The sequence below is a fragment of the Mustela putorius genome, unplaced genomic scaffold, assembly GCF_011764305.1.
Source record: "Mustela putorius furo isolate JIRA1106 unplaced genomic scaffold, ASM1176430v1.1 tig00000083_pilon_pilon_pilon, whole genome shotgun sequence".
Taxonomy (NCBI): domain Eukaryota; kingdom Metazoa; phylum Chordata; class Mammalia; order Carnivora; family Mustelidae; genus Mustela; species Mustela putorius.
Window position 1 is genome coordinate 14,388,952 of NW_025421273.1, and position 143,622 is coordinate 14,532,573.

At 48.8% G+C, this 143,622-nt stretch overlaps 2 protein-coding genes and 1 pseudogene across 12 annotated transcripts; all 3 read right to left on the minus strand.

Annotated features, from left to right (window-relative positions):
- Positions 1-835: 835 nt before the first annotated feature.
- KIAA0232 (KIAA0232 ortholog) lies at positions 836-86,634 on the minus strand. Of its 11 annotated transcripts, XM_045075378.1 has the most exons (11): positions 86,409-86,619; positions 59,321-59,476; positions 51,702-52,199; positions 35,358-35,495; positions 26,965-27,015; positions 22,788-22,854; positions 21,583-21,664; positions 16,185-19,467; positions 9,987-10,095; positions 5,408-5,505; positions 836-3,343 (listed from the first exon to the last, which is right to left on the minus strand). In XM_045075378.1, exons 3-11 carry the CDS (start codon positions 51,930-51,932, stop codon positions 3,164-3,166), a joined length of 4,239 nt encoding a protein of 1,412 aa, XP_044931313.1. In that variant the 5' UTR covers positions 51,933-52,199; positions 59,321-59,476; positions 86,409-86,619; the 3' UTR covers positions 836-3,163. The 11 variants fall into 11 exon arrangements, 10 of the variants coding, with proteins under 10 accessions (XP_044931313.1, XP_044931309.1, XP_004772257.1 ...); XM_045075374.1 differs by lacking the exon at positions 59,321-59,476; XM_004772200.3 differs by lacking the exon at positions 86,409-86,619 and having other exon boundaries at positions 59,378-59,476.
- Positions 86,635-139,266: 52,632 nt separating this feature from the next.
- On the minus strand, positions 139,267-140,602 carry BLOC1S4 (biogenesis of lysosomal organelles complex 1 subunit 4). Its single transcript, XM_004772198.3, has one exon. The coding sequence runs from the start codon at positions 140,534-140,536 to the stop codon at positions 139,880-139,882; it is 657 nt and encodes a 218-aa protein (XP_004772255.1). The 5' UTR covers positions 140,537-140,602; the 3' UTR covers positions 139,267-139,879.
- Positions 140,603-141,741: 1,139 nt separating this feature from the next.
- The window catches only part of LOC101685482, a 4,788-nt pseudogene continuing 2,907 nt past the window's right edge, over positions 141,742-143,622 (minus strand).

Sequence of the window (143,622 nt, forward strand, 5' to 3'; positions counted from 1 at the left end):
GGGTCCTGGGATCAAGCCTTGCATCGGGCTCTCTGCTCAGCGGGGAGCCTGCTTCCTCCTCTCTGCCTACTTGTGATTTCTGTCAAATAAATGAATAAAAAATGAAGTCCGCAGAAGCAGGGACAGCACCGCCCCGTCACATCACATGTTCTCTGCAGACCTGTAGGTGCTCAGATGTCTGGAGAGGCTTTGGGCACAAATGGGAGCAGCTTCCAGCACCCAGTGTGTTAGTGCAGAGGAGTTTCCCTTATACTTTAAAAATCCACTGATTTGGGACACCTGGGTGGCTCAGTTGGTTAAGCAGCTGCTTTCGGCTCAGGTCATATCCCAGTGTCCTGGGATCGAGTCCCACATCGGGCTCCTTGCTCGGCAGGGAGCCTGCTTCTCCCTCTGACTCTGCCTGCCTCTCTGCCTGCCTGTGCTCACTCTCTCTCTCTCTCTCTCTGACAAATAAATAAAATCTTAAAAAAAAAAAAAAAATCCACTGATTTCTTTTCCTACAATGAACGTTGATCGTGTTAACAGGTTTTTTTCCCCGTAACAAAGAAGATGGAACTTTTGTCTATACCTCTGGACAAAAATCACATGTTTCTTGCTGGATTCAGGCAGGAGCTGGGGTTGGGGGGGGGCATGCGACTCGTTAACCAGCAGGCACCCCCCCTCCCTTTTCCAGCAAAGCAGTGCACCAGCATTCCGAGCAAATGCCCGTTAAGAGCTGCATGCCTTTCATCTGGAACGATGTGACCTGGATGCTTTCTATTTTCTCCTGACGCAGGTCACTAAGGCTGCAGACTCTACAAAAGATCCTCTGCTATGATAAACAAAGACAACCAACTGTTTTTTGAAATTTTTATTTGGTGTTTAACTCCACAAGAAAACAAAAAAATCAGTTACTCTGGTGTACGTGAAATCAGAACAATACAACCACGGGGAAAAAAATCTCAGCCCAGGAATGGAACACGGGTACTTCAGTGCTATGGATATGCAAATGCGCGTCATACCACAGTGCGTCTCAGCGTTTTGCCAACTTTTTAAAAAAATGCTTTTTCTTTGTGATCATCCATTCACAAAACTAAAAACCACACTTTCAACTCTGTTGCTGAAAGCCTCTGGACTTCAGCCATTTAGCTATGAAAACAAATAAATACATAATCTGTTAATCCCCTTGCCCATTTTATGATCCATCCCCGTTCCCCGTGGAAGGTGCACTGTCTTCCCGCCAGTGCATGAGGAAGTCGGCACCTCGGCCACCTGGAGCCCTGTCTTGATAAAAAGCAGCTGTCCAAAATCAACTGAGCTAAAGGTTGTATCTGAAATACATTTATTTGGTCTCTGCTACATAAGCAACGATTTCTAGAATGATCGTCACTGTAGTGATTTAGGAATTTACAACTTCCAATTCTTTTTTGCCTTTGCTGTTAAATTATATTTCAGTGCAGATGCTAATCACTTTTTAGGAAGCTCTGGAAGAAAGAAAAATACATAAAACCTTATAAAGTCTGTAAATAAATAACAGCAACATAAACCTTACATGCACACACACACACCCCTGCACACGTACACATGCGCGCGTGCACGCACACGCGCGCGCACACACACACACACACACACACACTTTAAAGTGTCATAAGATGTGCCGAGTACGAACAAGCCCTGGCGTGTGGTGAGACCCCAGCCCGCCGTCTGCTGGGTTTCTCCCAGTGAGGACACTGAAGCCAGGGCGGCTCTGCAGCCCTGGAGTCATCTGTGTCCTCGGTTACAAGCAGGCAACTGCACCCACAGCTCGGAGCAAACCAGGGATCGCCCAGCCACTCCAGCTCCCAGCTAGCGAAGTGTACGTGTGTACCACCTGCCAAGACTTGCGGTGAAGCCATCTCGTCCACGCCAGACTTCTCTGCCATTCCTGGTGTTACGGACATGCTAAACTGATTTTACACATTAGGTTCTGTTTGTTTGTTTTTTAAATAGAGTAACAATTTGGTTTTACAACACTGCTCCTCGTAGCTTCATTTGCTGCCCACCGGCGTGGAAACTCGAGGTGGCGGCCATCCTGAATGGACAGGACTTGGAGGAGACGGACTGACTGCTCAGCCCCCACGGAGAGCGGGAAGCGAGTCCCATGAAGCCATCACAAAGGTCTGGAGAAAGGACATCTCTGCCCGCCCCCAACCCACCACACAGAACTTGCCCAGAACATTCTCGCCAACACAAAATGAAATCTAAGCTCTACTCGATCACAGCCTTGACAGCGGCTAGCTGTAGTAGCCAGGGCTTCTCTGGGGTGACGAGGCGGCCTGTACTGCATATCAGACACTTATAATTTGGAGTTCTGGAGGCTTCGATTCAATGGAGGTCGCCATAAAATCATGATCTGCAACTAAGACCCTCACCACAAATAACCCTGAAGGGCATTTGGTGCAAAAGTCACCACAACGTCAAACAGGTTGGGAGTACGCCCTTGCCCTGCTCTGCCTCCGCTGCTACCCCGCACCTCAAAGCCTTGGCTCCTCCAGTTAGCAAGAAAGTCACAAACCATAGTATCTTCCATGATACTTGAGGGGGGAGAATCCTAAGAGAGAAAACAGTATTTTGTAAGTCTCTAAAAGCATACCCTTGTGGCTCCTACGGCAAATGTACACGAGAGCTGACCTTGTGAAGCCCGTGGACGAGTCACCCATGCTTCCCTCTTGCCTTGAGAAAGACCCTGATCCATGGCAGGGGTGGGTGTTATATCCCAGTTCAGAGAAAACAAAGCCTAAAGGTTTCAAAGCTCAAGTCTCTGGAGAGCGGCAGTGGCCGCGGACACCGCGGCGCTAAGGTGACAGTGACCGGGGCTGCAACTGGAAGGACAGACAGCAACTGCGGTCAAGATGTGGAAAGCAGGGTTGCTTCTAGACAAGCACATGCACACCCATTCTTGATTTGACAACACAATCTAGTCTATTTCAGATAGCCAAGAATTCAACAGCTTGGAAAACAAAAAATCTTCAACAGGATAGCTGTCCTCAACTCTAAAATAAGCAAGAAGAGAAAGATAATTGCTGATCTGAATCAGTTAATTGAAGAAGAAACCTAAGTTGTTGCTTTAGATTAACAGGCCTCACAAAAGGGTATTTGCCATCACATATCGCTCTCAAAAAATAATTTGTACTACGCTGCAGGATTAGAGATGAGTTCGAGAAAAGAGCTCTTCTTCGCCAGGGTCCACCCACTCGCCTCCGCCCTCCGAGCCGGAGCCATCCAAGCCGGAGCTGGCGCTGGAGTAGATCTTTCTGCGGAAGCCGCTGGGTTTTGCTCCGGCACCTCTCTCTCCTGCACACCTTGCTTCATAAACAGAAGACACCTGGGGTGAAAGAAACAGTTTTCAACAGATCAAAAGCCAGACTTTTTTCCCAAAGGGCTACATGAAACACTCCCGACATACAGAGGGCAAACAGCAAATCGCTGGCTTCCTGGGGAGACCCACAAGTGACGAAGAGCTGCACTGCTTCGGGGCAAAACCACCACACTCTCCTCTGCGATTCAGAAAGCGGCCAAAAGGCTGATTCTGTACATTGAGTCCCTGGGACAAAACGTTCCAAGTGTGAGGACTGACTGCACGAGCCAAGGTATGAGGGCCACCTCGCTGGGGGCTGGGCCAAGCACCAGGAACCAGGGGAGGTCGGTGCAGCTGTGTTGTCCCCGGGCTCACATTCTGGGAGAGCCCATAGCAAACTGACCAAGCAACAGCACGGCACACCATGGTTTTTGTAAATGGGGTGCTGTGGTCGATAGGGGAGGCGCAGGCAGGGGACACACACACACACACACATGCTCTCTTTCTCTGACAGTTGTGGCAGGGGAGGCCCTCTGAGAAGCGTCCTCACCTGAAGGCCAAGAAGCAAGTCTTGTGTAAGGAATAGCCAGAGCTTGCCTGGGGGCTGGGCTTCAGAAACCGGAGTTCTAAAAACTCTCTATTGTGTGGGACTGTCCCCCACACACCAGATGGTCAGCATCTCTGTCCCCCAGGACACTGACTACAAATGGAAGCCCCTCCCTAGTCACAGCAACTACCAATGCTCCCCGAACCCCGTCAGACATGAGTGATATCATCCTCCCTCTCCACGGCCACCTGCCATGCCGCGCCCCCCACCCCGAGGTGATCAGTAAAGCTCCTGTCCCTCAGTGGCCCAAACCGGGCCACACCCACCGGCCAGTTATAGTAACCAGCGACATCCCGCCGCCTCTCCAAGTCATAGTAACGAGCAACGCCCCCCGCCCAGTAACCAGCACACCCCCCAGTCACAGTAGCTAGCAATGCCCCTCTCCAACAGTAACCACCCCCCATCATACTAGCTAGCAGTACCCCTTCCCCAGTCACAAGAACCCCCATCACAGAACCCAGGACCACCCCCTCCTCAGAGTAGCTAGCACCCCCCATTTCCAAATGGCAGCACTGTCCCTGGTTGGGACCTCTGAGGCAGCAGCAGAAGACAGGCACAAGGAAGGACAGGAGAAGAGAGGATGTGAGGCCAGAGGCACACGAGGGCAGAGCACGACAGGGCCTTTTTCTGGGCAAGGCGCAGGGACAGAAGGCCATTCTGGTTAGGAGCGGGAGTGGCTGAGTCCCCGTGGAGGCTCAAGGCTCAGGTCTGCACTTTGTGGTGAGGCTGCACGGCCTGAGACAGGACGTCCCGAATCTATGCAGAATGGCACAGGGACAGTCCCCCCATCAGGCGTCGTGAGGAGCAGCGAGGGGTGCTCAGCCTGGACAGGGTGCAGGAGGTAGGAGAAGGGGAAGGCGGGGTGGTCAGGGCCAGGGGCCAGAGAGCGGCTCCCAAGCATGGGTGTGGCAGCGGGGGTGCCACAGGGCACCCCCCACAGAGGTGGGAAAGATCGGGCCATGGGTGCCGACACCCTAGGGTACCCTGGGGGAAAAGTCCTCACAGGACCAGCGCCGACACAGAAAAGAAACAGGTGTCCTTATTCACCCGCCTGCCTGCCTAGCAGGAGCTCACAGGCCTGGTGGGGAAGCAGTGCTACAGGAACCAAAAGCAGCCCGGTGTCAGGGCTGAGGCCAGAGTGCCACACAGGGCATGGTGAGGGCAGAGGAAGGTGGGGTCCATCCCTGGAGCTCACCAGAAGGCTTCTGGGGGAGTGCCAAAGTCCTACTGGTAGGCAGGAATCACCAGCGGCAGCACTGGGAATGACAGACTGGGGGTAGCGAGGGCAGGAGTGTGGGAAGCCTTGGTAGTAAGCGGACAAGGTGGGAGGAGATGAAGGCGGGGACTGAGGGCCTGGGAGCTGGGTCACCTGGGACTGGCAGGGGAGTGGTGGGGGGGAGCTCCCAGGGCTCCCAGGCTCCAGCCTGAGTGGCAAGGAGACGTGGCTGTTAGTAAGTTAGTAAGGAGGAGGACAGTCCACTTACCCTATTAAAATCTAACAGACGCTCTTCGTTACTGGGTATGTCTTTACCATCTGGACACTCTTCTATACCATTCTCTCCCTTGGCATTTGTATAACAGTCTTAATCATTTTGAATGGAGAAGGGAAAAGAGGGAAAGGGGGGGAAATTTCATTAAGACACAGTTATGAAACATACATTTTTGTTTCATTTTTTGCTGAGTCAGATCAGTTAGGTTTACCAACACTCTGGAGAGTTTAAACAGTCACTAAAAGCAGACACGCGCACACCAGTCAGCCAGGTATGCACGAGCAAAATGCTATGTCCATTTAAAAATTCTAATAAATTGTTTATTGAGTTTTTAAAAGACGGGCTGGCATAACCAGCATGAGACAATCATTCAACAAAGCACACCTGTACTAGGGTAAGCCCTGGGAACACAGGATAAAGACCAACAAGGCCTGAGCTCTCACAAGCGTACAGAGTGCAGAGGGAGACAGACGATGCAGTGCATGTGTGTTCATCTAACAAATGAACAAAGGGGCTTCCGACAGGAGGAGTGCAGTGGGAAAGACCGAACAGCAACCACCTTGTCTGTTCCCTCTCAAGCCAACATCACGCTAAAGCTCATCTGCCCTGTATCTGAAGGATAGGGAAGAGAAAGGAGGCTTGTGGTCTGAGTAGGCAAGCAACCCACAGAAGGGGATGGAACTGGAAGATGGAATTATAAGAAATCAAACAGATCATTTAGTGCAAAAGTTCTCAGCCCTGGGAGCGTGAAGCCTAGCCCGCCAGCCCAGGCCCCACCTGAGATCCTGGCGGATCTGGTCAGGGCCAGGTGGTTCTGATGCGCAGCCAGGGCTGACCGCTGCCAGTCTCAATCCAGACCAGCGCCCCCACACAGCTGCGGACACACAGTGACGAGAGAGGAGACAGCTGGTAGGCCCAGGGCAGACCCTGGCTTGAAATCACCGTGTGCAAGTCCTGTAATGCCCCCAGTGAAGCATGTTTCCTGTTGACTGTGGTCCAGTTACCACGAGGAGTTCAAGGAGATGACATGCTCCCCATGTGTGACACAGGAGCGGACAGGACTGATGCTCAGTGACCGCTGTGCCCTCGTACCATTGGGAGTTGGCCACATCACATTCTCCATGACCTTTAGCTCTCTCTGCCTGCCTCAGGACCTCGAAGTCACGGGCTCAGGTTCACGAAAATAACCCGGACACCGGGGCTACACACACATGAGCGGACCCCTGCTTCTGCACTCACCTGCGATGTAACTGGCTCTCTCTGAGCCCTGGCTCCCTCAGCTCTAAAACAGGGTCACCATCTGCCTGCCAGGGGTCCTGTGCACAGTAGAAGAGATGACGCGCAGGCAGCCTCAAGAACAGCGCTGGCATGCCGGCTGGTGAACCAAGACCCCAGCTGGCTCGCCCACTCAGCTCACCTGACCAAGCATCATGGGCCCCATGCACCCTGCCAGCTCGTCACCACAGGAACAGTAATGGTCTCCTGGACTAGGATATGCCCTGGGTGGAGCTGGAGCCAGCCCTCCCTGACTCCTGCACTTCCCAGCCCTGCTGTCAGGATTCTGTATGTACAAAAGTAGCTCGTGACACCACAGGTGTCAGGAATGGGCAGTGGTAACTGTGGACAATGTTCTTTGTGATCTGCCCATGGACGGCTCCCGTGTTCCAGATTAGGACCACGTGCCAGGCCTGTGCTATGCACATTACTTGTCAGAAGTACCCCCTTGGGGAGGAACTATTGTTAGTCTTTTTCTACAAACCCAAACAATGGAGACACAGGAGGTCTGGTCACTGCCCCAGGTCTACCAGCTGGCCATGGAGGCCCTGGGCTCCAGCTCCGTTTTGTCTCCTGAACCCTTAACTGTTATCTGTATGGTTTCCCTGCAGGGCTTTCTCCAGAAGACTGAGCTAACACCCACACACTTACAATGAATGAGCCTTCCAAAGGTTCAGAATTCAGCGCGAGAGCTCTGGAGACCACGACTCAGGACAGACCCCTCATGGCTTGGGGTGCGCAAGGCCCTCATGCTCTGGCTGCTGGTTTCCGGCAGACCATGTCCCCACCGTGCTCTTGCGCTGCTCCCCTCTGCCAGGCACACTGGGGTACACCAAGCACATTCTGCTCCAGCACCAGCCAGAGCTGCTGCCCGGGCACCTCCCACTGCAGGTGGCCCCCACTGTCACAGGGCTCACGTCCTCACTCCCTCTGCTGGTGCTGGGATGTTAGCTCATCAGGAGGGCCCCCAGGGCCTGGCACAAGGCAGGCCCATAAACAACACCGGCATGCGGCTACAACCATGAAGGCACAGGTGGCAGGATGCGGGGCTCAGACTGGCGCCCTAGCAGCAGGGTGCCTCGATCAGCTGGCTCACTCCGAGTCTCCACCTCCTGGCCTTACCGTAAAAACAGATGATCCCTCTCCTCCAGGGAGGCTGGGAGCTGCCAGGTCACCCCTGACTCACGGGGCTTGTTATTAACCCCCAGCCAGGCTACAAGAGACTCCAGTCTCTCATGCTGAGAGGGCAAGAGGCTCCCCATTTTCCTGGCCAACCTGCTCCTGAGACAGCTCACCCCACCCCCACAGGCCGAGAGAGTGAGGCTGGTCATGTCACAGTGACAAGGCACCTGCGCAGGCATTTAATGCATAGCTGTGAGGCAAAAGTCATTCCAAAGCCTGGTGGCCATTATCTACCCACTGATAGTCTCTCTGTCACTTCACATCAAAACAAGCGCCGTGCACTAACCATCCCTTAAGGACCCAGGCTAAAGGTCAGGACTGACTCCTAACTAATGACAAGAAACCAGACTAAGGCTGCCAAGACGCCCTTGACACATTAATGAAGCTTGAACTCAGCATCTGAGAGCCATCCTAAACCCCCACAGGGACTGGTCTTCTGGACCCCCAGCACTGCCTACTGCCACTTCCCCCTGTCCATCTGGCTGCACCACTCTGGGGCACTGGGCCTCCCTTAGCTGCATTCCTGTTAAACTCACCGGTGACTGGACACTCGCCGGGTACATGGAATGGATCTATGTCACAGCCAGATCTGGGCTCCCCTGACCCTGGCGCCTCCCTGGGCACCGAGGGAAGATGGTCTGGATGCGAGCCTAAGCTTGCCAGTTAGTGCAGGATTCTGGACGAACCGTCAGACCGGAGTCTCAGCGCCTCCTTATCTGCAAACTAGTGCTGCCGCCTCCCAAAGCTACAGTGGGGCCTACATCAAAGGAAAGCCTGGGAGCACTGTAAACCAGAGAAGGCAGCCCAGATACTAGCTCAGAAGCAGAATGACCACTCTCTAATAAATGTCATTAAATAAAGACGCTAAAAATGAAGACTCCGCCTTGTGCTCTTTCTGACCCAGCGAACCTCTGGGAAGGAGGAAGGCAGGCTCTGGCGAGGGCGTTCAGGGGCTCACAGCACAGAGAGAAGCAAAGAGCACCCCCACCACTGGTGAAGGCCAGGCTGCACAGGGAGGCCAGCACTGGCGGCCCGAGAGCTGGACCGAGCCAGGCATGGCAGGCAGTGAGCGGCGCCACGGGCTCCATGGTCATTACATGAACCGGGAGACACAACGGACACGTGCACGTGTGAATACTAACCAACGGGGTATGTGCCACTTCCAGCTCCGATGGCAGAGACTGTCAGATGGCACAGCCCACGCCAACCCGGGGCCGGTGGCATGCCCTCCGCAGCCCTCACTCCCCACCAGGCTGGTGGAGTTTTCATAGTTGCCAGGCATGTCCTCCCAGGAGGCTCCCAGACCCAAATCCCCTTCACCCAATGTGCTCATGCTCTGTCTGCCCCCTGCAGGTGCCCCTCCACCCCCTCCTGCTGCTCACGCCTCAGAGTCACTCCTGAGGCCCTGGAGTCCTCGACTGAGACCTCTCCATGCTGTCCTCCCATACTACCCCTGCGGGGCCTGAGGCAAGGCCTTGACCCAGGCCTCCCAGACAGCCCGTACCAGGGGTCCAGAACCCCAGCTGGTACCAGAGCTATTCTATCCCTTCTCCACTCTGCTGCGAGTACTGTCTTAAAACACACACAGACCTGACAGCCTCCAATCTGCTGTCTTCTCAGTGGCCATCCCTGCCTGCATACCACACTCCACCCATACCAGCGGTACTCCCGCACCTCCAGCCAGGCTTCTTCCCTGCCTGCCCTTCCGGCCTCAGCTACCACCCAGCTGGGCCCACTTGGGAACACTGGGCCCAGAGACCCTCTTACCCTCCTGCAAGCTGACCCTTTCACGGGGTCTGCCCTCCCCCACCTTCCCTATCTGGGCAGCTTCCTGAAGATCCCCCCACAGGTGATTCCCCCAGGATTCACAGAGATCTTGAACAGGCCTTGGTAAAGGCCAGTCCTGCTTTTATGCATTTCCATGCCTTTCCCCACATTAGGCTAAGGGCTGGCTCCAGTCCTCACTCATCTCTGCGTCCCCGGGGCCTGACAATGCCACCACCCAGAAGCCTCCAGTAAGAGCCTGGCGAACTGCTATTCATAGTGAAAGAATGTATTGTTCTTAATGACGAGAAATCCAAATGATGAACCAATGACCTAACACAGGCCTCCTTACCTTCACACTCTGACGCAGGAAAGAGAGGAGAGTACAAGGCTTTTTCCCACCAGGTTTGCTTTTCTTGACTCCTATTCATTCCTTGAACATCAGTGTTCAATACGGGAAACTGTTTAGGTTAAACAAATATAAAAAAAAGTTTATAAACTTTCAGGATAAAGGAGAAAATTCAAATATTATTAACTAGGAACTATAAATCCAGGATTTTTAAACTGATGAATTTCATTTTTAATATTGTTCTAGACAAGTGAATTTATTTATTTATTTTTAGATGTTACTTTTAAGTAATCTCTATACCCAATGTGGGTTTCAAACTCACAACCCTGTGATCAAGAGTCACATCCTCCACTGACTGAGCCAGCTGGGTGCCCCAACGAAGTAAATTCAAAAGGCCTCAGGGTTGGGGCACCTGGGAGGCTTAGGTCACAATCCCAGAGTCCCAGGATTAAGCCTCCCACACTGGGCTTCCTGCTCAGCAGAGAGTCCGCTTCTTCCTCTGCCCCTACCCCATACTCATGCTCTCTTTCTCTCAAATAAGATCTTAAAAAAAAAAAAAAGTGTTCATAACATATAAAGGAAGTTTTTTTGAGAATGAAGATCTCTTAAAAAACAGGACAAGGGAAGCCTGGGTGGCTCAGTGGGCTAAAGCCTCTGCCTTCAGCTCAGGTTGTGATCCCAGGGTCCTGGAATTGAGCCCTGCATCAGGCTCTCTGCTCAGTGGGGAGCCTGCTTCCTCCTCTCTGCCCACCTGTGATCTCTGTCAAATAAATAAATAAAATCTTAAAAAAAAAAAAGACACGACAAAACCCTTTCAAGGCAAAATATCCCCAATTAATATCCAAGACAAGGCAGATTTCTAGATTTGGGAAATGCAGAGAAATAAAAGGGTGACCCTAAGTGTCCATTGGTATGAGACGCTCCATGGAAGAGAGAGGACCCTCTTCTTCACACACTCTGCAGGAAGGAGTCAAAGATGACAGCACGGGATGAAAGAAACTGAAGAGGCAGAATTACCAACCTCCATGGCTTTTTAACTCCATTATGTGCTTTGCTGAGAACCAGAGGATGCTGGGACTCAAGCCAAAGAAGGCCTGTGGACCCCGTCTGCACCCCCTGCTTCAGAAGACATTCTCACCATGTGTTCAAGCTTAAAACCTGAGTGCTCTTAGCAAACAATGACTGTCAGTTCTCTTACAGGACTTTGCTTTTCTCTTACATGTGAACTGTCTTACGGGTAAAAGACTTTTGATTCAATGAGTTTATTATTTAATTAACAGGAAACATCTCAAACCTTCATTTTTTTTCACTTCACATAATTTTGCAGGAAGAAATATTCTTAAGTGAGACACTGAAGGAAAACGGTACCGTGTACCCAGCGTGGCCAGTTAACTTCACTACGTTCTCCCCCAGCTTCCTCCAACAACAGCAGTCAGGACCCCTCTGTTATGTAAGCAGGACAAGACTCAGCTTCATGCAAACAAAGCCACAACAGCCAAGGTCCATGGCTAGTTGAAGGACATTAACTGCATTTAGCATATAATTCACAAAACCCCTAGACCTTTCCAGAAAAGCCTTCTCTCCAAGGTGCACCTCCTCTCACTATCTGGAAGGAGCAAGAGGGCTTCCTGGACAGAAGAGCTGCCCTCCTCCCAAAGGCACCACTGCAGGCAGATGGATTTGGAGGCAGCAAGTTTCTACCTGCAAAAGAAAATGTCCCCAGCAGCTGTGCAACGATTAGTGTTTACTCATGCGACCCTGTCCCAAGACCGTGGGAGTTGGGGCAAGGGTAAGAAAGGGAGGGAGAGAGAACTCATCGCAGGATGTGGGAGACGGCTGGGAGAGCAGGCTGGAGAGGTCAGCATGAACGAGAGGAAGCTAGACAAGAGTAGAGTGGGAGAGGCAGGAAGCCCGTTAGGGCAGAGCCCATGCCTTGATTGTGTCTCCAGCACAGGGCCTGCACAAAGTGGATGCTTGAGTCCGCTCGCCTGAAGGAAAGGCTCTCCCCCGATGCAGGTCCCTGATTATGTGGCCCACGGTCCTCCACCCCCCTTGCCCCCATCCTGTTCAAGTCATGCCGGTTTCTGCTCTAGTTTTAGGAAATTTTCTGCATCCTCCCCTTGAAAGTCAGTTCCTAAGGCAGAGTTCTCTGTCCTGTTCTGTGCTACGCTACACGGAGTACCCCCCTGATGAACATGCATCATCTTAGGACATCGTTGCACAGCAGCAGTGACCATGCTTTGCTTAAATAGCCTCTTCTGGATGCACAGATTCCCGTGTCTGGCTGACAGGGAATGGAGGTAAGAAAACCAGACAAGGCCACAGCCATGGGCGGGCTGGGCTCCGCTGTCCCTGTGCCGCTCTCCCTCTCCCCCGACAGCTGCTTGGCTCGCTTTCTCACCTGCCAGCCTGTCTTCAGACGGCACCTTCATCGAGAAGCCAACCCTGAGCTCCGGCTTCTTGCACCTAGTCCTCTAGGCGCCCCACTGCGCTGCAGCCCTGAGCCAGCTCTCCGCCCTCTCCAGATGCGGGCACACCGGCACAATGCGTGACAGGCCACAGGCTGTCGCTGAATGTGACCCAGCCAGGGCAGTGCTCTATGCTGGTCCCCCACACCCAGGCCAGCACTCAGACAGGGCATGCTCTCCAAAAATACTCAATGATGAATGAAACCATGAAGTAACAGAGAAGACAACAATTTAAGCCAGAAAGCCTGACCAGAAATGTTTTCTAGCAAAGACGGGATACCAGAAAGTCTTTAGAAGCTGGAAGCTGGGTAGGCACCTCTCTGTACTCTTACTAAGTCCTCCTGGGTCTGCGAAGACAAAGGTCCCTGCTGTTCCTCTTTGAGTTCTACTCTGGGAAGAGCACAGAGAAGTGCCCCTCACTCACAGTCCACTCCCACACACCTGGGTCACAGGGCCAGAGACCAATGAGAGATGCTGCGTGGCAAAGCAGAGCAAAAAACTTAGGCTCTGTCCCTGACGGTGGGCTCAGGGGCAGGGACTCCACCCCTCTGGGCCTATGTGGCCTTCACAGTCCGGGAAGGAGGAAAGAAACCCATCACAGAAGGTCACTGTGGGCATTCAGCGGGATAATAGTGCCAGGGCAGAGTGGGCACACCACTTGGCACGGGGGGGCCAGGTGCCATACCCCAAGGATGGGCCCCCCACCCCTCCACTCATCAGAGCCTTCTGATGCCACTGCAAACTGTGAGCAAAACAGCCTTCTCCCCGGGACTGGACTGCAAACTCCGGAAGGCAGCCCAAGCTTTCTGCTGCTCTTCTGTGCTCCTGGACACACGTGCCGCTACAGTGGCAACAGGTCAGTGACGAGGAGAACCCTTACACCACAAACTTACGCACAGACAGACACGGGAGGCACACTGTGCTGCTCCTCACCTCCCATTTTGTATTTCAGAAGCCAAGAACTGACCACTGGCAGATGCCCCCTCGTCTTTGCTGATGCTGGTCCCTCTGCCTCGAGTGCCCTGCCGCCTCCTCACCCTCCTGCCCCGGGACGCTCGGATGTGTGCAACCCCAGGTGTGAGCCACCCCAGGTGTGTGCCACAAGCGTCCCTCCACGCTTGCGCTCACACTCATGCTCACTGCTAAGACGGCTTCCTTGGGCTCCCGAGGCCGCCTGCGGTCACCTCCACCATGCCACCTCCCCTGCTCCCTCCAACTACATCTGCCCAGATGCCCTGAAATGTAAGGAACTGGCTCGATAAACCCTAGTACATCTGTCCACACAGTGGAACAGGACACAGAAAATCAAAAAGGCTGATTATAATAAAATGCCATTTCTCCAAGAAGAGAAACAGAAGAGGAAACATATATGGATGTATCTTTGCTTCTACACACATAAACAGCCTTGGAAAGCCGCGCTGGGACGCAAGCTTGCAGCTGCCACAGAACACCCTGTTTGCGGTACACACACCCTTCCGTAACATCTGCATTAGAACCAGGTGAATAAATGACCTACTACAGTTGAAGTAAATGACTACTTCCAAAGCAGTCTTTGTAACTAGACTGACTTCTTCCAGTGTAAGGACGGGGACCCGTTTGTACATGACACCTACTCTAGTGATGAGCATGTAATGAGTAATCAGAAAATGTTTGTTGTACTGACTGAACTAAATTTCTGAAAAGAATCCATGCTTCTGGACACCAATTCTATTAAAATTCCTACATTCTAACTTTTCTCTTTTCAGGTAAACCCCCACACCTAACAGGGCTTGGGAACTCACAACCCTGCAATCAAGGGTCAAGGCTCTGCCAACTGCACCCGCCAGGCGCCCCTAGAGTTCCTACATTTTGGTCCACTTGCTCTGAGCCAGGTGGCCTTGCACTAGTGACCTTTACCACAGGGCTCCCAGACCGCCCTCTCTCAGAAAAAGGGGGAAGATGACTCTGGTTGGAGCTTGCCTGGACTGCCCAGGCGGTGTGAGAGTGGCAAGGCAGACACCATCGTCACTCTGGTCCCTGCCCAGCCCCCACGCTGTCCTCTGGCTCAGGCTCTCAGCCTTCCCGTCGTGAGGGACGTGAGCTCCACCCAGCTCTACACTGGAGCACCCATACCCAGAGCCTGGGACTGGGAGCAGGCCGCTGGCTGACAAGCCCACAACGTCCCTGCGTCCCGTTCTAGCCTAGCCGCTGAGACCTTCCAAGACAACCTGGAATTCTGATAACACATAAATCCATCAACACACTAGAAAGTGAAGGAATATGGACTGGTTGATGTAGAATCTCACTTCTTCCCTCTTCTTCCTTCTTTCCAATCTGGAACCAGGTGAAATACAAAGGTACACAAAGGAATATTTAAGGGTACAAAGCAGGGACAACAAACAAACAGATGAAGGCTGACAACACGATTGTTTCCCATTTCTGGTAGCTCAGCTTCAGTGTTTCATTGGGACCCAGTGCATGACGCTCCCCTCCGAAGGCTCTCTGGGCAGGTTCCTTGGAGCAGCGACCCTTGAGTTGTCTGTGGGGCTTCCTCCTACCACATGCACTCAGGACCCCCCAAGCACTTGGCCCCGCAAGCAACGAAGGCACAGTCTGTTTCCATTAGGAGCTTATAACCCAAAGAGAGAAAGTACATGATGACTCATGAAACAGGCACTGCAACAGAAAAAGAGGCACAGTGCATGAAAAGAGAAGGGAGGCGTTAGTTCTGATGTGGGAGGGGGGCGGGGAAGGGGAGAGAGGAGGCATTAGGATGCGGGTCAAAAGTGGGGGCGGACTGAAGAGAGCCTCGCTGTCTGGGGAGCAGTTAGCAGCAGCAGAGGTGGGGGGAACGAGCACCAGGGTGGAGAGGAGAGAGGACATTCAGCTGCTCTCAGGCCATAGGCAGCATGTCTTCCAAGCACCTCCAACTGTCTTTTCACTAAGCTGCTCCTGGACAGAGGCCAGGCACTGCTGATCGAGTATGGGCTGAGAAATGGGCAGATCGCTGGGCTTTTCTGTGAAACAGGTTGTTAGCACCTTCAGTGGTAGTTCCAGCACACTCAATTTAACCTCAAACCACATCTCAGAAGTCGTCAGAGGGTATAATGACTCCCATTCACAAAACTACCACTATTAGCCTCATTTTAACGTGCAAGTTGCAGCGCTTTAGGATGGTGCCCTTGGTACACAGTGGGTCTCAGCTCTGTAGGTCCCATAGCGGCTCCTCTGATACACAGGGACTGGGGGTTTTTACACATACCACCATCTGTTTCAGGGAACTCCACACAGATGTAACTTATTTTGCGAGTAAAACCTAAGTCCTAAACCAATCTGTGTTTCGGGGACTGTGAGATGGGTTGCTACCTCAAAGAGGCCCTCTGTCTCTGCTTCCGAAGAGCACGGGGCCTTCCTCAGGGTAAACAGCCACTTTGTGATCCATCCGCTTCGAAGGCCGGAATGCCAGGGTACTCGGTTTGAAGCACAGTACGTGTGTATTAAGACAGACTCTTACTATCTTATAATTTTAAAATGTCTTTTCTCTGCACAAGAGGTCTATGGTCTAGTTCCAATTTATAAATATCGAACCCATTTTAATTCCTGATATAAAATCATAAGCATTTAAGTTTTAAGACACTGAAGTTAATTTCCCAATAATTTCACCCTATCTTCCACTGCTTGATCCGGCTGCTCCTGCATTTGAGGCCAGTTAACAACTTCTATCAAGCACCAGCACACACAGACAACCACCTACCTCTTCCAGCTGTCCCGAAGAAACCGGATTATCTTCGTAAGCAGGAAACTGACAACCTGCTTTGCAACTGCAAAAATTATTAATTTCTTCCTCACATTGTGCCATTATTTTACAATTAGCTTCTGAACTTTCTAAAGCAATTTCCAGAGATTCATTCATGCTACATTCCAAACATTGATCCTGCTTCCCCACTGGCAGAATCCCAGCTGATTCCTCCTGAGAATCCAGTGATGTCTGAGCACTCTTTTCCATGCCAGATTTTTTTAACCTGGGGAGGAATTTTCCAGACTCCAGCTCTGATTTTCCATAGTAATGGCCTTCTTTCTCGGCATCTTCTTCCAGTGGTTGGAGATCTGCCTGTGGGTCTTCAAATGTATCAACCTGAGAAGGAATGGGAATATTTGCTTCATCTTTCTCAGATTCAAATTCTGACTCACTTCCTCCTCCCGGGGACAGCTCGGATGCAGAAATAGGGCGGAAGTGAGTCCGAGGAGAGATCCGAATCGCCCGGTACTGTGTTCTATCGACGCCACAGATCCTGGGGTGAAAAACTTCGCTGTCTGAATCAGAGCAGAGGATTGACTTCGGTTTGAAACTAGGGCTGAAAGAGGCAATCCCCTCGGGTTCAAACGAACACTCCACATGAAGAACTTGCGAGAATGGATTGCTTAAGTCAAAGGACGAGAAGGAATATTCCAGCCCAGGATCCTCAACCTGAAAGTTACCACAAGCTCCTAGTAAGTCTTCATGGAAGATAAAAGAAAATCCCTTATTTAATCCATTTTCCCCACTCCTCGGCTGATCACTCTGTTCGAATGACACGAAGGGCTTCCACAGCTGCCTGTGACCGGGAGCAAAGCTGTTTCCTGGGGTCATGAAGACGTCCGTACCAGCTATGGTCACGACGTCGGAAGCCGCACACTGTAACAGGCTTCCCTTGGTGTGACTGGGCGGCACGACCGCCCACTCCCCGTCGCTGCTGAAGGTCTTGAGCTCTCCGTAAACTCCACCGAGAATGAACGTGTTCTCTTTGTCTGGGGCCACATCCCAGGGTTTAGAGGGTGTAGTGTAGTCGCCCCCGTCCACCTTCGAGAGCGCCCCGGAAACGAACGCTCTCTTCTCCAGACTCTCCTTCTGTCCCTCCCACAGACGATACTCGGACCTCTGCACGGCCTTGTGGGGCTCCCGCAGGCTCTCAGCCTCAGCCTCGGCATCCAGGCAGCAGCAGTAGTTACCGACGTCTGCTGGGAACAACTCCTCGTCAACTCTATCTATGTCCACCGGCGCGGCAGATCCCCCGTCTGCCATCTTTGTCCAAATGTCTTTAATAACCCCTGAGCTGTAGCCGCCGCCACGTGGACCACTCTCGCCACCCCCTCGGGCAGTTTCCACGGTTTTGTGTTCTGTCTTTTGTTCGAGCTGAATACCACAGACAGATTCTAGTTTCGATTTTTTTTTGAAAACTAAGGTAGGAATTTCTCCTAATGTTCTACTGTTTTGCTGGCAAGTTTCATCTTGCAAAAAATCTAGAAGTTCTTCATCTACATAATTTGACGAGACTCTAGGAACTACATAATTAATATCTTCTGCATTAAACTGAGTGGACTCTTCAAACTGAATATTTAATGTCTCGTTGTCTGAACGTGTTTCTTCTGAATGGGACCATGGGCTACAAGTTCTTGTTGAAAGATTAGAACAGTGTTCATTTTCTTCAAAGGCACTATTTTTGGTCCATATTAGCAATCTAGACTGGGTTTTCCCAAGCATATTAGCACTAGAATCCGTATTTTCATTTCCCAAGTTGAGAGTTTCAAACGAAAATGGTAGAACAGAATTACTGCATTGCACTTCAAACACTGAAAAACATGAGTTTATGCCAGATCCTTCATTAATATCTGAAAAGAGCTCCTGATTGCCAGCAAGCAAATGTGGACTGAGTGCTGTGCTGTCCAAGATCGGAGAGAGTCTAACTGGAGAGTCTCCGCCGAAACTCTCTCCGTCGGCATCGCCCGAGCTGGATGAACAGCACTCCCAAAACTGAGCCAGGTTGCCCAGGTCTTGCAGAAAGAACCCCTCGGCACCCACAGTGCTGGTGGAATCTGTCCATATTGCACGTTCCCCTTGCAACTCCATTCCATCTAACACTATGCAACATTCTGCCTCAAAATCCGTTTTCTCTTTGCTTTTTTGTCGAATCATATTCAAAATCCGACTTTCTCCTTGCATTGTTTCTGAGGCACCAGGATCCAACATGGATTGATCAATATCCACTTCATAGAAGTGTGTTAATTCTGATAGATGAATATCATCCAGATACTTGTTGTCCTCTGGGAGAGAACAGAACGAGGTCCCAGTGAGGTCAATATCCTCATTGATAACCGCAGGCATTTCTACAAAATGACCATCAATGAAAGTACCTGCTGCGAGGTATGTTTTATGAATATTATTGTTGCTGATACAAAGACCGTGCACAGATTCTGACAACTCTTCCACCGCCTCTGACGTCAGATCACTTGTATCCTGTCGGTTTCGGTACGTGGTCTCCAGTTTACTTTTTCTGCTCAAAGGAACGAAATACTCAGCAATCGGTTCAGTGTACCACAGTGGTTCCTCTTTATATTCTCTGTCGTTTCTGCTCTCCAGGGACAGATCTCTTCCCTCCGCGCTGCCAGCGTCTCTTCTCCCCAGGTCCTTTAAGGGCCTCTTCCCGCGCCGGCACAGCGGCTTGATGGGGGCCCCCCCCCCACCGCTCCCCACCGCATGCACTCCCCTCTCAGCCTTGTCGCCAGTCTTCAGCGAGAGCCTGCTTGGCCCGTTCCGCCCTTTCTTGTTGCGAATCTCTCGGGTCTTGTGTCTGACTTTCACACACTTCACGGATGCTTTTAGTTCTCCCTGATGACCACTTGAACTTGAACCTGCTTCACTTGAGCCAGAAGACCAAGAGCGAGGGCGAATCTTTCCTTCAGGTTTATGTCGGATCTGCTTTTTGTACAAAGCAGGCTTTTCTTCCATTGTGCCATTACTGAATTTGTTCTCCTTCTCACTTTTACTTCTGCTCTGGATTTTCGTGTGTACAGTGCTGGGTGCTTCGTTGCTTCTTTCCTTGCTGACTTCACCTTCACTGTTGCAGTCCTTGGGGGAGGATGTGTCTGTGCTAGCTGCTGGGGCTGTGGATGATGAAGAAGGGCTAGAGTAAGAACAGACTTTAGACTTGTTCCACACAGTCATGATTTCCTGCAGGCAAACTGGTTTCTCAGACAGTGGTGGAAATGCTTCATAGTACCTGAAAAACAGAGGACAGAGTTCAAAAGCAGGCATTTAGATGTATAAGATAGAGCAAAACAACATTCCCTCCCAGGTGGGGCGACGGGGTATTTCACTTTAACGGTCAACATTTACGTCATCCACAGACTAAAACTTAAAAAAAAAAAAATGAATAATACAGTAAAATATACTTTATGTTTAGTCCCGTGTATCAAGCACCTTTATGTTCAGCACTGAGGTTGGCACTAATTTAGAAATACTTAGAAAATAGGGAAGAGGACAGTTCTTATCTTTAAAGTTGTCATTTTAATTAAGGAGTCACGAAGGACAAATGCAATATGGTGGAAAGAATGTCACCTCGAGAAGAAATGCCTGCACTTGCATCTCAGTTCACGTCAGTTACTAAACATGTGACTTTCAGCTCATTAGCTGATGTGTCGGTCCACATTCTCAGCTGCACACTGGTGAGGACAGGACTTATCTCCCGAGGCCACTGGGAGCAGGGGAAACAGAAGACGCTGAGAGCCAAGAGCAGGTGCTCTGAAGCCGTGCTCCCCAACTGTGAACCCTGACTCCACCCTGACCAGCTGTGTGACCTCAGGCCCGTGACATAACCTCTCTGTGGCCTGTGATGTACAGAGAATACTACTAGCTGCCTCACAGAGTTGGGAGGAGTGAAGGAATTAATGTACAAGAGGAGCTGGAATACTACGTGGTTGTTGGTCCCCCACGTGTTCTCATGAGGCCCTCGGAAAACAGGAGGGATTATTCAGGGCGTTCAAGTGGTCAAAAAAGAGGATGCTGGTGCAGCTGAGAACCCTGAGCACAAGTGGCCCACAGCACAGTCTGGACACTCCAGAAATGTAGCTTAGGGCCACTACTCGTGAGGCATGGGCGCCCATGTGTGGACACAAGGTCCAAGGAGACCAGTGACTGCAGGAAAAGCCGGGGAGGCTGCTTTTAGAGGGACTGAAAACGAGAACTTGTTTCCAATCTGCCAAGAAGCTGGTAGCCATCGCAGATTTCAGAGCAAGACAGACTGCCAAAGCAAGAACCTGGAGTCAGGTTGCCTACCAAGGGGACTGTCATCTGGAGGCAACAGTCAAGGTCATACACCAAGTGATAAAGGGCCATGTTTTTAAAGGGCCTATACTTGATTTTCCTTTTCAGCCTCTACCAGAGCTGTCTAACAGACCTACCTGTGAGCTTCACATGGAATTCTTAATGTCCTAGAAGTCACATTAAAAGTGTAAGAAAAAAAGGTGAAACTGAATTCAATTATGTATTTTACTTAACCAAATACATCCATAACATTATTTCAGCATGTAATTGATATTTTAAAGTATTTTTTTAATATTAACATATAATGTACTATTAGCCCTGGGGTTACGTATCTGTGAATCATCAGGCTTACATACTTCACAGCACTCATCACAGGATATTTAAAAATATTAATGCAGTATTTTACATTCTTTTTTTTTTTTAACCAAGTCTGTGAAATAGATGAGAATCTTACACCTAAAGCACATCTCAATTTATAGTAGCCACATATAAAGTGCTACATAGCCACACGCAGCTTACGGAGACTACGTGGGACAGCACAGGTCCCTACCAGCCAGGAAAAGCTATGTTCACCTTAAGTTCGAGAAGTTCAGAAGATTCAATAAAACGTATAAGAAGGAAGTTCTGCTTATAGTGCAGCCAATTTTACTAACTATTTACCAAATAAACAGCAAAGAGCATCTTCAGGAAACAAGCTTGACAAGGTCAATGACTTGCCCACATTCCTCTGTAATCAGCCGGAGCAATGTGGTCTCCTTGTATGTAAAACAAGGATGCCCGTATTTTCTCACAGCCGCCTCCAGGCACTGGAATGACAGCATGCGAGTGGACTGTAAATAACCTTGCTTGTTCCATTCATTCATCTCACAAGTACTGATTCTGTACTAAGCACAGGACCATTTTATTCACATCTGAATTCTGTGTCAAGCACATAGTAAATGCTCAATGAGCGTTTCCTGAATTATCAAATACGGAACCAAATATAAGACAATGAAGAAAAACTAAACCACGCAGCAGTTATAGTCTGATTTTAACAAATGCATACTTTATTACTGAATACAATCTTACATACATTTCCACTTGATCCTTTGCTGTAGGGGATAATTCTGCCTCTGGAGAGGGAGACCCCTCTAACTTTTTGTGAATCTTCTCTTCTGTTACGAAACAAAAATTCAGAAAGATATGTCTTATATCTAGTTAATAAATGCTCCTTTTTTTTTTTTTTTTAAAGTTTCTCAAGTAACTTTAATCAGAACTTATATAGACTTTATGGCTGAAAAAGAACTCTATACCCATCTGTCTTTCTAATAAAAATCCATTTCTTCACAGCCCCAGATGGAATTCTCCAGCTTAACCACACTAACGGTGGGCTGCGAGGCGACAGCTGTCTGTCTCATCTCTGACTGAGTGCTCCAGAGGCACCAGATTAAAGACTGAAATCCTCTATTAATTTTGCCAGATGGAGAGAACATCTGTTGAGATCCTCGCAAAATTCTGCACCCATGGATTCTCTATGGACTCATGTTGGACTGACACTACTCTGTAAAGAAAGCCCATTATAATCAGCTCTCTGTTCCAACATCTAGGTAAGCAAGGGCTGTGGAGTCAACTAAAACAAAGGGCCGAGCTCTCAGCTCAGCCCTTGGGAAGCCCTTCAGTTACAAACAAACTCTTCAGCAAGGCTCAAGGCTTGGCAGGCAGCAAAAATGGCCATGAAGAGGACAATGAAACCAAGACCCTTGACCTCAATATGCAGCTCTCATTCCAAGCGCTTGCAGAAAAGTATCCACAAAAAGCTATGAGGCTTCATGTGTCAAAATGACTTTTATGAGCTTCAAGGTTGCCTTTCCAAAAAACCCGATTGAAGGCAGAAGTTCCTTTCAAACCTGAAATAGAAACGACGCCTCTGGAGGCCTTGATGTCAACAGGCAGATGCCAACAGGGAGGCCAGGGTGGGAAAGAGAAAATATTGGCCCTGATCTCCGTGCTTCCATGTGAAGGGGAAACAAAACGTGCCCCCCAGCCCCTGCCCCCAACAAGAACACCTGTGAATTAATATACTCCTTTGAGAGCGGGGATCTATCCACAAGTGACTGCTAAGGGTGACCTGGAAGCCCTAACAGCTGAAGGCACAGCGTGACACTGGCAAGGCGACACACTGAACATGAAGACGTACTTCCTTCTGTCTGTCTCTGGCCGACTCTAGCACCTCTGGAATCACACCCCTCAGGGCCCACAGCCCACTGCGTGCAGATGGGCTCTGGAGGCTGCACTCACCTTGCTTGCTCTGAAGGTCCTTCAGTCTGGAGCAGAGCTCCTCCACTAAAGTCTCAATGCCAGAGCTCTGCATGACAACAAAAATACATGTTACTTCATTGCCAGGCCCTTGGACATGCTTATTTTTATACAAAGGTTTGACCAATCTCCCATGTTCTAAATGAAATATGTTAGTAATATTTAAACCCCACGAGAGGGTTGCCTGGGTGGCTCAGTTGTCAGTATCTGCTTCAGCTCAGGTCATGATCCCAGGGTCCTGGGATCGGGCCCCACATTGGGGTTCCTGCTTGGAGAGCCTGCTTCTCCCTCTCCCACTGCCTGCTTCTCCCCCCTGCTGTGCTCTCTCTCTGTCAAATAAATAAAATCTTTAAAATAAATAAACAAACTACATAAGAGCTGAAACACTCCAGGTTTGCTGCTCGATTGAGCATACATATTTTATTAACCGAGTACAGTCAATGGCTTACTGATACAATGTGCAAACATTAATATGGGTCCCAGGACGGCCGGTCTTCCTGGGGGGTTAGCATCTCACTGGCCATGCAGCCGACATACCCTCGTACCCATCACATGGCTAGAAATCAGTCACCAGCCAGAATAATACTCGGTACCTATGTGAGCAAGGTCCTATACCAGATTCAACACACAGGAGGAAAAAAAATCACAGAAATCTCATGTGGTTCCTCTAGGAGCTTACAGTCTAGAGAAAAGAAGGCCAGTGTTTAATTTTTTGAAGTGAACACTGGTGACAGCAACAGAAAGAGCAATGCACAGCATTCACAGCTGTGCATGAGCGTGAAAGCTTTGTTTTCTCTGAAAGGTCACGAACAGGGTATTAGGCCCCACATGGGGTGGGGGGTAGGCAGCTGAGGACACCACGCGCAAAAACCTGAAATGGGGAGGATAACCCAAAGAGCCAAAGTTGAAAGAAAAATGAATACTGGAAACAGGCACGAACAAATAATCTTTCACTATGTAGACTTTCCAACTTCAACAATTTTCCCTTTCTCAAGGAAGAAAGAAAATTCCTTCACAGGGTACGAGAGGAGCAAACGCGTTTCTGAGGCCCTTTATTCAGTGGTCAAAGTCATGTTTAAACTGGAAATGAGTCTGTCTTAGGTGGGCCGACCCAGACAGGTGCCCGTGACTCTGCTCAAGCGGCTGCCCTCCTGGGGCCTGGAGGGGCTAAAAATAGAACTTTTCCCCATTCACTCAACTCAAAATGACTCAGCACAAGTTTCAGAGATACCCTAAACAAGAAAGCGCATAGCTCCAATTTGAACAGCAAGAAACAGAGCATAGAGGGAATGGTTAATGGTAGACACGGTCAGTTACATCCTATCCACGGCAGACCACAGCTTTTAGTGGGGAGACAGGCCAGAGGGTCAGAGGGAAACGGGCCACAGAAGAGCCATCCTGCCCTTAAAACCACTCAGAAACCACGCAGCAAATGTTAGTCACAGACCCTGCTCGGCCGCCACAATCCCATCAGAAAGCCTCCGCTTACCATAGCGCGCAAGGTGTGCTCGCCGTGGTTGTTTTATTGCATTCCCTCCCGACGATGAACCCAGCCCGGCGTCAGGTGACACGCCACCTGCTGCACGCTGCTCAGTACAGCAAGCCTATGTCACCATGTTTCTAAACCTGGTGCCAGGCTCCAGCGAGGAAGGCCGAGCCTCCAGGGATCACCTGCTCAGCCCCGTTTGGGGCCCTGCGGTGCCTGCCGGCTGTTCCACAGTGTCTGGGGAAAATCATGAGAACCAAGGGATGAGATACCATGCTTCATGCTTTGTCTGGGAAATTGCATCCACACATCTCTCCAGCTGAGTTGTTTCTGGGTCATAATGCAGTGTGGAAGTAGATCTATTTGCTCTCGTATATGAAGGGCAAAAAAAATAGTGAGCTTACTTCTTAACTCTGCACAGAAAGGCCAGCTCTCCCCACCAGGGCTTCCACCTTCCTTCCCGGACTCCTGCAGCAGCCTACTTAGATTACACATAATCATTTGACAGCGGGGCTGTAACTGTGAACTGAGACACAAAAAGGGGTACCCTAAGCAGCACGGTACCCGGTCATCTCCCAGCAGGCATTCTGCTGGGTTAATCTGGTGCTGTGAATGAGAAATGCCATTTACTTTCCCAATTATGATATAAACCATAAGATATTTTAGTATGTCCATAGTATAGCATATCCTGAGGACACTCAAGAATACAGAGAGCCTACCGGATCTTTTTAAGTTTTTTTTTTTTTTTAAAGATTTTATTTATTTGATAGAGAGTGTGCACGCACGTGCACAAGTAGGCAGAGAAGCAGGCGTTGTGTGTGTGTGGGGGGAACAGGCTCCCTGCTGAGCAGAGAGCCCCATGTGGGGCTCGATCCCAGGACCCTGAGATCATGAACTGAGCCGAAGGCAGAGGCTTAACCCACTGAGCCACCCAGGCACCCCGAGCCTACTGGATCTTAAGAAATAAAGTAAATCAGGGGCATCTGGGTGGCTCGGGTCGTGTCTCAGGATCGTGAGATCGAGCCCCACGTCTGCTTATCCCTCTCCTTCTGCTTCTTTCTCTCTCCCAAATAAATAAATAAATAAATAAATAAATAAAATCTTAAAAGAGAAAAGGGAATAAAGCAACAGCAACACCTGTGAGGGACAACATGCTGCAGGTAAAAACACTGTTACTGTTCTAGCACTAAACTCATAAACTGCTTTTTCAAGCAGTATCACCTAACAGTCACTGCCCAGCGTCAAATGAACACGTAAAAATGCCGCACCCACCCCCCACCCCCACCAAAAAACAAGAGCATGCCAAGCTGCAAGCAACTGTCCTCCAAATCCGGACCCAGGGGAGCACACATGAAGACTGGCTAGTGTCCGCGTACACAGGCACCCACAGGGTTAGCGCTCACTTGGTCAATAGACGGTCATGATCACGGGGCCAGGCATGACCCCGGGAGAGACAGGGCCCTGTCTTCCCAGAGCGGACACTGGAACAGTGCCTGCCACTCAGACAAGATGGCCAAGTGGCATGTATTTGGCCCTGGGGTCCCAGGGGCCGGGTCTGAATTCCCACCCAACCTCATACCTACTGGGTGGCAGAGAAACCAAGGACAATACACCTTCCCCTCAAGGCCCATGAGGGTGAATTAGGAGGACGTGCCTGTGAGGCACCAATGTTGGTGCCATTTCCAGATTTTGTGTATGCTTTCCATTTTCCAAAATCTCATTAATGGATTGGATTCACTGCTTCTAAAATGCCTTTAAATTTTGCTCTGCTTTGAGTTGGACGTTGGAGGAGTAAGAAAGATAATTAACCTGACCCAGGTCACCCCAAGTTCCCTGGATTCTGCCAGAATCCAGGGCCCTGGCACGACCACATTCCCTCGCCAAGCCCATAGGTGGAGCAGCAGACACAGCCGTGCCCCTGGAATCCAAGCCATGGTCGGATGCAGCAGCTACTGTCCTACTGCTTCTGAGAAATTCTTTTACGTGCTCCCTTCCCACAACATGCTCAGTCCTTCTCCATCCTCTCCACACTGCACATCCTTCTCAATATGAGGGAAACAAAGGCAATCACACTCAGTCCGTTATCTCTCCTATCCACATTCAAAGCTTTCTATCACTATCTCTCCATCTCAAAGCTTCATCTTCTATGGAGAGATCATTTGAACTGGATACTCCTAACTGCTGGCCAGGCACTCCCACCCCAACCCTGTGGTCACTAACCAAAAGGACACAGGAGTGTTCCATTCACACGCAGGAACACATGAGTCAAAAAGACCAGGTCTGCACGTCATCCCAGGGCTCACCATGTGACTGTGGCTTGCCACACCAGGAAAATGATGACACCAGGGCTGATGCATGTCCTGTAGGCTATTACTGCATTTCCTACACCAGCCCCAACTTCTCTCCTCCCCACCATTCCCGCAGTGCTCCTGTGCTACTTACTGGGGGTGTCCCTCCTCTCTTCCTGCCAACCCTTCTACTCCCTTCTACTGAGCGTCTTCATTTCTGTTACATGTTTAGAATTGAAGACATTATTTTGTCCCCTGAATGTCTCTTCTTCATAGCACCGATGACCTTCAGCACCACGACAGATGGACAGAAGAAAGGGACAGGGATTCATTCACCCATCAATTTGTTGACTTTTACTCTGCAATTTCCATTAAGGCGTCTCACCTCATCTTGGGTGCCTGGTGTCCTCCCTGGTTCCATCACTCCAGAAAGTACCTATCAGGACAGGAAAGCGTAGCACTTTGGGGACTCCGATGAGCCACATCTCCTGGCACCCCACCCACCAGAGGTTCTGCCCACAGTGAGACACCAGCGGGTGTAATGCATGGGCTCCTGGAATGCATGTACTAGCCACACGGAGGTCACAGCTAGTGATCCCCGCAGAAACACGAGACCAAGTGAGGAGAGCAATCTTGGATCTTCCAGTCCCAGCTGCCATATTATTTCAAGAGCGTAAGACCCCACACAAGACCAGCAACAGAACCTCCCAGCTGAGCCCTAGCTGACCCACACTGCTGTGAGGAAGTGAAAACAGCTATCAGTGTAAGTCATTAAGTTTTGGAGTACTTGGTCAGGCACCAATAACCAAGGTACACACTTCCAAATACCCATACCCTGCACATGGACAGAACTCATTTACAATTTTTCAGATCTCAGATTTTTATTTTGTTTAAGATTGTATTTATTTATTAGACAGAGAGAGACACAGCAAGAGAGGGAATAGGAGAGGGAGAAGCAGGCTTCCCGCAGAGAAGGGAGCCCGATATGGAGCTCGATCCCAGGATGCTGGGATCACGACCTGAGCTGAAGGCAGAGGCTTAATCCACTGAGTCACCCAGGTAGGCCCCCCCCCTTTTTTAGAGAGACAGTGAGAGAGTGCACTCACAAGCTGGGGGGCTGGGAGAGTGGGGAGAGAAAGAATCTTTTTTTTTTTTTTTTTTTTTGAGAGGGAGAATCTTAAACAGGTTCCATGCCCAGAGCAGAGCCAGTCTCATGAGGGCCTCAGTCTCACAGCCCTGAGATCACGACCTGAGCTGAAATCAAGAGTTGGACGCTTAACTGACTGAGCCACCAAGGCACCCCTCAGACTTGGAATTTCTAAAGCAGAGTTGTAAGATGAGTGGCAGGAAACCTACTGGTGATGATAAACTGTAAAGAATCACTTCCATTTTAAAAGCGTTTTTAAAATGCAGAACTAAGTTAACATTAAGCCAATAAACAAAAGGGTATCAAGTGAGACAAGGGAGAATTGATACCAGGGTTCCCAGGCTCATGCCTCAGTGGCCAGGGAAGGAACAGAAACACGTGCCGTGGCTAGCTGTAATGCAGGAGGAAGTGGAGGATGGGGCACGCACTATGCAGACAGAACAGACTTCTCTGGCCTACAGCCATTCAAAGATTTAGAAAACAAAAAACAAAAAACAAAAAAAATCCAAACCCAAACAAAAAATTGTTTCTGCCAAGGCATCTGCACGAGGGCCGCGACTCCTATACTTGACCACAGGAAGAGCTACAAGAAGCCACCCCATGGCTGCCTCCAGCTCGTTACACCTGCTCTCCAGAACACGGTAGAGGGGAGCAGAGAAATACCCACTGGGTACTACCAAATGCCTACCACATGCCAGGGAGGACAAGACCCACATCTTCTTAGAAAGATGGACAAAAAGCAGTTACAATTTGTCCTAAGAAGTAGAGGATGGCAGTGTCTGTTACAAGTAATGATCAAATAACGTGATTCACAAAGGCTTCGAAAAAGGTAACTCCACTCTGCCTCATCTGTGGCTGGGGGAGGGGGCGATAGCCCCCCTCAAGCACCCAGTTGGATTCATGACCCACACCACCACCCTCACAGGTTGCCTGCTGGCCCTCCCGCCCCCTACCCCTGCCACAGATTTATAGCAACTCCCATTTCTTCCCTTTCCCATACCCTCACTTCTCGACATTTGATATTCAGGACTCTCTTGTAAAAACCACAATTTCCTACCTTTTCTAAAGAGAGATCAGAAGACCTAGCCCCATCAGGCCCGCACCTGCCACAGTCACAACCAGTGAGTGTGGAGACAAGCCTGTGCCTGGCAGGCCTCATGCTCTCCACTGTCCTACTCACTCAGCTTCTTCCTTGGCCCTAGAGACACGAGCTCTCCGGGTCTGGGCAAGACACACAGACAAGCCACCGGTCTGTTACCCCACCTCCCCGCAAACCATGCAGCCTCAGAGGCAACCCCCTCACACCCAACTGTCCTTTCCCAGTCTCCACGTGGCCTTCTTCCCACCAAGCTCACGTTCAAAGCTCTATTCATACCTCCACCCACAGATTTGTGTCTTTTCCCTAATTTCCTGTCCTCAGAAATGAAAATCGCATAATTTTTTTTGAAGATTTATTTGAGGGGCACCTGGGTAGCTCAGATGGTGAAGCACCTGCCTCCGGCTCAGATCATGAACTCAGGGTCCTGGGATCAAGGCCAGCGGTCAGGCTCCCTGCTCAGCAGGGAGACTGCCTCTCCTTCTCACTCTGACACTCTCCCTGCTTGTGTGCTCTCTGACAAATACATAAAATCTTTAAAATAAAAAGATCTGAGAGAGTGAGCACGTGAGCAGGGGGAGTGGCAGAGGGAGAGGAGCCCCAGCAGACTCTCTGCTGAGCGCAGAGCCCCCTGCAGGGCTTCATGTCCCAACCCTGAGATCATGGCCTGAGCTGAAATCAAGAGTCAGATGCTCAAGTGACTGAACCTCCCAGCCAGGCATCCCTGAAAACTGTATTCTTGCAGTGGCTTAGACCAAACACCATAGCTATCCTCCCCAATTCCTCCCTTTTCTCCACTCCAAATCAAGTCCTGTCAGCTCTACCTTCAAAATGCATTTAGAATCCCACTAATTCTCATGGTCCTCTCCCTTCCAGACTGCCACTTTCTCTGAGTCGGCCCCCTGTCAGTGCAGCAGTCCACAGGGTCCTAGCAGCAGAGATGTCAGGTTACACTAGCCTCTGCTCCAGACTCACCAACACTTCACCACTTCCCAGAGGAAAAGCCAAAATCCTCCCAAAGGCCTACAGGTGTCCCTGAATGCCTCCCCTCCATGGAACCGGGGTAAGGCGGAGGCCGCGTGGGCAGGCCCGGGGCCGGTTGTGACAGCACAGCCACCGGGAGCGCACTCAGCTTTAGCGACCACTGACCAGCTTCTCGGGGGTCTGGCCTACAGACCCAGCACAGCCTCACCACTTACAATGTTCAGAACCCCCTAAGTGTTACTTATCACTGTTTCGATGCTATTATCATCCAGAATGAGTTACGGTCAAAAGTCAGCATGCAAAGACACAATCAATACATACTATCAAAGCTGACTTCCACAGTAGAAAACAGCTTTGGTACATGTGGCCCTAGACAGCATGGAAACACCACCAACTCAGATACGAGGATGTGCAATGAGCTTTTGCTGGGGGGCTGCAGGCACTGCGGGCACATGAGTCATGGCCACAAGCCCCTGTGAGGCTCAATGACAGCCTCAGACCAGGCGACTGCCCAGGCTGACCAGCAGCTCTACTTCCCAAACCTCACCAAGTTATCACCTCGAGCCTACCTTACTCCCTAGACGGGGCCCGGTGCGGCGCCTCACCTTCCACGAACGCCCAAACTGGGCGACGACACACCAGCTGCGGAGCAGCTTTCAGTAGCCCCATTAGAATAAGCAGAAATATCACTCATTAAAATGGAAAAAAACAAAACAAAACAAAAAAAAACCCCAAACAATATAAAAAGCTCCAATTCCAGGGACTGAGAAAACGGAACCAAGGAAACTTGAGGATTCCAAAATACAAGTCGGCAAACTCCAACACTAAAAACAGGACAAGACAAGGTCTGGATATAGGGGACATCAGGCACACGCCCCGTCCTCGGATGACAGAAACCACTCAGAGCGTCCCTTGACGAAACCAGCCATCTGGGGGGCATGGGGGCCATGGCTGGCACAACCCAAGCAGAGCCAATGCAAACGTGCTGGAGCAGAAAGGTGCCTGGGGAAGCACAGGTCACTCGTGGGTGCAAATGAAGGCCATCCACAAGGGCAGCTTAGGCCAGGCCTCACCAACAGCAAAGCCCACAAGGGTCACAAACTCCTCGGGGCGGGGGGCTGGTGGTGGTGGTGGTGGTGGTGGGGTGTGTGTGTGTGTGTGTACGTGTGTCCTGATACCAACTGCCCACAGTCTTCGTGGAGGTTGCCCAACTTTATTCAATGTCTAACATGAAATTTGACATAATGGAGTTTCCTACTGTTTTGGTGACATCTCTTAGACAAAATATTGGGCTGAGCAGGTCAAAGAGATGTCCTGTGATGTGGGGGCACAACCTGCTGCAGGCAGGGAGAGAGCGGGAGGAGACACAGCGTCACTTCCCAAAGTGGCGTCAGCAAGTCCACCATCCTCCTGAAACGACCCAAGGAAGTCTGAGGCTGTGGACGCTTTTACAGAAACAACTAGCCCAGTCCCTAGCACAGTCACACATGCACACACACACGGACGTCAGGACAAAAGAACCCATGCCGAACACGTACCAGCACCCCACCTTACCCACCAAATACAACAGCCTCATTTATGTCGCTGTTGTGTAGTTATGTCAAGAGCATTTTAACTGGATTGTAGACTTTTGGATTCTGGTCAACTGGCAGTGACTGGGTGGGAAAGCAAAGCCCAGAACCATGGATGTCACCATCCTCAGTATTTAGGGAATGGACACCATGCCCATATGCAAACATTCACTGTGGCCAAAACAGAAAACAAAACTCCTGCATTCTAATTTCCTTGGCAGGACTTCTTTGTACCTTTATTTCCACTGAAGCTGCCAGACAGATTCTAGAAAGAAAAGCCTAGGGACAAAGAGCCTACAGTTTATGAACAGCAACAGTGATCTCTTTCTAAAGTTATAGGCCATAAGGAAAGAGGGATTTTTTTCCAGTTCTTTCCATGGACTCCCTGTGTCATGCTGAGTCAGCCGGAGCGCTGGCTGAAGGACTCTGCGCTGATACACACACAGCAGCAGGCACTCTGAGAAAGGCCGGAGGGCTCCAGAATGTCCTACTTCCTCTTCCTCCATTCCCAAGCATGACCGCAGCTCCTGGTACATGCCTTGCACATTCACTTACCTGGCTCTTTTTCATTTGGTAAGATTAAAAGCCATCATTAGGAAAAAGCAATGCAACAATTTTTTATACAATGAGAAGAACAAATTGGACAGCTTCACTGGACTTGAAAACAAAAATCCCCCCTCTGACTTCCCAGCAAAGGGAAGCATTTTTTCCAAAGCAACAAAGGAAAAGAACCACTCTCCTCCGCTTGCACTGTTCCAGATTCACACCAAATCCTTTCCAGCACATACCACGCTCAGCGAGGATGAACCAGATGTGAGTGCCATGAGGCAGGGGAGTCTTGTGTTAAGCTAGGAGAAGGCACCTGTACTCCCCAGGGGAGTACTGTACTCCACGAGGCAGGGGAGTCTTGTGTTAGGCTAGGAGAAGGCACCTGTACTCCTCACTCTTTCACGGTTCACGTTAGGCACCCTGGTTTTCTTTTTCTTTTTTTAAAAACATTTTATTTATTTATTTGACAGAGAGAGAGAGATTACAAGTAGGCAGAGAGGTAGGCAGAGAGAAAGGAGGAAGTTGGCTCCCTGCTGAGCAGAGAACCCAATGTGGGGCTCAATCCCAGGACCCTGAGATCATGATCTGAGCCAAAGGCAGAGGCTTAACCCACTGAGCCACTAAGGCGCCCTGCACCCTGGATTTCTACTCCGCTTCCCTTCACCATGAGTCGAAGGCAAGAGTCATTTCTCAGCAACTTTGGTCCAAAGCAGAAATAAGAAATAAGATCCTCTCCCAGACTGAAACTCCTAACTCATATTTTCCTCTCAAGCGTGACTCAGCAGCTTTGATTTTACTCAAAGAATTTACCTGAACTAAACTCTCCTTAAAAAAACCACCTGCCATTTTTCAACTCCAAATTATTTTTCCTTCAATGTCAGGTAGAAAATATCTTTTGCAAAACTATCCAACCACCCACTTCTCTCTGAGCATTGCCCCTGCCCCAGAAGTGGACCCCCAAGCAACTCTGCCCCCTCCCTGCAGCTCGCCAACCAGGGGTGGGGGGGTGGACGATGTCTGGCCCAGTCCGACCAATTACAGTTCTCCCCAGCTGAACGGTGCTGGATACCAGCCTTCAGCAGTGGTGCTGGGCTAGGGATGGCGGGTGGTTTTCTCAGCATGCTGGCTAAAGCAGAGAAAGCCAGACTTCAGAGAGAGGTGGAACAACCCAGAAGCAGAGAAAGAAGCAAATGAGAGAATGTGGATCATTAGAGTAAATGACTTTGGCTGCCAATTATTTTGTTCCCAGTTGAGGCCTCTCCTCAGGCCCTGCATTCCCAGACCTGGTTTCAGTGAGCTATCCCTACATCCTTCATGTATATTCCCACTTTTTCTTAAACTAGGTTCCTGATGCTCCCCTTGTTGTAATGCAACAGTTCGAAAGATGGCCACGTGAGCAATAACTTTCAAATCCCTATCCTACAGTCTAAGAAGCAGCACTTTCATGAGATCAAAAGTCAAAGATCAAAGGGGTAGGGAGAGGAACCCAGTGGGAGAGGACAGGAAGGGTCGGGATGACAAGGGGGGACTGCCCCAAGACTGCACTCACGCTATCAAGCACCAGGAGACCAGGACCCAGGGAGCTCATGGTGTCAGTCCCCAAGGCACACAGTCACGAAGGGAAGACAGAAGTGAAAAACAGCAACAGCAGTGGCGGACACGAGACGTGCACAAGCAGAACAAGACAGTGCCAGGGCTCGGCTCTCAGAGACAGCACTGGGTGGGAGAACACAGAGCGGAGGTGCCCGGGAACAAGCCTGGGGAGCCGTGCGTGCTACGCGGTGGCCACACAGAAGACCCCTCCACAGATCACCCAATGCAGCAAACCTGGTTATCCCAACATCAGCCATGAGGTTAACTCCTGTAACTGTTTTATCTTCTAATATTACATAAAATATTTGTCATGTCCCTTAGCATCCTGATAGAAAATGGTTTTAGAATATAATCACCCATTTAAATTAAAAAGTTTCTAGAGGACAGTATCCTTTCAACTCAACTCTGCTTTAAAAAAGATACTTAAACCACACCGTGTCAAATAACTGCTAAAAGCAAAATAAAATAATTTTCTAAGTAGTAGGATCTCAAAGAGTACGTCTTATAGTGAGTAATAAAAATTGCACAGTACTGGGGCCCTTGGGTAGCTCAGTGAGTTAAGTGTCTGCCTTCAATTCAGGTCATGATCCCAGAGTCCTGGGATTGAGTCCTGCACTGGGCTCCCTGCTCAATGGGGAGTCTGCTTCTCCCCCTCCCTCCGCCACTACTCCCTGCTTGTGCTCTCTTGCTCTCTCTCAAATAAATAAAGAAAAAGAAAAGAATTGCATAGTATTAATTAAATGGGTTATTATATCTAAAACCATGTTTTTTCAGGATGATAAAGGACATGACAAATATTTTACATGAAGTATTAGAAGACTGATATAATACAATAATCTTATACGGGGTGCCTGGCTGGCTCAGTCAGTACAGCATGTGACTCTTGATCTCAGGGTCGCGAGTTCAAGCTCCATGTTGGGCACAGAACTTACTTTGAAAAAAATCTTGTAATATTTTGTAAAAACCAACAAAAAATTATGAATCATAAGCAAATGTAGTGTCCTCAAAATACTAAACTAGGATCCCATTTCTAGGAATGGATCTAAAAGAAATAATCTAGAATATGGAAAAGCCACATATGAAAATATTCGGGAGAATATGACAGAAAATAAAGAGTGGCTGGCTCAGTCAGGAGAGCATGCAACTCTGGATCTCAGGAGTCATGAGACTGAGCACAGAAATTACTTAAAAAAAAAAAAAAAAGCAAGCTAAGTAAATATCCACTAATAAAGAGTGTATTATATTGCTGTTGGAATATTATTTGATGAAATAGAACTTAGCCACTACAAAGAATAAAGATAATGTAGTAAAAAGATGGAACATGTTTAATGGGAAAAAAGGATATAGAATTTGGTGTATACTCTAATTGTAACAGTACTTTAAATGAATATATTTTAATGCAACTTCATTTATGCATTAAAATGTCCTAGAGGAGGGAAGCCTGGGTGGCTCAGTTGGTTGGGCAGCTGCCTTTGGCTCAGGTCATGATCCCAACGTCCTGGGATCGAGTCCCACATCAGGCTCCTTGCTCAGCGGGGAGCCTGCTTCTCCCTCTGCCTCTGCCTGCCATTCTGTCTGCCTGTGACTGCTCTCTCCCTCTCTCTCTCTGATAAATAAATAAAAAAAAAACATCTAAAATGTCCTAGAGGAAAGAGTGTTACTGTTCACATTACAGCCTTAAGATAATGAGTAGTTTATTTTTCTAAGTTTCTTTGGTCAAGATGTTGTAATTGTGTACTTATAAACACACACACACACACAAACACACACCCCCCCGCCCCTCCCCCGCCCCGGTCTTTTTTCTTCTCTTGAGCATTAGAAATAAAATGTGAACCTACTTCGTCAGAAGCAGAGCGAAGACACTGGACAGCAGCCTGTTTTTTCATTTCTTCTAGAGTCAGGTCTGAGCACTTTTTCTTACTCTTTCCCCATTTCTTGTAAGCTCCTCTTTCCCAGCCCAGGAAGATGTCATTCTCCTTAAATAAGATTAGACAGAGTTCAATGAACAGTGAACTAAGAAGCAAGTTTCAAACACTTTTCCTTCCCAAATGCTCAAACACATTCCCCTCCCAAGTGCATTCATCGCTAGTAAGTTCAGAGACCACAGACACAGTCAGTCTGAGGGCTTTGGAATAATCATTCATTTGGTACCTATTACCCAGATTTGCATTATATTATGATTTATTTACGATCTTAAGGAATATGACCCACTGACATGAAGTGGTAATAAACTCAGACATTTGTATGTAAATTAAGTACAGCATAAATAAATTCCAGACTGCAAACACAATTAAATGTCTTCTGTACTTCCCACTCTTTGATAATGAGTGTATATATTACTATGAGATTTTCCATTTAACAGTTAAGTGGTTCAATTCCTATTTCTTTACCTTGTAGTCTAAAAAACAACAGATATAAAATATTTTATGTTGGCATTGTAAGTTTATTTTTCCCCTTGGTTACACAGGCCCATAATCAAAATCTGAAGAAAATTTGGAAAGTGGGAAGAAAGCAAAATCATCCATGATACTACCACCCAGTGAGAACCTGAATTATTTGGTCTGCTTCATTTGGCCTTTTCTGTATGCTTTAAAAATCACAGACTTGAATTCATGCTAGTTATAGAATATTGTATTTGACTTAACTTACTAAACCGTAAGCATCACCTCAACATTACCACAAATTCTTTGCCTATAGAATATTCTAAAACACAAGTTTACAGCTATTTCCCTAAGCTGGGACTTTAAAGTAATATTTTTAATTGCTTTGCTACTTTGTCTCACCCAATTTAAAAATAAGTAAATAAAAAGCCTTCCAATAGATAAATTATGATTAAAACCAGTGGACAGACAATAAGAAAAAAAAAGGACCAGAAAGACAATGGCAAAATTTTAAAAATTACTTAGAAGATGGTGTGGCCTATAGCAGGCCCTCAGGACATGGCTACAATTATATGTACAAGAGGAGATAGAGATGGAAAAGCATAATAATAAAAAGATTTTAAAAATCAAATCATACACGATCAATTGTGTAACCCAATTTTTACTTTGATTCAATACACAAAAATTACTTTAATGCCACCAGATAAGAGTGGGAGAACAGTCCCTCCCTCTACACCCCTCATTATTAGCATACTTTCCTTAATTTCTTGGGCATGTCTGCAGATCTCATGAATCTGAAAAACAAATTTTCTGGCTGAGTGGTGTCAACTCGTTTTCCAAGGGAAAATGTGTTTAATGGCCAAGTAAGTACTAGCAGTATATTTCCATTTATCTGACGGGTTTGGCTGGACAACACCTGAAACCTGACATTCCTTATCAGTGATATCTTCTGGTGATCAGGTTTGTCCTCTAAGAGGAGCAGCAGACCCGTAACAACACAGACCTGAAGCTTCCAAACGCAGAAAGAAACGTAGTAATTCTGTTCGTAGTATATAAAACAAAGGAAGTAGAAAAGCTATTTCTGAAATGATGAACACAGGACTCGTTTTTGTGTGAGCTGTTGAGCCTGGCTCCTTCTCCTTCTTGAGATTATCAACATGTTTCTGCACTGAAGCTGTTATTACAGCTCAGCAGAGGTAACACACATTCAAAGTCCTAACGAAGTTTTATTTCACAGACAGAAGGGGCTTTCAAAATTCAGTTCACGTGGTCAGGTGCTCTTTCTGGAGGCAGTCTGACAAAACATCTCAAACATCTTAAACACAGGTGTGTACTTTCAATCTAACAGTTCTATTTCTGAGAATTTATCCTAACAGAATAATCACCTCTGTGCGCACAGGCTTAGCTGCTGTGGTACTGATCACAATGCTGTCAACCAAGGCAAACAGCCAGAAACCTAAATGCCAAATAAGGAAGACTTGGTTAAATAAGTTATAGTTTATCCAGGCGATGAGATATGCACGACAGCCATTAAGGAGATTACGCAGCGCACTTACTGACAAAGCTATCTGCAATATACTAGGATAAAGTCTACACAGCAGTACAACCTCGTTTCGTGTGAAGGTGCGTGTGCGCACACGTTACCATGCACTAGAAGGTCTGAGAAATGACCTAAGAGGTCACTGAGGAGCTTATCTCTCAGTGAGCAGGAGAAGCACACGAATATTATTTTCTGATTTTTCTTATAATTAGGTCATACTGTTTAATAGTCAAAAGTTGTTGGGGCACCTGGGTGGCTCAGTCATGAAGGGTCTGCCTTCGGCTCAGGTCATGATCCCGAAGTCCTGGGATCAAGCCCCACATTGGGCTGGCTCCCTGCTCGTGAGAGCCTGCTCTTCCCTCTCCCTCTGGTACTACCTCCTGCTTGTGATCTCTCACTTGCTCTTGCTCTTTCAAATAAGTAAAATCTTTTAAATAAAAAAAGTTGTGATATTGTTTTAATAGAAAATTTACTAAGTCAAAAACAGAGAAACTTGGAAGAGTGCCTGCCACTCTTCACCTAGGATAGGTTATCTGGCATGGGCTTCACATTTCCTACCTGGCATCCTAGGTCTACCCATAAATGTGGACTCCCCCGTTCATCCGGCAGTGACTTCAGTGTTTGCTCTGGGGCACTAGGGATCATAAGTATGAACACAGCAGAGGCCCTGCCTGCCAGAGGTGCCCAGTCTGGTATGAAATACAAACTCAAAGGCTAACACCTGAGAATGGCTGTTGCTGCTATAAAGAGGTCTGCAGAACACATTCAGAAAGGCTAAAAGGGGCACATTCTTTTCCTTGGCCTGGTTGGCCCGACTTTTCCCTCTGCCTGCCCCTCTCCCAAACTAGTGCTCTCTCAATCTCTGACAAGCAAATAAAATATTTTAAAAATATAAATAAGTAGGTGCACCTGGGTGGCTCAGTTGTTAAGTGGCTGCCTTTGGCTCAGGTCATCATCCCAGGGTCCTGGGATCGAGCCCTGCATCGGGCTTCCTGCTCCATGGGAAGCCTGCTTTTCCCTCTCCTACTCCCCCTGCTTGTGCTCCCTCTCTCGCTGTCTCTGTCAAATAAATAAATAAAATCTTAAAATCTTAAATATATATACGTGTGTGTGTGTGTGTAAATAAATAAAATTTTTTAAAAAACCTATTTCTCGCCCCCAAAGGAAACCCTATACCATTAGCATTCCCTTCCCATCACTACTCTGCTCTCTCCTGAGTCACTGGGAACTCCTGGCCTGCTGTCTCTATGCATCTGACTATTCTGGAAATTTCATATAAATGGAGTGATATGATCGACCACCTTTTCTGCATCTGGCTTCTTCCCCTCGGGGCAAGGTTTTGAAGGCTCATCCTTCGTACAGGCTGTGGCACATACCAGGGCTCCACTCCCTTTTCTTTTTTTTTTTTTTTTTACAGATTTTATTTATTTATTTTACAGAGAGAGACCACAAGTAGGCAGAGAGGCAGGCAGAGAGAGAGGAGGAAGCAGGCTCCCTGCTGAGCAGAGAGCCCGATACGGGACTCGATCCCAGGACCCTGAGATCATGACCCAAGCCGAAGGCAGCGGCTTAACCCACTGAGCCACCCAGGCACCCTCCACTCCCTTTTCTGACGGAGGAATACTCCACCCCGTTTCCTCCATGAACGCGTTAACGAACATTTGGACCCTTTTACCTCTTCGCTATTCTCAACATTCACATATAGGTTTTCGTACGGACATGTAGTTTTCATTCTCCCGACTGGAGACCCCGGAGTAGAACGGTGGGGTCACGTGGCATCTGTGTGTTCAACTCTTTGAAGAACCGACAGATGATTTTCAAAGCAGCTCTCGTTCACCATCACACCAGCAGCATCTCAGGGTTCTGCCTCCCCCACATCCTGACACTCGCCATTCCCTGGGTTTTTACCTTAGCCGTCTTGGCAAGCACGAAGTGGTGTCTCATTGTGGTCTTTATGTCCTGAATGACTAACGACTAACAACATGGGGCGCACTCTCATGGTCTTGCTGTCTTCTGTCCAGGAAAGATACACCAACAGGCCGTTTTAAAAGAATATATTCTGAACACAAATCTCCCACTAAATACAGGATTTGGGAACATTTTCTCCAATTCTATATTTTTTTTTCTTCACTTTCTTGATGATGTCCATTGGGGCACAGAAGTTTCTCATTGTGATAAATTCTCATCCACTAGGGTCTTAGGCTGCTTGCTTTTGGTGTCCTGAGAAATCACTGCCTCCTCCAAGTTGTGACAATTCACACCTATGTTTTCTTCCAAGAGCTTTATAGTTTATAGTTTCAGCTCCTTTCACTGATGACTCGAAACCAGGTGGAGTTAATACTTGCAAGTGGTTATGAAGTAGGAGTCCAACTTCCTTTACAGGCAGCTACTCTGCTATCTCGGCAGCTTTCATTGAAAAGACCATTCTTACCCCTCATGTGGTCTTGTTAGACCATAAATACACAGGTTCGTTTCTGAACACTCAGTTTCATTTCCTACAGCCATACATACACCAGGACCAAGTGGCTGTGGTTACCAGAGCCTTGTGCAAGTTTTGAAACTGAGACGTGTGAGTCCTCCAACTTTGTTCTTCAAGATTTCACTGGCTAGGGACGCCTGGGTGGCTCAGTTGGTTAAGCAGCTGCCTTCGGCTCAGGTCATGATCCCAGCGTCCTGGGATCGAGTCCCATATCGGGCTCCTTGCTCCGCAGGGAGCCTGCTTCTCCGTCTGACTCTGCCTTCCACTCTGTCTGCCTGTGCTTGCTCTCGCTCACTCTCTCTGACAAATAAATAAAATCTTTAAAAAAAAAAAAAAAAAAAAAAAAAAAAAAAAGATTTCACTGGCTACTCTGAATCTCTTTAGAGGTCTATATGGATTTTAGGATCAGCTTGCCAAAATCTCGGCAACACAGGCGGTGGGGACTTTGGCGGGGCCGCACTGTATGTGGGTCAATGCGTGGGACACCGCTGTCTTACCGACATGGAGTCTTCTTGTAGTGAACATGGTCCTTCCATATACGAGGTCTTTCTTCATTTCTCTGAGTGACGTTTTCAGTGTGCAAGTCTTGCACTTCTTCTGTTAGATTTATTCCAAAGCATTTCATCCTTTTTAATACTGCTATAAATGGACTTTTCTTAATTCCATTCCTTAAGGTTTTCTCTATACAAGATTGTGGTACCTGTGAACCATCACTTCCAAGCTGGCGGTCTTTTCTTCTCCTTTCCCAGCCGCCCTTGCTAATGCTGATCTATAATAAGACTTGGTGTATTTTGTCTTTGAAAATGTCTTTTCACACAGATACTGCCAAATACTGATATGAACCGCAGGCATGTGTTTAAACATGTTAATCGACTAGAAGACATTTATGAAATCTGTTAGATTCTTCCCTTCCTATTTGCCTTTCCACATGTCCCTGTAGTGCAGACCAGTCACCCCCAAGTCAAAGTTTGGTAGAAGCTTCTCAGCTGAACAGTGACACAGATGTGAAGATACAGACGGTCCCTGTGCACCATGGCCAGTGGGAAAGCACAGCTGCACTACAGTGTGACCCTACACAACGTCCCACCACTGAGCCGGGCCAGAGTGGGGAGCTTGCTTCTTGTTTTCCCTTTTGACAGAATGAAAATGCACAAAGCAGCTTGCCATTATTTGTGCGTCAAACAATGTTAGCTGTGAGGATGACTTTAGACATTTTGCAGATAATGTGCTGTTTTGCCTTGTAATTTTAGGGTGACGTCACAGAAACATCATCAAGCATGTAGAAAAAGCTATGTGAACAAGCAACGCAGCAGATGCACCAAGCCTTCTGGCTCTTCCACTTACTATATCCAAGAACTCCCTCCTTTTTCTGGCTTCCTATACTGTGTGAATATATTACGACTTCTTAAACAATAGCACCGAGCTAATAATCAACTTTTAAAAGAACACAGTATAAAAAGACACTTCAAGATATTTCTAGGTTATTATTTTTAGTCCCCAATGCTATACTCATTACAGATCTACTTAGGCACAAACATAAAATATTGACTGTGTGCCAAACATCTCCTTGATAAACTCAGTAAAATCAAGGATGATTTCTCGAAGTCGTAATCTTAAAGACAGAAAACATTACCAAGTACCAAAAGAAGATACGGCTAAAGAACATTCTCGGCTTGGAAATCTATTACCAAGTACTTTTCCAGACGCTACTGTGAGGTGACATAAGGCAAGGGTTTTGATTGACTTTCTCTGGCTGCCTTCTGTCAAAACGGAAACACTAGGAACTGGAGGAAGAAAAAGAACACGCCATTCTGAAATACAGCTGGGGTGATGACGTCTGCTGCTGGCTGCTCGGCACCCACCCCTACCTCCCACACCTTCCTGTTAACAGCACCCTGAAAAACCCAAACCGTGAAGTATCTGAATGGGACTGGTGCCACCCCCATCTTCAGGCTCTAACTAGCTTAATACAAATCCGCGTGTTTCATTCCTTTGGCCATAAAGATTGGCTCATACCGGCATGCGACCAATCAGAAGTGGACACTTGAAAATGAGCAAAAACAAAAGAAAAGGTGAACACATCCTCGGATGCCAGACCTATGCTCACTTTCATGCGCCCTCCATGTCCCTGGGAGCTGGCGGGAACAGCAAGCTGCCATAGGGAGGCAGGGCAGCTCTAATGACACCGGGAAAGCTCTGAACGTACCAGGCTCGGGCCAGCCCTACTTCTGGAAATTCAGTTATAGGAGACTTTTCCCCCTCGCAAGCCAACTTAGGCTAAATTTTTGGTTGCTTATGAATAGAAGATATAGCTAGAATTTGAGGAAGGGCCTAAGTAATAAATCCTCTTCTTGTTGCTCAAAAGAATGGAGACTTGCCTCTAAAAAATAAGCATAACTTCAGGCTAATTCCAGCTAGGTCCTCAGTCAATAGAAACAATTCCTCACTGGCCTCCCTGCACTCAGCACCCCAACCAGTCTATCAAGCAGCACACACGCCATCCTGCAGTGCCGGCCGTCTCCAGCAATGGGGGGAGGGGGGGGCGGCGCACGTGCAACTCCCCCCCACAGCACACCAGTTCATCAGGATGGATCTGCCCACCTGCCCAGTCCCATTCCCCATGCCCACCCCATTCTTCTGCGGCCTCCCAGCACAGGCCCTTCCTATTTCTGTGACCTCGCATGCACTCTCTCTTCCTTCTTCCTTCAACTGCTCAAAGATCTCTCCTCTGTCACTCCCACTGCCACCGTCCCCCATCCAGTGTCCCTAGTTCGGCACAGCCAGTGTTTCACAGATCCAAAAACTAGCGGCTGTCTCTGGAGGACTATCCCTAGTCAGCCCTGGATTCCTGGCACCCATCATAGTGTCTAGCACATCACATCACTACCTGCTGAATAAAAAAGCAGACATGTGCAATTAAAAAATGCAATTATTCATTAAAAAGTAATAAAAATGCAATTATTTATATTCAAAACCTTTCCTCTATTTCATTTGAAGATTCTACCCCCATAGTTCCCAAAAAACACATTTTTATTATAGTATCTTAGGGAGTCTGTGGACAGGAACTTGTGGGCCCACCCACAGTGCTAACCCCACTCTGACTGTATTGTCATACTCCCTATGTGTAAGGCTGACCTAATCAGGGTCTGCTGAGTACATGTATGCTGAAATACAGCATATGGGTGAGACTGACGAGCAACCCAGGACTGATCCAGTTTTGTGGTAGTTATCGTTAAAGAAGACAACAATCTTCCAGGGGAACACTGCAGATGCTAGCTTCCCCAGGTGGAGATGTGCTCAAGAGCAGGTCACAAGCAGTTCCAGGAATAAATGAGCTGTGCCCAACGTAGAAGTCATCAGTCCAACTTAGCAATCAGTCCTGGATATTCTTATTTAACCTCTGGGAACACAAATAATGTGATAATGCAGCTACATTTCTACAATGATGGACTCTGAGCTAGAAGATACAACTCAATTAGGAGATTTAAAAGAAACTGCAACAAAGCTACACTAATCAAAACAGTGTGGTACTCACAAAAAGACAGACACTAGACCAAAGAAATAGGACAGAGAGACCAGAAACAGACTCTTGTACATGTGTCAAATGATTTTCAACAAAGGTGGCACAACCATTCAATGGGAAAAGGACAGTCTTTTCAACAAATGGTGCTGAGAAGACTGGACATCCACCTGCAAAAGAATGATACTGGATCCGTACCTCACACCATATACAAAAATTTAACCAGAAGTGGACAAAAGACCTATATGTAAGAGCTAAATCTATAAACTCTGGGAAGAAACAGAGGGTAAAGCTTCAGGACTTAGTTTTGACAGTGATCTCTTAGGACACCAAAGGCACCGGCAACAAAAGAAAAAATAAACAAACTGAACTTCATGAAAAATTTTGAATTCTGTACATCAAAGACGCTCTCCACAGATTGAAAATAACAGCCCACAGGATGGGAGAAAATATATCCAGCCATGTCTCTGATGGGGGGGTAAACACTAAAACACATGGAGAACTCCCAACATTCAACAATAGCAAGAAACAGCCCGATTCAAAAATGGGCAAATGACATGAACAGATGGTCTTCCACAGAAGACATGCAGAAGGCCAGTGCGCACACAAGAAAGATGTTCAAACATCACTGATTATCAGGGAGAATATGAATCAAACCACAGCAAGATACCACCTCATACCCATCAGGATGGCTACTATCAAAACACCAAAAAACAAAGGTGTGAGTGACTTTGCAGAGAAATTGGTGGGAATGTAGAATGGTGTAGCTGCTTGAAGTTCCCCAAAAAATTTAAAATAGAGGAGTGACTGGCTGGCTCAGTCAGTTAAGTGTCTGCCTTCAGCTCAGGTCATGACCTCAAGTAGGGCTCCCTGTTCAGCAGAAGAGTTGGCTTCACCCTTTCCCTCTGCCCCTACCCTGTTCATGCACTCTCTCACTCAAATAAAATCCTTAAAATTTTTTTTAAACAGAATTACCCTATGGCCCAGCAATCCCACTTCTGAGTATGTAACCCCCACCCCCCCAACCCCACCAAATTGAAAGCAGGATCTCAAAGATACTGTTTCCCATTCATGGCAGTGTCATTCACAATAGCTACGACATGGAAGAAACCCAAGCATCCACTGACAGCTGGATATGTAAAATGTGTCATTTTCCTACTGTGGAATATTATACATTTTCCTACCATGGAATATTAAGAGGAGATTCTGAAACATGCAGAAACTTAAATGCATATTCACCTAGTGGTGATGGAAGCCAGTCTGAAAAGGCCACATACTGTATGATCCCAATTCCCTGACATTCTGGAAAGGGTGAAACTGCGGAGGCAGTAAAGAGCCCACTGGTTGCCAGGGCTTGGGGGAGAGAGAGATGAACAGGTGGAGCACGGGGGATGTTTGGGGTAGGGAAACTAGCCTGCAGGCTACTGTGATGATGGATACATGTCATTCACTCTGCATCTGTCCAAATCCTGAGACTGTTCAACACAGAGAGTGAATCTTAAAGTAAGTTACGGACTTCAGGCGATTATGTACCAATGTGGGTTCACTAACAAAGGCGCTGCTTGGGTTGGGGTGTTGATAACGGGGGAGGCTCTGCATGTGTGTGGCAGGGGGTATGTAGGAAATCTCTTCTTCTCAATTTACTGCGAATCAAAACAACTCTAAAGTAAAAGAAAAAAAAAAGAGAGAAAGAAAGAAAGGTAAGTGGCAGCAGACCAACTCCCCTTCCCAGACTAACCGGAAAAGCCAGATAAAATACAAATCCAAAGCAACATGAACACCTTTGCTGAAACATCCAGGCCTTGATAACAGGTGAGGGGACCATCCTAGGCAAGGGCGGTTCATTTGAGCCGGACACCTGAGCCTGTTTTCTCCTCTGGGAAATGTACCTGTAATAGGCACAGGGCAAGAGGCAGAGAAAAAGGTGTCCCTTTAAGAGACGGAGAAACCAGGGGAGCTGGGGGCAACTTCTCAGGCCTGGACAGAACACATCAGTGAGGCAGGGGCCAGTAGCCCAGAGGGAGTGGAGAACAGGCCACATGGCCAACTTCTCCTCTGGACACGCGGTGTGTAGGGAGGCTGCAGGGCACCCGGGAGCTTCTGTGTTCATGGTAATGTGCTGTCTGTCTGCGTGTCATTCCGTAGATGGGAACTTCATGACCATTCACCCATTACTATCCTGGTCAGTACAGACCGTAGGCCTCAATAAAAAGCGTAAGGAAAAAACCCTCTTATATTTCTGCACAGAATCCCTGGTTGTTCCCGATCTAGAACCTACAAAAAGTCTAACATCCTAAGAACGCCTGAAGCAACCACAGAGACGGAGGGATGACCACAGGAGGACAGTCTTGGAGGAGGCGTGCAAGGTAAAACCCCTCCAAGAAACAAGGAGAACAAACTCATGAAGAGTGGATAACACGGCAAAGAGTTGATTTGTCTGAAACACAAATGTCAGAATGCAGTACCACCAGTGCGCGCTCCCCAAACCTACGAGCATTTGTATGCAGGTACTCGAGAGGACTACTTTCTTTCTTCCTTTCTTTTTAAGTAGGCTCCACACCCAGCACAGAGCCCAGTGTGGAGCTTGAACTCAGGACCCCAAGATCAAGATCTGAGCTAAAATCAAGAGCTGCACACTTAACTCACTGTGCCACCCAGGTGCCTGGAAGACTGTGTTTTTCCAGCTCAGCACCCTAATCACCCCAGACTACCTGTGGGGCATGACCTTCTCCAATTCTTAGTTCCCATGGCTCCAGGTGCTTGTAGCTCAGCCAAAGTCTCCTCATCCCAGTAACTGGGTCAGGAGTCGTGCCATGACCCAACTGCCCTACCAGGAAGAGGGAGTCTGGTTTTGCAGTGGAGAGGGGAGTTGGGGGGGGGCAGGGATGTAGCTCAGAATAAAGGCAATAGATAAGGCAAGATTCACAGCTGGGGGTGGGGGGCACAGATTCTATGGAAGGCTCTGAGTCAAGCTGCCACTGGGGCCAGCCCTAGTCTCTGGACATTCCAAGTTTTTATTTATTTATTTATTTATTTTAAAAGATTTTAAGTGACCTTACATCTAACATGGGGTTCAAACCTACAACCCTGAGATCAAGAATTGCAGGCTCGGGGCACCTGGGTGGCTCAGTGGGTTAAGCCTCTGCCTTCGGCTCAGGTCATGACCTCGGGGTCCTGGGATCGAGCCCCATATTGGGCTTTCAGCTCAGCGAGAAGCCTGCTTCCCCGCCTACCCGTGATCTCGCTGTGTTAAATAAATAAATAAAATCTTAAAAAAAAAAAAAAAAAAGAATTGCAGGCTCACTGAGCCAGACATGCATTCCTGGACATTTCAAGTTTTTAATCAATAAATGCTCCCAACTGACTGGCTTTGTGATGCTAGGCAAGTGGCTTCACCACCATGTCTAAGTCCCTCCTGTGCGCCAATGGTGAGGCAGCCTGCTGGAAGGGTGAGTACCACCTTGCAGCTGGCTCACTGCTCACGGGGCGTATATGCTTGTCTGGACCACCACTTCTGTGTGAGCACAAGTCAGCTGGGCTCTCTATGGTCATCACACGCTCCTGATACAGATTTCATGATGCTGAGAACATTAATATTACAGACACGAAAAATGTTTCGGAGAACTCTTGGATGATAGTTTTAATTTACTAATTGTAAAAGAAAATTCAGAAGATGTGGAGTTCTAAGAAATGAGGTAGTGAAAGGCAGTCCTATCTTCCTAAAATAACTCTTCCTACTCACGAAAGATTATGGGGAACTTGCCATTGACCATCAACCCAGCATAACCTTGAGGCAAGAAAAGGAAACTCCCACTCCCTTTAAATTACAGTTTTTACTGTAAGCTTCCCTTTTAGCCAATTTTGAGTAAGACTATCCGGTATTTCTGAGGGGCAGGTGAGTGGCTCAGTCAGCTAGATGTCCAACTCTGGATGGATTTCAGCTCAGGTCCTGATCTAAGGGTCATGGCTTCAAGCCTGTACCGGGCTGTGCACTGGGTGTGAAACTTGCTTATACTTAAAACCTGTGTGTCTGTGTGTATTTTGAAATAACTTAACTTAAATCCAGTTTAACACTCAGAGACCTCATGCTTTGAGTTTCCTGGTAGTGCACGCTCCCATGGCTCTCAACTTTTACTTTGCAGGGACTCAACTCCTAATTCAAATGTGAACTAATACAAATGGATTTTCCCCCACCTCTACAAATCATGAGCACGTTAGAAAAAAATTAAACCAATTCCACGTGGTTTCTAAAGCTTGCCTTTATGAGGAAATGTTCAATAATTATCTGTTATACATGAAAACAAATAAAAACAAAACACTCCCAGACATAAAAGTGGGCACGTGATCTGGGTCTGGCAGGCACGAGTCTATACTCTGACTCAGTACTGTGTGGCCTCAGGAAGATCACCAGAACTCCTCTGAACGTCCGTGTCCACACAAGAGGAACATAATACTACTCACCTGCAAGCTATGGAGTGATGGCTACCACAGTCCCCAGGGCACACGGCTGGCGCTGCCCTGGGCCTGCTGCGGCGCTCTCTGTGTGACGGGGCCAGCGGTCCCCTCGTCCAAGAAGGCCAGCTAGTGAATGCAGAGGGGACCAAGGAGCTAGAAAAATCACCAGGTACAAGTGATTCTGGCAGAATCACCCAGGCACAGCCCAAGTGCCAGTCTCCCGCCCCGGCCACCAGATGGTTACACAGAGAAGAGTGGTCAGCTTCACACTGGAGATCTGGCAGACGTCACCAAAGCCAGCACTGCCACCACGAAGCAGAACGATGTTTGCATCCACTGTGGCGCAGGGGAAAAAAGGGAACCCCAGGCTCATGAAACCTCACTGCCATCAGCACACACTGACGCTAAATGGGAGTGAGCATCAGGCGAACCCAAGGTTAAAGGAAAGGCTGCAAAACAGCTGGCCTGCTATCTTCACAAATGTCAAAGCTGTGAGCCCCAAAGAAAGACACAGAACTATTCCAGATTAAAGGAGTCAAGACTAGCAACCAGTGAAGTCCATGTGTGGTCTTCAACTGGATCCTGAACTAGGGGAACACTGTGATGCAGGAAATTACTGGGACAACAGATAAAATGGGAACAAGGACTTATGTTATATACTAACGCACTGGTGTTAATTTTCCTGAATTTTCTATTACGGCTATCTAAGAGAAAGTCCAGTCTTAAGAAACATATGCTGATTTATTTAGGGTGAGTATCAAAATGAGAAAAATAAAGCAAAAGCAGGAAAATATGGGCAACAGGTAACTGAGTAGAGTACACAAGAGTTCCTTGTCCTGCTTTGTCACCCTGATGTTTGGAATTCTTTCACCAGAAGTCAAAAACGTTTAAGAAGATGAGTATCTGGGGGCGCCTGGGGGGCTCCATCGGTGAGGCATCCACCTTAGGCTCAGGTCACAATCTCAGGGTCCAGGGATCACCCCACGTTGGGTACTCTGCTCCGTGGGGGAGTCTGCTTCTCCCTCTGCCTTCCCCCAACTCCTTGCTTGTGCGTTTTCTCCCTCTCCCTCTTTCTCTCTCTCCCAAATAAATAAAATCTTGAAAAAAAGAAGAAGAAGATGAAAATCTGATTTCTGTGCTCAAAGACCTTATAAATCCCTGGGAAAGACAATACTTTCTAACAGCTGCGAAGACGAGCTCTCCAGCAGAAACACTGAATCTGGAAGCAGAGGACACAGTCATGTGGGGGAGCAAGCAGAGGCCTCACAAGGCGCAGCAGCAGGGGCCTCGCCCCACAGGACAGGTTAGAATTGAAGTTCCTACCTATATCTGAAAGTGACAAGGAGCGAGCTCCTAAGGGGCTGCGAGTGCCCTTACCAAAGCATGGTAATCGTGAGCCAAAGGAGAAAGGAAGGAAGGAGAAAGAGAAAGAATGTGTGGAAACAAAGTGGCTGTGGGGGTACCTGGGGGGGCTCAGTCGGTGAAGCGTATGCCTTCAGCTCAGGTTATGGTCCCAGGGACCTGGGATCAAGCCCCATATCAGGCTCCCTGCTCAGCGGGGAGTCTGCTTCCCCCTCTGTCTGCCGATCCCCCCACTTATGCTCTCTCTCCCTATTTCTATCAAATACATAAATAAAATCTTAAAAACAAAACAAGAACAAAAAATAACTGTGGCGCATCCCCAGTGTCCACCCGTCAGAGGTGCTTCTCTCCAGGGCTGCCCAGGAACCAGCAATGCCACCGCTGCAATTATGACCCTGTGCAACTCTGCCGGGCATCCCACCTCACAGGACCATTGTGGGTCGGCCTTTCTCCTATCCTATCATCTGGGGCAGGGGCAGCAGAGACCAAAGTCCTGTGCATAATCTGTTTCTTAGGACTCAGGAGCTCTTTGTAGGGTTGTTTTAACCAAGATTAGGAAAAATGAGGGATTATATGTGGCAAATAAGGCTCGTAGCAGCACCAATAGCCCTAAAACTAGTCACATGCAAGTCAAGATTAGACTCATTCATGAACAGAAGGGGCAAAACTCTCAAGGAAACAGACCCCCAAAGGAGAGTCTTCTAGACCTCCACATGAGGAGCGAGGCTACCACACTCTGACCCAGGGATCAAGAACTACAACTGGCCGGCGTCTGAACCACGGAAGGTGGGCAAGGTTCAGAGACTGGCCTCGGCTTTGAGCCTAAACTCTCCTTCTGGTGATACAGTGAGCCCATCCTCCCCCAGAGTCATGAGAAAGGATCACCAGGGCTAACTGACCTCCTAGGCCACCCCTTACTAAAACAAGTATTATTTTCAATTTGACCTTCCCCATCCGCACGGGACTCAGCACTGGGTTGAGGGCAAGAGTATGTTAGGAGCCTTTATTTCGCTTTGGATTCTCCTTGCAACTCCAGACACAATGTGTTTTCGCTAACCTTTATCTATCCTGCTCCCTAAAGACAAAGCAGCACTCTGGAAGGAGGATCAAGGTGGGCACAGAGAGCTGCCTTGCCCCTGACCCTCAGGCTCTCCTAAGAAAGGAACCAGAGGAATCGCGAACACGTCTTATCAGAGAGGTGTCAACTATAACCCACACAATAGGCCCGTGTTTCGATAGGCCCGGTTTCGTTCCCTTCTCAATGCCCTACAGCATGCAGTATGTCAATACTTTGTGCTAATAAACTTACTGGTGGTGATAAAATATTCCAGACGGATATTGTTAACACACAGTCCTAAGTGTTACATTTACTGGGAAGATGAGAGGAAATAGTAGAGCCTTAGTAAGGAAATTACACAAAATAGTGACTACCAACATGACATGTTTTCTGATTACTGGGTTATAACTCAACCCCCCGAAAACGCGAACCTTATTCTCAGCAGCAAAGGCAGTAAGCATCCCATAAGCAGGGAACACACTGCTGCGTCCAGCTAGGATGGGTAAGGAGCACCAGCAGAAGAGGACACACTCCATACAGCTGATGCATGACGAACGCTAAACACAGTGCGGAAACGATGGATTTATAGTACTTGGAGGCTTTTCTGTGGTTTGGAAGAGTGAAGCCACTTGTTCTGTCAGTGGAACTTTATTCCTGCTTTCAGCATTAGCAACAATGGTTTAAAACACAAACAACAAAAACAGCCACAAAGCACTTGGTTTCATGTGAACTCTGCACACAGAAGCCACCCAGAGCCCCTGTGGTCACCAGTGACAACTGTGCTGTCCTCTGGGCAGACCTCACTTTCAGAAGCAACTCTCAGAGGGTGGTACTAGTACTGGTTTTTCTTCTTTTTTCTCAAGAACCTGGATTTGCTTACTTTCTCACTTTCCACTCGGCCCCGCCATCAGATAAAATGCGTAATGGCCAACTCACGGGTGACCTACAATGACTTACACTGACTGTTACGTGCTTTACTCAGCTTTCTAAGTCCACTGGTTTATAACACACACTTTGGTTAACCAGCAATTTAACATGAAAAGGAAATACCCCTAGCATGTTAAGGATCACAGACACAAGGGTCACCAGGCCCAGTGGTCCCATATGAGACGCCTAACCAGCAGAGAGCAGTGCTCCTCCAAGGCAGGTCCCCAAATCTGCCCTGCCCACAACCAGAGCTGAGCCAGGGTGCGTCCACATGGAGGAGGTCTCCCCCCAGAGCAAGCAGCTGGACTAAGCTGGGACCACTCCCCTAAGCCCCTGACAGGACAGGAGTGTGTGGCCGGCACACTGACAAGCCTGCCCTGCAGCATAAAAGCACTCCAGGAAGAGAAAGTCAAACATGCAGACACAACCAGGAATTGTCCCAAAGCACAAGGGGGAAGTACCTGTTCCTGCAGGTCGTAATCGTAGCTGTCATGCAGCAGAAGACTGAGGACATAGCGGGTATAAATCATGGCATCGATGCCACATTTCTCCAGCTCCTGCCCCAGCCAGGTCTGCACTGGGCCCAGAGCATGAAGCAGAGACATTTCAGAAACAGATACGGGGCCTGGATAAGAGCTTGAGGAGCTTTCAGATGGTAAACCATCCACAGCTACTGTGCAGACAGGGCGCATGAATTTAGGTTGCTGACATCCTTAAAATGTGAAGCATTTTCTGCAGTTGATGTTCTGTTGGTATCTGGAGGGGATTTTCACTCCAGTAAAAAGGAGAGATGCTTGACATCTAGGATAAGCATCTATTTTCGCTGGCAGTCAGCCATTAGGACAGAATTTCCCTCTTCAGGCATGACCAATGAATCAACATTCTGATAGCAATACACATGTAGATGTGATTTTCTACTCTACTTTCACATGAGGCCAAATGGAAGTCTCCGGCAGAACCTACAAAAATGAGAGAGAGAGAGAGAAAAAGGTACGCATTATATAAAGATATAAATTACAAATCTTTTGGGGGAAAAAAAACCCAAATGAACTGTTTTTTGAAATTTGGTATCTTAGAACATGGATTTCTTTTTTATTATAATGTTTAAGTTTTTAAAATATGTGACATCTCAAAATTTTAAGCTTAATATCATTTAAAAGAAAGAGAAACTCCAAAATCTACATTGTTGTGCTTGTGCTCCATCATACCAACGCTTATTTTGCTATCTCAAGAGACTGAGCTAACAAAATTTTGTTCATCCGTAATGCCGAAAGAATTTGCATGGTAACAAATCACTAGTTCATTTTTGAGTGTTCACAGACACAAGCAGCTGCATAGTAATTCCATTTAAACAATCGTTAAAAAGTAGTCCTTTAACTTGAAGGTCTCATAATCGTGGTCAATCATCTCATACGGATAAAAGATTTGCATGGCTGCTCACTACTTACTTCATAAAAGTTAAGGTAAACCACGGATTTGGCTCAAAGCCATGTCGAGCTGGATGGTTAGACCTGCTTTATTCTACTATACCTCGGCTGACGGTCTGCCTACTTGCGTGAAGGATGTCATGCTCTTAATAGCTTTTTCCCTTAAGTTAACCTACTTTCGTGTGTCAAACTAATCTAACGGCCTTGTTAAATCACTCATGCCAGGAGAAGATGGAAACTACCACAGCGACAGGAAATCTCATCAGCTGAGACTGTGCATGAATTTTAGCAGACATTAGGAGGGCTACCAAGTGACCTTCAGGGGCACTTGGGTGGCTCAGTCCATTAAGCATCCAACACCTGATTTAGGCTCCAGTCATGGTCTCAAGGTCATGAGATTCAGTCCTTTGTCAGGCTCCCTCCCTGCTCAGCAGGGAGTCTGGTTGAGACCCCTTCCCTCTCCCTCTGCCACCCACGCCACTCATGCACTCCCTCTCTAAAAAATATAATAAATCTTTTCTTAAAAAAATGATTTTAGGGGTGCCTGGGTGGTTCAGTTGGTTAAGCAAGCGTCTGCCTTCAGCTCAGGTCATGACCCCTGGTCCTGGGATCAAGTCCCACATCAGGCTGCTTGCTCTGTGGGGATCCTGCTTCTCCCACTGCGTGTACTGTGCTCTTGTGCGCACATTCGCTCGTTCTCTCTCTGACAAATAAATCTTAAAAAAAAAACAAAAACAAACAGTGACTTTAAAGAATTGTTAATAAAACATGAAGTCTGAAAGACTCTTCACCAGATTTAAGACTTCATTTCTTGCATTTCATGATAACTACACAGTTAAGTTTTATCTACATTAAATATAAAGAAAAAATGTTTATATCTACCATATGACTTAAGTTATTACATTAAGTTGGCATTAGTGTATATACTATTTTTTAAAATTTTCTCCACCGTACTGACTTTTCTGAGTTATGGAAAACACAGGTGCCTGGGTGGCTCAGTCAGTGAAGTATCTGCCTTCAGCTTGGGTCATGTTCTCAGGGTCCGCAGGACTGAGCCCCATATCAGGCTCCCTACTCAGCCAGGAGCCTGTTTCTTCCTCTCCCTTGCTTGCCACTTGTGTATACACTCTCATTCTCCCTCTCTCTCTCTGTCAAATAAATAAATAAATAAATAAATAAATAAATAAATAAAAACTTTAAAAAGTATGAATTATGGAAAATAGATAAAGCAAATGTTTTTCTATAATTTTCACCTGCTGAAATTTTCCAGCTGACTCTCAAAATTAAAACATTTTTCATTAATTCTTTAATACGTTTGAATTTTGGGATGCCATACAGATTGTCAATTAAACAATACACTGAATTCTGGGGACATCTCCTAAAGCAAGCTGACAAGCTGGTACTCATTTAGTGAAGATCAACCAAGACTGAGGGCAGATGAAGCAACAGCGGAAGCAGCTGGGTCAAAGACGAACAGCAGCCTGAGCTCAAAGCACACAGCACCAGAGCTCAGCAGAGGGCAGCCTCAAGAACTCATCATTTAATCAGGGCATGCACAGGAGGAAACTCCCTGAGCACAGAAAGGGTCATCACGAAGCCTGGGAGGAAACAGGACTTGATGCTCAGCATGTCCAGGAACAGCACCGTTTCCCACCAGCCAGACCAGAAAACCTAAGTTCAGGGACACTGGGTACTCGGAAGGCTCCTAGTTTTAAAAGGGGAAGCAACTAGCCCTAGACAGAAAACAGTGTATATGCCTAACACATCCTAAAAGAAAGACCTGAAAGGACCAAACTATTTCTAAATTCACTATGGTCCCAGAACAAACCTCAAGAAGTTTATAGGAACACAAAAAATACCTAGCCCCTAACAAAGTAAAATTTAGAGGCGCCGGGATGGCTCAGTTGGTTTAGCGTCTGCCTCTTGGATTTGGCTCAGGTCCCGATCTCAGGGTCATGGGATGGAGCCCCACATTGGGCTCCAAGCTTGGCATGGCGTCTACTGGAGATTGTTCCCCCTCTTTCTTCTTCACCCTCTACTCCTCTCCTCATTCATGCTCTCTCAAGCAAGTAAAATCTTTTTTAAAAAAAGTAAAATTTACAATGGTTGGTACCTAATAAAAAATTAGCAGACATGCAAAGCAGAAGCAGAAATTAAGAGAAAAATAAACTCACTGAAACCAACTAAGAATTGATACAAATGTCAGATTAGCAGAAAGGACTCTGAAGCAGTTACTAGGGCAAAAAGCCATATATGTGATGAACAGAAAATATAGAAGATTGAAAGTCAAACATCTACAAATGAAAACTACAATATCAGAGAGGAAAAGCAGGCAGCATGGGGTAATGGCAGATCAGCCACTTCAGAAGGAAAGAGTCCAGAGTCTTTTTTTTTTTTTTTAAAGATTTTATTTATTTATTTGACAGAGAGAAATCACAAGTAGATGGAGAGGCAGGCAGAGAGAGAGAGGGAAGCAGGCTCCCTGCTGAGCAGAGAGCCTGATGCGGGACTCGATCCCAGGACCCTGAGATCATGACCTGAGCCGAAGGCAGCGGCTTAACCCACTGAGCCACCCAGGCGTCCCAAGAGTCCAGAGTCTTAAACTGCAAAAGAAACCATACAATGTGAAACACAGAGAGAAAAGGAATAAAATAACACAGCTTTGGCAAGCTGGGTGACAATTTTCAGAAATCTAACATACGTTTAGTTGGAAGAGAAAGAGAAGGGGTCAAGAAATATTTGAAAAAATAATGACCAACATTTTCCCCAAAATTGATGACCGCTAAAAGCACAGATTCAAGAAGTTCAATAAACACAAGAAACATAAAAAAAATTGACACCTAGGCTTTCTGCAGCAAAACTGTCCAAACAAATAGTAAAAGGAAGAAGCTCAAAACTGCTGGGAAGAAGAGACACACTACATAGAACACAGCAAATGATGAATAAGGACACCAACCTTCTTGTCAGAAACATGCAAAGGAGAAGATAATCAGGCAAAAAAAGTTTAAGGACTGGAAGAAAAACCCATCAACTTAGAAACTATACTCATCACAAAATCTTCCAAAACAAAGGTGAAACAAAGACTTTTTCAGACTTGCCAAAGCTGGAGGGTTCCAGCAACAGCAGCAGACAGCCATCAGAAATGTTGGAGCAGAAGTAAAATGACACCAGAACAAAAGGTGCATCCACTCCAAGGAACAAAGAGTAGCGGAAACAGTATAACTACATTCTTATTATTATTTCAGTATCTTTCAAAGATAATTCCACTATTGAAACAAAAATAGTAACAGTATCTTATGAGATTTGCAGTATCTATAGAAGCAAATTGGAGAGCAACAGAGCACAAAGGCTGGAGGGGGGAAATCTACTACTACTACCCGGAATGGTAGAACACCACTTGGAGACAGGCTGTGATATGATAGAGGTTAATAATCATAACAAATGTGAACGGTCGAACCAACCAATTAAAAAGCAGAGAAAATCAGAACGGACTTTAAAGCTGCAAGACCCAGATACATGCTACTTATAAAAATATCCACATTAAATATAAAGGCATGGATAGGTTCAGAGTAAAAGGATGGAAAACGATATACCATGCCAACACTGACAAAAGCAAGGTGGAGGGGTCCCAGTGGCTCAGTCAGATGGCAGCTGACTCTTGATTTTGTCTTAGGTTGGGATCTTGGGATTCTGGGCTAGGGCTCTGCGTTGGGCTCTGTGTTTGGCAGGGGGTCGGCTTGGGAATTCCCTCTCCCTCTCTCCCTCTCTCCCTGCCCCTCCCCTAGTTGGCCCTCTCATACACTCTCTCTCAAATAAATAAGTAAATCTGTCTTTTAGTACAAGTACAAGGTAGAATGTCCACATTAATATCTGACAGATTTCAGAACAGAGCATTAACAGAAGAAAAGGTCATTTCGTAATGATAAAGAGGTCAATTACCAAGAGGATGTAACAGTCCTATTTATGATATACCTGGATGCAGAGTTTCAAAATGCGTGAAAACTGATAGGAGAAATAAACAAATCCGTGACTGTACTAGATTTCAAAATCCCTCTCTCAATCACTGAAAGTAAACAGAAAATCAATAAGGTTTAGAAAACTAGAGCAACATTATCATCAATCAGACAGAAGACTGAATTCTGGGCTCTAAAGAAGGTTGCAACAAACTTAAAAGGATTCAAATCATAGAAAATACATTCCCTGACCACATGGAACTAAATTATAAACTAATCAGAGGCACCTGGGTGGCTCAGTCTGTTGGGTGCCCAACTCTTGATTTCAGTTCAGTTCATGATCTCAGGTTTGTGAGATCGAGCCCAGTGTCAGGCTCCATGACAGGCATGGAACCTGCTTGAGATTTTCTCTCTCCCTCTGTACCTCGCATCTTCCCAGCTCTCTTTCTCTAAAAGAAAAAAAGAAAAAAAAAGGTTTCAACCCAACCAACCACAGGATTCTCTCTGTTGTCACTAAGAGATTTCACACTTCTTTAGCCAAGTGCAAGGATTCAAGAAGTGAGTGAGGAAAAAAATCAGCATACAAATGCAAAATGAAGTACACTAAACTCCCAAGCTCTCCTCAGAGCTGGTTAAAACCCTATGAGAACTCTTCCTCGAACCTGTCCAATAGCTGACGCCATATCATTATTAAATAATGGGCCATATCCCTCGAGTCACTAGCGGTTATGATCTTTTTTTCACTCTCTCTAGTTCAGACTGCAGAGGACCACGGAGAAGAGCAGACACTGGTAAGTCTGCTGCTGACAGGCTATCTGGCAGCCATCTGCCTAAGAACTCCGAGTGGATCCCAGTAACAGGGTCTGAGACAGAAATAGCACAAGATGGCTCTCCCTGCACCATAACGGCAGGTCTAAATGTTCTTGGAGCCAGTGTCCATTCTCTGTATTTTGAACAACTGTAACCAGAGGACCTCGGTACAGAATACTGGGCCATAACTAAGCCGCTTCTCCCTAAGAAGCAAGCTCTGATAGAGGGATGAACATTCGACTAAATGAGAGACTCTATTTCTAGTTCTGAACTGAAAGGTATGTTGGCTCATGATTATTAATTACAATTTATTTTGGGTTACAATCTACCACATGGTCAAAACAGTAGAAGGGTCTGACAAACCGAGGCAAAACCCATCTAACATCTGCCTGACAAGTTCAAGAACACAGCTGGCAAACACCCAAATTTCAAACTGTTACGCTCATTCTAAATGTGAAATTTAGTCAGTATGAAGTTAAATTTCATTTGGGTTTAACTAAATTCTCCAAAAGTTTTTCAAGCCTTTTTTTTATGAGAGAGAGAACGAACAAGTGGGGGGAGGGGCAAAGGGATAAGCAGACTCCCCACTGAGTGGGAAGCCTGATAAGGGCTCCATCTCAGGACCCTAAGATCATGACCTGAGCCAAAGTCAGATGTGTAACAGACTGGGTCACCCAGGTGCTCCTCTAGAAGAGTTTTTTTTTTTTTTTCAATTTCTTTAATTAATTTTTATTTTTTATAAACATATATTTTTATCACCAGGGGTACAGGTCTGTGAATCACCAGGTTTACACACTTCACAGCACTCACCAAAGCACATACCCTCCCCAATGTCCATAATCCCACCCCCTTCTCCCAAACCCCCTCCCCCCAGCAACCCTCAGTTTGTTTTGTGAGATTAAGAGTCACTTATGGTTTGTCTCCCTCCCAATCCCATCTTGTTTCATTGATTCTTCTCCTACCCACTCAAGCCCCCATGTTGCATCACCACTTCCTCATATCAGGGAGATCATATGATAGTTGTCTTTCTCTGCTTGACTTATTTCGCTAAGCATGATACGCTTTAGTTCCATCCATATTGTCGCAAATGGCAAGATTTCATTTCTTTTGATGGCTGCATAGTATTCCATTGTGTATATATACCACATCTTCTTGATCCATTCATCTGTTGATGGACATTTAGGTTCTTTCCATAGTTTGGCTATTGTGGACATTGCTGCTACCTCTAGAAGAGTTTTAAAGAAAGAGCACCACTGTGTAAACTTGGTGATTCACAGACCTGTACCCCTGGGGATAAAAATATATGTTTATAAAAAATAAAAATTTTAAAAAAAAATTAAATAAACAAAATAAAATAAAATGTAAAAAAAAAAAAAAAGAAAAGAAAGAGCACCACTGTATATACTCAAAGGCTTTCTGTCTTGCTTCACTTCATTTTTCAACATCTGATTCTCCAGAGGTTTACAGAAAAAAGAGGGACCTTTGGATCACCTTGAGTATCTTTCTCCTACACAAAACTAACCCAAATTATCCTAAAGACCAGGCTGCATAAATGACAATTTAAAATAGAGGGGGGCCTGGGTGGCTCAGTTCATTAGGTGTCTGCCTTTGGCTCAGATCATGATCCCAGAGACCTGGGAACAAGCCCCGCATCTGGCTCCCAGCTCAGCCGGGAGTCTGTTTCTCCCTCTCCCTCTGCCCCTCCCCTCCACTCATGCTCTCGCTCAGTCGCTCTCTCAAATAGTCTTAAAAAAAAAAAAAAAAAGTCCCACTATAACACACTTATTTTAGATTTTTCTGTCTTTTTTTAACAACAAACTTTAAATGGTTTCCATTAAGGATGCAAAAAATATATACAGGTATAATTAAATGCCTACGAAGTTTCTATACCACTTAGGTCTTCTTTAATTCTTGCAGGTAGCACGGGAGAGTGGAAAGTTCACGAACCTAGCAGTCATAACATCTAGGTTTTTGTAGTCAGTCTCATCTCTGCTACTTAATAGCTGGTTTTGTGCCCATGACTTCTTGGGGTCTTTTTTTTCTCATCTGTAAAACAGAATAATAAATACAAGCTCTCTCTACCCTTCAATGTCTCATAAGGTCGTTGCCAAGAGCAAAGGAGAAGCACATTTATGTTTTTGTGGCCTTTGCATTTCATAAACTGTCACACAAATGGAAGGTATTGTTACAAACTGCGCCCCTCAAACGGTTTATACCTGCTTTATTTTACACATCCCTTCAGTGACCAGATTATGAGAATAGTATATGTGTAAAAAATACTACTCTTCTGGAACAAAAAATTCTCGACTTCCTTACTATCCTTAAAACAAGCAAAAAACTATGAAATTTCCTTCACTGATAAGAACCTAGTTTCTAGTCACATCAAAGCCTTTCCTCTTGTTAACATGTTATTCTCTGCTACAAATTCAAATGTGACACTGCAAATAACTCAAGGTGGTTTTTTTTTTTTTAAATTTTTAAAGGTTTTATTTATTTATTTGACACAAGAGAGAGAGAGATCACAAGTAGGCCAAGAGGCAAGCAGAGAGAGAGAGGGAGGAAGCAGGCCCACCGCGGAGCAGAGAGCCCGATGCGGGGCTCGATCCCAGGACCCTGGGATCATGACCTGAGCTGAAGGCAGAGGCTTAACCCACTGAGCCACCCAGGCGCCCCACTCAAGGTGGTTTTAAGGTGCAGAGGACGAACACAGAAATACAATGACCCCCTTTGCTGCCCAGTTTTCTCTTTGTTTTGAAATGTGCACACCTGCAGAGCAGTCTCTGCAGAGAAACCACACCAGCCCCAAACAGCATAAATCCAGAGGACTTCAGCACACCCTGGGTGCTTTTTCTGTGGCCCAGTGTACAACTTCTAGAAATGCTATTTCTAATCAAGGATTAAAAATAGCCCTGGTGATGAATGAAAATCTACCCCCAAGACTGGGGCAACTCTGTGCAGGCTTGGGGATCAAGCAAAGCCTCCAGGCTTAATATTAGTCTAAGCCTGGAAGTCAAACTGCAGAGGGCAGGGGGAATACACATCATGCCCCCTGACTCTCTCAAGATACCCCCGTCCCCACTGCCAGAAACCTCACACCAAGCTGGTCTCCAGGAGTCAGGGCCCTGGGGTCTGGGACATTTAGGATTAGATCTGGGACTAGCATAACAAACTGAATTTTAAAAATAAAAGCACTGAGGGGAGGAGGGTGGGGGGATGGGGTGGCCAGGTGATGGATGCTGGGGAGGTATGTGTGGTAGTGAGCACTGGGTGTTGTATAAGACTGATGAATTACAGACCTTTTCCCCTGAAACAAATAATACATTATATATTAATTAAAAAATAAAATAAAAGCATTTAATTCTTTAACTATCTAGTCTATATGTTTCTGAGTCATATAATTAGTCCCAAATGATCTGTCCACTAAGAAAAAAAGAAAACAGATCTAGAACTTAAGTTATTACTAAGTACTTTTTCAACAAATAATTAAGACATGGTAAGGCCACAAGTTTCAAGTGAATGGCAGAATAATGAAGGCTCTTTTTACAGTGGGATAAAGGGTCAATTTGAAGGAGTTAACTGATCTTCCAAAATCTCTTTCCTTGTGTAACAAAGTTTCAAGAAATAAAATGGTGTCTTTCTGTCCTCTTTTTAACACCACACACATTCCTAGAAGTAATTCAAATTACAGCTCCATTTGTGTGCCTACAGAGTCATCTCAGGTGACTAGCAGCAGTGACTCCTAGAAGCTCGAAGAAACAGACATCCTATAGTCCATTCCTTAGAGCTCAAGCCAAGCTGACAAGTGACCAGTGGAATTTAAATGTCAAAGGGTTTCCTTTCTTCTTTTGTAGTAGGGCCCATGTATTTTCAGATGTGCTGAAAACACATTACGACTATTTCAAAAGCATCATCCCTTTCTGACATGGCTCACAGCTATCATCTGTGGCACTGTCTCCACTGGCTCGTATGGCAGCACAACCAGTCACAGAGCACCCGTCAACCATTCCAAACGGTGCTTCTCAGCACATAGTGCAAAGCGCAGGTCTTGTACATGGAGATCTGTTCAACCCATGGCCTCGCTCTTTTAGTCTCCAAGCACTTCTGCTTTTCTGTTCAAGTGGATCACATCTACTTTCATTACAGAAGCTGGTTAAAGTATTTTTCTAAATATGAAAACAGAAGGACACCCATACACAATTTCTCCACCTTAATATAATTCACAGTATTTCCATGTGGTCATTTTCAGTGGTTATTTTTCCTTTTCATAGAACTTAAAATGTTTTCTTATTTCAACAGGTTAAATACTAATACATACTTCTGTATTCTCTGCTTTTCACCTAACATTACATCTTCCCAGTGCTGTGCTAGGGTCCAATATGGCTATTTAACATTTTAATTAAAAATCCACCACAAGTGGGTGCCTGGGTGGCTCAGTGGGTTAAGCTGCTGCCTTCAGCTCAGGTCGTGATCCCAGGATCCTGGGATCCAGTCCAGCATCAGGCTCTCTGCTTGGCAGGGAGCCTGCTTCCCCCTCTCTCTCTGCCTGCCTCTCTGCCTAGTTGTGATCTCTGTCTGTCAAATAAACAAATAAAATTAAAAAAAAAAAAAAATCGGCCACACCAGCCACATTTCAAGAGCTCAAGGCCATGTGTAGCTAGTGGCTGTTGTGCAAATATAGGACATTTCTGTCACTGCAGAAGTTCTGCTATACAATACTGGCTTAGATTCTCTCCTATGTTGGACTAAGCAGAGTCACAGGCTCAGCAGAACCTACGCCCCCTCCTCCCTGTACCTGTGGACTGTATGAGACACTCCCCCTCACACCTGCAAGATGGGATGCTAGGCAGAGCCACTCTGAGACAGCACAGAGTACCGGAGGGGCAGTCTGAGAGAAATGGAAAACACTTGCCTTTGTGTTTGTTGGGTCTCGAATGTCATCAGGTCAAATGGCATTGCAGTAGAAAGTAATCATGGAGGGTTCAGAGACAATGTCAAACTGTATACAGAACAGCAAGGACCATGATGCTTACTGACAAAGCAAAAAGAAAACTGACAATAACCCGGATAAGGGCCAAATTTCAAGGTTCAAAATTCAGGAAGAAAGGTTATTTAGTCAAACAGGGTGGATTATGCTGCAGAAACAAACAATCCCCAAATCACAGGAGTCAGGTCCATCCTGGACTGGCAGGAACGCTCAGCATAATAATCACAGCACAACCACTCTGGGACTCTGCACACAAGATGACCGTGCGGTCACCAACCTTGAACCCTGTTAGTTCAGGAACCAGGGGCAAAGAAAATCTATATCAAAGCATGCACCAGTGCTTTGGAAACTCCCTCCCGGGAGTGAGCCCCCATCTCTCCAGCTAAAGCAAGTCTCATGGCATCATTCCAAGCAGGGCTCAGGGGGAGCTTGCCTCTCCGATGCCGAGGAGGAGGGGAGAGCAGTAACAGGTGTCAACAGCCCTAAGGACTACTTTAAGAGGCAAAATGTGGGACTCTTGATAGGAAACAACTTTAAAGTCTAACACTATTGAAAACCAGCTTCTCATCAACTTGGCTGGACTATTTGAAGGAGATAAATCAAAACACTGCCAAAACAAAAAAACAAACAAACAAAAAAAACAACCACACCCCACAAGAGACTAAAGTAACATGCTCAGGAAGGTTTCTGAAGGTGTGAGCACTGCTGAAACATTAACACCTGGCAACAGCCAACCCCTGCCCTATCTCCTCTAAGAAGCCATCCCTGACTACTTAATGCCACACTACTCACTTTCTGTGACACTGGGGGCACTCACTGTCCTCCCTGTTCTCTGCTTCTCGATGACACGCATTCACACTATTCTCCCAACAGCCTCCTGCATGTAGGTTCCTTCACAAGCAAGGCTGAAAGTTCCCCAAAGCCAAACTGTGAGATGTTCCACATGCTAATTAGCAAAATACTTAGGCCTTGGCAGGTGAGCAAAACTGTGTCAAACTAAACACTTTCCACATCTAAATGGAATAAATTCTGAGGGACAGCCTTGGGAAATACAATATTCCTAAGGCTAGCGTGTGTGGGAAACCACTGGGCCCCAGTCAAGTTCTCAGCTGCCAGGTGGGGAACAACTCTAGCCCAGGAGCCCTAGTTCACTCTTCCACCACTCACATGTGTGCTGGAGGCTTTGCATGTGCCAGATACAGGGCACACTGTTAGTGATACAAAATCAATGACCTTCAGGTTCATTCCCTCTGTATTTACCATTCTACGTTAACGGGCTTTGGGCTTCATCCTGAGGTAATCAACTTGTACTTCTTCCTGCTGAAACCCACTGTCTAACACCTTCCTTGATCTAGTTTGGTACTTTTGCAATTTATGCCTTCATATTTTACCTGGTCTTCTGCACTACAAATTTCACAATAAATTTGACAAAGTGCTCAATATTCAAGGGCCTGAATTACCTGAAACGGTCTTTTCATAATTCCTCAATTTTTGTATCAATGCAACTTTCACACACACACACACACACACACACAAAAGCCTTAAAGAGGAAGAGTCAAGGATATAAAAAATATAAGTAGGAAAAAAGAGAACAAAGAAAGTAGATGTTTGAACTAAGCTTTTAGATTCTACTACTTTTCACAAAGACCCTAAATATTTGCCCGACAGATCAGAGAGTGTACATTTATAATGAACTAATTACACACATGTACATAATCTCAGTGCATCGATTTGGAACATAAGGGATCACTCATTTTCTTTAGTAGGTAGCAGGCCTTCAGAGCTAATCTATGGCCAGAGGAGAAAATCCATAGAAATCAGCCTAAACCAGAACTCTTTTTTTTTTTTTTTTAAGATTTTATTTATTTATTTGACAGAGCGAAATCACAAGTAGATGGAGAGGCAGGCAGAGAGAGAGAAGAGAGGGAAGCAGGCTCCCTGCTGAGCAGAGAGCCCGATGTGGGACTCGATCCCAGGACCCTGAGATCATGACCTGAGCCGAAGGCAGCGGCTTAACCCACTGAGCCACCCAGGCGCCCCCTAAACCAGAACTCTTATCACTGAAAAAATGACAGGCTAAAAGCTGGTCATATGCACCTGGTTAAGCTTCTGTATCTGAAAAACTATGGAGACAGGGAGAGTCGGACCTACAATTGCTTCCCCATCTAGAAACGTGCCAAGTCCTAGGAAGTGAATAAGGCTTCTAAGGCAATATAAGCAATGAGACTAGTGTGGGACACGAGTGCTTTCCACGCAAATAGGAAGAACTGCATAAAGATTAAATTCCATTTTTACTAGCCAGGCTATCAGAAATATACTGACCACTATATATTCTCCAGTGACAATGAAAATTAATTCTTTTCATGAACGTAGGGTTGTTCTTATTGCTGAATGTATTACTCCAGAGTAACAGGAAATAGCAAAGGTCTTACTAAATTGCACACACGTAACAGACCTGGTTAATCTCTAAGGTGAAAAGATAAGAAAAAGGAAGAAGAGCTAGATAATGAGGACAGGTGAAATGAAAGGATCTGGTCGCACAGAGAATAAGAAGCACAGGACAGACTTCCAAAAGCAAAACAAATGGGAACTGTACCATGCGTGTAAAGAGACTCAATAAAAGAAAAGAACTTTTCAGTCCAGCCTGGAGAAACTCTCCCCCTGGTGTGCTACTGGCGCTTACAGAACCCAAAGTCTGGGCCAGCCTTTAAGTTCTTAGAGTCCTGGGGCGCCTGGGTGGCTCAGTGGTTTGGGCTGCTTGCTGCCTTCGGCTCGGGTCATGATCTCAGGGTCCTGGGATCGAGCCCCGCATCGGGCTCCCTGCTCCGCAGGAAGCCTGCTTCCCTCTCTCTCTCTCTCTCTCTCTGCCTACTTGTGATCTCTGTCTGTCAAATAAATAAATAAAATCTTTAAAAAAAAAAAAATAAGTTCTTAGAGTCCTAAAGGGGCTAACCAGAGGGAGATAAACTGCTTATGCAAAGTAACATTGTTTTATTTCTAACTTTTACTCTGAGGCCAGTTATTAGATGATTCATTCTCATCTGTTAGTATTTCTGGTTTGAAAGCTAGGCTGATGTTCCCAGACCGAAATCTCTTTGCAAGTTCCATTACAATAACCAGCATTTATCACTCATCTAGATCTTAATAATTGACACCAAAATTCATTAGCAGGACTGCAAAATGGCAGCTTTTATACCTTCAAAAAAGTCCTTACTGGAGACTTACAAAAATGTCGTTTTTCCCTAGAAAGGGCAAACCACACGTCAGGCACTTTACAGAATGAAAAACCATGCAGAAAGCCCTTTAGGTCAGAGGGCAGACAGTAAGTGCACACAGTGACATCTGAAAGCGTCCTCCTGCAAACGATAATACAGCTACCAAACAAAAGCCAAACATTAAAAAACAAAGTTCAGGGGCACCTGGGTGGCTCAGTGGGTTAGGCCTCTGCCTTCAGCTCAGGTCATGATCCCAGGGTACTGGGATAGAGCCCTGCATCGGGCTCTCTGCTCAGCGGGGAGCCTGCTTCCTCCTCTCTCTCTGCCTGCCTGCCTATTTGTGATCTCTCTGTCCAATAAATAAATTAAAAATCTTAAATAAATAAATGAATGAATGAATGAATGAATAAATAAAACAAAGTTCATTATTATGAAATCCTAAAAACAGCTGGAAAGTGATAAAACTAAATTTCAGAAATTTAGAAATTTCAATTAGGAGAAACTATATGGACCTTCAACTCCAAGAAAAATTTTCAACACTAAACAACTTTTTTAGAAACAAAAATCTAAACAAGCAGATTTTTAGAATTCCGAAAATGCAAGAGGCTCTACCATGATGAAAACCGTTTAGTCAAGGATGAAACATTTATTAAATAAGATACTAGATCACAATGGTGTATCAAAATAGTTTCTCTGAGCGATAGATACTGTTGCTTGTCCAACATCTATCTCTGTGCATAAAAATTCTATAGCTCCTGGGGCGCCTGGAGGACGGGGACTCAGTTTGTTAAGCGTCCAACTCTTGATTTCAGCTCAGGTCATGATCTCAAGGTTGTCAGATCGAGCCCTGTGTCACTAGGTTCCCTGCTCAGAGTTGAGCCTCGAGATTCCCTCCCTCTCACTCCGCACCCCTTCAACCTACCCCCAACCCTGCACATACACTCTTCAAAAAATTTTTTAAAACTCTACAGCTTTCAACTACTGATCTCAAATTTACAGTGATCTGTCTTCTGAGTTTCAGTAGGTGGGCGGAAAAAGTGGCCTGAAACTCTGAGGCTCACTGGTAAGACCATGCATTTTTAAAAAATACTAAATTAAAGCCATAAGCTAAGTGATACATATTACAGTTCTCCAAAACAAAACTGGGTAATAAGCAATAAAATTTTGGTAAGATTTGGTATCTCTCAATAAGAGATACCTAATTCAATAAAAATTTTTAGATGATTATCTGATACATATCCTACTAGTTAGAAATTTTCAATGATCAGAATAAAATTTTTTGATTTTGCAAAAAGAGATTCATTAGAGAACTCAGAATGGGTTCAAAGTACCTGTATTTTTTACCCATTAATTACATGCTTCAAAGATTAACTCAAGTCTTTAGCTGGGACTCTGAGGATAACTATGTACCTATAGTCCCTAGGAAACTATTTAAATGAATAGTGTCATCATTTAAAGTATAAGCTGCTACAATTCCCCTAAAGTGTATTTATTCTAGGTGATATAAAATTTATTATTTTGCTGTAGAAATTCTTCCTCTTGCATGAATTAGGGAAATACCAGAGCTGAAACAAAAGTAGGTTTATTTATTATTATTATAACTTTTAGTATGGTAGGTAATGTGCATCTGGACCCTCCAGGAAGAAAACAAGGTAGACAGCGTTTTCCACTCACTTAATTACAGATCTCTTCTGTGTTCCCAAGAACACACTTTGGGAAATAATTACCTTTTAAAATAGATTTACCATTTTCCCTAAGGGTCAAGGTATAAGACCTAGACCATCTAGGGTCCTCATATCCTTAATTTCCTAGGGTTGAAAAGTTAAACTGAAGATACCATTTAGGAGTAAGATTTTAAGTATTATAAATAAGTACATTTATTATCCTTTTAAAAATCATACAGGGCCACCTGGGTGGCTCAGTTGGTTAAGCGGCAGCCTTTGGCTCCCATCCTGTGGGATGGAGCCCCACGTCAGGCTCCCTGCTCAGCCAAGAGCCTGCTTCTCCCTTTCCCTCTGCCTGTTGCTCTGCCTACTGGTGTTCTCTCTCTCTGTCAAATAGATAAATAAAAACTTTTAAAATAAATACATAAATAAAAATATTTATTAAAAAATAAAAATCACATAAATTATATTGTGCTATACAGTAAATCAATCAGAACTCCATGGGATTGAAAGTTCCCAATCCCTCCCTTTCCCCCAGGCATGCCTCAGTCCTCATTCACAATCCCGGAATACCCACACTAAAGGAGCTGGGCCTACGTCCAATGCCTTCGACACACAGCACTTTCCCACAGCACACACTCCAGGCCTAGCAGCAAAGCAGGCACCTGAGATGTCGGGGTGCTTACAGCCCCTAAAATGATCCTGGGTTTACTTCCACTGCACAGAGCCACCAAGTTGGGTTTTCGTGGCTCTAAAGACAGAGGTGTAATAGGATGCTCATGGCAGAGCCACCACTAGGACGGAACTCAACTGGCCAGTGGCCCTGTAACACTGGAAGGCCAAGTGCAGTGCAGAGGCCACGCTCCAGGGGCTGGTGGAAGGGCAAGCTGACGGAGAAGCCCCTGTCGTTCATAAACATCTGCTGGGGTCACGTACAGCTGCTAAAGAATTTATAAATGCTACCAATTTTCAGTGTACTCTGAGGCATCCCTGAATCTGGGAAAGATGCTGAGAAGCTCCACTAACTCTGGGAGGCCAAGTGGACTGGCATTAATATGAATGTTTATCTCTGAAATTCTCCATCCATCACTGATAATTCTCAAGACCTAAAACAGAAATACTTTACAGACAATGCCATATCATCGAAAATATATTTTAAATAGCCAGTGGCCGGGACACCCGGGTGGCACAGTCGGTTAGTTATCCACTTTCTGATTTCCACTCAGGTCATGACCTTGAGGCCATGAAATCGAAGCCCGCACTCAGCACAGAGTCTGCTAGGGCCTCTCTTTCCCTCTACCCTCCCCACCTCCCCCATGCCCATACTCCCTCGCTCTCTAAAAATAAACATAAGTCTTTAAAATACCCAGCAGCCTGCACAGGTCCCAGCCTGCCTGAGGTCTGGGGTTTCTGCTTCGTAACACGAAGGAGAGGGTTTATCTTCTCCTCTGAGAAAGACTCCTACATAGCTGGCTTTAGCACCTTCCAGGAATAGGGAGGCAGGGGTTGAGAGCTCAGGAGCCTGGGTTTCAGCTGAGTTAGAGAAGACGGTGCTCACAGCCGGGAAGTTCAGAGTCAGGTGCAGTTACCTCCAGGATTCATGACTGTTAATCCAGCCTTGGTTTCATGACAGTCACAGAAGTGGATCCCTTAACAATAATGACAGTTTCAAAAAATAAAATAAAATAAAATGCACAGCAATGTAAGACACAAAAGTGAAAGATTTGGGGCTGGAATTTTACACTAATTAAAACCCTTCCCAGGGTGCTTTAGTGGCACAGTCAGTTAAGTGTCCAACTCTTGGTTTCAGCTCAGGTTATGACCTAGAGGTTGTGGAATCAAGTCCTGCATCAGGCTCCACACTCAGTGGGGAGTCTGCTTGGGATTCTCTCCCTTTCCCCCCACCCCTCCCACTCGTGCTCACACTCTCTCAAATGAACTAAATAAATCTTAAACAAACAAACAAAAAACCTTTTGAGGGCACCTAGGTGGTTCAGTCCATCAAGCATCCCACTCCTGGGTTTCAGCTCAGGTCATGATCTCAGGGTCATGAGACTGAGCTCCATGCTGGGCTCCATGCTCAGGGTGAGGAGTCTGCTGGTCTCTCTCCACCACTCCCCCAAATAAATATAAATTTAAAATGTAAAAAAAAAGTGTTTTTAAGATTATATTCATTCATTTGACAGAGAGTGAGAGCAAGCACAAGCAGGGGGAGCAGCAGAGGGAGAGGGAGAAGCAGGCTCTCTACTGAGCAGAGAGCCCAAAGTGAGGCTCAATCCCAGGACCCTGAGACCATAAAACAAGCTGAAGGCAGACGCTCAACCAACTGAGCCACCCAGGTGCCCCCAAATTTTAAAATCTTAGAAAAAAGAAAAAACACTTCTCCTCAAAGAACAGACTCGGCATGACCATCTGTAGAGCTCTATAGATGTCAAAACTCTAAAATTTCACTGATGGTGCCTGGGTGACTCAGTTGGTTAACTGTATGCCTTCTGCTCAGGTCATGTTAGCCCCACATCAGGCTCCCTGCTAACAGGAAGCCTGCTTCTCCCCTCCCATTCCCCCTGCTTGTATTCTCTCTCTCGCTGTCTCACTGTCAAATAAATACATAAAATCTTTTTTAAAATATTTTTTAAATTTCACTGATATGTTCAAATCATGAACATTACAAAGATAACTATAAAATAAAAAGTAGCAGACATGTACACTCACAAACACAACAGCAATATACATGCACAGCTGAGAAAAGGATATAAACAAGAACGGTTAAGTATCCAAACACTGAACACAAAGTCACCTTTCAAGTGACTCCTGTTACATATGAAGTTGATTACACTTTTCATATAGATTCTGGTCAAGCTTTCTATCACATGAATTATTTAATTTGGGGATTGGTAGTAAGTTCTCCACTCCGGTGAATATGATATCAGACACCTCTGGAAAAAAAGGTAATAATCCCTAGAAATATTTGATAAATAAGGGTAATCTTATCCAGTTGCATTTTCAGGTGCTACCAGTAACTAGAACCACAGGAGTGATTTGGGAGGAGTTGTGCTACAGATCCTTGTTTCAACCCCTCACTGAAAAGGTCAAAGACCTGTGTAGTTTATGCAGAAGTCACTACCTACAGACCAGTTCTCCACCCCCACCCCCTACCCAAGGGTCTGAGAACTTTACTACAAGAGCAATTGAGGGTAGGGTTTAAGAGAGGAGATGGTCACTGTGGTGGTAGACTTTGTCAGATCTTGCTCAGAGCCAGTGAATCAGAATCTCTGTTTTACCAAGTTCCCCAAGTGACAAATGTACTCATTTCCTTTAAGTGAGCTCTAGGTCCAAAGCGGAACTTGAACTCATGACCCTGAGAACAAGAGTCACATGTGTATGGACCGAGCCACCCAGGCACTCCCAAATGTGCTTTATTTTTTTTAAAAAAGATTTTATTTATTTTCTTGACAGAGAAAGAAAAAGACACAGTGAAAGAGGGAACAAAAGCTGGGGGAGTGGGAGAGGGAGAAGCAGGCTTCCTGTGGAGCAGGGAGCCCAGGGCTGGATCCCAGCAGATCATTACCTGAGTGGAAGGCAGCGGCTTAACAACCAAGACACCAAGACGCCTTTCCCCCCGCACCCCCGCCATGTACTTTAAAAGTTTGAGAACACAGGCCTTAGACCTCTTTCCCTACCTCAAGGTCAGAAAGAGGCTTGTCCGTACTTTCTTCTAAAAGTATTCAAGTTTTTCTCATATTGTAGCAAAGAGAATCATTGTTTCCAACCAACCCTTTGTGTTCCATTCATCCCATTCCACAGCAAGTCCCCACCATCATCCGCATGGGATGGACTGGCAGTGCCTCCCTCAGGCTGAGAACATGTCCCTGCATTGCCCCCTGTGACTGGTGCGGCCAGTGGATCACAGTGGACATGGCCTATACCATGTCCAAGCAGCTTTAAAAGTGATCACATGGGATTAGGCCTGGCTTCTTCTGCTATGAAAGGAAGAACGTGTCCCAGATGAGACTGCTTCCTCAGCATGGGTCTCAGGACAAGGGGACACCTGAAGGGCACCATAGCTATAAGTGGCAGCTGCCAATGTGTGATGTGAGCCTCGAAGAACTGTCCGGTGCTTAAGTCATTGAGATTCGGGGTTTCGGTCACTGCAGTGCAACCTTGTAAAATCTAGTAACACAATCACATTCTTAATCCACCTGTGAGTAACCTGTATCTAGGATTAGTGAAGCAGGCCCCTAACTGCATGTTTTCCTACGTGGAAACCCAGTTGCGCCCGTGTCCCTGATGGATCAGCCCTCCATCCCCATTGGTAACCGTACTTTTCTCCCAGATGCAAGCTCAGCATAACCACACGTCTCTCAGGGGCTCTCTTCTGTGCTCAGGACACCCACCCCCATGCCTACACCGCACTGCTGGAGCTACTGGACTTCTACACGAAGTGTCAAGATTCCTCCTTGGGAGTGTCTTCTCTGTGCCTGGCCCTGTGTTCACTCTTACAATTTTAGGATCTATCACCACATTCTGTGAGAAACCCTGCCGGGGTTTTAACTAGAGATACATTAAATATATAGATCAATTTGAGGAAAACAGACAGCTTTATACTGCAGAGTCTTCCCATTTATGAACAAGGACCATTTCTCCATTTATCTAGGTCTCCCCCTAGATCTTTCAAGTAAGTGTCCATGTTCAGCACACACATTTATTCCTAGATGCTAGGCCACAGACTCTCCTAGGTTTTATACAGAATCATCACCTGCAGATGACAATAATTTTCTGTTTCTAGCGCAGCAATCCTTGGAGAGGGCAAGGCCATCCTCTGGCTGTGCTGGCCCACTGTCACCTCGGCGAGACAATGAAGAGAAGCGGCCTCAGCAGGGTGTCCTCTGTCCTGTACCCGGCTATACAGGAAATGGGTCCACTCTTCCTCATTAAAACTGATGTTGTCCATAGGTTTTCTGTAGACCTCCTTTACCGGCTAGCAACACTGCCTTCTACTTGCAGTTTGCTAAGATCGTAGCTATAGCTGCCTAGTCACCAGTGTCTAGAGTTAGTGAACTAAAGGTACTTCCTTTCTCATAGCATAAATGTGGTTTTCCTCCAGCAACAGCAGAAGCAGATTATGTTTCTGGAATTTACTACCAAAGTGGTTCTACATGCATGCTCACTGCATTCCAACACCCCATGAGGTAGACACGTAATTATTCCCGTTGTACAGATGACGACACAGAAACTTAGAACAGAAACTTCATTTCTCTAAACACCAAGTAAGAGGAAGAGCTGGGATCTGAAAGCAGACTAAGCTAACCCCAGAGTGAAGCTCCTCACCGCTGCAGACTGTCTAGTAATAACCTACAGCTACCCAAAGGGTCCTTCCGGCCCCAGAGGGAAGGACTTGCACAGCAATGGTCTGTACCTAACTCGGTCTGTCCAGGAGGTACGTTCTGTGCGCAGTCCCACCTGACCAAGGATTTGCCTTCAGGAATCCTTCAAATCATCAAAGCAGGACAAATTCAAACGGGGGAAAAGGAAGGTAGGATTGAATATTAAATTCACATGAAATAGGTCCCAAAATTTTGAGATTGAGCTATTGTTCCAGGGACCCTTTTTAAGAGAGAAAGATGGGGCACGTGGGTGGCTCAGTCATTAAGCGTCTGTCTTCAGCTCAGGTCATGATCTCAGGGTCCGGGAATGGAGTCCTGTGTCGGGCTCCCTTGTCACCAGAGAGCCGGCTTCTGCCTCTCCCTCTGCCCCTACTTGTATTCCCTCTCTCTCTGTCTCTCTGTCAAATAAATAAATAGTCTTAAAAAGAAAAAAAAAAAAAGAGAGAGAGAAAGAAACAAAGAAGTTTCAAAATGTTTTATAAGGAAAAAGAAAGAGAAAGAGAACATGCCAGTGACTGGGGGCGGGGGGGGGGGCACAGAGCAGAGGGAGAAAGAATCATAAATGCAGAGCTTGACATGGGGCTTGATCTCATGACCTGAGTCAAACCGTGCTCAGACATTTAACTGACAGCACTACCAGGCACCGCCCCTGTGGGTCCTTCTTAATCAATATCAGCATGCTAAACAGCTTATGACTGTTTTCCAGAGAACCCATTTTCCAAAGACCCTACCTTGTGACACTAAGAAAGGAATTGACTGCCCCATCAAATTCAAGTGACCCTTAATTGTATATAAATATCAGAAGCCACCACCATTTGGTGACTCCACAAGACACGGCGGGGGTGACAGAGCAGCTTAATTTGGGGGGCAGTGGCGGCATGTTCTCTAGTAATTTTAAAGCTAGGAGAATGTCATTTCATTGCAGGCTCAAAAAAATCATCCTCAATGGCCCACGTCATCCATCTGCTCTGCAATGGCCCAGAATCCACATTTCCACTCCATGGAAATTCTACGTTCCAGGTTTAGGAACGTGGATATGCTGATCCAAGGATATGCTCATCCAAGTCCAAGGAATGAGAGTCACTTCCAACTAGTAGCTTCTTTACACTCTCTTCTAAACACTGGTCAAGCTACCTCTGTTCAGCCCCTAACCCAATGACTGATGCCCTTACAAGATGAGGGAAATGGTGACAGAGACCCGAGGAGGAGGCCACGTGCATCCAGAGATGGACAGGAATAAGGTGCATACAAGCTGAGGAACACCAGAACCTGAGACAGAGGCACAGACAGGCCTTTCCACAGCACCTCCCCAGGACCCCAGCCTCTTGACACGGGCCTTTCGGACCCCCAGCCTCCAGAACTGCAAGGATCTCTATCCACCGCCCAGACCGTGGCACTCCTTATAGCAGTCCCGGGAAACTCCTGCAGCACTTCCTACCGACACCCGGCTGAAGGCCATTTCTGCTCCTGCGACCCTGCCTTCTGGAAAGTGTATGGGATGGGACAGGAGGAGAAAGAAACCGGCAGGCCTCAGTGTCAGGAGCATGCTGACTTTTACTCCAAGACATCACCTAACCTAGGGCTGCTCAAACATCTCTCAAAGAAGCAAATCCCAATACTACACCTGAAACAGCTTATGGGGGCACAGGTGAGGAGCACGAGAAGTGCCGAAAATCCCCTCTCCCCATCCACCCCTGCCTCATGCCTAGAATCCTTTTATTTATCTGTTCATTCAATAAACATCTGAGCACCTGCTCTGTGCCAAGCACGGCTTTCACAGCATGGAAAAACACGGAGCTAAACCAAACCTCTGTATTTTACAGATGCAGCCAGGGGCCTGCAATGGGTGCAGCCCAGGGCCCCCATGGTCCAGCTGGGAAGCTGCTGCTGCTTCCACCACACCATCCACCCCTCACCTAACCTGCAGCCTTGCTGTCATACGGCTCTGAAGGATCACGGCAAAACCTTTTTACTTTGCATTAAGCCTATCTTTCTTAATGAAAGCTTTCGGTTTGGCCACGAGTGTTCACCAGCCCCACAGCCCTAGAGACACTTTGAGAAGCTGACAGCCCTAAACTTTGTGTCAGAGGGAGAGCGAGACCAGCTCTGACCCCACTTCAGCCAAGGGCGGACTGCAGGGTGCTACCCAATCCCTCTCGAAGCTCCCCTCTGCCTGCCCTGGCAAGCCTTGGGCACGTCTACTGGAGGAGTTGCCATGTCCATGACAGTTTCAACCCCATAGCTAGGGGAAAAATGGTTACAAATACAGTTCCTCAATGTGCACTTCTGTGTTTGGAAATGGGCGCACAAAACACGGGGGCAGCAAAGATACTGTGTAAGGGGAGGAATGTTTGCCTGACACTCATCAATGCAGCCCCAGCGTGGAGAGCAACATCCCGCCAGTGGCGCGGCCTGGGCCCAGCTCCTGGTCTCTGGGAGGCGCTCAGGGCAGGCGCGGCCTGGGCATGAGATCACACTGACGGAAGGAACTAAACAAGAGGGATGATAACAAAGTCCTCCCTGGGGGTAGCTGAGCCCACTCCCGGGGCCTAAGTGAGTGCTAACAGACACTCTGCGCAGTCTGGAAGGAGAAGGAAGGGAAGACATTCTTACAGGTGTCACAGCAGGCAAAGGCTGCAGGTGGGAGGGTGCCTGAGACCGAGGTTCTGAGGGTCACAGGAGTCACCTGCCTGCATGAACTGCGTCAAAGCTCTTACATATGCACCGACTGTGGTTCTTTGGCAAAGGGCACGTTACAGCACAGCTCTCAATGAACAGGCTGCATCCCCGTCTGGATGAAACTCACTTTAAAACAAAACCCAAAACAAGAGAAGTTAAAGGGAAAGATCCTGATCCTCCCGACTATCTCCGAGAGCTGTTCTGTCTAAAGAGCCAGTGACCGTACAGTGGCCGGGCCTAGCTGCTCTGATTCTTTTCCACGAGTTCTAGGGAAATTTTAGTGAGGCTCACTTGCCCACAGACCACAATTGTTATCACCCCCTCTCTTCTCCAGCTCCCCTCCTCCGCCAGCTCTCCAGACTGTCCTTGGACTTCCCTACCAACACTCGCTTCCTCCATTAGCACCACCCAGCTGCAAGATGTAAGTCACCAGTATGCAATTTCAAATTTTCCAGTAGCCACAGTAAAAAGGAAACGGGTAAAATTAATTTTAGTAATATATTTTATTTAACTCAATAGATTCATAATATTATCAATCCAAACATAATCAGAGTAAGACATCACTGATATTTTATATTCTTCCCCCACACTGAGTGTTGGAAATCTGGTGTATGTTTGACACAGCACATCTCAAATCAAACTAGCCACAATTCAAGCACTCAAAAGCCCTATGTGGCTCATGGCTAACTAACTGAACAGCACAGTCCTCACTGATGTCCAGTTCTATGAATTTAAATACCATCTATGTAGCAATTACTCCAAACTGTACTCTTTCTCTCAAGAATCCAGGAATTCTAGAGCCATCAAGCTACAAGACAGTTAGGTGTCTAACTGGCTTCTCAACTTATAATAGGTCATTTAAAAAAAAAAAAACCCACAAAAACTGAATTCTCACCACCAACAACCTTGCTGAGACCTTACCAATGTCAGCCAAGGTGACCTCCTGTTTCCACTGCTCAAGGCAAAAGCTTTGGCATCATCCAGACCCCTCATCCTCCTCTCAAATCCCATACCTAACCCACCAGCAAATCCCTAGTCCTCCCTTCCTAACACATCCAGAAGCAAGGTCCTTCGCCTGTTCTGCTCTCCCTCTGGACGACGCTCAGCTCCTCAGAGAGCTCCTATCTTTCCCCCTTACTTCCTTCGTTTCTCAGCTCAAGTGGCATCTGAGCAGAGAGCCCTTCCTTGTCTGCCCTATACAACACGACCCCCGTCTCCTACTTTATTTTTCCTCTTAGCAGGAGCTGTTGCTTGACAGTTGTACCCATTCGCTTACTCATATTGTCAGGACAGAACAGGGCTGCGGGTGCACGGGGAGCAGGGGCCCTCAGGAGAACCTGCTGCAGGGCCCAGCAGACCCACAGCCACCCGCTGCTGCACATTCAGAGTCCTCACGGTGCCCAGTTTTTAAGTAAATAAAGCCCCAAATAATCCTACATACCCACTAATGGTGCTCTGTTCAACTGAGCCTGACTGATGGTTCAATTTTATTTTCATTCCTGACTTGCCTGTGATGGGCTTAGGATTCATTTTACTAGATTTCAGAAAATGAAATCCCAGGGATAGGTCTGAAACTTAAACTGTTTCCCTAAAGCTTCAAGTAAAGCACACCTTAAAAAAACAAACCAATACAAAATCTAAAAACTGCAGTTCAGTACCAACTTCCTACTGCTGTTTTTACAGCTCCTTTAAAGACTTTTTCAGTTTGTAGCATTCTAGATTAGAGGTTTTTCAACAAAATACACACTGAGCTCACATAGTCTTAATTAGTAGTTTTTAAGAACACTTAAGAATGCTGTAGGTGCATTTATATAAGGCATTCCAGAAAGTCTCCAAGTTGGTAACCAAATTGTTAGTGGTGGTCACTCAGAGGTAGCAGCATAAGGAGGCACGAGGATGAGGGATGCTTCTTTTAAATAATGTTTACTGGACTAGGGCACAGGGTAGGGGGGCGGGGTCAGCTGGCTAAGCATCTCACTCTTGATTCAGCTCAGGTCATGATCTCAGGGTTGTGCGATCAAGCCCTGTGTCCGGCTCCACAATGGTTGTGGAACCTGCTTAAGATTCTCTCTCCCTGGGGCACCCAGGTGGCTCAGCCCGTTAAGTAAGCATTTGCCTTCAGCTCAGGTCATGATCCCAGGGTCTTGGGATCAAGCCCTGCATTGGACTCCCTGCTCAACAGAGTGCCTGTTTCTTCCTCTCCCTGCCGCTCTACTTGTGCTATCTCTCTGTCAAATAAATAGAAGTCTTTATTAAAAAAAAAAAAAAAAAAAAAAAAAAAAAAAAAAAGATTCTCCCTCTCTTCCTCTCCTCCCCCTTGACACACACACATCCCCATTTAAAAAAAAAGTCTTTATGAGACTGACATAATTGGCAGGGTCCAGTGCAAAGTGAAAATGTAGGCCCCTTATTCAAAATTATTAAGCATCAAGGCAGCTCCCCCTCTGTGTGCTCTCTGACAAATAAATATATATTTTTTAAATTCCTTAAAAAAAATATGTTCAGGGACACCTGTCTCAGTCAGTTAAGCATCTGCCTTCAGCCCAAGTCATGATCCCAGGATCCTGGGATCAAGTCCTGCATCAGTCTCCCTGCTCAGCGGGGAGCCTGCTTCCCCCTGTGCCTGCAGCTCCCCCAGCTTGTACTCTCTTGCTCTCACTCTCTCCCTGACAAATAAATAAAATCTTAAAAAAAAAAAAAAAGTGTTCAGGGTGTCTGGGTGGCTCAGTGAGTTAAGCCTCTGCCTTCCACTCAGGTCATGATCTCGGAGTCTTGGGATCCAGCCCCGCATCGGGTCTTTCTGCTCATCAGGGAGCCTGCTTCCCCCTCCCCGCTGCCTGCCTCTCTGCCTACTTGTGATCTCTCTGTGTCAAATAAATAAAATCTTTAAAAAAAAAAAAGTATTCAGCGACACAGAAGCCCACCCCATCAACTAGCTCAGTAAATTCTGGCACCTTCATACAATGGAATACTAGGCACATAAAAAAGCCACAGTGAATCAGACGTGAACATAAAGACCTGTGTGTGGGGATTTGGAGAGCACCCCAAACATAAAGTTCAAGGTTTGCTTAAACATGACACATTCTCGACAAGGACCCCCATTTTTTAGAAACATTGGCTTATTTTTTTGCCTAGGATACCCAAGAAACTTATCAATGTTTTCTTCAGTACAGGATGAGTACAGGAGGGGTAGGAGCATGAAAGGAGTCTTACTTTTCATCTTATAATCTGCTGCTGTTTTAGAACAATGTTTTGATGAATCATACAAAATATACTTTAACAGTTTTTTAATTTTTCAAAAATATTTATTCACTTAAGTAATCTCCACACCCAACATGGGGCTTGAACTCAAGCTGCACGACCAAGAGTCGTGCTGGCTCATGACTGAGCCAGCCATGCACTCCTACTTTAACAGTTTTAAATAAAGCTTTTAAATTTATAAAAACAAGAAACTCCTTTGCTGGTACCAGCAAAAAAAGTAAAAAATAAAAATGCAATCAATACTCAATTATCTATGGTGGTAACCAAATAAAGCAGTGGCAAATCACCACCACCAAAAAAAGAATCAAAAAAGCGTCTATTCTTTTTTTTTTTTTTAAGATTTTATTTATTTATTTATTTGACGGCCAGAGACACAAGTAGGCAGAGAGGCAGGCAGAGAGAGAAAGGGAAGCAGGCTCCCTGCTTTGCAGAGAGCCCTATGTGGGGCTTGATCCTAAGACCCTGGGATCACAACCTGAACTGAAGGCAGAGGCTTTAACCCACTGAGCCACCCAGGCACCCCAAAAGCATCTATTCTAATAGCCAAACTATGGAAAGAACCTAGATGTCCATTAACAGATGAATGGATAAAGAAGATATGGTATACACACTCACACACACACACACACACACACACACACACTGGAATACTATGCAGCCATCAAAATAAATGAAATCTTGCCGTTTGCAATGACACGGTTGGAACTAGAGGGTATTATGCTTAGTGAAATAAGTCAATTGGAGAAAGACAACTATCTTATGATCTCCCTGATATGAGGAAGTGGAGATGCAACGTGGGGGGTTTGAGGGGTAGGAAAAGAATAAATGAAACAAGATGGGATCAGGAGGGAGACAAATTGTAAGAGACTCTTAATCTCACAAAACAAACTGAGGGTTGCTGGGGGGAGGGAGGTCAGGAGAGGATGGTAGAGTTATGGACATTGGGGAGAGTATGTGCTATGGTGATTGCTATGAAGTGTGTAAACCTGGCGATTCACACACCTGTACCCCGGGACTAAAAATACATTATATGTTTATTAAAAAAATTTTTTTTAAATTTTTTAAAAAGCATCTATTCTATTTCAGCTTTCTCTCCACTAAAATCTTCACAGAAGATGCTAAGAAACAAAATGTTAATCAGACACCTAAGAAAAAGCTAGTGACTAAATAAATAAATTAAATTAAGGGTTTGAATAAATCCCCAAACTGGGCCAACAATTTTTTAAACAGCTCTGTACTGGCTATTAAGATTCCAAAGGTACTCTGGAAAATGGAACTGAGCTAGAAAGTAGCTCCTGGCTGAAAAGGAAAAGAAGTCCCTCCTCACCTTCCACCTCCCTATATTAACTAGGGTAATAACCGCATCACCAAAAATGAAGTCTGAAAATGCACTAAGCCACATTTCCTGATACTTATTTAGCTCCATGAATTTTTTCTCCACAGATAATGGGCTCATTTCACTCTGTCCTGAGCAACCACTCCCCTGTGCCAGGTACCATGAAGACTGCAGACAGTGCCCAGCTCGCTTCCAGTCACGAGAGGAGCAAATGTATGCACATGCACACACAAACACACACCTACAGTGCCTGTATTCACAGAACTCCCACTTCTAACTATAAACAAAAGCAGCACATTCTCAGGCATACTGTAATGATTAAACTACTGTCTTACTGCCATTATATCTAATACAGACACTAGTTCATCCACTGGGATAGCCCTATCATCCACAATTCTTTCAGGCAAGTTTTAAGAGAGATTTATTAGGAATATATAGATTTCCGGGACACCGGTTAAGCATCCACCTTCAGCGTGGGTCATGATCCCGGAATCCCCTGGCAGGCTCCCTGCTAGGTGGACAGTCCACTTCTCTCTCTGACCCTCCCCACTCTCGTGCTTTCTGTCAAATAAATAAATAAAATCTTAAAAAAAAAAAAAAGTTTCAAAATTGGGGCACCTGGGTGGCTTAGTTGGTTAAGCATCTGCCTTTGGCTCAGGTCATGATCCCAGGGTTCTGGGACTGAGCCCCATATCAGGCTCCCTGCTCAGTGGGGAGTCAGCTTCTCCCTCTCCCTTGCCCCTCCCCCATGCTTGTGCACATGTGCTCGCTCGCTCTGTCTCAAAAATTTAAAAAAAAAAAAAAATCTTTAAGAAAAAAGTTTCGAGGGGCGCCTGGGTGGCTCAGTTGGTTGGACGACTGCCTTTGGCTCAGGTCATGATCCTGGAGTCCCGAGATCGAGTCCTGCATCGGGCTCCCAGCTCCATGAGGAGTCTGCTTCTCCCTCTGACCTTCTCCTCGCTCATGTTCTCTCTCACTGTCTCTCTCTCAAATAAATAAATAAAATCTCAAAAGAAAAAAAAAAGTTTCGAAATTATAGCTGGTTTTCCTTACCTAGTTTCTCCCTCTCCAGCCAGGGGTAACAGTGATGACCAGACAAAGAAAGAGACAAAGAGCTATGTGGAAAGCCTAGTGACCCAGAATGCTTTGGAAGCAATACCAAAATCAGAATTTTAACAGTCCTCCAAATTCTAAATAGAGAGATTCTATCACTTAATAGTTACAAGACATATAAGATTAAAATGAAAACATTTGCTTTACTGAAAAATAACATAGTGTGAAATTTGACAATTCCCATTTCCACTGACTTTCTTAAGCCACAAGCAAAAAATCTGGTTCATCTACAGATAGGTCTGGTCTGCCTGTCCTCAGAATAATTTAGGACCACTGTCACTAATGTGCTCATGCAAGAGCCCTCTCCAATGAAGTACTCACTTCTCTGCTTGGTATCAAACTAATAAAGAACAGGATTGTAGGTGGAAAACCCAGAGAACTTTTTCTTTACACACACACTTAGAAGGATGCCCCAGGAACAATCTGTGAACATTGTTACAGTAAACTAGCACATACAATCTATCAACTTAGCCAACCACTAGTGTCTTCTACACCTGCTTAAAGTACTGGCTAACAGCTGCTGCTTACCAAGCATTTATTATGTGCTGGCCCTGTTCTGCATCATGGGCATGCATGAAGCTCTCACCGAGAACCATTCCAACCCTGCTTCCCCTCTGCTGAAATCAGAGACTGCAGGATGGCTGACTTGATTCCCTCAAGTATTTAATAAGTACTACATAAAAGACCACACTGCACAGTAGAAGAAATCAAGCAGTGGGGTAAGGTTTCCGGTCTTCCCTCAAGAAGTTTATAATCTAGGAAAGACCTCCACGTAAAGACTACACTAAAATGTCATAAGGTAAAATAACTGAGTGGGGGCATCAGTCAAGCACTGTGTGGGAGAAGAATGATAACGAGTTAACTCTGACAACCCAGAAAGAAGTTTCTTTCATGGAAGCAGAAGCATTTAAGCCAAGCTCCCAGTATTAAGGATTTTGATAGGAAGAGAAAGGCGCAAAGGATGTTCCAGAGTAAAGGAACTGGACAAAACAAGCACAAAAGTGGCCAGAAGCCTAGGCTGAAACACGAGGTGGAGGTGGTGAGAGAGGGGCAGTAGAGACAGGGCTGAGAGTTCTAGGAGACTAGGTGGCGCTGGTCTTACAGTGATTTCTTTACCACTAAGACCCGACTGGTGGTAGTGTCTCTAAGGAGAAAATCTTTGTAGAAGTAAGCCTACCAACAGAACTAGGCCATATCTCAGGTGCAGCAGAATGGCGGGGGGGGGGGGGGGGGGGTTGTGCTGAGAACCTCTGCAGCGCACACTGGAGACGGGGATGATGGGATCTGATCTACCCACTGTGCAATTCTGGCAACAGAACACAGGAAGACCAGGGAGACCAGAGAAAGGGAGGCCATCAGCAGGCCTACAGTAACAATCTACAGGAGTACTGGAAGGGCTCACTAGGGGAACTGCTGAGAAAAACGCTGATGGAAAAGAGACATGGGGGGTGGACCTCGTAAAAACCCAAGTTTCCAGCCTGGGAATAGTAATGAGGGAGACAAATGTGTGGCAAAGGCATCCTATAAGCTTCTATCTGAACAAGGACATGCCACACACAAAGTATAGCCACTTTAAGTGACGCTGCAGAGCAAAAATAGCACAGACAAGACTGCTCTCATTTCACAGAATAAAGACACTGAGGTCCAAGACAGATTTAACTGACTTGCCCAAGCTGACACAGGGGCAAAAGAGGAGCCAAGACACCAACCCGAGTCTTGCAAACCCAGGCCTAATGTTCTTTATTTTATTTAATTAATCAATTATTTATTTATTTTAAAGATTTTATTTATTTACTTGTCAAAAAGAAAGAATGCACAAATAGGAGGAGCAGCAGGCAGAGGGAGAAGCAGGCTCCCCGCTAAGCAAGGAGCCAGGTGTGGGACTCAATCCCAGGATCCCGGCCAGGATCAGGACCTGAGCCAAAGGCAGACACTCAACCGACTGAGCCACCCAGGTGTCCCCTAACGTTCTTTAAATAACCTTCCCAAAAACCAAGTTACTTTTTATATTGTAACAAATGTCCAAAAAAAAAAAAAAAAAAAGGGCGTTTTAAACAAAAAATGCTTTAAAAAGGAGCTTTAGGGAGGCCTGGGTGGCTCAGTGGTTTAAAGCCTCTGACTTTGGGTCAGGTCATGATCCCAGAGTCCTGGGATCCTGCATCCGCATCGGGCTCTCTGCTCAACAGGGCGCCTGCTTCCTCCTCTCTCTCTGCCTGCCTCTCTGCCTGCTTGTGATCTCTGTCAAATAAATAAATAAAATCTTAAAAAAAAAAAAAAAGAGCTTTAATCTGCTGGGAGTGCAATTTTATCTCAAAGGTAAGAAATATTCTGGGGCGCCTGGGTGGCTCAGATGGTTAAGCGTTTGCCTTAGGCTCAGGTCATGGTCTCAGGGTCCCACATCAGGCTCCCTGCTCAGCCGGAAATCTGCTTCTGTCTCCCCACTCCTGTGCACACACGCTCTCTCTATCTCAAATAAATAAAAATAAAATCTTAAGAAATATTTTAAAGCTTGTGCTCTCGTTCCCTCTACCCAACAAAGGGACTCACTTCCCAGTCAGCAGTGCAGGCTCATGGACCCTGAAGTTCAGACACAGAAGAGAAAGGTGGTTGTTTCTAGTTTCTATAAAAATCCCACCTGGTATTATGTGAGAGATCAAACATAATGGAAAAGAAATATTGTAAGTATTAAATACCTTCAATGTAATAAAACTATTTTGAACATTGTGGCTGGTACTCTTATGTTTGTTTTTAAAATACTTAGTAATAATAATATACTACATAAGGAGAATGACAGACTTTGACTTTATTTAGCAAACATTTGAACACTTTTGTGTTAAAGCACCTGAGGCAAGGTGCTGGGGGCAAAATAATGGTATGGCCATCACAGCCAGAGTTTCACATACGCAATGTAAAGTGATACAGGCAATGATGAAAGCAAAAGAGAGGGTTATGACTGCAGCAGTGAATAATTCACATTCACAGGGTTTCTAAAGGGCTCCAGAGCACATAAAATGGGGTGTGAACTTTTAAAAATGGGAGAGGGCAGGAGTGAGAGCACTGCAATCAGAGAAAAGGACATAAGCAAAGAAGGAAGTAGCGGGGCACACTTAGAGAATGGAGCATAGTTCCATTCGGTGACAGTGTAGAAAGGTGACAGAGCGGTCAGGTAAAGTTCAGAGATGATTCGGGCCAGAATGAGGGGCCCTGAATGTGATGCTCGTGTATCTGACTCCAGGCTCCAAACAACAGGCAGTCTTAGCTCTCTGAGCCAAAGACTGGCAAGATGTGATCTGTGTTTAGGAGAGAGGACTCTGGCAGCCAGGCAGAGAGTGCACAGGAAGGGGTGGAGAGGAATCTAAAGAGAGCATCAGCCAAGAGAGGAATCTGTGGCTTTACAAACTAGCACTAACTAATCTTGTATTTTAAAAGCAGAGGGCTTTTGACAGAATTACTTCACATCTCCCCTCACCTGATCACCCCAAGCACCCTGTGGGACAGGTATCATCATTCCTTCCGTATTACAGACCAGAAAACTGGCTCAGAGGCCATTAACTGCTCCAAATCCAATGCTGCTAAAACAGGGAGAAAAGGCAAGCACACTATGCAAAATAAAAAAACAATCCTACTGCTTCCGAAGCAAAAGTAAAGGTATATCATTAGAGAAATGCTAAAAATCCATAATTTTCTGAAATGTTGGCAGCTTGTGCAACAAATAAGCTAATTACCATTAAAATTATTACAGATTTGCTTCTTGTTTTTGCCATGTTAAAGACTTGTACTATTCTTTAAAAAGCAAGAATCCCTCTAATTCCACTTCCTATGGATTTAAATACTTAAGAGTAGTAATCTCCCCTCCACTGAATGTTCCAGTGGCCAAACAAACAAACATGAAAACTGATCCATGTGCCCAAACTCAAGAAGTAAACTACTTTTGAAATAATTAAAAATTCATTATTTAGCACATACAGCAATTCAATCTAGTATATACAATAAGGCATGGTTACAAAGAGCTTACCTAAAGGTAGGCAAAGGCACAATTTTGGAAATAGTTTTTGTCACAAAGAAAAGGCATAAAAAGGATTTTGAGACCCATTTAAGAATGGATCCATCCAAAACAACCAATGACAGAATATTTGACCTTCAGGATGCAGACTGGTAGATTTCCCCCGCTTTAAGTGCATAGTCTATGAAACGGTCCAGGAATTCTGGCATGGGTCTCAGACTGCATAGGAGAAATCTAGCTTGGGGATCTGATTGTTTAGTTTTATCCACAACATCACCTCCTATTAACAAAACTGCCTGCCCGCACCCCTTCACCCATCTTCTACCACCGGGTTGTCTTTTTTTCTTTTCTTTTTTTAAAAAAGCAAAGGCCCAAAGATGTAAAACCCATTCTTAGAAACTTGGGACAATGAATCCAAGCATCCCACCCAGCTCATTACTAGCAGGAATCACAATTAAATGATCCCAAGGAACCGCACGTCCCCTCCCCGCCTAATCTCCTACACCTTCTTCTAGATTAAGTCTCTACACCTCGCCCAGAGGCCCCAAACTGAGAAACCAAAACTGGGTTCGGCCACGACCTGGGCGGGGCGGGGCGGGGGGCAGGGGTCTCGTCCCGGGGAGCCCGGCGGGCCTGTCACCTGCGCATTGCCCGCGGCACGCTACCCCCTCGGGCGGCAGGCGGCCCTTCGCACGCGACGGCCCCGAATCCCGGGCCGGGGGATGCGGGGAGCTCCGCGAGCCCGCCGCGGCCCCGCGATTCCCGCATCCTGCCGGCGCCGGCGACTCTGCCGGCCCGCAGCTCTCGCCCGCGGCCGTAACCTTCGCCGGACCCCGCGCCCCGCCCGCCCCGCGCCACAGGCCCGCGCGCCCGTCACTCAGCGCCCGCCCCGCCCCGCGCGGCCCCTCCCCCGCCGGCGGACTCCCCGCCCGGGCCCCCAAAGGACAATGCTGGAGGGGAGGGGCGGAGGCACGCGCGGCCGAGGGCAATGCACCGGGCGCCCACCCGCCGGCCGCTGGAGAGACCCGCCGCCAGCCCCGCCGCCCCCGGGTCCCGCGCCCCGCCTCGCCTCCCAGCCGCGAGCCGCTCCCCGCGCGGCTGCACCGGCCCATTGTGCGGACTCATCGTCCGGCCCCGGCGCGCCCGGCGCGGAGCGCAGCCGCAGCGGCAGGGACTGGGGCCTCCGGGCCCCGCCGCACGCCCCGGGCCCGGCCGGGGTTCTCGCGGAGCCCCCAGGCCCGCCAGGGCAGTCCGGCCTCCCTCAGGCCGGCCCCGGGCCCCTCCGCGCCGGCGGCCGCCCCGGCCCGCACCCACCCGCCCCGACCCCGGCCCGCGGTACCTGCCGAGCGGCTGGGCGGCGCGGCGGCCGGCGGGGGCGCCTCCTCTCGCGGCGAGGGCTCCGAGCGGCTGCCGAGCGCCGGCGGCCCTGGCCTGCGCCTTACGTAAAGCGGCGGCGGCTCCGGCGCCACTCGGCGGAGGGCGGGAGGCGGCGCGCCGCGGCCGCTCCGCTCCGTTACCCGGCAACTGGCCTCAGCGCCCCGCCAGCCGGGCGCGCTCCATATCCTTCCGCCCAGCCGCCGGATTACATCAGCGCCCGCCCGCCCCGCCCGGCCCCGCCCCTTCGACCGCCCGGCCCCGCCCCCACAGCCGGCGGGCCCCTTGGGCGGGCCGCTCAGGGGCCCGGGGCCTGGCGGAGCCACTGGGCGGGGCGTGAGTGCTGGGGGCCGCCGGGAGGTGCAGGGCTGCGGGTGGGAGCCCACCCCACGTGAGGGCCGTCGGAGGGGAAACGCCCCCTGCGGAGGGGCGCGTGGGGCTGCATCGGGCGAGAGCCCCTCAGCTCCGCGGCTGCCCCTCCCCAGACCCCAGACACCATCGGGGCCGCGCGACTCGCCCTGCACCGCCACTCCCGCGGCCCGGTACAGCCCCCGCCTTTCCGGGTGCAGGCTCCACCTGTCTGCGCCCCCTCCTACCCGCGTCCTGGGATGGCTGGAGTGGGCGGTATAAAATAAAGACTTTAATTTTTTTTTTTTTTTTTTAAAGAATCCCAGAAGACAAGCTAAAGAAATGTGACATGGCTCTTTTTATTAAGTAGGCAAAAATAAATTCTGGAACATTCGGAAGTGGGAACCAAAAATGTGCACTAACCTTTTAATCAACGTCTCTCTTCACACCCACCTTCCTTAAATGTGATTCCTAGTCCTGTCCTTAAAAAGCAAATAACTAAGGATGATTGGCACCAGAGGGGATGAAGCCCAGGAGATTAGCTACTTACAAAGAGGAAACCTGTCCAGAGGGGCAGTGCCCTACCTGGGGTCATTGTTCCGTTGATGTATTTATTGAGCACCCACCAGGTGCCAGGCGCTGGGCTTTACTGTTGAGAACTTGAAAGGCAACCAGTTCACAGGCTCCTGAGAAGCAGAAGTACAGACTGGGAAGGGTCCAGCTGGGTACGGAGAGGACTGTTGGAGGGACGACCATGGAGAACTATCATTTACATGCTACCTACAAAGTGGTTTTCTGCAAACATTTCTTTTGCTCTTCAGAAGAATCCTGAATATTATCTGCCATATCACAGGTCAGGAAACTGAGGCTCAAAGAAAGTGATTGTTCTAAGCCTTGCTGCTAGCCGGGGGAGGGGGGAGGTTCCTGACTCCCCCGAACTACACTGGGTCTTGGAGGAGGCAGAGTTAGCATCCAGGCTCTGGCTCTGGAGTCTGGGGTCTTCCCTTGGGCAGCTCTTTCTCATCAGCTTCTGGCAATTTTATTTTATGAGGTTCCTCTGGGTTGAACGTACCCCATCACAAGTCAGGGTGTTCATTCAGTCAACACATTCTCAGTGCCTGTGCTGGGTTTGGCTCCATGACAGGCAGAGGTGGCCCTGCCCTCTTGGAGCTCACTTTAAAACTGGAGGGAGAGGATGAAAGGGTTTGGGAAAGCCAGGGTGGTCTGAGCAGAACAGAAGCAAGTAAAGGAGTTTGGAAGTCTAGCTGCCAGGTGCCCCCAAACCTGGGATTTCACAAACAGATGAAATCTCCCAGAACCAGAGTGACCAACATGTTACATTGCTAGTATTGCTGTCATCTACACTCATTTTGTGAAAGAATTTATGAGCAGTGAAAAATAAAAAAATAGTAACAATGTATCTCAGATATTCTCAGAAGGAAACACAGTAGGCAATGTTATAGCTATACACACACACACACACCGGCACACAAACAGACATTCAGAGTTTACTGGCCTTATTTTTCTCATGTTGCCACAGACCAGATTCTCTAAACCATAAAGCAGTGAAATCAGAAGGCTTCTTAGAGGCGAAGTATTGAAACTGAGCAGGCAGTAACTAGGATTAGTAAGATTTAGAATGGTAGGGGAAGATTACAGATTAGAGAATGAAAGTATCTTGGTTTCTGTGTTTCCTTAACAAAATAGCTCCGTGCCCTTCAGATTGGTTGTTTTGACAAAAGTCCTAGAATGTTTGGCTGACTCCAACCTCAGGGCCTTTGCACTTGCTGAATCTTCTCTTCCCATGTCTTTGCATAGCTGGCTCCTTCCTGTTCAGGGTTCAGCTATAAGGTCATACATTCAGAGACACCTTCCTGATCCCCAATTTGGAATGGCCTGCCTTCCCAGTCATGAGGCAATCACCCTCTTTTGGTTTTTTTATTCATCATTTTTGTCAGTATAAGCAATTATCTTGGTTGTATGTTTGGCCATTAAACTCAGCTTCCCCCCCAACCCCAAGACCTGTATCCCAGAAGAGCTGTCCTCTTGTCTGTGGTGGTCACCAACCCATCCTGAGACCTGTCAGTTTGTGGGTGAATGACTAAATGGCCATGTGGAATGAAGTCTGAGTGTCTACATGGAGAGAAAACAACCCCGCTTACTCATGTGAGCAACTGGGAACAGCATCTCAAACATGAACCCTTCACTCTACTGGGCCACCCTGCCCGAGACCTTCTTTAAAGCTCTTGAGTAGTGATCAGAAGAATTCAACCTGAAATAAAGAGGGCTGGAGAGCAGTGAGCCTCAGGGAACAAAAGGAGGCCAGAGGACTCTGGCATTAGGGCATAACTGGGGTGGGAATGGAGGAGTTCCGCCTAAGGATTTTCTAAAGAGAAAGCATCTTGGTCTCAGCATTTGCCGGGATCCTTCATTTCAGCTCTCCAGCCCAGGACCCCCTCCTGCAGCTCTTTGACCCCTGCAGGAGGATGAGGCTGTGAGAGCGAACATATGGCAACTCCCAGAGCCCTCTGACCTGAATGTTCTGAATGCCAGCAAGGATCCGGGCTGATGCCAGCTAGGGCAGTGGTTTTGTAACCACATTCACGAGTCCAGGATACTGCACAGCACGCTGGTAGATGACAGCAGCCAGGGCTCCCCCGCTTTCTGACCTTGGGCATGTCTGTGATCTCCCTCTCGGGGACTCAGTTTCCCCTTCTGCACAGCAAGGGATTAAGGCAGGAAGATTTCAAAAGCATCCTCCCATTTGGTTTTTTTCCTCTGAACTTTGGAAACAAAATTTCACCGAAGCCAACTTTAATAAAAGTGGGGAGGTTATGTGGAGGGGGGCAGGGCAGGAGGGATACAGGAAGTCTCTGTACTTTCTGTTCAGTCTTGCTGGGAACCTAAAACTGCTCTTAAAAAAAAAAAAAAAAAAAGTCTGATTTTAAAAATGAAAAGAAACATACCAATCTCAGCTGCCACCCAGCACTCACATTACCTGTTCCTGTATTGACCTCAGCTGTCTGCCAAGTGCTCAACTCACATTGTCCCAACCCCAACATAGCCAGTTGGCAGGGGGAGGTAATTCCCATTTGCAGTTAGAGACTTGGAAGACTGTGGACAGGTCAGTGGCTCATCCCTAGCCACACGGCTCCTTAAGTGGCAGGTTAGGTGGCTTGCCCCTAGCCATGTTGTGACTTAAGTGGCAGGTTAGGTGGCTCGCCCCCTGCCACGCTGGTACTAAGTGGCAAGCACCAGGATTTGATTGCAGCCCTGCTCTCGCTACTATGCAACACAATTCCATTAAAGTCCTTCCTGAGTCAGCTTTTAGATGAATGAAGCCCAGATAAAAATCCCAGAGAAGCTCCCCCAGTTCCTCCCCACAGGCCCAACACCCTCATTCAGGATTCTGACTGCTCATCTCAGTTCAGATGCTGCCAGTCAAAGCAGTCAAATGAACCCGTTCTTCTTGGCTTTTTCCCCCTTACTCTCCCCAGGAGCCCTCCTGCCACCTCTCCTCTCAGCGGACCTGCATTCCCTTCAGGGGTGGTAAATGCCATTCCAGCATCTGAAGAGCTGAGATCAAGGGGCTCCTGGCTGACTCAGTCGGAGGAGTATGGAACTCTTGATCTCGGGATCATGATTTCGAGCCCCACATTGGGGGTAGAGATTATGTAAATACGTAAACCCTTAAAAAATAAAATTAACTAAAAGTAAATAAAATAAAAAGTTGAGGTCAAGCCTTTGACGAAACCTCACAGTATGACTTTGAGGAGCTCACTGACCTTCATAGGGCTTCCATTCCCTAGTGTATGAAATGATGGAGGGATAATGGCCCTGTCCTGCTCATCTGTCAGTTATATTAAGGGCCAAACACAATCAGAGGTATGATGCCTCTGTAGACTCAAAGATGCCATGTAAATGTCCGGTCTCATTATCTTTTCTCAAACTTGTCCCAAGGGCTGATGGCAATATCCTCACCCTTGTCCCCCCCAACCCAATTCACAGAAAATTCAACAGGGTCACCAGCGACCATCCAGTCTTATAGGCAGGGTGAATGCTGGCTAAGCACACAGGCTGGACCACTGGGTGGAACCCAGGCTCTACCACTTGGCTTGCTGACATAGGGACTCTATTTTGCACCTCAGTTTCCTCGTCTGTAAAATGGGCATAATATAGGGCGCCTGGGTTGTTCAGTTGGTTAAGCAACTGCCTTAGGCTCAGGTCATGATCCCGGAGTCCAGGTAAAAGGCCTGCGTCAGGCTCCCAGCTCCATGGGGAGTCTGCTTCTCCCTCTGACTTTCTCCTCTCTGCTCTCTCTCACTGTCTCTCTTTCAAATAGATAAATAAAATCTTTTAAAAAATGGGCATAATATGACAGTATCTAGCTTAGAGAGCTATAGTGAGGGGATAAGTAAATCTGCATAGGGGGTCAGACAGCCCCCGTCACACAGCAAACATGCAACCCTTTTCCCTTGGCTGCTGCTCTGCTCTTAAACCCTTCGCTGGCTCCCTCTTCCCCTACCCCTTGTCACCCCACTGCTTCACCACTGCCACTCAGCCTGCTCTTGGGTGCTTTCCTCCACTCTGCAGCCTGAGCTCACAAGGAGACAGAAGGCCATCTCTATCTCTCTTCGCACCCTGACCTTTCTCTGAGGCCCCGGGCCCGCCCCTGCACTTGTTCACCTTGCTAGGTGAGGCCTCTACCCCAGGGTGTCCATGGCTGACTCCCCATGCAAGCCGTACCCCTCGCCCATTTCCATGTTATGGCATTGCCTTCTCCCTGCTGCTGAGTCAGAGTCTTCATGTACTCTGCCCTAATGAATCTGCTTCAGAAATGAACTTGCAGTCGGACTGGGTGTGAGTACAACACCTGTGCAACCTCGAATGAGTTCCTTCCCTTCTCTGAGGTATCTCCAAAATAGGGCCTTGAAAGTCTGAGTGCGAAGCAAGGTCAAAGTCTAGCTACTGGAGCCTAAGGCAAGTCCTTGACCCCACCTCCCTCCCAATCTCCCGGCCTTGACCCTGATGGCCTGTCATTAATAACACCAAGCTCCAGGTTTCCTCCGCACGGGTTTGCTCTTCCACACCCAAGAGGACTCTGTGTCTGGGCGATTGGTATGTAAAGGGCTTGTAGGTGATTTTTTTTTTTAATATTTTATTTATTTATTGAACAGAGAGATCACAAGTAGGCAGAGAGGCAGGCAGAGAGAGAGGAGAAAGCAGGCTCCACGCTGAGGAGAGAACCTGATATGGGGCTCAATCCCAGGACCCTGAGATCATGACCTGAGCCAAAGGCGCTTTAACCCACTGAGCCACCCAGGCACCCCTTGTAGGTGATTTTTAATCAAGATATTAAACTGTGAAAATAGCCTACCAGCAGCTTGCCAGCCTTTTGTGGGAGGGGATGTTCCACCCAGGCTGTCACCCCCTCTTCTCCATCAGAAGAGGCTCCCTAGCTCCATACCAGCAGGAGGGCCCAAGAAATAATGGGAGGGAATGCCGGGCAGAGAAGCAGGTCCCAACGCTGGGAAACCGGGGCTGGACCCAGATCCTCCCCATTGACCTCCACATCTTCGTCTGGACAAGTTACCTCACCTTGTTTCCCCAGGTACAGCAAGGGGCAGATCCCAGCCCGGCAAGGACCATAGGAAACTGGCCTTTTCTTCCCACCCTGAGAAGCACAGAGCAAATGTGTTCTAGTCACACTTCACAAGCACTCATGGGCCAGCTCTGTGCTGCATGCTGAGGACCAGGGTGATTCCAACACAGAGGCTTTGAGGACCGCACTGACTCCTGGAGATGACATAGCCATAAATAGAGACCTAACTGTCCAAGAGCGCAAAAGGAAGGGAAGCACTCTGGCCTGGCATCTGTTGAGTTTCTACTGGGTCCATTTCCTAGGGCTTCGGTTAAAAGCACCCTAAACGAGCTGGCTTATGCACCAGAAATGTGTTGACCTACAGCAATGGAAGCTAGAAGCCTGAAATCAAGGTGTCAGCAGGGTGTGCTCCCTCTGAAGCTTCTAGAAACTTCTCCCTTGCCTTTTGCATCCCCTGCTGTTGGCAGTCATCCCTGGTGCTCCATGGCTCGAAGGGGCTTAAGTCCAGGCTCTGCAAACATAGCACAAGGCATCTCTTTCCCACTTCTCTCTTCTTATAAGGACGCTAATCTCATAGGATTAGGGGCCCACCCTACTCTAGGATGACCTCATCTTAACTAATTATATCCACAAAGACCCTATTTTCAGAGAAGTTCACCAAGGCAGTTAGGATGTCAACATATTTTGTCCGGGGGGGGGGGGTGGTGGGCAGAGCGTAACCTCTGACACCTGCCATGTTCTTGGCCTTGGAGGCAAGTGAACATACCTGACCTACCTCATTTGACACACTACCTCACTTGATCAACGGGAGAAAGGAGGGCCTGTTGTTGTTGTTTTAACGACTGGAAAACTCAGCCTCAGAGAACTGGAGTGATTCTCCCAGGTCCACTACTCAGCTGGTGCTACGATCAGGACTCCAAGCTTTTAACCCCATATTCAGTTTTCTTCCCTTTTCTCCTTCCATCTGTCCATCAGGAGAGATGAGTGCACTGGGACAGGCCCTAGGCCGGACTCTGGCTAGGCACTGGTAAATAAGGTCAGCCTGTTTGCCTGGAACCTACAATCTGAGGCTGGAGAGGACTATAAAATGTTGAAATATACCATTACTAACTGTGATAAAAATTGCAAAACTTTTTTTTTTGCAGCGAACAGGAGGCTATACTTAGCTATAGTTATGTTCACTTAGTCAGCAAAAGGCTTCACTGAAGAAATGATATCCACATTGAGTCTTAAAGAATGGGAAGCACTAGGCTCTTCATGGTCAGGAGAGTGGGCAGGCAGGCCCCAGAGAGCGTTCTAGGCAGAGGAATAGCACATGAGAAGGTCTTGTGGCAGGAAAGGTTGTAGTGCACCGAGAAACTGAAAGCCAGGCATGGCTGAAGGATGGCACATGACTTTGGAGAAGTGGGGTGTGTGTGTGTGTGTGTGTGTGAGTGTGTGTGTGTGTGTGTGTGTAAGTGTGAACAGAGTGCAGATCAAGCAAGGACTTTGGAACTGATACGCAGTGCAAATGGGAAATGTGCGTCTACAGCAGATCCACTAGAAAGCAACTCGTGCACCTAGTCAGCAGGTCTAGATCAAGGTCACAGAACGGGTTTAGTGCTCTGGTCAGTTCAAGGCTGAAGAAAACTAGCTCTTGGCTCGGGGGGTGTTTCGAGTCTCAAGTCTCATGGTGCCAGGTCAGATCTTATTTGGAAAATGTCCACAAGGCCAGGTCACCATCCAGAAGTTAGCGTCTGACGAAGGAGCAATGAAGCGGGAGGAGGAGTGGGGTTCTGAGTCTCATCGGCTGGGTGACCCCTGCTTGGGGCTCCTGCCTCCTTCCCCGCACATGCGTGGATAACACATTCAAAAAGAAGCCAAGAGATCTTTCCAGACCTAGCTGAGCAGGAGAGGCCCTCATGATTGCTGACACTGGCTGCTAGGAGGAGGGAGAGGTTTGGTGCAAGGAGCCCAAGAGCAAGGATGTCGACCCGGGCCCCATGGTCAAGCTAACTCCAGCTAACTCCGCGTTTAACCACGTTGTGTCGGAGAGGGTGTTGGTGAGTCCCACCAATTGGCCTCTGGCCCTTTCCCGGATGATGGGGAGGATGAAGCTCTTCCCGGCAGAGGGGAAAGACAGCTACAGTTGTAGGTGTGGGAAGCCATGAGGTACATGTCGAAAAGCTGCCCAAATGGAAGGCATGCGCCCTGCTAGCAGGTGGCCAGCCCAGAGCTGCAACCTCAAAGCTGGGGACAAGATTCTGGCCTTCAACCAGTTGACCCGGAACCCCCCGCCCCCAAGGGCTGTGGCACCGTCCCACTTTTTGGTCCATGCAAGGGCTGAGAAGTATTCAGGCATTTTGACAAAGTCCCAGGGACCTCGTGCAGCTGCACTAAATCTTACGGGAGATCCAAAGGCTGGAAGTTCTAGGGCACCTGAGATGGCCCAGCCAGTCTCGGCTACAAAAATGAATCCCAGGGGTGCCTGGGTGACTCAGTGGGTTAAAGCCTCTGCCTTCAGCTCAGGTCATGATCTCAGGGTCCTGGGATTGAGCCCCGCATCGGGCTTTCTGCTCAGCGGGGAGCCTACTTCCTCCTCTCTCTGCCTGCCTCTCTGCCTACTTGTGATCTCTGTCTGTCAAATAAATAAAATCTTTAAAAGAAAAAATGAGCCCCAGATCCTGGCTTATTATTAAAAGGATTTGGGATGCAAATTAAAATTTAAGAAAAGGTGGGAGGAGCTGAGTTGTTTAAAGAGGAAGGAAGGCAAGGTTTGCTGGGCTGTGTAACTTCCCCTTCTGTTTTCCCACCAGACCTTCGATAAAGCATGTGAGCTTCACAATGATTTTGGAACCCGACGTGAGTTTGGGAGGCATGCAAGGTGGGCTTCCATGCCCCACCTCCTCAGTCTGTTCTCATCTCAGCAGCCAGAGCGGTCTGATTCTGGACCGCATGGATCATGTCTCCTTCCTCGCCTAAGCCCGAGTAAACACACACGCACAAGGCCCACCCACCAGGCTTCTTTTGACCCACTCTCACAGGAGTCCCCTTGGCCCCTCTCAGGAGGCCCCAAGCCTCCTGTAGTAGCCACATTGCCTTTTGCTGTTCCCCAAGATGCCCAGTCAACCTCAGGGCCTTTGCCCTTGCTTTGCCTCCACCTGCAGTGCTCTTCCCCCACAAACCTGTGTAATTACTTCTTCACTGGGTTCAAGGTGGGTCAGAAGTTATCAGGAGTTGTTTCCTGGGACTGCTGTAACAAATCACCACAAGCTGGGTGGCTTAAAACAACCAGAATGTATTTTCTCCCAGTTCCAGAGGCAGGAAGTCTGAAATCAAGGCAGAACCACATTCCCTCCGAAGCCTCCAAGGAGAGAATTCTTAATCTTTCTCAGCTTCTGCAGGTTCTAGGCTTTCCCTGGTTTGTGGCCACATTACTCTAATCTCCCTGCCTCCATCGTTGCACGTGGTATTCACGTGGCCTTCTCTGGGTGTCTGTCTTCTCTTCTTTTTTTTTTTTTTTTTAATTTTATTTATTTGACACTGACACAGCAAGAGAGGGAACACAAGCAGGCAGAGGGAGAGGGAGAAGCTGGCTCCCACTGAGCAGGGAACTGGATGTGGGGCTTGATCCCAGGACCCCGGGATCATGACAGGAGCCAAAGGCAGTTGCTTAACAACTGAGCCACCCACGCGCCCTGAGTCTGTCTTCTTTTCTTATAAGGACACTATTTGGGATGCCTGGGTGGCTCAGTCGGTTAGGTGTCTGCCTTTGGCTTGGGTCATGATCCTGGGGTCCTAGATCGAGCCCCGCCATCAGGCTCCCTGCTAAGCAGGGAGCCTGCTTCTCCCTCCCCTTCTGCTGTTCCCCCTGCTTGTGCTCTCTCTATCTCTCTCTAACAAATAAATAAACTCTTTTTTAGGCTTTTATTTATTTATCTGACACAGAAAAAGACAGCACAAGCAGGGGGAGTAGCAGGCAGAAGGAGAGGAGAAGCAGGCTCCCCGCTGAACAGAGCATCCCACAGGGATTGATCCCAGGACATCAGGACCTGAGCCTGAGGCAGATGCTAACCCACTGAGCCACCCAGGAGCCCCCCGACATATCTTTTGGGTCCACTGTATAATCTATTATATTTGGTCCTTTGTAATCTTCCATGGTCATAAATAGCACAACCCCTGTGTGGCCTGGGTTTTTCTTCCTAGCACGAAGCATCACATGCTTCCTTGCACGTTTATTTGTCTCTGGCTCTCTCCCCACTGTAAGTCCCAGGAAAGCAAGCAAGGCTCTGTCTGTTTTGCACACTGCTGGATCCCGAGCCCCTAAAACAGAGCCTCATACGCAGCAGGTGCTCAAATAAGGATTTGTTGAATGAATAAATAAAGATCAGAGGGTGCCAAAGATTTACAGCTCTGTTTGGGTCATTCCTAAGAATTGTTACTAACAGCTGGTGATGCTATAGTGTTTACAGGGAAAATGAATATAATTGACACTTATTAAAACGGATATTATGTTTATGCATCACAATTATGTCATAGTCTGATGACAATGTTTAAGTGTCCTCAGAGGAAGCTAGCATCTTCTAGAAAGAAGTGATCTGAAGTGAGAAGGTACATCAGGTATGCTCATGGCATAGGGGCTTGTGGCTTTGCTTCTCAGAACCAACATGGAAAATTTGGACTGGGTGACTCTGTCACTTGGCAGTCGCATAGCCTTTGGGCAAAGTTTCCTTCCTGGGGCACATGGGTGGTGCAGTCAGTTGAGCTTGGTATCAGCTTAGGGTCATGAGTTCAACCCTGCATCGGGCTCCATGCTGATCCCAGAGTCTGTTTGGGTTTCCCTTTCCCCCTGCTCCTCCCCAACCAAAATAAATAAATATATTTATTTTTTTAATTTTTTTTAAAGATTTTTTAAAATTTATTTATCAGAGAGAGAGAGGGGGAGAGAGCGAGCACAGGCAGACAGAGTGGCAGGCAGAGGCAGAGGGAGAAGCAGGCTACCCGCTGAGCAAGGAGCCCGATGTGGGACTCGATCCCAGGATGCTGGGATCATGACCTGAGCCGAAGGCAGCTGCTTAACCAACTGAGCCACCCAGGCGTCCCTAAATAAATATATTAAAAAAAAATAATAATGTTCCTTTCCTGTTAAAGCCCTTTCTTTCTTTCTTTTTTTAATTAATTTTATTTATTTATTTGAGAGAGAGCACTAGTTGGGGGGGGGTGGTCAGCAAGCGGAGGAAGAAGCAGACTTTCCACTGAGCAGGGAACCTGATGCGGGGCTCGATCCCAGGACACTGGGATGATGACCCGAGATGAATGCAGACATTTAACCAAGTGAGCCAGCCAGGCAACCTCTGCTCAGGCCCTTTTGGCTCAGATAGGGGAGGGGTCAGTGGCAGGAACACCACCTGCCTGCCTCTTCTGACCAGGGGCACCCTCTCCACTGTATCTCTGGAGCTTGGGACTTCCACAGCATCCCCCCCGAGGTAAATGGAGAGGATCCAGGTCCAGCCCGCACCTGGAACCAGAACTCTGCTCACCCTTAGCCATCATTTGCTGGGAAAGAAAGAAGGTCCCCAAAAGCATAATATCCAGGATAGTGCTTCGAACGGGTGGGGTTTTTCAAGGTTGGGGCTGGTAGGGTCCACATGGGGATGCAGGGGTCCTAGAGGACGGTTCTCTACTCAGAGGGGTGGGCAGTCAATATAGGCGAAGGGACTTTGACCGGAGCCCAACAGAGCAAATTTGCCCCTCATGCCCCGTTCCCATGATACACAGTGACCTGGCAATATGGGGAGAGGAGCCAGAAAAGAAACCCGCGCCATGGAGCTTCTGCTCCGTCCCTATATCACCTCACTGTCTTCTCAAAAGTACTCCCATTCATTGTGCAAGTGGGGAAACTGAGGCTCAGAGAAGTGAGTCACCTGAAGCAGGGTCACCCAGCATGCAAAACTCTGTGCAAGTGTCATTTTTCAACGTCACACACCGCTGGAGCCTCTGCCGTGGGCCCTCGGGCCTTCACCCTCGATGTTCTTTAAGCCTGGGGCGCTTCTCAGCTCTGATGAACTCACCTGAGTCCACCTCATGCGTCCTCTTCTCTGGGCAGATCTCCTGTGAGGCGCCCTGCTGTCCCCGTCTCCTGGCCCGTGCCTGCACTGTGATGTGTTTGCTGTCCTGTCTGTCGTCTCCACAAGACTCTTTCTTTCCGGCACTCCTCACCCAGCTGACAGTCTGTGCTCCCAAGGGCTTGTGGAACAAAGCTCAAGGCCTGACCCAAATGCTACCTCCTCCAGGATGCCTTTCAGAGCAAAGCCTTCCTCTCTACTAGGAATCCATTGACCCGCCTCTGAAAAACCCTACCCCACCAAGGTCCGCCCTTCTTGTCAGGATCTATTCCTGTTTCTTTGCTTGTCTGTTGCCTGTCCTCCCTGAGAAGATGTTGGGACCTGGTCCGGAACAGAACTTGGTGCAGGGAAGGTGCTCGAGGAAGAAGACCGCTCCCAGCACCGAGCAAGAGTCCCGGGGTTGGGCACTCAGGCCTGTTGGAGTTGTAAGAGTGGACCTGGGCGTCCTTTCTCTCCCCTCCCCAGACCTTCGAGTTGGGAGGGCCCAGATGCACTCCCAACCTAACTCTCACGTAGGAGCGGAGACACAAAGCCCAGAGAAGGTGAGTGGTGTCCCCAAGCTCACGTGGCAGAAGTCCACTGACACCCCGTTCTCCTGACTTGACTCCATGACCACTGATTTCTCCTCTCTCCCAGGTTACCTTCTGTGTCTTCCCTCAGTAAAGCATGCAGCTCTTTATGGAAGCTGCCCTCTCCCCCTGAATTTTACCCACTCAAAGGGCACCTGGCCAAGAGGTTTCTGATGGGGAGCTGCTGGCGGGGAAACCATTCAGACCTGGGTCTGAGTCTCTCCTCTCCTCTCCTTGGCAGCAGAGGGATGTGGGCAAGCTGGATCCAAAAAAATTGTTTTTTAATTGTAGTAAAACACACATCACATAAAATATGCTACCTCAGCCATTTCTAAGTATATAGTTCAGTGGTACAAGATCCATTCATACTGTTTTGCAACTGACACGACTGTCCATCTCCATAATCTTGATCTTGCAAAACTGAAACTGAATGCAGGGAACACTCCCCATTCCGCCCTCCCTCCCCCGCCCCAGCCCTCGGCAGCCACCATCTCCTTTCTGTTTCTAGGAGGTCTTTTTTTTTAAATTATTTATTTATTTGATAGAGAGACAGAGAGACAGGAAACACAAGCAGGGGCAGGGGGAGTGTGAGAGGGAGAAGCAGGCTTCCCAGTGGAGCAGGGAGCCCGACGTGGAGCTCAACCTGAGCAGAAGGCAGACCTTTAATGACTGAGCGACCCAGGTGCCCCTGTTTCTAGGAGCTGGACTCCTCTGCAGCCCTCATGTAAAGTGAAATCATCCAGAATGATTTGTCTTTCCACGACTGGTTTAATCTCATGAGCATGACGCCTCTAAGCTCCGTCCACGGTGTGGCAGGTGTCAGACTGCCCTTCCTTTTTAGGACTGAGAAAGATCCCACCGCATGGATGCACCATGCTTGGTTAATCCACCAGTACCCCGATGAACATGGGTTGCTTCCACCTCTCAGCGATTGTGAATCACGCTACTTTGGGTCATTGCTTTTGAAGCCTTATTCCTCATCTGAGAAATGGGGTCCCTATCCTTAGATGCTTACATGACTTTGTTTGCCTGCTACTTGCTTGACGAGCCACTGGGGCCTTTTAAAACAGGAGGAGAATGCTGGCATTTGCTGGGCACTCACTGCGTGCCACAGGCAATTCTGGGGGCTCTGTGTGTAGTTACAGAGCAAAAGCTCACGGGCCTAGGAGGCAGGTGCTGTCACTGTCCCACTTTACTGAAGCAGTGTCTGCCACGTGGCTGGGCTTATCCCACCCACCTGGCAAGATCCACAGGGGGCCGTGCTCACAGCCCACCACCGCATGCCCAAGGTTCCATTTGCCTTAGGGAGGAAGACGGAGGAAGATGCGAGAAGGTTCTGCAGTTTGCCTACTTGGCTGAAAGGAGCTCAGTTTTTCCTGCAAAACAGATGTTCAATCCTTCTTCTGAAAAACAAAATCTATGTAGCAATTACATGAAAACTCCTATTTCATACAGCTTTTGGGGGCAAAAAAGGCTAGAAATATCCACACTCTGTCCAGTCGACACTATCGAAGGGAGTATCAAACATTATATTCACAGGGATGTGTTCATTTAACACGCAAACCATCAGAACCCGTCACCTAGGGGCGCCTGGGTGGCTCGGTTCGTTGAGCATCTGACTCTTGATTTTGGCTCAGGTCGTGATCTCAGATCGGGAGACGGAGCCCCTTGTCTGGCCCCATACTGGATGTGGAGCCTACTTGGGATTCTCTACTTCCCTCTCCCTCTGCCACTCCCCAGCCTTGCTCACATGTGCTCTCTCTCTCTCTAAAAAAAAAAAGGGACCCATCACCTAACTCATTTCCACAATCAGATGCAGGGAAGGCTGGACACATGATCACAGAAACCTTCCCTGAAGGGGGAAGTGGCCATAAAATGACCACAACCTTTGTCCATCAGATGCCCTCCCCATTTGTGGCTTGATTTATGGCATTGCCAGGAAGGGTGGAATTTCTGCCCCAAAACCATCTAGCCTAATTACCCCTGTGGCTAGCACAGGGCCCGAAACTGGTATTGGTTTTGAGGTGAAGGTCCTGGTGGGTCCTCAGAAGAACCCTGTCCCATGCCACCGAGAACCTCGGCTACCTTCCGGGCCACATCCGTGTTGACTGGGATGATCGTCAGCTGCACCAGGCGTGGAGAAATTAGCTGGTTCTTTGCATCCAGGAAACAAATAAACAAACAAACTTCTCTTACCCCTAAGCAGTTGTCAGTTCCGCTCTCTGACCTCTCGATGATCCCTCAAGGTCCCCACCCCCTTTGCCAGGTAAGCCCACCGAGGCTCTGAGGGGACCAGGAAGCCGAAGCCGCGGAGGAGAAAGGATTTGAACCCAGGTCTGGCGGAAACCAAAGCCACGCCCCTTCTCCACGGGGAGGGTTGCGTACATTCCCTTCCTGGCTTTTTGTCTCAATTGTTCCGGTTCAAGAGAAAGTACAAGGTTGCAGTGGGTGGGGCCTCAGGCAGGTGCCGATGCTTGGAGGTAGGGATTTAGAGTGCAGGGTCAGCAAAACCTAATGTCTGTTGGGTCTGAGCTGCCAAGAACCTCAGAGCTGGGGTCCGTGGAGGGAGGGATCAGGACTGAGGTTTGGGGTTCTTTGACCATAAACAGGCCTCAGGGCAAAGATTCAGTGCCAATAGTTAATTATGGAGGTGAGGTCGGCAGAATAACGGCCCCCACCAGAGATCCACCTCCCCGTCCCCAGAACCTGTGTCTGCAAGAGGAATTTTGCAGGGGTGACTAAGGTTATGGACCCTGCGATGGGGAGATTATCCCGGATTTTCTCTCAGAGTCCTTAAAATTGGAAGAGGGAGACGGAAGAGTGGGTCAGGAAGACCCCATAGGGGAAGGACTTCACCTGCTGGGCAAGAGGTTGGAGGAGGGGCCATGAGCTGAGGAACGCTGGAAGCCTCTAGAAGCTTCCAAGGCTGTGAGCTCCTGCCACCGGAGCTGGTGTGCCTAACTGGGCTCTGCTTCCTCTGTGAGACACCTGGAGCTCACGGTGGGAGTAAGCAGAAACCAGCAGGGGCAGGGATTCTGGCAGCCAGAGAGTGGCCTCAGGAAGAGAGGAAAGTGCTAGAAACTGGAGGTTGTAAAGGAGGCCTCCAGGGGATCTGCGGGGAGCACACGGGGACCAGACGGCGCACCAAGGCTGTGGTGTGACCGTCTGGTTGAGTTCTGGAGTCACAGTCTTTCTGACGTTGCCCTGCACCTGTCTGGCCTCTCCTGTGACGGAGGCTACCTGCTACGCCAGCCCAACCCTACATCCTGCCCCACAGGCACCCACCCTCCAGGGGCGCCCAGTCATTTGCACTTCTCCAGGGCTCATATTCATCACACTTCTCTGCCTTTGCAAATGCTGTTCCCACTGCCTGGATGCTCCCTGCACCTCTTAATTACTGCGTTCTCCCATGTGACTGTTCTGGGAACCTTTCTCTGCTGCCTCCCCCACCCCCAGGCTGGGGGAGAGGTCCCCCGCATGCCAGCCCTCTTGGGCCCCATTCCTTGTGGGGCTGTGCTCCACACATCCCAGCCCTGAGGCTGTTAGCTCCTGAGGGTGGGCGGGGCCGTGGTGCCTGACTCGGCTCTGTCTCCTGGGCACCCAGCCCAGGGCCTGGCACGCACCAGCTCAGGGGGAGACTCTGCTCTACAGAACCCAAGTCATGGGAAAGGCACGCGTTGCTGCCCACAGCCCAGCCCCTGGCCTCTTGGCCTGGCTATTTTTATTTCCTCTCTCTGCAGTGAGGAGGCCCAATCCGAGCCTGTGAGACCAGCCAGGCAGAGTGAAGGCATTTGCGGGTTCTGCCCCAGCCAGAGGCCAGCCGGAGGGGCCGTGGGGGCTCCCCCTGGGGAGCACAGCGCCTTGACCTTGGCCGGAGAGCCATACCTTAGAGCCACGAGGGACTGCAGGGCCCAGCTCACCTCCTGGACAGAGTCCCCTAAGACAGAGCCGTGTGACCTTGAATAAGTCATGCAGGTTACCTTGTCTGCCAAAGGGGTGGGGTCTGGCCCTCTCTTGCAGATTATTGTGAGCATCCAATGATAAGGCGATAAGTCTAACTGGAATGTCGTTTGAAACAGGGAAACAGTCAACATGATTCTCAAGACGCAAAGTTTAAAGAAAGGAGTATTCCCAGAACCTCAGTGAGCTACCGCTTTACACCTGTCGGAATGCCTAAAATCAAAACTAGAAGGAACAATGTCGGCAAGGATGCACCATGCCATTGTGGGAATGCAAACCCGTGCAGACACTCTGCAAAACAGCAGTGGGCGGCTCAGTCAGTGAAGCATCTGCCTTTTCTGCTCAGGTCATGATCCCGGGGTCCTGGGATCGAGTCCCTTGTCGGGCTCCCTGTTCAGTGGGGAGCCTGCTTCTCAAACTCCCTCTGCTCCCCATGCTAGTACTCTCTCTCTCCCTAACAAATAAATCAATAAAATCCTTTAAAAAGAAAACAGTATGGAGATTCTTCAAAAAGTTAAAAATAAAAGTACCTTCAGATCCAGTAATTGCACTACTGGGCATTTACCCAAAGGACACAAAAACACTCATTCAAAGGGATACATACACCCCAATGTTTCTAGCAGCATTACCCACAATAGCCGAATTACAGAAGCAGCCCACCGCCCATCGATTTAGTGAATGGATAAAGCCATGGTATATATCTTCACAGAATATTACTCAGCCCTGAAAAAGAATGAAATCTTGCCATTTGCAATGACGTGGATGGAACCAGAGGACTACTTTGCTAAGGGAAGTCAGTCATTCAGAGAAAGACAAATATCACATGATTTAACTCACAGGTGGAATGTAAGAACCACAACAAAGGAACAAAGGAAAAATGAGACAAACAGAACATGAGACTCCTAACTCCAGAGAGCAATCTGATAGTTCCTGGAGGGGAGGTAGGTGGGGTGGGGGAGACAGCTGGTGGGGATGAAGGAGCGCACTTGTCGCTGTGAGCACCAGGGGAGGCATGGGAATGTCACCCAGTCGCTGTTTTGTATGCCTGAAATCAACATAGCACCGTATGTTAACCATGCTAGAATTAATATAGATATTAATTTTAAAAATATATAACTTTGGATTGTCATAGCAAAAAAAAAGGGGGGGCAGTATTTTACTCAGTGCAAACCCAGCCCTCATCCCCAGACAGCCAGCTGGCTAGCTTCCCTAGGGTCCACCAGCGTGGCTCCTTTTTCCCTTACTTTCCCCCTCCTTCCTTCCCTCCCCTTCTCTCTCTCCTTCCCTCTCTCTCTCTCTCTCACAGAGAGAGTCAGAGGTTGTTTGTAAGAATATGTGTGTGTGTATATATTTACACACACACACACATCCCCATTGTGGAGAACCTGATCTACGCTCCATGCTCTGGCTCACTGTCCATGCTCACAGTCAGTGCTCACCCCATGTCATGCCCCAAGGCCCCGAGAGTACAGGGACTAGCGCTAAGTCACACAGCAAGGATGTGACGGGCCCAGAGCCAGACCAGAAGCCAGCCCTGCCCAACCCTGTCATATGGGAAATGTTTAATCAGTGCTGTGATGGGTGTCCACCTGTGCCTTATCAGGGTACCCCGAAACATCGCTGGGATTCCTAGTCCCAGGTCTAGAACCCTCTCCAGAAGCCCTGCGCTCCCACTGGGCAGGTCCCCCATCCCCCCACTTGCTCCCCTCTCCCCCCACCCCACTTGATTAGATCTGCAGTCCCATCCCTGCACCGGCACCACAGCACTGCTGGGACAGGGCCTGGAATAAGGCCAAATGGATGCATGAGAAATTCTGTTCCTCTGACATTAGGCATCACTGATTTGAATTTAGACTCATAAAATGAGAACTCTGGGCATGGGGAAATTCTGTCATAGGTAGGTAGCCCCAGGAGTTGGGGCCCCCGGGCTTCAGACCATGGGCCTTCTCTGAATCCCAGGTGTCCTACCTGCAGTACGTGACATGGGCCGAGTTGCTTACGGACTCTGAGCCTGTTTCCTTGTTTGTGAGACAGAAGTAATAAACCCAGCGCACAGGCCACGGGGAGGACAGACCCAGGTGGGTCAGGGGAAAGCACCTGGCAGGTAAGGATAAGACCACATGCGCCCCTCAACAGCCCTCACACATCCTGGGCCCCGTTTCTGTGCAGACACGACACGGAGCTCTGGAGATCCTCTCTGGGGAGGACGGCGTCCTTCCTACCAGTTTGCTCTGAGTTCTCACGCCTCTTAGAGCACTCAGCTGTCTGCCATAGAACACACTTGCTGGCAAGTCCACTACCCACTGCCTGGCACTAGAATACCTTGCCCAGGAGCTCATAGGGTTCTCAGATGTGTTCACCATTCCACCCCCAGTGCCTGGAACTGCCTGGCTTGCTCGTGGGAGCAGTCTGTTGGAGATCCCCTGAATGATCGCTCACTTCAGTAATGGAAGAGGGGATAGACTCTGGCATCTTGCAGATGGGGAAACTAAGGCACAGACAGGTAGGAGTAGCTTCCTCTCCAAGGCATGACCACAGTCTTCCATGACAGGGACTTAGGGGTCTGTCTGCAAGCCCTGGAGCCACGTTGCCTGGGTTCAAGGCCTGGCCCAGCTGCCCACTGGCTGTGTGACCTAAGGCAGGTCACTTGAGCTCTCTGGTCCTCAGTTTTCTGCCTGCCAGATGGAAGTGAGAATAGTAGCTGCCCCATGGGGTTGTTGTCAGAAGACACAAGGTCTCTCCTAGCATAGAGAAGGACAGAGAACATCTCCAGGAACTTCCAGCTCTCAGCACACCATCTCTAACTGTTGGAAGGCACAGAGCCAGAGCGCTGACTCAACCACAGTCACCCTGTTCAACGCCAGGCTCTGTCCACCATTCCACACCCATCCCACCTGCTGGACATGGAGACTGAGCACAGGCGGGGAGTGAGCCAGGCTGCACGCCGGGATCCCAGGATGTGGGACCAGAATGGGGAGTGTGCCCAGAGGGAGGGAAGCCTGCCTCTGCTTCAGCCAAGCTCAGACATGGACCCCATCCCATCAGAGGCTCGAACTCCAGAGGACCCCCTTACCCCTCTCTGGAGGGCTTGATTTCCTTCACCAGATTCATAAGGACCCACTGGCAGTTCTGGAAGCCAGAGCATCTACAGAAAATGAGTCACAGCTCCGTACAGCAAAGAATAATCATGTCCATAGTCATACCCCCCCATCCTAGGACAGATTCCAATTCTGGTTAAGAACTTGGAAGCCCCCTCTGGAGATCAGCTGGGGGAAGATCACTTGGGACAAGCAACTGCAAAGAGCTGGTGTGATATGGTTCAAAGAATAAGGGTTTTAATGCCTGATAGATTTGCCTCTGTCAATTACCATTTCTGTGACCTTGGACAAATAATGACCCCCGCCTCAGTCTCCTCACCTGTAAAATGGGCATGACAGTTCTTCATAGCCATGTTAAGTGGGAAAGCGTACATAAAAACCTTTCCTTTCAGAAAATCCTTTTCCCAGCAGGAAAGGACAGCACATCAGGGATTCTTCAGGTGACCCCAGATGGGATGGGAACCCCCCAGCCTTGCCACAGGGGCCCATCAGCCCCACGGTGCTACCATTACTCATCATGATTTGAAGGCTTTACTGGGAAGCTGAAGGATAATCAGAACTTTGCATGAGGCAGGGCTCTTGTTTTACCTGAATTTGGTTCATGCCTTGTGGCATGGGGCTCTGCGGGACCTGGGGTTTAGGCACAGCTCCTGTCTGAAGGGGAATGGTCCCATGTGCCTCTTTCCACCAGGGAGCAGTCCTGCCGTGGGGGTTGGTACGGAACAGGTGGCCTGAGTGTCAGAGCTAAATTTGAGTGCTGACTCCACTGTGAGATTTTGGGCAAGCTACTTAATCTCCCTGAGCCTGTTTCCTCTTTTGGAAAGTGGCCTAACATGGCCCTGGAAAAGGTTAGTCAGTGTCTGTGACAGGCTCTGGAGGAAGAACGTCTTCCTCCCATCTCCAAGGAGGGGGTGCCCTTTCTCCCATGGCTCTGGGGACAGACGCTGAAGACTATGTGGAGGGGGAACCCCAGAGGGTAGACTGAGCCCCCAAGAAGATGGGAACTGCCCTATGAGGAGGCCTCCAACGCGGACGTGGGACATGGGGGAAGTGGTCAGCCATGTGCCCCCAGTCCCTGCTGCCCCCTGCAGGGGCTCTTGCTGGACCCCTCTCAGAGCAGGCATCATGACAACAGGGAGATAAGCTTGGGGCTACAAAGAGGAGCTAGAAGTCTCTGATGGGCCCTGGACCCTCTCAGAGAGGGGCCTTGCATGGGGAAAGTAACTGGTAAAGTCCAGAACCTTGGACCCCGCCGTATCTGCTCCTGTCAGTTTTTTTGGGTCCCTTCAGAATGAGGAGTGCATTGTCCTTGGTCTCAGGGGAAGGAGTGGGCAGCTGCGGGTGAGGGAGGAAAGCAAGGCATCTGGCCCTGAGCCAGCAGGAGGAAGCCCAGCTGGGCCAGGAGAAGTGCCCCGGGGGCTTAACTGTTCTGTTTCCTGTGAGTCCCCAGGAGCCTCCCACCGGACTCCCACTTTGGTGCTGTGAAGCTGAGTCTGTCCTGAGGCAGGGGCTCCCCGGCTGGGACCCTGTACTCAGACACCAGGATCTGAGTGTGGTGACCTTGCAGAGGGGGTGTGTGTGCTCCTGGGATGCAGGCCCCACGGTGCTCCCCGGTCGTGGGGGGCTGGCCACCTCTGACCCTCTCTCTGAAGGCACTGGACATGCGCTGGGGAGAAATGATTCCAGCAGGGACCTCAAAGAGCAAGGAAAATCGTCCTCACCTAAGAGGGGTGTGCAGGTTAGACTCCCGTGGTGGTTGCTGGGAAGGCCTTTTCTCCATGGGTTCACATCTATAATGGGTTGCCTTGAGGTTCAAGGTCATCCTTAATAACATGGGTGGGCATCCTCCACTCCCTTGAAGACTTTGGGAGTAAAACTGGGTTTTCATAAGAAAAAAGAGATTCTGCCCGTGGAGGGCAGAGTCCCCAGCTCGTAGGTCCATCCTGCTGATTCCAGACGGGCCTGCCAGACCTCACAATCACGTAAGCCAATTCCTTAAAATAAATCTGTGTTTCTCTGGCGGAAGCTGGCTGACAGAGCAGGATACAGGCGTCCCCTCCCCATCCTACCTTCCCCTTCATTCCTGGAGAGCTGACCGTGCTAGACCCAGGTGGGGAGAGGTGCACGCGACAGGTCGCCCCACAGTCCAACAGGGAAGATCAGCACGGAAAGAGCTGTGTGCCCATGCGTGATGAGCCCGGGCTCGCGGGGAGCCAGACCTTGCGGAGTGGGTTCAGCTGGGTCTGGATGGCGGGTCGCACAGGGGTCTTCCCTCGGCGTTCAGTACTACCGTTCATATTGGCAGCTTGAAGCTGCCTGTGGCCGGAGTAGCCAACTATGGAAACTGGTAAGTGCCGCCAGCCCGCACCATGCCCCGCAAGCTTACCCGTGCACCACCGCCTAGAAGAATGTAACAAAGGACCCATGTATATGGAGGGGTTGGGAGGAACCAAGGAGGGCTTCCCTGTGGGGGATGGCTTCTGAGGAAGACCTAAAGACCCGTCAGGATTTCACTCAATGGGGAGTGAAGGGAATAGCAGCTAGCAAGAGGGAACAGCACGTGGGAAGGTTCCTAGCAGAGAAAGAGCCCTGTGGTTTGGCCACTTTCTTACTTATCCAGGTTTTCCCCCCAGACCAGGGGCACCTGGAGGGTCTACACGGCTCACCATCTCTGTATCTGCAGGCGCAGCAGAGCCACCCTCTGAGCCCAGTGATCTCACACTGGTTGCTACACCTGTTATCTCATGTGAAAACAAGGGGAGGGGGTCTTGGAGTCAATCCAGACTCTTTGCTAAGCTCAGTAAGAAGACAGGGCAGAGACATGATCTGATTAATGTTTTTTAGTGTTTTTTTTTTTTTTTAAGATTATCTGTTTATTTATTTGACGGAGAGAGACAGCAGGAGAGGGAACACAAGCAGGGAGAATGGGAGAGGGAGAAGCAAGCTTCTCGCTAAGCAGAGAGCCTGATGCAGGGCTTGATTGCAGGACCCTGGGATCATGACCTGAGCCAAAGGCAGACGCTCAACAGACTGAGCCACGCAGGTGCTTGTGATTAATATTTTAAAATATTTTTAAAAACATCATTCCTTTCCAGAACCTCAGACCTGATTCCTGTTCATAGTCCCTCAGGGCCCTGGCCAGGGTGCAGCCTCAGGCAAAGGCCAAGGTATATGGGAAAGAATAGGTGAGATTTCCAGGGCAGAGCATGGTCCCAGGGTTACTAGTGACACTGAAGATGTGGTGCTGCTCATTGTCACGCCCTGGGTGTCCCCATCTCTGGGAAGTCCTCCCCTGCAGAGGAAACAGTGAGAAGAGCTGAGCAGAGACCCCTCCACAGAGGAACCATTGGTTTTGTGTCCTGGTGGGACAGCTGCTGAGAGTTCTCTGCTGTAATGGGCACTTTAGAAAGGAAACAAAGAGAAAAGTTTCCAAGATTGACCCATGGCCAAGGAGGTGACAGGGCACTGAGGCCGGTCTTCGGAAGAGATCCTTTTAGAGCCTTCATGGGCCTCTCCAAGCCACCGGCAGGCCACTGTCCCCTCATGTGTGGGATGGCCCAGCCTGGAGAGGGACAGGGGGAGGGGTCCAGACACCGCAGCCCCCCTGTGCTCCAGTCCCTGGGCACAGACATGCACGCTCACAGAGCCCTCTGAGGTCAGGCGAGGATATGGTTTTGCAAACTGAGGCTCAGAAAGGTTAAACAATCTGGTTGAGGTCAGTGGGCTGGCTCCTTATTCTTTCTGATACTTCATCTCATATTGTTTCGTCACCGCTTTTCCTTCCTCCCCGCCCGCCCGCCCTCCTTTCTCTCTCCTTGCTTCTCTCTTTTAAAAATAATTTCTTGGAGTGTAATTGACAGATCTGAGCTTTGGGTGAGTGTGGCCCAAGGCATGCACTCCTAACCACTGCTCCAACTGAGACACCTTGAGTCCCTTTCCAACAGACTCCCCTCCCCCACTCGCACTCCCCCCATTCTGACTCCTCTTGCTGTGATTGGTTTTCCTGTTTTCGAACTTCCTATGCATGGTTCACGCTGGCTTCATTTTTTTCTCTGCTTGAATTGTAAGATGATGTGGAGAAGAGAGGGGTACGTGAGGAAGGGCTGTGGTCGGGGTCTGTCGCTAAGGGAGCAGTTTCTGTACAATGTGTCCGTGGAGCCCTCCCCGTTCCCACGGGCGGGGCGGACGTGTACATCACATCCTCTCCCTCCACCGGCCTGCTCCCTGCCTCCATGCGACACGCTGACACGCTTTCTTCTGGAAGCCCTCCCTAACGCACCTGCTGTAGGCACCTCTCACCTAGAGCTTTCTTCCACAGCCCCCAGCATGATCATGATGAAGTCACTGGTCGTGTTATTTGTCTTGAACACCTGTGTTGTCCGCACAGGTGAGCTCCCAGGGTAGGCCCAGGTGTGCCACAGTCACACCACCTCCCCAGGTGTAGCTTGTCCATGATTCACACACGCTCAGTAAAGGCTTAGTGAACAGTTGCTTGTAGGAGAAAGTGTATCTGTGTGTGTGCATGGGTGTGCATGTGGGAGAGAGGAAACAGTGTGAGCAAGCATGAGCCAAGGAGCACTGAGGGGCAGGGGCAGCCCTGCCTGGGGTGCTCAGGGCACAGCACCCCATGCTGGGGTTAATTAAGCCTGCTGCCCCACCTGCTTTACCTGGGTGCACTCTTGCCATCCTGACCAGCACCCATGAGGAAGAGACCTCCATCGCTCTCTTTAGAGACCAGGAAACAGGCTGCGGGAGCTCAGTCCTGCAAATTCACCCAGCTCACCCCACGCTAGCATCCCCTGTGCTTTGAGTCAAAGAAATTAAAAGCTCCCCGCACCCCAGGGTCAAGAGGCAGGGACATGGACCCCACCTCTCAATGCAAGGAGCAGCAAGGAGGGGCGCCAGGGCGGCTCGGTCAGTTAAGCGTCTGCCTTCAGCTCAGGTCACAGTCTCAGGATCCTGGATGGAGCCGGGCTGAGCAGGTAGCCTGCTTCTCTGCCTGCTGCTCTGCCTACTTGTGCTCTCTCTCCCTCTGTCAAAAGAATAAATAAAATCTTTTTTTTTTAAAATGTTATGGGGGCCACGCATCCTGCCTGCACACACCGGTCTTGGTGATGTCGGGAACCGGGGCATCCTCAGGCATCCACAGCTCCCCGGGCCAGGGCAGGCAGCCCAGACCAGCTCCAGCAGCTGACCAGCTGTGGGCCCCTTCCACCCTCACTCAGGCCTCCTAGTTTCTCTCCTCCTGATGGGCCGTTCAGCTTTTCGGGAATCAGAGCCCTCTGCCCCCTTCCATTGCCAACTGCCAGGCTTGGCCTTCTGCACACCCGCTGGGCTGCATTTCTATGACGGGAAAATGGGTTGGCTGCCCAACATGAGGCTCCGTCTGCCCTCAGCCCCCAGAGGTGGGAGGGAAGGACTGTGTGGTGAGCACTGAGGGCCACGCAGTGACACTGAGCAATGGCTGGGCTGGGGGACACAGCTGCCGCTGCCTTTGTTCTCAGCCATCCAGGGGATGCCTCCCCTTGGAGGCTGGTGACGTGGTAGTCCCTCCAAGGCAGGAGGACAGGGCTGCAGGCTCGTTCCAGTTGCGGGGGCGGGGGGAGCATGTGCACGAAGGACACTGGCATGGACTGGGGCCCAAAAGGTCAGACTTTGGCCCAGGAAGATGACTTGACCATCGCCTGGGGCAGGGGCCCAGAAGGTCAGGCTTGGGAAAGGCATCTTGATGTCTCGGAGGGGGAACAAGATGGGAGCTGTGGTGAAGGGGAGAGGGGTGCTGACGCTGGGGCTGATTAGAAAAGGCCTTGGCAGTTCTTGAATGTGGGGCCCTTGACCATGGGTCAGGGTCATATTTCTGGTGGAAGGTGGCGCTCTCACTGAGATAGGACCCCAGGAGGAGGAGCAGGTTGAGGACCCCAGGCTGCTGTGTCCTCCATTCTGGAGGGGTTTAAGACAGCCAAGAAGAAATCACCAGGAAGGTCTGGTGGGTAGTGGAAAAGTGTGGCCTATGGGAGTGACCTGGGGGCCAGCACCCATCCGGATCCTCCACGACTGAGGATGTTAAGGGGTGGAGCTTGATTCCCTAGGGACCCAGAGGTCCCTCCAATCCCAAGAGCGCCCCCAAGGCAGCAGCCTTCGCAGGGGCTGCCTTGTGCTCCAGGTGTCAACAAGGACTTTCCAAGTGGCTTAAGGACTTCAATTTCCAGGTTGTCGGAGGCCAGAACAATGTTCCTTCCCCATTTGCCCCCAAGTCCCCCAACCAGAGGCCTGGCTCCTCCACTCTGGACGGCAATCCAAGCCCCAGTGTGGGCGGAGCCTCTCCCTTCCAGGCACCGGGGTGGGCCATCTCCATCTTTGTCCCTATATACCTCCTCAGGGGCAGGACTGGAGACCCAGCAGCTGCTGTGGCTCGTGTTGGCCATTCTGGATTCTCACATAGGGCATGGGGAGAGAGGAAATCTCTGTTTCTTTGTTTGGTTGTTTTTTTAAGGAACAGGACTTTTTAAAAAAATTATTTCATTTTATTTTATTTTTATTTTAAGCAGGCTCCATGCCCAGCGTGGGGTTCAAACTCATGACCCTGAGATCGAGAGTTGCACACTCTGCGGACTGAGTCAGGAGCCCCTGGAACGTCTTGTGCTCTCAGAGCAATTGTCTTGTAGGAGCTAAGCAAAGAGCTTCTCAGGAGAAGGACTGAAGGTATGTCTAATCAGTATGACTTACTCGCCCTCCTAATCATCTCTCATTTATCTAGAATGCGGAAGGGAGATGATGGCCCCAACAGTGATTGCCACCTTTGTTGGAATCGAAAGATGAAGCCAGCCTTCCTCTCAGAGAAAGCATGTCTGATTGACTTCATACATTGATGGGTGGGTGCCTTTGTGGTGGGTATTTTCCACAAACTGAATAAAATCTATAAATCTATAGCTCCAACATTTTGATGAAATTGCACATAAAGCATATGACAGGGGCATGTAATAATTTGGTGGGGGGAAGTGTATTGAAATTAACAACATTTACATTTCCCTAATTCTTTCTGTGTACTTCCAGTTACACAAAGGGTCTTTGATGGTAAGAGGTATACAGGACAGCTCCCAGATAAATTTGGGTAGATTCTTTTCGGTGTCCTTTCCCAGGGACTGAGAGAGTGGGACCCCAACAGCCAATAGCTGGGTGACATATCCCTGGGCAAGGCAGGGGCTTTCCAGCAAATCAAAGAAAAGTCAACAAACTGAGAAGATCATAACCAAGTTGTCCACTGACTGACCAGTAGAAATGGTTTAGGGACGCCTTCGTGGCTCAGTGGGTTAAAGCCTCTGCCTTCGGCTCCGGTCAGGATCCCAGGGTTCTGGTATCGAGCCCCACCTTGGGCTCTCTGCTCAGTGGGGAGAGCCTGCTTCCCCCTCTCTTTCTGCCTGCCTCTCTGCCTACTTGTGATCTCTGTCAAATAAATAAATAAAATCTTTTTTAAAAAAAAGTTTAGATGATGGATCATTGTTATTTGATTTTTTTTTTTTTTGGCCACATATCTTTGAAGGAGTTCAAAGAAGTAAGTGACATTTCTATAACAAAAGATCTTTCCTTCCCATCAATGTATTTATATGAACATATTTCTTCCATACTTACATGGTAAGTATTGAAAAAAAAAAAGAATAAAATCTACCTTGAACTATGTCTCATTCTAACTATCAGCAGTATTTGTCTGTGGGCACCACAAACTAATTCACAAAATAAGGCCTATCCATACTGCTAACAAACTTCTAGTAAAACTGTACTTTCATGTTCAAGATTATTTATCAAAAGGTGGAACATAAGACTGGGTTACAAAGTATTTTGGTAATGGTAACTCAACCCAAAAATAAGATTTTTGAGCCTTGCCGTCAAAGAAAATTAACTTTAATTTATACAAGGAAAAAAATGATTTGATAACAGTAAAATAGTTTTCAGTGTAAAGATAAATTCTAGTAAATTAGGATAAAATTCCAGGGGAAGTGGAACAGAGATAGAAAGTCACAGAAACGATGCAAAACGCTTAATTGTCAAAGAGCTTGTCATGCATTTTTTTTTTTAAGATTTTATTTATTTATTTGTTAGAGAGAGAGAGAGCAGGAGCACAGGCAGACAGAGTGGTAGGCAGAGGCAGAGGGAGAAGCAGGCTCCCCACCGAGCAAGGAGCCCGATGTGGGACTCGATCCCAGGACGCTGGGATCATGACTTGAGCTGAAGGCAGCCGCTCAACCAACTGAGCCACCCAGGCGTCCCTGTCATGCATTTTTTTAAAAAGATTTTAATTATTTATTTGACAGAGATCACAAGTAGGCAGAGAGGCAGGCACAGAGAGAGGGGGAGGTAGGCTTCCCGCTGAGCAGAAAGCCCGACACGGGGCTCGATTCCCAGACCTGGGATCACCACCTGAGCCGGAGGCAGAGGCTTTAAACCACTGAGCCACCCAGGTACCCCTTGTCATGCATTTTTTAAGTGGGTGATAGTGAGTATGAAATTGCTGTGGGATTTAGGTTCCATTGATTTTATTTAAAAGAGCATCATAACAATTTTGTTGACATTAGGGGCGCATGGGTGGCTCAGTAGGTTAAGCCTCTGCCTTTGGCTCAGGTCATGATCTCAGGACCCTGGGATTGAGCCCCATATCAGGCTCTCTGCTCAGCAGGGAGTCTGCCTTCCCTTCTCTCTGCCTGCCTCTCTGCCTACTTGTGATCTCTCTCTCTCTCTCTCTCAAATATATAAATAAAATCTTTTAAAAAATAAATAAAAATAAAATGTCGACATTAGCAGGACAGTGGCCATGGAAGCTGGAATCTATTTGGGAGTGTATAATAATTCACCTGCCAAATTAGGGAGCCCTGAAAATGGATGTCGTCAGAGGGCTGGTCCCAGAGCGGGCCTTTGCTGGCAGTCACCTGCGAGAGAGGAACGGGAGTGGGGCATGAGTGGCATAAAACCAAAAGAATAAAATAAAACAAAATAGGGCTCCTGGGTGGCTTGGCGGGTTGCCTCTGCCCTCGGCTCTGGTGGTGATCTCAGAGTCCTGGGATAGAGCCCCACATCAGACTCTCTGCTCGGCAGGGGGTGCCTGCTTCCCCCTCCCCCTCTGCCTGCCTCTCTGCCTACTTATGATCTCTCTGTGTCAAATAAAGAAATAGAATCCTTAAATAAATAAATAAAGTAATAATAAAATGTCAACATTTACAATGTATTAGGAAATTACATTATTAGCAACTCTGTAAATTTAGCATGAAAAACTGAAAGTCCAGGATGCCTGGGTGGCTTAGATGGTTAAGCGTCTGCCTTCAGCCCAGGTCATGATCCCTGAGTCCTGGGATCGAGTTCCACATCAGGCTCCCTGCTCAGTTGGGAGCCTTCCTCTCCCTCAGCCCCCCCCCTCTCTGTCTCCCATGAATAAATAAATAAAATCTTTTTGAAAAAAGGGAGACAATTTAAAAATTAAAAAAAATAGAGAAAAATTGAGAGTCCACTTAAAAATACACAAGAGACTATAGTAGAGCCGGGGAGCGGGGGGTTCCCGCCCCCTGACTTTTTTAAGGTGGCTGTGAGTAGAAATCACGACTCAGAGGAGAACCCTTCCAAAGCAGACCAGAATAGGATGACCTCATTTCCCTGCAGTCCCTTCCTGTAGAGCTGCGATTTGTGTTTATTTGTTTGAAGATCCGGAGATGATGTTCAGATTGTGAGTGTCCACTGAGAACACATGGGCTAAGAGCAGTTGGAGGTCAAGGTCACCCTGCTCTGGGCAAGCCTGGCAGTCTGGCAGCGCCAGTAGACCACGGGCTGGCACCGGGTGCGGCCCCCGGAAATGAGCGGACTCACCGAGGCCCCCGCTTCACTAGGCAGGGCAGGAGACTCACCCCACTCTTACTGCAGTGGGGGCAAGATGCTAAGGTTTGCCAGAGGGCAGTGAGGCACACGTTGGGAAGGTAACCAGCGAAGGACACACAAACCCCCAAATCTGTCTGTATGAGAGCACCAGCAGCCCCAAATGCGCATTTCTCCCGAGTGCTGCCTTCCTCCGTGCTGGCCACTGGCCCAAGTGCTTTCCTTAGCACTTAAAGCCATTTCCCTAGCACTAAATGGCTTTCCTCCATTGTCTCCTGAGTAGGGAGTGATGGGACCCTCGTAGCCTGACTCCAAGCCGCGTGGTGCATATGGCACAGGTGCAAACACAGACACATTTGGGACCCAGAAGAGTTGATTTGAGGCTTCACCCTTCTGCTTGCAATGCTCTGATCTCTCTGACACTGAGCTACTATGGGGGACCTTCAGGCCCCAATCTTTCCGGGCAGTGGTGACTGCTCTATGCCCGGAAAGGACTCTGCTATCATCAGAAAAGTTTGTGCCTGAGTTTAGAAGGCTGAAGTCTCTATTTCAACTGTCAGACAAGATAACACAGGAGCACAGCCCACCCTGACTTCCTTGGCTCTGCTTGGCTCTGCTTGGAGCACAGTCTGTCATTTTTCCTGCTTGGCCGTCCCTAGATGCCACTTGGGGCCTGAGCAAACTTCCTTCCTGGACCCCCAATAGCATAGCAGCTGCCCCAAAGTTAGGTGCCATCCCAATGACCCCCCAGTAGCCTCTTCTGGACATATGTGTTGAGTGGGCAGAAGCTGTGGAGCCTGTGTTCAAGAAGTCAGGGCATGGTAGGGTGGTGGAGTTGAAACTCAGAGGCCTGGGTCTTGCCCCTGCAAAACCACCCAACTCGGGCAGCTGGCTTACCCTGAGCTTCATTTCTTCACTCTGCTGTGCCCAGCTTTTCCCCCGTCAATGCAATGGAGATTCAGGGATGAGTCAAAAAGGCTTTTACTTCCAGGCCCTCCCAGCTTCATGGAAGAGGCAGCCAGATAGTCACAGGCCCTGTGCTGGGGCAACAGGAGGACTTCCTGGAAGAGGTGAGGTCTGGGCACCATGTTCCTCTTCTGTTGATTGAGAGGGTCGTAATAACTCATGCTTTTTTATTTCAGAGTATAGTTTTATTGTTAACTGCTTTGTTATAAAAGTAATACGTGCTCCTGATGAAAACTTTCAAGAGAACAGAAAGGTCGTAAGTGAAAAGGTCTTTGGCTCATCTCCAGAAGGAACTATCATCCACAGTACCTCGTAGAGCCTTCCAGAAATGTTCTCTGGGCATGGAAACCCATGTGGGCAAAGCCAAGAAGCCCAAATCAAGGGTCACAACAACTCCCACTTCTTGAGTGTTTGCGAGGGGCTCACTGGCAGTGTTTGGAAACAACATCTCCTGGACATCCTTGTATGTGCACAATTGCCCAGATACGGCATGACTGCAGGGCCATAGGGAGCACAGAAACAAATTTCCGTGGTTAGAGTCCATCCTGCTCCTGCTGGACCTCCTCTGTGGTTGAGTTACCATGTCCTTGGTTTCCAGACAGGGAAACTGCAGCTCAGAACATCGAAGTGGAATGGTAAGGCCTCATGGGGCTGGAGGCAATTCTGTGCCATGAATCACCGTGTGAGGCCCTGCAGCCCGAGAGAAGCCACGCCATCCTCAAGTCCTGGCTTCTGGGAGGGTAAACAGAACGCTGGCGAGCCGGAGGCTGGTGTCGAAAGCAGAGGCTTAACCTGAAAGTGCAGGCCAGGGGTGCCTGGGTGGCTCAGTCTGCCTTCAGCTCAGGTCATGATCCCGGGGTCCTGGGATCCAGCCCCGCAGAGCCTGATTCTCTCTCTCCTGCTCCCCTTGCTTGTGTTCCCTCCCTCTATGTGTATGTCTCTTTCTGTCAAATAAATAACAAAGAAAAGAAAAGAAAGAAAGAGCAGGCCAAAGGGTAGCACCGCCCTTCCCCCCGTGGGGCTGCAAGACCAGACCCACTGCACTGACCAGTCTCTCTGCATTCAGGCCGCTGACCAATGCTCCTGTCCATCCAGGGGGTCACGTGGGGCCGGGGCTGTCCCCAGATATGTCGCATGGCCACTTTGACCCCATGATTCCACTTCTGGGAGGGGGCGTCCTAGGTGCTAACTTGGTGAGTAAAAGGTTGTGATCTGCAGTGGACCCTGGCCTGGGGGGGCGGTGGTGGGGGGATTGTGGAGAAGCACTTTGGCTACTTTGAATGTTTTTGTTTTTTAAGGATTTTATTTATTTATTTATTTGACAGAGAGAGAGAGAGATAGCCAGAGAGAGAGAGAGAGCACAAGCAGGGACAGTATGGGCAGAGGGAGAGGGAGAAGCTGGCTCCTCGTTGAGCAGGGAGCCCGATGTGCTCGATCCCAGGACCCTACGATCATGACCTGAGCCAAAGGCAGACGCTTAACAACTGAGCCATCCAGGAGCCCCCGGATACTTAGATCGTCGGTCTCTGGCTGCCTGATCCTTTTTACTTTTTAGTTGAAGTGAAATTCACAATGAAAAAACATCAACTTAAAAAAAAATTTTAAATTAGAGAGGACACACATGCATGGAGGGGTGCAAGGGGGGACAGAGGGAGAGGGAGAGAGTGCATCTCAAGCAGGCTCTTGAGAGCCTGACACAGGCTGGATCCCATGACCCCAAGATCACAGCTGGAGCCCAAATCAAGAGTCAGATGCTCAACCTACTGAGCCCTCCAGGCAGCCCCCAAAATCAACTATTTTAAAATATACAACTCACTGGCATTCAGCACCTTCACAGTTTTAACCCCTACCTGCATGTAATTCTAAAGCTTTTCCATCACCCCTAAAAGTGGCTCCCTACTTGGGAAGCAGTTACTCCTGCTCTCCCTCCCCCTCCCCCAACCCCTGGAGACCACCCATCAAGGGCATTCTGTCGCCCCAGGATGTCCTATAAATGGAATCCTACGATGTGTGGCCTTCGGCCATCGGCTCTGCCCCCTTGGCGGACATCACCTACGTTCATCTGCATGGCAGCACGTCACTGCTCTGTCCAGCTGAGTGATCTTCCACTCGCGGGGAGAGGACAAACGGTGTTTATTTATTGTTCTAGCTGCAGACACGTGGCTGTTTGCACCTCTGGGCTCTTGTGCCTGTGTTGGGATGACACTTAACCTACGTCAGCTTCACCTGTCACGTCTGCAGAATGGGGACAAGGAAAGGACCTACCTCGTGAGGCCACTGGGAGGCTGAGTGGGTTAGAGATGTGAGGCCCTAGCCTGGCGCCTGGCCAGTGCTCCACTGTTGATTCTGCTGGGGTTTGCTCATAATCTGACATTTATTAAGCACTTTATTAAGCACTTACTGTGTACCCTTTTAAGTCCTATGCCTGTATTAATTCATTCATGTCAATGTTTTTCCTTCCTTCATTCATTCCTCCAGCAACTCTGTGGGTGTAGGCCCCACTGGTCATTTCAGCTTTATAGAAACCCTGGGCCCTAAGAAGACTGCTCAAGAATGGCCTGTGGAGGCAGGAATTGAACCAGCTGACTTGACCTTCAACCCGCCTTGTGTTCTTAACAACTTTCTGGTCTACACTCCTTGGGCTGTTTACACAGCCATTCACAGGTATGTCTGTGGTCGTTACCTCTGGACTGGGGACTTTGGGGGATTTTCGCCTTGTTTATCTCTGGACTGTCTCTCTCACCTTTCTGTCATTGTTCGTTTTTACAACGAGCAAATAATAATTCTATGATCAGAAACAAACACTAGATATGATTTTAGATTATAACACCTATCTATATTAAGTGAAAAGAGCCAGACACGAAATTTCAGCTTGATCCCAGTTTGTCAAAACGTGTATAGAAAACCCCCAGGGGACTGTTCCCCCAACATACTGATAAGGTTTGCTGAGCCCGACGGGGTGACTGTGATGTTTGGTGGAAGTCTGTTGTGCTTCTCGCTTTTCCAGCTTATTTTGACAACAGACATAAAGTATTACTTTTATATTGAGAGAGAGAGAGTCTGAACACAAAAGACCCACTTTCCCAGCTAGGACCCCTGGGCGTCTCTGCCTCAGCTGGTTGTCTGGGCAGGTGCGTCTGACCCACTGACAGCCCAGGAACTAGTGTGAAGCTGCCAGGTGGGAGGGTCCCACACCAAGGAACTGGCCCAGGGTTTGCTGGCTGGACACTGCCGTTTGTCATTCCATCTCCATGCAGGGACACAGAGACAGAGATAGGACATACCAGCCTCAGGGACCCCCCAGCGCCTGGATAGGGCCACCTCAGCCTTGGGCTGCCCACCCAACCCAGCCACCTCCCCTTCCACCGGAATTCCTGTCTGCCCCGCCCCCGCCCCCGGAGTGTGCTTCCCAGATCCTTGTGCTCCCTCTGGTACAATCAGGTCATCGGGTCCTCCCTCCCCACCCCTGCCAAGTGGACAACTCTGGAGCCCCTTCTCCCTTTGCCCAACACGCACTTGAGTCTTGGCCCCATGCCCTCCCTGGCCCCGGTTTAAAGTGATCACGAGCTCCAGGAAAAGCTGGCTGAGCCTCCCCGGACAGGATGCTGTATGCAGCCAGGATGGCCAGTGAGATGGCCTAACCCAGGACGCTGTCAACACAGCAGGGCAGAAGGGCTGGACCGGTGCCACCTGGGGGATGCCACTCCCCGGGGCGGTGACGGATGGGTGGGCGTTGGACGACAGGAGCTGGGAGGAGAAAGACTTCTCAGCCAAGGAAGGGCGGGGAGGGCAGAGGACACCGCCTCTGACCCCATGGCCACCTCTGCCTTGGCAGGACACCCAGGCGAGCCCAGCCCAACCCCGACAGCCCCTGCCAGGAAAACAGGTCAGAGCAGGACGGACCCAGGCAGCACTGGATGCTAGCTGGGCTGGGACACACAGCTTTAGCCGAGGAGGGTGGGTGGCCTGGGCTGGCCCCTTGGTTTCCCCGGGGCTGTCATTCCCTCCGGGACATCCAGGCCGCCCAGGCAGGTGGCAGTCAGTCACAGCCCAGCTGGCCAGGGGGGGAGGGCTGCCCCCCAGCCCAGACCACAGGATGGGTGGGAGCCCTGTCCCCACCCAGCTGTCCTGACACAGCCCCACCCAGGATCTAGGCTCAGCCTCCTGTGGGCTGGTCATGCCCTTTATAGCAGGCGGAGGGACCTGGCCACAGAATGCAACCACCCTGAGCCTCAGTGTCCCCATCTGTAAATGAGGATGAGTTCTTCCCTCAGCTCTCAGACCACATCCTGTGAGATAATGTTGGAAAAAGCACATTTACGTTGGAAGCTCATTCGCATTGGCTTGTTGGTACTATTGCTACCATTCTTATGACTTTATTATTAGTGGTGGCTATTACTGTGGGAGAATGCCCAGTCTGGTGGGAGAAGAAGACAGATCTGGATTTGATTCCAGCTCTGCTCTGGGTAGCTATGAATCAGGGCAGATCGCTATCCCGAACCTCTCTTTCCCTTCTGCAATCACACAGGCAGTGTGTGTGCCTGGGCTCCGCATCGGGGCGTGGCCAGCCTCAGGGAAAGGCCAAGGTCAGTCCAGAAGGGCAAGGCTCCGCGAAGGCAGCTCCAAAGAAGCAGCGTCCTCTTGGACCAAGGCCAAGCCACTGCCCGGGGCTCCGGGTGTGTCCCAGCCTGTGGCTGACCCCTGTGTCCCACCCAGTCTGCCCTGCTGACTCTTAATGACCGCTCGGCCGCCAGCCGGTCCTGGCCTTTCAGGAGGCATCCCCTCAAAGGTGCTGCCACCCCCTTCTACAAATAGCACTGTTGAGCTACCGGGTGGGAAGGCCCTGTGCTGGGCATGGAGCCCACGCAAGCAGCAGACCAGCGGAGACAGACAGACAACCACAGGCTGCCCGCCAATCATACCTGTGCAGACATGCAGGCACAAGGGTCGGGGGCTTGGAAAGGGTCGGGCAAGGTTTTGAGGAGGCAGCCTTCGGCTGAGCCTTGGAGGGGCCATGCCCTGGCTTCTGCCCCTCCAACCACTTCTTAAATCCAGGCTGACACATACTTGGGGCTTCATAGGGCCTGGTGAGTGCCCATGGACTGAGGGAAGGAAGGAAGGAAGGGAGGAAGAAAGAGACACTAGGGGGCGAATATTGTATTGTCTTTATATCAGACTCTGAATTCCCTGGGGAGAGAACTCAACACTGCAAAATTACTTAGTTCAGCTTCTTAGGGTGGGGAGAGAAGCATGGGAACATCTGGGGACTGAATAGTGTCCCCTCCCAGGCCTTCTCCTCCTCCAGGAGTTAAGTAGGGCACTCCCCAGCCGAGACTGCCCAAGACCTGGGAAGTCCTGATGGTCAGAGCCTTTGCGGTATGGTGTGGCCTTGGGCCACCCAGTGACCTCTCTGGGCTTCAGTCTTCTCACCTGTGAAATGGGATCGTAAGCACATACAGGGGTGTGTCAGGATGGGAGGGTTAGCGGCGGCAACGCTGTGCTCCTGCGGGATTGTTAACCTGCTCCCTGCTCTCAGGAACCCCCACTGGCCGTGCTCCTGGGCATCTCGGTGCCAGCCGCCAGCCTTGCTGACTGAGCACTCCCTCCCCCTCCCCCGCCTTTAATGATCAGGTCTGTCCCCACACCCTGGTGTGACTCTGCCTGAATGCATGCGTTTAGGCCCCATAAAACAGGGCGACAATGAGCCATGTCAGAGCTGAGCAGAGAAGGCATTCCAGGGGCCTCCCAAAGCAAAGAGACACTCAGCAGGGCAGTCTGGGGCTCATGGGGGCAGTTGGGCTGTGTCTGCCAGAAAGACCTGGCCAGGCCTGAGACAACCCTCCTTAGAGGGGAAGTGGAGGAGGGACACAGACAGACTGAGACAGAGAGGCAGAGGGTAGGGGACAGGGAGAGGGAGCCGGGGAGAAGATGAGCTTGAAAGGACCAGAGACAGGGTCAGAGTCAGAGTCAGAGGCACAGAGAGAGAGACCAGGAGTCAGGAAGGTGGGATGGAAAGAGGTCCTGAGGGCAGGTGGGTGGGGAGGGAGTTTTTCTGAGGGGCAGCCTGGATAGAGCAGCTCCGAAGTAGGGCCTGGGTGGCTCCGCCAAAGCACACAGGAGCCAAGGTGGGCACTGGAGGGGGGGGGTGTGTGGCCACCCCTGCAGCCCATGCCAATCCACACACGCTGCCTCGATTCTGGGCAAACACGGGTGTCTGCTTGTACTTCAGGTACACACCAGCACAGAGCACACACGCGCACCATCACTGACCAACGCTCCCAACGGCACACGTGCCCGTGGGCTCCGGGCCAGGTGCATGTCTGCTCGGCACAACCCAGGGGCTCCAGTCTGCAGGGGAGGCAAGGGCAGAGCGGGGACCTGCTCCCCCAGGCTGCCTGTGTCCTGGGCCCACAGAGCCCCCTGAAGTAACCGGTGGGGCCCTCGTGCTGTGGGAAACCAAGGCAGAAGAAAAGTAGATCAAATTAAAGGTCTTTCTAACCTGCAGCGCACTGGCAAACACCTGAGCCAGGCACAGTGTCAGGTTCCTCCGAGAAGCCCCCAACTGTCTTCTGCTTTCCTAGAGGGAAAACCCGTTGTGCCGACTGCAAGGCCTCAGGTAGCTGATAGGTCCTCTTTAACATATGAAATTTATTTTGAAAACCTCCAGGGTTCCTTACCAGCAATCCCAAGCATCTAATAGCCATCAGGATAGCCATCCCTCCCAACCCTGGGGCAGCAGCTCTTTCTGCCCAAGGGTCCTATCCTGGTGCTTTCATAAATCGGCAAAAACTGTCTTTGTACCAAAGACAGCTCAAAAATTCTTTCTCGGGTGTCAGCCCGCAGACCTCACCTACCTTCCAAAACTACATCAGATATCAGCTAGATTAAATGAGCACCCACCCTATGATCTCATTTTAACTTGATTACCTCTGGAAAGACCCCACCTGCAAACAGTCACAGTCTGCAGTATGGAGGTGGGTGGGTGCATGGGTTAGGGCTTCAACCTATGGATTCTGGAGACACACAATTCAGCCCACAGCACTGCCTTTCATCTGACACACAAATTCCTGCTCCCTTGCCTCTGACAAGGGTTGCCCAGCTTCAACTTGCATACCTCCCGTGTCAGGGAGCTTTCCACCTCCCAAGGGGAAAAAACGGTGGGCAGTGATTTCTGGCAGCTGCTGCCATCCTTGAGAGCAGCCCCACAGGGAGGCTGAATTCTTTCAGCCCTCCAGAAACTGAGAGAGGGCTGTTTCATCTTCGGGAGCAATTCAAAGCGGGTTGGTTTCGCCCCAAACAGCAAGAGAGCTTGCTTGTTTTGGAAGGCAAATTCAAAGGCAGATTCCTGCTGCTAGACTTATCTGTGTTTTGTTATCTGCCTTGAACAGAAGTGGCTTTGGAAGCCCTAGAGTGTGGATGCCTGGTTTGCTCAGATAAATGTCTGCACCCAAAGGAAGCTATAAATAGGTCACCAGGGAGGGGGTGGGTAGCTTTAGGGGGGGCCACTGTGAAACTGAAATTTTTTTCTTCCCACCCAAAAGAGCTGGATTGTTGTGGGGTCCCATCCAGATGGTGAGAGGGAGCCACTGGGGACGTCGCAATCAAGTCTTACTCAACTCAGTTTGGCTTTAAGACTCCATTCCCAGAAAATAAAAAATAAAATAAAAATCCATTCCCAGCCCAGCAAAGGAAATGATTATTATTTTTGTGCCCCGATTTCACCCTGCCATTCTATTTTTTTTCTGAGAATTTTTCACATCCCAAACGTAATACACGTTTATTATAGACAGGATGAAAAACGAAGTTCGAAGTTCGGTGTGAGGAAGGGGATGAACACTACCTTTAATCCCATCACCCAAAACCCCTTAACACTGGATGCACCTCTCTCTCTCTTCAGTGGGATTATACTTTTAAAAAACAGGGTGCCTGGGTGGCTCAGTGGGTTAAGCCACTGCCTTCGGCTCAGGTCATGATCTCAGGGTCCTGGGATCGAGTCCCGCATCGGGCTCTCTGCTCAGCAGGGAGCCTGCTTCCTCCTCTCTCTCTCTGCCTGCCTCTCTGCCTACTTGTGATCTCCCTCTGTCAAATAAATAAATAAAATCTTTAAAAAAAAATAAAAAAAAAATAAAAAACAGATTATACTGTTTCTTGCACCCTCCAGAGGAGACACATCCAATGGTAAACAAGACAGCCAAGGGCCCATTCCCTTGGAGCTCACAGTCCGGAGGGGAGACCGAAAAAACACACAGATGAATTTGCAGGGCATTTACAGTTTTCTTTGTTACAAATAGGACTACAGTGAATCCCTGTTCCGTGGACCGCCGGAACCCATGCATGTCGATTACCTAGGATGACTTTTTTTTTTAAGGTTTTATTTTTTTGAGAGAGAGAGAGAGATGGAATATGAGCATAAGCAGGGGAATGGCAGGCAAAGGGAGAGGGAGAAGCAGGTTACCCCCTCAGCAGGTTGGATGTGGGGCTCCCTTCCAGGACCCTGAGATCATGACCCTAGCTGAAGGCAGATGCTTAACCCACTGAGCCACTTAGGTGCCCCAGGATGTCTTTCTAAAAGTGGAGTATATGACACAGGGTTTCTTCCATTATCAGTAAACTGTAATGATCGACTTCATGCGTACCTGTATTAGTAGCATGTCGGTACCACCTGCCTGAGTTAGACAGACCTGGAGATTGTCCGGATTCATGGGCATTTTGCAGCCTTCCCATCTTGCTGAGCCCCTCCTCCCTCTCCCTAGCTAGCTTACATACCCTGAGGAACAGGATGCTTATTCCCTCCTCAGGCCGCTCATTCCACCTACGTGGCACTGCCCAATATTGGAATGAAACGGGTTTTCCTGGGCATCCACCATTGGCCGTGGTTCTCAAAACTGTACAGAGCAAATCAAGTGAGGCCTCTTCCTCACACAGGCCCCGCTGAGCTTGGGGACAGCTCCACAAAGGCCTGGAAGGCGGAACTTGAACAGACTGTACACACAGCTCCTACTACCCGGGAATGGCAGCTCCTTCCCTGCAACTCCACCCAGGGATTACCTCACCTCCCCCAGGGACGCTTCCCAGACCACCCCTCCCTGAGGAACAGGTGGTCTGGCTCTTCTGCACTCCTGCTCCCATCCCCGCCTCCCTGGGAGCTTGTATTTCTTTCACGAGGTGGCTTCAACTCTATCTCTGCCCCCACTGGGCGCTGGATAAAAACCTGTCATATAAACAAATGCAGGACTGGATTCTAGCACCTAAGTCTCAGACAAACTCTGTGCCTGAGGGCCCACTGCCCCGAGCTGTAACGCGGCCACAAAATGAGCTACGCCCAACCCGAGCCAGTGTAGCCTGCCCTGGGGGCCCTACGCCCAACTGAGCCCCCAAAGAGGAAGGTCTTCGTGTAAAGGGGGCAGGGAGCAGAATTCCAGGCCCACGGAGTAGCAGGTACAAAGATCTTAAGATGGGACAAAACCAGGGCAACTCCCAGATGGATCAGAGGTCACGTGAAGGGCCCTAGCTTGTTCATTGCAGCGAAGATGTGTGCGGGGCCCAGAGCTGGCTGTGGGTCCGGGTACCACAGCCAGGAAGCTGGCCCCAGCACGGCCCTCCAAGGGCTTAGATGTGAGTGGGGAAGATCAGGTGACTAAACAGAGACACAGTCAGGCAAGGATTCCTGCCTGTGGGCCCTGACCTCATGAAGTCGGTGACTGATCTGCTGAATCATGGTTTCATGGACTCGCCGGCTGATTTCTTAATACAGTGGTTGGTTTGTTCATTCAAATCTCGACTGTGGCCTTCTGTGAATCGGGCACTGTGCTGGGCTCTGGGGAATGGCCATGATCGAGACACACAGCAAGCTGACCTCTGAATGATACCCTCTAGAGGGATGATGACAAGTGCTACCTACATGGGGAAAATCAGACGGAGCCACGGGACGGAGTGCAGCGCTCAGGAGTGGCGGGTCCCCGTCCAAGCAGGAGCCACTCGCGCTCAGGCTTGAAGGAGAGGCAGGAGGCAACCCCTCAAGGGTCAGAGGAACAGCCCGCCTGCTGAACGCGTGTTTTGTCTGCAACAAATCGCTCCTTAATGGGAAGGGGCTGCCAGTGAAGACATGCCCCCGTCTCTAGCCACACACAGTGCGTGCGTCCTCCTGAAAACCAGCAAAGGCATCCTCCCCCAGCTGGCACGGCATCCTCCCAGGGAGGCCTGGGGAGCTGGCGGCTGGGTGGCCGGAGAACAGAGCCACGTTGTGAGCTTGGCCCAGGACGGCGTGGGCAAACAGAAGGGCGGGCAGGCTGGGCGCTCAGAAGCGCTCATTGAGCCCATGAGCACCAGGCCAAGAGTGCAGCCAGGAAGAAACAGGTCTTTATGAAGGGAAGGTCCCGCATGGCCTGAAACGGAGGAAAAGTCAGGCCATCCGTCTGCAACCCCTGTGAGGCTGGGCCGGGAGGACAGCGGGCTGGACACCAAGCCACAAGCGCGCATGGAACGGGCAAGTGAGTCTACCTTCCTTGTCTGCCGGCAGCTTGTCATACACAGACCGACTCCCACACGGAGACACACAGCTACCTTTCTTGCACCTTCCTCCCCAGGACAGAAGAAACTTTTTGTTTGTTTGTTTGTTTGTTTAAAGATTTTATTTATTTATTTGACAGAGATCACAAGTAGGCAGAGAGGCAGGCAGAGGTGAGGAGAGGGCGGAGGGTGTGGCAAGCAGGCTTCCTGCTGAGCAGAGAGCCCGATCAGGGGCTCGATTCCAGGGTCCTGGGATCATGATCTGAGCCAAAGGCAGAGGCTTTAACCCACTGAACCACCCAGGCACCCCAAAAGAAACGTTTTTAGTTCCCACACGAAGAGTGGTGGTCTGGGAATAATGCCACGTGAGTCTCTGCAGTCCTTGACACCTGAGCTCAAGGGCTCCTCTGCGATTCCATGAATGGGTGCCCCTGGTCACCAACCCCATTCTGCAGATGAAGAAACTGAGGGCGGGAGAGGATCCGTAACTTGGCCAGATTCACTGCGGAACTAATGGAACTGGGTTGGAAGCAGGTCGGCTCCAGGCTCAGGCCTGTGCATTTCACCATCACAATGTGTGCTATTCCAGGGCGTATCCAGAAACTTGACCTTGACCTTGACCTTGGTCAGGTCGCAGCCCGGTAAATTGGCTTTGGGAACAGGCCAAGCTTATTTACAGCAAGTGTTGGGGAAATCAGCCCCAAAGTACTCCCTGCCAAGGCAGGGGTGCAGGGGGCCTCTTCAGGTGGGGACATTTCTTTCATGGGGTCAGGGCCTCTGGGAGCTGGATCAGACTCTTGAAGGGCAGGAAAAGGACCAGAGAGACCAGGGAAAAGGAAGGGGCATAGGGGGAACAGAGGAAGGGGGGCTCAGAGGCGTACGGAACCTCTTAGTACCCCCTGGCAGGCCCACCTGCCCATGGAATGGGGATCCTCCTTCACTGCTCACCTGCCTCCAGCCAGAATCCCCCTACCCACCTTCCTCCCCACCGTGGGCCCCAGAGGGTCTCAATCAAATCTGCCCCATCTTTCCCCTCCTTTAGCTTTCCTGGGGACAGATCCCAAGGCTGCAGGACTTGGCTTTGAACAGAGCTCCACAAGGTTCAGGCCTCTGGGGCCTGTGCCCCTGCAGTTACCCTGCTGGAATCCTTCCCTGAAGGCTCCCCTGGCGAGTGTTCTCTCCCCTTCTTCAAGGCTCTGGGCCTCCAGCCCCTGGCGCTTCCCCTGCCCAGGGCTTGTCACAGCGGCATTGATGACTCCTCTGCCCCACTCCCAGCTGCTTCCCTCTCAAGGGTAGGGTGGCGGGTCCCTCTGTTCCGGGCTATGGAGCAGATTACCTGGAGACTTCCGGAAACAAGGATCCGTTAACCCAGATTTTGTGGGTGAGGAATTCGGGCTCCTTTCTGCCCCACGTTGTCCGGGACCTCAGCAGGAATCTTCTGGAGGTGCATTCATGGTGCTGGTTGCCACTGGCTGTCCCCTGGGGGGCCTCCCCACGTGGGCCTTCCATGTATGGCAGCTGGCTTCCCCCAGAGTGAGCATCCTGGAGATGGAGGCAGGTGGAGGGGAGCCCCGAGAGGAGAGACTACTTGATGGGAGGAGTCTTTCAGGACATTCAGCCTCTGCCCAGTGTAGGACCAGTTCCCCGCAGCCACTCAGGCTTACCTTGCTCCAGGGAGAGTGACCCGAGGCAGGATGTCTGGAACACAAGGCCTGACTACTGGGAAATGGGGGTGGGGGTGAGGGTTGGGGACAGGTCCTGCCCCTCCTGGGACACGTGGGCAGACTCTTGAACCTTGGCAGGTTGGGCACAGAGTGGGATCATGCACATTTGCGTGGACACGCCCTGTCCTATCATCTGGGTGACCCCCTGTCAGTGACACTCTTAAAGATCTCTGGGGCCACTGGTGGCAGCTCGCTACAGGCTGTTGCTTGCTGAGTGCCCTGGGGTTGTCTGAACAGAACTTCACTTTGAATTGTTCAGGGAAGCCATCCAAGGACTCCCGGGACCCCCAGGATAAAGGCCATAGTCTTTGAAGTGGCTTCAGGGGTCCCTCCTGTCCCCCGTCTTCCCTTAGCCTCAACGGTCAAGGCCCCAGAGGTTCCTGCTACCCAAAGTCAACCATCCACAGAGCAAGATGCCCGTGCTCTGGACCCACTGCCCAGCTGCAGGTCCTCGCTCCATCTCCTGCTTAGCTTTTTTTTTTTTTTTTTTGAATATATAAAATTTCGTATGCCCAACTGAATTTTCACTAGTTAATTTGACTCCACTATATTATGTATTCTTTGTCTCTGTTTCTGTGTGTTTGCACATGCTGTTCCCTCTCCCTGGAGTGCCCTTCCCCTCCCATTTCTCTCTGGGAAACTTTTACCCACCCTGTAATGTTTAGTTCAGTGATCACCTCTTCCAGGAAGCCATCCCTGATTGCCTACCCCTATCCCAGACCTCACACAGAATGCCCAGGTTTCTTCTTGTGACCACCTAAGATGACTCTTTAGCACTCTCTCCCCCGCTGTCCCTTGAGGTCAGGGCCTGGGTCTTATTCACTGGCCAGGGCCCAGGACACGTTACACCCCAAACAGTGTCTGTGGAATGAATGAGTGAAGGATGCACTCAAATGAGGCCATCTGGAGAGCCAGCCAGTGTGATCTACCTTCCCTCTCTACCACTTCCAGGCGATGTGATCTTGGGTAGTTTTCTTGACTTCTTAGGGCCCCTCGTCTCAAAGGCTGGGTGAGTCTGAAAGCTATATGTGTCTGTCCATCAAACGGTGAATGTTTCTCTGTGCCTGTTCTCACCGATTCTGAGACTGGTAGAAACACAAGAAAGGAGGGCATACACTAGTGCCTTGTGACAAAGAGCCAGTGGGGGTGGGCAAGCCACGGGGAGGGAGGGACATGACTTTGAGGGGCTCTCCTCCCTGCACCTAGCCTTGGTTTTCCATCTGTCACGAGGTGGGGGTGAGCTGGAATGGGAAGCCAGGTAGGCTGGCCCTTGAGCCAGGTGCTAGGGACTTCTCCCCCTGCCTCCTTCATTGCTCTCTGCCTTCCCAGGAGACCCAGCCAACCCTCAGCCCCAGTGACACCTTCTATAGCACCCACACTCCTCTCTGCTTTAGGGTTGAGTGAAGTGCCTCTCACACACACATGCATACACATACATGCATGTACATGTCTCCCCTGAAAGACTGTGGCTTTTTGTCCTCTCTTCACATGGGGGTCACGTTCTCTGGTCACTGCCCTGGATGTATCTGGCCAAAGTCAGGACCAGTGACCAGGAAGTGGAGGCCCCACAAAAAGAATGCTTAACACCAGACACCAGGTCCTTCCTTTTGTCTTCCCTCGGAAACCTCAGGGGCCATGTGTGCCGCTGCCTCAGGGCCTTTGCACTTGCTGTTCCCTTGTGCATTAGCTATTGGTCTGGCTGCCTCCCTCTCCTGGTTCAGGTCTCAGCATGGATGACACCTGCTGCTGAAGGTCTTCTCCATCCTGGCCATCCCAGGAGCAGGAGTGGGGAATATCCTGCATGGTGAGTGAGGTGGCACAATGGTCAGTGAGTGTGGGCTGGATCGGCTTTCGGAGGCATGTGGTGCACCTCTGCTCACAGCCGAATTAGAAGCCAATGACATCTTCTCTGTGCTTCTGCATCCCATCTGAAAGGTGGGTACTCACCCAGCAGGGCTGAACAAGAACATGTGAGCAGGGGGCTTGGCACAGGGCCAAGTGTGTGCTGGTCGTGGAATGTGGAAACAGGGTTTGGGGGATCACCACTCAGGGTCCTGCTGCCTGGGGGCACAGCACTGAGCCTGCGGGAGCAGGGAAGCCAGGGGTTGAGGAAAGGGGTGGAGGGGAAGATAGACAATGCCAAGAACAGAAGGAACAATCCTCTGACATGGAGACCACCCAGGTGGATCTCAAGGGCATCAGTCAGGTTGTGTGGACAAAGCCAGTCTCAGATAACGTGCTGGATGATTCCATTTATATACCACTTCATATATAGCCATGGAGAGAGAGCAGGTGTTGGTGGCCAGTGGTTGGAGTGCGGAGGGGGTGACCAGCACGGTGGGTAGCACAAGGGAAATTTCTGGGGTGGCAGAACAGTTCTGTACCTGGGGTGGTCGTTACAGAGAACTGGGTACAAAGAGGAAAAGTGAGTGCATGGAAGGGCAGGAGGAATCCGAATAAGGGCTGCCATTCTGAATAGTGGGGTATCGGAGCGTGCCAATGTCAATTTCCTGGGTCCACCATTCCTTGGTGGTTAGGTAAGATGTGCCCTGTGGGGAGCTACCTGACAGGCACATGTGGGCTCCCTGGACTATTTTTGCAACCTATACGCAAGCTAAAACTACTTCAAAATACAAAAGTTTTAAAAACAAAAACACAGAGATTACTATCTCTAACACTAACAGAGTGCACATCCTTCTCAAGCTCCCACGGAGCATCTGCTGGGGAGACCACACCGAAGACAGACCCTCAGATACACCTTATGTTGAAAAGAATGGAAACCATGCTGTATGTACTCTCCGACTGCAGCGGAAGTAAGCTAGAAGTCATAATGGAGACAGTTGGAAAAAAAAAATTCTCAGAGATCGAACAACAATCTCAATAACACTCAACTCAGAAGACATGGTGAGAGAAATTTTTAAATATTTTGAACTCAGTGAAACTGAAAACACAACTTATGTAAATTGTAGCGAAAGCAGTACTTAGAGGGAGACTGTAGCACTCAACACAGTTTAGAAGAGCAGAAAGATGGGGCACTGGGGTGGCTCAATGTGTGAGGCATCCGACTCTTGATTTCAGCTCAGGTCATGATCTCGGGGATGTGAGATCAAGTCCTGCACTGGGTGTGCACTTTGCTTGGGATTCTCTCTTTCCCTCTCCCTTTGCCCCACCCCGGCTCATGCACACGAGCACACACGCGCTCTCTCTCTAATAAATAAGTAAAATCTTAAAAAAAAAAAAAAAGTAAATTCAATCCAATGTGGGCAGAAGTGGAGTGCCCAAGGCTCCCACCCAGCACCCTTCTTAGGGGGAAGGAAGGGTGGACACAAGGCTTGATGGCGCCCCAAGAACACAGGTGTGCCTGCTGCAGTTCTCACTGTTGGCACCGGCTCACCCCCTCACCACCTTGAGCGGGCAAGGACGGCCACTGTAAACTAATAAACACAAGGCTTGGTGAAGATGGGGGGAAGCTGGGACAACATGCTCTGCTGATGGGTGTGTGACGGGGTGTGGCCATGCTGGAAAACTGTGGAGGTGCCTCCAAAAACTGAAATACGAACCACCCTGTGATCCAGCAACCCCACTGCTGGGTATTTATCCAAATCAACTGACAGTAGGGCTGGAGATGTCTGGGTGGCTCAATCCTTAAATGTATGTCTTTGGCTCAGGTCACAATCTAAGCAGGGTTTCAGAGAGATATTTACAGATAGATACATATAGATACATACATATATAGATAGATAGATACATATAGATACAGATAGATATATACAGAGAGATATTTACACCATGTTCAGAGCTATGTTGTTCACAGAAGCCAAAAGGTGGGAGGAACCCAAGTGCCCATCAGCAGGTGGACGGATAAACACAGAGTGGTCCACACACATGATGGGATATATTTTCCAATGTTAGAATGTTAGACAGGAAGCACATTCTGACACCGGCCATCACACTGATGAACCTGGAGGACACTGCTCAGCCGAAGAAGCCCATTGCAAAATGTCAAACACTGTAGGGTTGCTGTCCTATGAGGTACTGAGAGTAGTCAGGTTCATAGAGACAAGGTAGGCAGGTGGGGGGACGGGGACGGGGTTCATGTTCAATGGGGACAGTGTGAGTTTTGCCAAGAAAGTTCTGGGCATGGATGGTGGTGGCTACTGCATAGCAGTGTGAACGGGTTTAAGAGTACAGAACTGGACACACAAAAGATGGTTAGGATGGTAAATTTGTACATACGTTACCACAGATTCTTTTAAAAATGATAAAAACTTTGATTGAACTAAAAATAAAATCAATTAAGGGACACCGGGGTGGCTCAGCAGGTTAACTGTCTGGCTTCTCTGCTCAGGTCATGATCCCTGTTCTGTATCTATTGGGCTCCCTGCTCAGAGGGGAGCCTGCTTCTCCGTCTGCCACTCCCCCTGCTTGTGCTCTCTCTCTCCCTCTCCCTGACATGTAAGTAAATAAAATCTAGAAAATAATTTAAAAATTAAAAAATAAAACAAACCAATTAAGTAAGAGCTTAGGAACACTTATGTTTCCAACTTCACCAACTGCAAAGCAAACAACTTGCTGCTGGTGCTTGGCACTGACTTTGTCCTGTGGCTCCTAATTCCCACCCCCGCCGCCCTTCTCTGCCTTAGTTAGCTGTGGCCCAGGAATCCACATGCTGCCAAGACAATCCACCAGCGAGCAGTTCCATGGTCGAGAGCCCATGGGGGATTTTGCGGGGCCCGGGGGAGGAGTCTGTCTTTTTCTTCCCCTGGGAAAACAGGGCAATAGGTTTCCTGGTTTTGCCGGACAAGGAGCTGAACAACCAGGAATGGAGCTTGGAAGCGCCTCCCTCACCAGGACAGCCTCCCAGGTTCTCCTTGCCTACGGCCTCCTCTGGACCAGGCACCCCGAATCCAGGGTGCACAAAATGAACAAAGGCCAAGCTCCTCGCCCTGGTGGGGGAGACAGACAGACAGACAAATCGATACATGAGCGTGCTCATTCTGGGTGCAGAGGAGATGAGGAGGACAGCAAACAGGGTGAGGGACAGGACGGGCCATTGTATACCGCCCCCTACCCACCCCCCCAGCTGCTCCCATCCCACCTTCCTCCCCTCCCACACCCTGAGCAGAAAGGGCAGCCTTGGGGTAGAGCCGTGGTCCCCACACTGCAGGCCCCTCAGGCGTGGACAGGGCCTGAAGGCTCTGAATCAGCAGCTTCCAGCCCCTGCCCCAGCCTCGCCAGGACCGGTTCCTGTAGGCAGGGCGGCCTTTCCTGCTACGGCAGCGCCCCCTGCTGGACAGGGGCGGTTCCTGCCGCCTCCTTGGCCGCCAGCACGCTGTCACACGCCCACGGGAGGGGGCCCGGGTCCCTTTATTCCCATCCTCTGCCCCAGGGTCCCACCTGAACCCCTTCGGGCACGCCTCCCTTTGGGGATGAAGACCACCAAGAGGAAACTTTCACTCTACAAGACATTCATTCCCTTCTCTATTGCTGGGGCTACGATGTAGGTCACTTTGGAAAATGGTTTTTAGCCTTGCCGCATGAGTCTCTTCAGAAAGGTAGTTCTGGGGACGCCTGGGTGGCTCAGTGGGTTGGGCCTCTGCCTTCAGCTCAGGTCATGGTCTCGGTGTCCTGGGATCAAGCCCCGCATTGGGCTCTCTGCTCAGCGGGGAGCCTGCTTTCCCCCTTCTCTCTCTGCCTGCTTGTGATCTCTCTCTCTGTCAAATAAATAAAATAAAATAAAATAAAAAAAGAAAGAAAGGTAGTTCTGAAAGTTCTCTAGCAACATCCCGGGGGCTCATTTCAGAAGGGGCCTTCTTGGAGCCCACAGGAATGATGGCACCAGATTTAAAAAATCCAATCCCCGAAGCTGGGGTTGGACTGGGTTGGGGTTGGACGGCTCACCCTCTGGACCATCCAGCTCTTGAAGAACAATCAGGTCTTATTTTTCTTGGTGTCCTCAGCCCTCCCAGGATGCTTGATTTTCCAGCAAGTCTTGACTGCATTACTCTATTTGTCTTTCTATCTCCCATTCCACATGCAGCGCCTAGTTTTTCCCTGGCTGTTCATTCCCTTGGCTGGCCCGATTGTCATTGGTTCAACAGCTGAGCGTGCCAGGCGTGGTGTTACCTGCTGATAAGACAGCCGTGGTGCAGTGGGACGGACAGAACCCATGCCTGGCTGGAGGTGGGGGAGGCAGACAGCACAGACTGACACAGCACTGTTAAGGGACTGCACTGAGTATCTTTCAGGATCAAGGTGAAGCTGGATGGGAGTGAGCAAGGGGAGAGAGGCCCAAGTCAAGATCACTGAAGGGGTGGGAGCCAGATCCTCTAAGGTGTGGCAGGCCACAGAATAGAATTCAGATCTTACTCTAATGTCCCGAGAAGCCAACGATGGTTTTAGGCAAAGCCCAATGTATCTGGCCTATGGTTTTTATTTATTTATTTATTTTATTTTTGTAAAGATTTATTTATTTATTTATTTGACAGAGAGATCACAAGTAGGCAGAGAGGCAGGCAGAGAGAGAGGAAGGAAAGCAGGCTCCTCTCTGAGCAGAGAGCCCAATGCCAAAACCCTGGGATCATGACCTCAGCCTAAGGCAGAGGCTTTTAGCTCACTGAGCCACCCAGGCGCCCCTGGCCTATGGTTTTTAAAGACACCTCTGGCTGCCATGTACTGTGTGGAGAGTGGCTTGGAGAGAGGATGCGGAAGCAGGAAACCACTTAAGAGATTGCTGGGTGGCAGAGGTGAGATGGGGTAGCTGTGAGATGGACAGAGGGGTGCATTTGGGATGTGTTGTGTGTGGGGCCTATAGTCCTGACAAATTGGATGTTAGCTTTCCATATATATATATATATATATACACACACACACACACACACACATATATATATATATATATAAAAGATTTTATTTGAGAGAGAGGGAGCATAGGTGAGCATGAGCAGGGGGAGGGGCAGAAGGAGAAGCAGACTTCCAGCTGAGCAGGGAGCCCCATGCAGCACTCCGTCCCAGGACCCAGAGATCATGACCCAAGCTGAAGGCAGATGCTTAACCAACTGAGCCCCCCAGGGGCCCTGTTACAGTGCACACTATTAACAGCAGTTCATTTTAAGCCAAAGTCCTTAGAAGATACTGCTGAGAGAGGCCAGGAAGCTTTGTTTCCGGTAAAGGTGGGTCTCGAAAAAGGTAAGACCCGAGCTGGTCTCCAGCTGTTTGTGACTGTCTTTGGTCCGAAGGTAACTGGCAACCTGAGCCCCGTCTGTGGTCCTAAACCTAGCTTTCTCTTGATTCACGTTCACCAGTGTGGTGGTGAGGGGGGTATCCTTAGAACTAATGCTTTCCAGTGCTGCCCTTTCTGAGGAAGCCAAGCTAGTTTAAAATTTAAAATTTTTTAGTTATTGTTTTTAATGTTTTTTTTTTAAGATTTTATTTATATATTCTACAGAGAGAGACACAGCAAGAGAGGGAACCCAAGCAGGTGAGTGGGAGAGGGAGAAGCAGGTTTCCAGCTCAGCAGGGAGCCTGACGTGGGGCTCGATCCCAGGACCCTGGGATCATGACCTGAGCTGAAGGCAGAGGCTTATCAACTAAGCCACCTAGGTGCCCTGTTTTTGTTTTTAATAGATTTTATTTGTCAGAGAGAGAGAGAGAGAGAGAGAGAGAGAGCGCACAAGCTGGGGGAGTGGCAGGCAGAGGGAGAGGGAGAAGTAGGCTCCGACTAATCAGGAGCACGACATGGGTCTCAATCTCAGAACCCTGGGATCATGACCTGAGCTGAAGGCAGATGCCTAAATGACTGAGCCACCAGGTGTCCCAAGCCACTTTAAACATCTTAAATCACAGACCATCAATGGTCTGCTCCCCTTAGGGCTTTTGTTTCAAGAAGTACCTGGGTTTTATTTGCATGCAGCCTGCACATTTGTCTATGTGTGGTCTGTGGCTGCTTCTGCACCAGCACCAAGGGAGTAGTTTTGAGACCTGTGCCCTTGTGGTTCTTTCCCTCCACGCCTTTAGGGACGAGGCTAGCCTGTCCTAGATCATATACTTAGCAGGTTCACATTGGGCTGACTCCACGACCTGCACTTTTTTTTTTTAAGATTTTATTTATTTGACAGAGAAATCAGAGTAGGCAGAGAGGCAGGAGGAGAAAGAGGAGGAAGCAGGTTCCCTGATGAGCAGAGAGCCCAACTCAGAGCTCAGTCCCAAGACCCTGGGATCATGACCTGAGCTGAAGGCAAAGGCTTTAACCCACTGAGCCACCCAGGCCCCCGTTTTAAAAAAGTTTATTTATATTTGGGGCTCCAGATGGGCCCAATTGGTAGAGCATGCAACTCTTGATCTTGGGGTTGTGGGTTCAAGCCCCATGTTGGGTGTAGATTACTTAGAAATAAAAGTCATTGGGCATCTGCCTTCGGCTCAGGTCATGATCCGAGGTCATGGGATAGAGTCCCACATCAGGCCCCTTGCTCAGGGGGAGTCTGCTTCTCCCTCTGCCTGTCCCCCTACTTGTGTGAGCTCTCTTTGACAATAATTAAATAAAATCTTAAAAAAAGATAAAATCTCAAATAAAATAAAATATTTAAAGTTTATTTTTAATCCTCTTAACACCCAGCATGGGGGGCGTCAAACTTCAGCCCTGAGATCAAAAATTGCACGCTTTCCCCACTGAGCCAGTTCAGCACTGCCAGCTCTTGTTTTCTTTTCTCTTTCTCTTAGTTTTATATACGATTTTATTTGTTTATTTATTTGACCGAGAGAGAAAGAGAGTGCGTGCACACATGCGCGTGTGCTCAAGAGATCAGAAGCAGAGGGAGAGGGAGAAGCAGACACCCTGCTGAGGAAGGAGCCCAACGTGGGGCTCAATCCCAGGATCTCAGGATCATGACTGGAGCAGAAGGCAGACGTTCAACTGAGCCACCCAGGTGTCCCAGGGGGTTGTTGTTGTTGTTGTTGTTTTTTAAATATTGCCAGAAAATGGGGCACCTGGGTGGCTTAGTTGGTTGGGCATTTGCCTTGGGCTCAGGTCAGGATCTCAGGCTCCCTGAGAGCCAGGATCAGGCTTCCAGCTCAGTGAGAAGTCTGCTTCTCCCTCTCCCCTGCTCCTCCCCACTGCTTGTGTGCATGCTCTCTATTTCAAATAAAAAGAATCTTAAAAAAAAATTAGTTATCCCAATTTTTTTCGTAATTTTCCCTAATTACTACCTACTTTTTAATATAAAGCATTTTTGCAGTATGGATGTTAGGTACTAAAGCTATTTTCATATTCAGTGACTATATCATAGGGATATGCTAATTACTTATGGTACTACCCAGTGATTGCCCAACAGTATTAAATGTAGCTTACTTGTGCTTTCAGCTTCTAAATTCAGGAGTTCCTTAATTTATCGTCTATGAACCTCCTGAATAAAAAGTATAAATGTGCGACACTGCAGGTCCATGAAAGAGGAAAGTGCAGATTACATCATCAGATTTTTATTTTTTTGGGTCAGAGAGAGAGAGAGAGAGAACTTGTGAGCAGGCGAGTGGGCACACAAGCCGGGGGAGCGGCAGTTCGAGGGAGAAGCAGGCTCCCCGCTGAACAAGGAGCCCAATGCGGGACTCAATCCCTGGACTCTGGGATCCTGACCTGAGCAGAAGGCAGACACTTAACCTACTCAGCCACCCAGGTGCCCCTACATGATCAGACTTATGATACACAGCTATGAGAAAACATGACTACTCCGTTTGCCTCTAAGATCCACGATAAATGACACAAAAGAAACCTAAGCTGGGTGCTCATTTGAGGTCTACTGCCTAGGAACATCAATTAATAACAATAGATTAAGATTCAAATCAAGATCAAAGCCTGCTGCACCTGCAAGACATCTTTAGGATTCCATGCTGTTGGGTGAAAGAACAAAACCAACACCAGTCATTCACACACATGATTTAACTATGGACTTTGAGAGGTGAGAAACAAAATTCTGTGGAATAGTAGCTAAGCTTTTTCACATCCGAAAGGAGTTACTCCCAAGACACTTCTCCTTATCCCTACAATCATGAGCAATATATCTATTTTCAAACAAAAAAAGAAATATGCAAAGTCCTTTCCAGAAGAAAAGCTTTTCCAATAAAATTTAAATTTTTATTAATATTTAAATTATAAACTAAATGTTAGCAACCAGTTACAGACATATTTGCTGTGGGCAAATTAAGATTCGGAATTAATTGCAATAAATCAATCCATCTTCTCAGAAATTGTATGATTTCCTTCGGTTTACAACCCATGAGGTGCAAAGTAGAATATAACGTGAAATAACTTACCATCTACCCTAAAAGCTACAGAAAATGGAATCGCTATTAGGATCGAATAATAAGACCGGGACAGTTGGGCAGTTTTTCTTAATATAAAATATAGAAACTCTGAAAAGGTAATACTGTTGGGTGAGCTGTAAAACCCATAAAAACAACAATTCTGCCACAGCGCACAGAGAAACGCCTTCAGGTTCCCCGACGCCCCAAGCAGCCAGCCCTCGGTTCAGCACTGGAGAGAGAAAGCCACACGTCCTTACGGGAGGTCATGCAAACAGTGGGAAACAAGTGTGCCAAAGACAAACACGCCGTCCTCCAACCTCGTGGAGGTCTACCAGCGGCCTCGCCGGCAGACTCAGCAGCCCCGGCCCTCGCAGCCGGCGTTCCCCGGCCGGCCGGCCGGCGGACTCAGATCTGAGGTGTCTCGCTGCAACAGGGAAAGTGGTCTTCGGTCCGAAACAGGACGGGCGGCTCGTAGCCGCTCTGCTGGGGCCTGCCGGAGGGCGCCTTGCTGAACAAGGAGGGCACGCTGATCGTGTGCAGCAGCTTCCTGAAGGCGCTGGGGAAAGCGCCCAGCTCGGCCTCCGCCCTGGCCACCTGCTCCTCCATCCTGGCCACGCGGGCGCCGATCATCCCCACGAAGGCCTCCAGCCGGTCGATCCTGCTGTAGACCCGCCGCATCTCCGCGGCCTTCGCGTAAATGCGAGGCACACCCTCACTGACGACGTGGGAGGAGTCCCCGCGCAGCATGTCCAGCATGCCCACGAACTCGTCCACTCTGGTGAGCAGGTCCTCCAGGCTGGCGTCCAGGGCCTCGACCTCGGGCCGCGCCCCGACTCCCGGCAGCAGGCAGGCGGCGTAGCCCGCGGCGGCGCGGCGCAGCAGCGGCAGATCGCGGCCCGGCGCGCCCAGCTCCGACGCCTCGTCCTCCCACGGCCCCGAGGCGCTGCTGTGGCTCTGGGACACATTGCCGCTGTCCCCGCTCCACGCTGCTCCAGGGAGCTCGGCCTCGTCCTCCGCTGACCCCTCGCGCGGTGGCCCACCACCCGAGGCGCGACCCTCCATGGCCCGCCGCGGCCCGGATGCCCGCCCGACTTCCGGGCTCCCAGTTCTGCTTCCGGCTCCTGCGCGCGCACGCGCGCGCCCCAGCAACCGGCTTTTGCGCGCTCACGTACACGCACGCGCGCCGGTCTCCGTTTCCAGACCCTGGACGCTCGTCCGCGCGCGACGTGAACAGGGCTAGGTTAAGACGCGTGGGTCCTCACTGTACCTTTCGCGTGGTCACGCAATCAGGTAACCCCCATCGAGATCAAGATACAGAACATGTCAAGGACCCATGAAGAGCTTCCCACTGTCCCTAGTTTCTTCTTGCTGCTCATACCGAAATCAAAGAGAGAAATAAACAGGAGTTCCTCAGAACCTTTCTCTTCTTGATGATTTTGAACGTTCTCATCTTCTTTCCACTTTTTCCCAAACACTTGGTATTGTCAACATTTTCGTTTTTAGCCATTCTAGTGGACGTATAGTGAATGCTAGCTCATAGTGGTTTTAATTGGCATTTCCTGTTCAATAGTGAACTTTAGCACCCTTTTGTATACTTATTGGCCATGTGGATATTCCCTCTTCTGAAGTGCTGGCTCAAGTCTTGCCCGTTTTTATTTTTTATTTTTATTTATTTTTTTAAAAGATTTTATTTATTTATTTGACAGAGATCACAAGTAGGCAGAGAGGCAGGCAGAGAGAGAGAGACAGAGAGAGAGGAGGAAGCAGGCTCCCTGCTGAGCAGGGAGCCCAATGCGGGGCTCCATCCCAGGACCCTGAGATCATGACCTGAGCCGAAGGCAGACGCTTAACCCACTGAGCCACCCAGGTGCCCCATTTTAATTTTTAAAAAAATATTTTATTTAGGGGCGCCTGGGTGGCTCAGTGGTTTGGGCTGCTGCCTTCGGCTCAGGTCATGATGTCAGGGTCCTGGGATCGAGCCCCGCATCGGGCTCTCTGCCCTGCAGGAAGCCTGCTTCCCTCTCTCTCTCTCTCTCTGCCTGCCTCTCTGCCTACTTGTGATCTCTGTCTGTCAAATAAATAAATAAAATCTTAAAAAAATATTTTATTTATTTACTTGTCAGATTACAACCAGGGGGAGTGGCAGGACGAGAGAGAAGCGGTTCCTTGCTGAGCAAGGAGCAATGTGGGACTTGATCCCAGGAGTCTGGGATCATGACCCCAGCTGAATGCAGATACTTAACTGACTGAGCCACCCAGGTGTCCCATCTTGCCGGTTTTTAAATTGAGTTATTTGTCTTTTCCTTATTGATCTATAGACATTCTCAATACAGTTTGAATGTGAATCCTTTATTATCTATATCCCTTTAATAAATTCTAATTCATCAAACCAGGAATGTCTGGAGAGCTAAAGGGGACACTCAGGATACAAGATACAAATCATTGTGTGTGTGTGTGTGTGTGTGTGTGTGTGTGCTGTATGATCTTTAATTAGCTATAGTCTTCCAATCAAGTCACCTAGGGACCATTTTACCCACTGCTCTGTTTGGTTGCCAGTCTCTTGTCTCTTTCTGGTGAGGTGGATACCTTTTCCCTGGGGAAAAGAAATCCATGGTTTGTTCCCTTTGCCAATAACAAAAATGTTAAGAGAGTTGAGTGGCAAATCAGTTGCCATTGGCATCTTTCATGTGAACAGTATCTGAAGAACTAGGGTGTCTCTCTCTGCTGGTGACCAGTTCTTCCCAGGTTAGCACTGTGGTCACCCTACACAGTTAGCCAGTGTCGCACTTGTGAAATCAGTAATCTCTCCAGTCGGCCAAATCAATCTTAATGGTGTCATTCACCCTGATGAGGGGCTCAGGACAGCGGATGGAGCAAGCATCATGAGTCACCAGATGAGGGATTTCTTTTGTCCCCACAAAGATCTTCCTCACTTTGCCCAATTTACACTTGACCTTCTCAGGTGTAATCCAATGAACAGCAAAGTGATCCTTGGTGTCATACATCAGATGAAAATTCTCCCCCAGTCTTGTCACTCTGATGATACCCATAAAACTAGTAGGATACATTATATCAGCTTGGATATTGCCATCATTCTTAATAAAATGCTGCACACAGATCTTTACTTCATCTCCTATTAGGGCATACTTAAGTCTGTTCCTTAGGAAAATGATTAAGAGGCAGACATTCTCTCAGCTTATGGGACCAGTAGACAGGTGAGGAGCAAACACACTGGTCAGTTTATCCAGCAGCCAATACTACCTGCTTCAGATAACCTTGGGACCACGAGCTGTGGCTGCACTAGGCAGGAGACGAGCAAGATACAAAATCTTGGGCAAACCATATCACGTAATTATTATGGGACGATAAGGATCGTGAGATGATCTTACAGATCATATGTCCAATGCCCAGTTTAGAGCAGCAGGTGGAAACTGACCTCAGAGATATGTGTTCGAGTTAGCCAGCTTGTCCAAGGCCACAGAACAAGTAACTGGAGGGACTAGGAGCACCTAATGCAGGATGTTTCTGACTTCAAAACCTTTAGCACAAACAACCTCCATTCACTGTCATAATTACTATTACACTATCACCACTTATATCTGCTGGTGCTTTGGTATTTGCAAATCACTTTCCTGCACATCACCTCACTTACATATCTTCCCATTGATGGATATTCACGCTGGGCTCACCGGTTTTTACTTAAAGACTGGAATACTGAAGCTCTAATCTGTGGCACTATTGTAAGCAGAGTCCCTCCAAAGTTCAGCTAGTGGGACACTTACTGAACAAGCCTGCAAAGAGACTCCATCCATTCCACAATGGCATACTCTCCGTGCTCAAACATTTTTTTGTTAAATGAATGTTAAAGCTGAATTTTACTGGTCCCCTGCTGTTTTTCAGGTCCTATAGGTGTTAAGGACAGAGACCAGAACCCACTGTCAAGGAACCTCCAATAGACAGAGGCGCTTATATTTTATGAAAGGAGGCCTTATCTCTAAAATATTCCCTAAGGCCCTACTTGTGTCCAGGCTGCCAAGAGGGGCTGAGGACAGAGCCGAATCAGAAGTGGCCCTTTATCTTAGGTTGCTTACAGTCTGGTGAAGATGATGTAGGCAGGTTGGGTCCAAGAACCCAGAGGGGGTTCGGGG

What these genes read in the sequence shown, in the direction of transcription:
- KIAA0232 (XM_045075374.1), bottom strand. Translation starts at nt 51,932, where the DNA reads ATGCGCCCTGTCTGCACAGTAGCTGTGGATGGTTTACCATCTGAAAGC. An exon ending in CACCAGGCACCCAAGATGAG is followed by an intron (nt 22,855 to 26,964) that starts GTGAGACGCCTT and finishes GTTGTCATGCAG; the next exon opens with AGCTCTGGCATTGAGACTTT. An exon ending in GTCTGTTAGATTTTAATAGG is followed by an intron (nt 3,344 to 5,407) that starts GTAAGTGGACTG and finishes CTTTCACCCCAG; the next exon opens with GTGTCTTCTGTTTATGAAGC.
- BLOC1S4 (XM_004772198.3), bottom strand. Translation starts at nt 140,536, where the DNA reads ATGGAGGGTCGCGCCTCGGGTGGTGGGCCACCGCGCGAGGGGTCAGCG.